Source organism: Phoxinus phoxinus (genome assembly GCF_949152265.1).
Source record: "Phoxinus phoxinus genome assembly, chromosome: 11".
Lineage (NCBI taxonomy): Eukaryota > Metazoa > Chordata > Actinopteri > Cypriniformes > Leuciscidae > Phoxinus > Phoxinus phoxinus.
Window position 1 is genome coordinate 24616790 of NC_136886.1, and position 144179 is coordinate 24760968.

General features: G+C 39.1%; 4 protein-coding genes across 15 annotated transcripts; 3 read left to right on the forward strand and 1 right to left on the reverse strand.

The window, feature by feature from the left end:
* The first annotated feature begins 10152 nt into the window (after window positions 1-10152).
* Window positions 10153-35415, forward strand: mtmr14 (myotubularin related protein 14). 5 transcript variants are annotated; one of them, XM_079629570.1, is made up of 20 exons: window positions 10153-10564; window positions 10640-10928; window positions 12453-12601; window positions 16686-16794; window positions 17197-17272; window positions 20542-20602; window positions 20796-20915; window positions 24943-25016; window positions 25156-25226; window positions 25348-25422; window positions 25799-25865; window positions 25975-26060; window positions 26272-26348; window positions 27028-27064; window positions 27278-27348; window positions 28891-28949; window positions 29244-29376; window positions 30218-30427; window positions 30918-31076; window positions 33788-35415. In XM_079629570.1, the coding sequence occupies exons 2-20, from the start codon at window positions 10842-10844 to the stop codon at window positions 33966-33968; spliced, it is 1902 nt and encodes a 633-aa protein (XP_079485696.1). In that variant the 5' UTR covers window positions 10153-10564; window positions 10640-10841; the 3' UTR covers window positions 33969-35415. The 5 variants fall into 5 exon arrangements, with proteins under 5 accessions (XP_079485696.1, XP_079485698.1, XP_079485700.1 ...); XM_079629572.1 differs by having other exon boundaries at window positions 10179-10564; window positions 30230-30427; XM_079629574.1 differs by having other exon boundaries at window positions 10179-10564; window positions 29301-29376; window positions 30230-30427.
* Window positions 35416-49373: 13958 nt separating this feature from the next.
* On the reverse strand, window positions 49374-58608 carry rhebl1 (Ras homolog, mTORC1 binding like 1). 2 transcript variants are annotated; one of them, XM_079629690.1, is made up of 9 exons: window positions 58408-58608; window positions 58216-58301; window positions 55842-55913; window positions 55004-55071; window positions 54833-54915; window positions 52937-52993; window positions 52800-52847; window positions 50930-51011; window positions 49374-50760 (listed from the first exon to the last, which is right to left on the reverse strand). In XM_079629690.1, exons 1-9 carry the CDS (start codon window positions 58479-58481, stop codon window positions 50668-50670), a joined length of 663 nt encoding a protein of 220 aa, XP_079485816.1. In that variant the 5' UTR covers window positions 58482-58608; the 3' UTR covers window positions 49374-50667. The 2 variants fall into 2 exon arrangements, with proteins under 2 accessions (XP_079485816.1, XP_079485817.1); XM_079629691.1 differs by lacking the exon at window positions 58408-58608 and having other exon boundaries at window positions 58216-58401.
* Window positions 58609-63087: 4479 nt separating this feature from the next.
* On the forward strand, window positions 63088-81478 carry LOC307007280 (delayed-rectifier potassium channel regulatory subunit KCNS1). Of its 2 annotated transcripts, XM_079629097.1 has the most exons (4): window positions 63091-63433; window positions 76529-76609; window positions 76798-77508; window positions 78749-81472. In XM_079629097.1, exons 3-4 carry the CDS (start codon window positions 76816-76818, stop codon window positions 79232-79234), a joined length of 1179 nt encoding a protein of 392 aa, XP_079485223.1. In that variant the 5' UTR covers window positions 63091-63433; window positions 76529-76609; window positions 76798-76815; the 3' UTR covers window positions 79235-81472. The 2 variants fall into 2 exon arrangements, with proteins under 2 accessions (XP_079485222.1, XP_079485223.1); XM_079629096.1 differs by having other exon boundaries at window positions 63088-63433; window positions 76529-77508; window positions 78749-81478.
* Window positions 81479-113981: 32503 nt separating this feature from the next.
* On the forward strand, window positions 113982-136155 carry ppp1r12c (protein phosphatase 1, regulatory subunit 12C). 6 transcript variants are annotated; one of them, XM_079627651.1, is made up of 21 exons: window positions 113982-114109; window positions 114278-114453; window positions 114909-115068; window positions 116867-116997; window positions 118003-118121; window positions 119538-119697; window positions 123521-123665; window positions 124091-124165; window positions 126530-126606; window positions 126676-126788; window positions 128550-128596; window positions 128687-128817; window positions 130203-130290; window positions 130374-130491; window positions 130620-130732; window positions 133097-133146; window positions 133396-133444; window positions 133528-133632; window positions 133734-133799; window positions 134205-134255; window positions 134589-136155. In XM_079627651.1, exons 2-21 carry the CDS (start codon window positions 114287-114289, stop codon window positions 134673-134675), a joined length of 2052 nt encoding a protein of 683 aa, XP_079483777.1. In that variant the 5' UTR covers window positions 113982-114109; window positions 114278-114286; the 3' UTR covers window positions 134676-136155. The 6 variants fall into 6 exon arrangements, with proteins under 6 accessions (XP_079483777.1, XP_079483780.1, XP_079483779.1 ...); XM_079627654.1 differs by having other exon boundaries at window positions 133734-133784; XM_079627653.1 differs by having other exon boundaries at window positions 126679-126788.
* The last annotated feature ends 8024 nt before the right edge of the window (window positions 136156-144179 follow it).

The window sequence follows — 144179 nt, forward strand, 5'->3', positions numbered from 1 at the left end:
ACCAGGAACTCACCAAGATGTGGCATGCTCCATTAATTCTTAATTCTTGATGCGCATGTGAGCGCCATCAGCATTTATCACAGGTTTGCGTTTAAAGTCTGTTTAGAGAGAACGGTGTTGTCTTAGCGGCCCCTAATTTAATATCAAGTGATAATTTCGACGGAAGTGAATCAATCAAAACTAACTTTAGCTGGAAAATAACATTATTCAAGAACCGCTATAAAGCCAAAACAATCTCTGTTATTTTAAAATACGTTTATCTCTGTAAAGCTGCTTTGAAACAATCTACATTGCTAAAAGTGCTATATAAATGAAGATGACTTGACTTGACTTGGCTCCCTATACAGCGCGCACAGGCTCCGCCATGTCTGCAACACTCTCCTCCGTGGACGGCACGGGGGGAAAAGGCTACGAGTCGTTGCCGTCCCTTGAAGAGGCCATGGCCGCTCACCTCTGCCCGAACACTGCTGCTAGCTGGAGAGCTAGAGCAACTCAGCCGAGCAAGCCGTGCCGAAACACATCAGCTTTCGCTGCCTCTGGCCAAGCTGCGTTGGCCCTGCACACGATGGCCGTGCTGCAGGTTTACCAGGCCAAACTTCTCCGGTCGATGGATGAGTCCGGCCTGGATCCCGAGGCCTTCCGCGATCTCAGGAGCGTCACGGACCTAGCTTTGCGTGCTACCAAAGCTACTGCGCAGGCTATCGGGAAAAGCATGGCTAACCTGGTTGTGCTTGAGCGCCATCTTTGGCTCAACCTCACCGAGATCAAAGAGGCTAACAGGTCTCTTCGGCCTGGCGGTGAAGAGTTTTTCAGAGAGGTTCACCGAAGTCAAGTCAAGTCAAGTCACCTTTATTTATATAGCGCTTTTTACAATACAGATTGTATCAAAGCAGCTTCACAGTGATAACATGAAAATAATACAAAAAACAATTTCATCATCGTCCACCTTTAAGGCAGATCTATAATATTGTTGAATATTAAATGTCCCCAACTAAGCAAGCCAGAAGGCAAGGCAACAGCGGCAAGGAACCAAAACTCCATCAGGTGACAGAATGGAGAAAAAAAAAACTTGGGAGAACCCAGGCTCAGTCGGAGGCCAGTTCTCCTCTGGCCAATGAGTGAACAGTGTATGAAGTTCAGAATGAATCAGAGTATTTGTCCAGTTCCGGTTGGTTGAAGTCGGAGTGGAGAGGAGGAGAGACTGGTTGACACTTCAGGTCAGCGGCGTCGTCGTGTCCTGGCGCTGGTCCTTCATCAGATCTGGATACGGCCTGGTTCCGGTGGACAGCGGTAAACCTCGGGATAGACAGAGAGACTAATATTAGCGTAGACGCCATCCTTTTTATGATGTACCAAGTACATCAGGATTTACGGGAAGTGTTCCCGGTCCCGGCTGTTCTAAACTATGCAGCCTAACATTGAATTATAGAAGTCTATAATGTGTTATGTGTATGCTAGGCCGAAGAGATGTGTTTTTAGTCTAGATTTGAACTGACAGAGTGTGTCTGCTTCCCGGACAATGGTAGGAAGACTGTTCCAAAGTTTTGGTGCTAAGTAGGAAAATGATCTACCGCCAGCAGTCGATTTTGATATTCTAGGTATTATTAACTGGCCGAAATTTTGAGATCGCAGTAGACGTGAAGGACTATAATGCGTTAAGAGCTCGCTCAAGTACTGCGGAGCTAAACCATTTAGTGCTTTGTAAGTGATCAGCAATATTTTAAAATTTATACGATGTTTAATAGGCAGCCAATGCAGTGTTGACAGAACGGGGCTAATATGGTCATACTTCCTGGTTCTAGTAAGAACTCGAGCTGCTGCGTTTTGAACTAGCTGTAGTTTGTTTATTAAGCGTGCAGGGCAACCACCCAGTAGAGCATTACAATAATCTAGCCTTGAGGTCATAAACGCATGAACTAATTGTTCTGCATTATTCATTGAGAGCATATGACGTAATTTAGATATATTTTTTAAGATGAAAGAAAGCGGTTTTACAGATACTAGACACATGACTTTCAAATGAAAGATTGGTATCAAAGAGCACACCCAGGTTCCTAACCGACGACGAAGACTTAACAGAGTAGCCATCAAGTGTTAGACAGTACTCTAGGTTATTACGTGTGGAAGTTTTTTGTCCAATAATTAGAATCTCATTTTTTTCTGAATTTAGTAGTAGGAAATTACTAATCATCCATTTTTTTATATCAGCTATGCATTCCGTTAATTTTGTGAATTGGTAGGTTTCGTTAGGTTTTGAAGAAATATACAGCTTAGTATCGTCGGCATAACACTGAAAGCTAATTCCATGTTTCCTAATGATATCTCCTAATGGTAGCATATACAGAGTGAACAGCAGCGGTCCTAGTACTGAGCCTTGTGGTACGCCATACTGAACTTGTGATTGATAAGACATCTCTTCATTTACTGCTACAAACTGATAACGGTCAGATAAGTATGATTTAAACCATGCTAGTGCAATTCCACTAATGCCAACATAATGTTCGAGTCTATTTAAAAGAATGTTGTGGTCAATGGTGTCAAATGCAGCACTAAGATCAAGTAATACTAATAGAGAGATACAACCACGATCGGATGATAAGAGCAAATCATTTGTGACTCTAACGAGAGCTGTCTCGGTACTATGGTACGGTCTAAATCCGGACTGAAAATCCTCGCAGATATCATTTCTTTCAAGAAAGGAACACAGTTGTGAGGATACTGCTTTTTCTAATATCTTTGACAGAAATGGCAGATTAGAGATCGGCCTGTAATTGACTAGTTTTGTAGGATCAAGTTGCTGTTTTTTAACAAGCGGTTTAATCATAGCTAGCTTAAAGGTTTTTGGTACGTATCCTAGAGACAAAGATGAATTAATGATATTAAGAAGAGGATCTATGACATCTGGAAGCATCTCTTTCAGCAGCTTAGTCGGTATAGGGTCTAACATACAACATACTGAGCGGATTCTGACTCTTAAGGTTGCTCTTTTGTTGGCTTTATCTTCACTAAAGCGGATAGGGGATTTACAGGCTCTCTCTATTAGTGAGTCATGCATGGACTTCGCTCCTGGCCTGGTCAAGGTTTCCTTGAGGCAGAGGTCAGGGTATGTACCTAAGGTACTTTCCACAGCGTTCCGCTCTCTGGTTGTTAACCTTAACGCTTTCCACCCTCCTCCTTTTGCCTTTGAGGAAGAAAGGAAACTTGCTCTGCCCGGTCCGTTCTTTGAGGTTGTATGTAGATCGCTCAGGCGGTTGGAGGAAATCAAACCAGCTTTGGTATGTTTTGGTCCTTGCCGCCGCAAGCTTGCCGCATCAAAGCAGAGGATTTCCCATTGGGTTACTGACGCTATTTCGCTGTCTTACGAGATGCGTGGTTTGCCTTCACCTCTTAGCATCAGAGCACATTCCACCAGAAGTGTGGCTTCCTCTCAAGCACTTTTTAGAGGGGCCCTCTTGGAAGACATTTGTGTGGCGGCAGGTTGGTCCTCTCCGCACACTTTCGTGAGATTTTATAATTTAGTTCTTGACATGACTCCAGGTTCCCAGGTTCTGTCTGCTTGAACTGATCATTATTTGGTCTTGTACCAGTTCTGGAAAACAGCGCTTTAGCTTGGCGAGTTTGGTATTTCGTTCCCACTGCGCTATCCGCAGCGTTGAGTGAACCTATGAAAGAGAACGTCTCTGGTTACTTGCGTAACCTATGTTCTCTGAATAGGGAACGAGACGCTGCGTTAGCTGCCAAGCTCTTCGCGCTGCAGACAGTTTTTCTTTTCGGCAGAGAAGTCTGAGGAGATGATGGCGCCGCGCGTTTATCATGCTAAGACGTAAGAGCGTCGAGGCGGAGCCAGCTTGCACGAGCGCCATCAGCCAATGAATTGGCGTGATTCTATAGGGCTTCAGGCAATCGGCACATCCAGAGGATATCCCACTGCGCTATCCGCAGCATCTTGTTCCCTATTCAGAGAACATAGGTTACGCAAGTAACCAGAGACGTTTTCACCAACGTCACGTTCTGGGCGTTAACCCGGATGCGCGGCCATTATGGAGGTACTCGGATGTAAACAACAGCATGGATTGAACTGTTTATGTACTACTGGACACAATGTTACACTAATAAACCACAGAAAAAACACGTGGAAGCTGCAAAATCATATAGAGAAGGATTTGGTAAGCAGGAAAGAGCGCAAAATTTTGACAAACTAAAGTTAATATGTGGTAAAGATCCGAACGAGCTAGCTTCTCTAGCCCTTACTGCAATTCTTCCTTCTATTTCTTATCTTGACATAGATAGTATGACATAGTTCAGATTGTCAGTCCAAAAAAAGCACATGAAATCCGTTTCAAGCTACATCCATATGTGGTTTGAAATCCTATTCAAATCACATATCAGGACATCAGCTTCAGTCTGAATTAACACTTTGATCGGATTTCGCGCGGTATGTACTCTCACGCCACGTAAAATGTAAACGTCAGACGTTGTTATAGGAACATCATGTAGTCGCTGCCGAAACAATGCTGTGTTGTTGCAAAATGTGCTGGACGAGCAGAAAATTATTATTTTTGAAACCGGCGCAGACAAGAGCGCGGAAAAAAGCTGTAACTTCCATACCAGCCACCTACAGTTCTGCCGCAGGCTCAAGATGCAGTAGTCCAGAGCGGCGGATACACATTTCCATGTTGTAAAATTTAAATAAGACAACATCTCTACTGCAAATGCAAACCCCTCCATCAACGCAACGTCATTTCCATATTCCATATTGCCAAAGAGCTGCACGGACACACAAATCGGATCTGAACAGTTCCGATACACAGCGTGGACATCATTTTAGATCAGATTCCAATCGGATATAAAGATAATCGGATTTTGACTGACAGTGTGAATGTAGCCATAGTTAACTACGTCAACATTTTAGCCATAGTCAACGCTTCGCTTCACTTACACATGTGGCTGATGCTGTGCCTCTCTCAACCACAAACGCCTTCTTCATCAGTTTTTTATTTTTCAGCTGCAATAATCAGCCAAATTTTCGAGTCCGTTCAGTTCAGTGGCATTGTTTCATAGACAGTATGCATTGTTTATGTTCAGTGCCTCCAAAATGGCCGACTTCAGGATTGATTAATTTTTTAATTAGTGGTTAAATTCAAGCCTTCTGAAAAGACACGATCACTTTATATCACAAACAGATAACGTCACCCTTACTCTTGAGGATGGCGCAAGCTATTTTGATGACAACAGTTAAGATGAACTAAAATAAGTCTTAATTTACCTGATAAAAAGCTTAGTTTTAGACCCTGAGTGCGCTATTCAACACTCCAATTGACCGTTCGCAAAGACCCCTTTAGTTACTGTTGCTATGTCCGACAAGCCACGCCGCTCTCACACCCCACCATGTTCTCACGCAGTGAAAAATACATCGCAGCAGAGAGGACACTGACAACACACTGACAGACACAGACCAGGGCTGCGTTTCCCAAAAGCATCGTAAGCCTAAGTTGATCGTAGAGACCATTGGTGGCAATTGTTCTACGATCAACTTAAGCTTACGATGCTTTTGGGAAACCCTGCCCTGGTCATTTTTAAATATGAGGCAAAGTCTCAACTGTCAAATTTGGTAATTTTTTAAAGAAATGTAAACAATAAATACCATTTTGTGTCTCTTTAATGTGTCTGACAGATCGCTGTAGAGCCTCAGTTAAAGGGATAATTCACCCAAAAATGGAAATTCTGTCAGTAATACTCACCCTCATGTTGTTCCAACCCCATAAGACTTTCGTTCATCTTCGGAACACAAATTAAGATATTTTTGATGAAATCTGAGAGCTGTCTCACTCCTGCATAGGCTTCTTGAGGGATTGAAACTTGCCGGCCCAGAAAGTTATTAAAAACATTGTTAAAATAGTCCAAGTGATTACAGTGGCTCAACCATATGTTTATCAAGCGACGAGAATACTTTTTGTGCGCAAACATAAGGACATTTGTGAAGCTGTGTTAAAAGTATTACATGATTGTATAATATTTAAATATTCCGGTGTGATCGTAATTGGTTCAATAGGCATATTTGTCATTATTAATTAGGAATATGATCGCGTTCTTTAAATTAATCGTGCATACATATGAGCTTAGCCTAAGTATTTCTATTATGTCATATTTGTACCAGACACAAAGTACCCCCCACAACCGCAATCCATGATTACACAATAATAAAATGTTTATTCTATATTTATATTAAGACATTTGTATGACATCATATTTGTACCAGACATCAACCCCCCACAACCGCGTATGGAGGACGAAACCTGCAAATAATAATAATAATAATAATAATAATAAATAAATAAAATAATCCACAAATGCTAAACTGAAAGTTGTCTTTTTTTCCCTTTTCCCTTTAACCATTTATTCATTTATAAATGTTCAATGCAAAGGAAGATATTCACTTTTAACCCTCGTGTTATGTTGCGGGTCAATTTGACCCGTTTCGATTTTCTAGTTGTTGGAAATACTGGTTAACCTATGTTTTTCTTTTTCTTGATATTTTGTGACTTTTTCTCATTTATCATCATGAACATGCATACAAAGTTTCAACATGCTGATTGGTTTTGACATATACAAACAAAATTACTATTACGTTTGTGATGTTCGCGGGTCAATTTGACCCACATATTGCATTAAGGCAACTGTACCTACCCAAAATAATAACATTTATTGGTTATATTTTGTTATTTTAGTATTTTACTACCTTATGAAGCTAAAAAATGTGCTTTTCCACACTTATTAGATGTTGTGATGTTCGCGGGTCAATTTGACCATCATAGGCAGCTATTTAAAAGTAACTGTATACAGATGTGACAATCAGCGGCTGGAGTGCCCGCGTGAGCCACTGGGGGGCACCGCTTCTCTATTTTTCATTCCTTCTTATGGTTTTACTTGGATTGATTATGCTTTATGTCTTTCACCTGTTTTTGATTATGCTTGTTAGCTTCTATGATTTAAGCTTTGGTTTTCCTTTGTCTCTTGGCTAAGTGTTGTTAGACTGTCACGCTGCAAATCTGAGCTACATTCCTTGTATTCCTGTTTAGTCTTATATCCAGTTCTAGTCTGAGTTTCCCTGTTTCCTGGACACCTCCCCTGTATCTAGTTTACCCGATTGCCTTGCCCCTGTATTGTACTTCTGCTATATTGGACTGCTTACCTGGACTCTGACCCTCTGCCTGTGTACTCGTTGTGTTATCTGGATCATCCTTCATTAAAGCCTGCATTTGGATCTCCTCTGTCTGCGTCCTCGTGACACAAAATAAAAACATTTATTTTATGTATGTCAGGGCACTTCAACTCCAGTTCTAAAGTGCAAGTGTGTCTAAAAGTGAACACAGATGATGGGAAAAAACGGAAGAGATGTGGGGTGTGCCCATCCAAGCGCAGCAAAACCAGCACCATCTGTGTGAAGTGCAAGAAATTCATATGCAGAAAGCACACACTTGCTGTGTGCTAATCATGTCAGAAGTAACTTCTTGACTTTATGAAATGAGTCTACAAAACAAAAGTTGAGCCAACTTAGGAAAAGTAAACATTATTTTCATTATACAGCATTTATAAAACGTAAAAAATAAAAAAAATGATATGCAGAGATACTGTTAATCAATAATAATCAAATTTTGTCAAAACAAAACTGTTTTAAAAAATGGTTTAAAAAACATTTTCATAAATCATATGTTCAGATATATTTTTTGTAATGTTTGACAAATGTTGATATTAAAAGTTTACAGTTTGTTCCTGAATCTTTGTTGTTTTTCATAGTGTGATTTTTGAGGAATTGTATTGAATCCAATTAGGGTCAATTTGACCTGCTCCATAAAGGGTGTACACAGAAATCGAACAGTGCACAAGGAAATAAATCGTTTTTTAAGGACTACAACAAACGGCTGGTAGGGACTACACAACATTCCTTCCGGGTTAGTGACAACACTAACCCTAAAATATTTACATAAGCCCCACCCCCGGGAACACTCAGTCCATGTTGAGAAGAGGAAGAGTTCTGTAGTTACATTCAAGCTGTCGCATTCGTCTTTTTACATGCAATACAGTACGTAACAACATTTTTATAGTGATTTTATAGATTATCATGACAGAATATGCTAATTGAGGATAGTGAAAATCAGCAACATCAGCAACATCAACTAACCATTCGGAAACATCCTGTTGCATTCTACATGTTGTCACTTCTTCTTGAGTCTCTCCATCTTTGTCCGACTCCGGTTTAAACATAAAAGGCAGAACAGTTTCTGATATTTTAGTGTTTGTCGTAATCGGAGCTGCTAAAACACATGACCTTTTGAAGCTCCGCTCTCTGTGCTGGGAGCAGCAGCTCATTTGCATTTAAAGGGACACACACAAAACTACACGTTTTTTACTGACCCTCAAAAAGGGACAATTCTAACATGCTGTAAAAAATTATCTGTTGGGTATTTTGAGCTAAAACTTAACATAGGCTACTCTGGGGACAACAGACTTATTTTACGTATTGTAAAAAGGAGCATTATACCACCCCTTTAATGTATGTACAGTACACTATTATTTTTTTTCAAAAGAATTACTGTAATTCACCAAAAAGTTTTTTTTTCATGTTCCAAAGGTTGTAGACTGGCATACTACAGTGAGATTTTGCATTATTCACACGTAGTAAGCCAGTCTGGGGTTACTAGGTTAGGTTAGGTTAGGTATACTTTATTGTCCCAGAGGGAAATTTGTATTGGGCTCACGAATGCAGCCACTGCAGCGCCGAACATATAAAACAAACACATTACATAAAAACATTTAAAGAGAAAAAATAATAATCAAAGGAATGTTGATTATTAGGAACGTACTACAATTGGAACATGAAAAAAAAAAACTTTTTTAGTGAATTACAGTATTTTTTCTCTCTAAAAATATCAGTTTAGTGTACAAGTGAGATATTGAAGTTCATAAACAGTAAGTCAGTCTGAAAAGATTAGACGTTTATATTTTTGGACTGTGAGTGGAATTTGCAGATGGTCCCTTTCGCAGCCTAGGTGAATATGCAGGAATATCAAACCTAAAACTAACTTTACTGCCCTGTTTTATTTAACAAAAGGGTCTACACCCACATCAAATGTAGCTGCTAACTAACCTAAAGCGTATATAGATGCATCTACTCTGAAGAGAATCAGCAGATAGTGCCTACTACTATTTTCAATGTCAGCCAATGGTGGCATAGAGAGCGCCTTCTGATGTTTGATTGACACCTTCTCATTTGCATGTTGCGCCAAGGAAAAATAAATACGGAGCTACATTCAAAAATGAATAAATGGTTTGAAAGAAAAAAAGACAACTTTCAGTTTAGAATTTCCTTTAACATTTTTTTTATTCCCCCCAACATTCGTTTTATTTGTTTAATTATTTATCTCCTCGCACATTTAATTATTGTATTTATATATTTATCCAAGCAGGAATATGTGTGGTGTATTTATTAGCCTAATTAATTTGCACATTTATTTATTTATATATTTATCTATGTAGAATGTTGTGGATTTATATATTTATTTGCGTGTTTATTTATGTATTGTTTTTGCAGGTTTCGTCCTCCATAACCGCGATCCATGATATATAATAATAATAATGTTTATTTTATATTTATATTAAGATATTATGTTCTATAAAAGTTCAACATTGTCCTATGTCAAACACGTACTCAAACTAATTTAAAATCATTGTGATAAATACTGGAACAATGGCAATAATTATACTACAACAATAGATGTAATTGATGCACAAAGATATCATGACACAATTCTCTGCTGATACAATCCCTTAATTTAATTTCACCTGCATAAAGTTATTGCATTAAAAAATAGGCCCCAAATCCAAAGCACTATAAAGAGTCAAAAACAGAAAGAAAAAGAAAAAAGAAAAAGAGAATTCTCGAAAGTATCAATGGCTTTAAAAAATAAAGAAAAAAGGATGAAATAATAATTTCAATAATTTCTAAAGGTCAGAATAGTCAATGATTAAAAATAAATTTCATATTATTAAATATATAACTGTTTCTCACGAATCTAGATTGATTTACATCGATTATTGAATCTAATACGTATTTAAATATTTGGATAAAAACAAGAGCAAACGATCTTGGCTGAAATTACCATAGCTCAGCGACGCTTGACGTCACATTTCAGGAAGTATTGATCACATGATCACGTCAGTTTCCTGTTTACTACTGGCCCTGGTTAAAGTTCCTTGGCTATATGCAAACACGGATAGATTTCACTGCAATACTACAAAACCGTTCTTTTGTATGCTTTTACATACATCCGACAGTTTTGGCGTTGTAAACAACAATGAATTATTTGTCTCCATATCAAAATTAAGTTGAAGACTTGTCGCGCGGATTTCCTGTGATTGCTTTGGTGGCCGGTGTTGAGATTACTTTGTGGGATGCGGTGTTCTAATGTAAGCTCTAAAAATAAAAGACAAACCAAAGCGGGGGTTTCATTATAAACGGACAATATTTTTTTTTTTTTTTTTGCCAATTGGAGAAATAATAGCGGTAAGCAATCTTGAAGTCTTTCTCTTGAAGTCGTATAGCAAGTTACCGTTGGTAACGGGCTATTTTGATCATCAGTGCTGTGGAGGGGGATAATCTCGCCAGGACCCTGAACTCGGGACGCGTGCCCGGCTCCGGCCCCGGCGCCTTAAAGCGGGCAGTGAGGAAGAAGCTTGTCCTGAAGGGATGGCCTGGAGAATCTTCTCGGCCCCAGGGAGCTGCGCTATTTAAGGAAGGGCGGGTTCGAATCGAGCAGAAGGCGGGCGACGGCGCGTGCTCGATGATGGCTAGCAGGAGCGAGGAGATAACCGATCTGATCTATGAGTTCTCAAAGAGCCAGTTCAGAGCGAAGGAGGTCACCCCGTGGGTAAGACCGAACATGTCAAACATTAGTTAGTTCTTTCCCATAATGCACAGCAGCTATTAAATGGGTCACTGACTTGCTAAAGAAAAACACCCCCCACATTCTTATAAATGTAGTCCATGTATTCATATTGGTTTAATATGAGTAAAAAAAAAATTATACAAATTTCAAATGAATTATAAGCAACTAAATAAATAAACAAATGTATAAATAAGTAAAATGAATGATTTTGAAAATGTCACAACATAAATTACACGTTATTACTATTCATTCTAATAGTATTCATGTATAATTATTATCAGGAGGACCGTAAATATTATCTAGGTTGACAGCTGCAACTGGAAGCAGCTCATGTGACTGTAAGGAACTTCCAAAGGGAAACGGGTTTCATGAGTCAGTCTGTTATTTATTTTCCGTTAAAGCAGAGAAAAAAAAATACCTTTACCTTATAAATGTTTTTCTTCAATTTCGTTTATGTGTAGAACTACATTTTTTGCTAACTTTATTGTGGAGCAAAACAAGGATGTGATGAAGAGAGGATGCTGGTGTTCAGTTGTGTCATCATAACCCACTGGTAACATATCTCATAGTAGTTAACTTAAAACTAATCCACAACCACAAAGACTGAATAATGCTTCTCTGTAGCCTTACGTGCTCCTCTTCAAAATAAATATTGTGCCCAGAGACCCCCCCCCCCCCCCCCCCCCATCCGCAAAGCTGCTTTGAAACGATATGCATTGTGAAAAGCTCTATACAAATAAATGTGAATTTAATTGGATTGAAATAATGTTAGGTAAAGTGTTTTGAGATTTTAAGTCCAGGGAAATAATGAATGTTCTCATATATTGTAGCTTAATGCTTTTCTGCAAATGTAAATATGTTGAGTTTTAGCATTGATAATTTGCTAAATAAAGATGGCTAAACCATATTGAACAACTTCATTATCATACTTTTAAACACAGTTAAATATTCCATTGTAACATAGCCAGCTTGTCTTTTTGAAGTATTCTCATAGCATCATCATTTCATAATTTACACCAAAGTTACTCTGTTTAACCCAGAACTGTTAAAGCATCACTTCAGTTTAAGTTTAGTTAATAGGTTCAGGCTACATACAGTTCAGAAGCCAAGCAATAAATGAATGGAACCCCGGCTCTCTGAAATGAATTTGCACTCACACGGACACTCATATGGCCCTCAGGCCCAAATCAGTGTGAATGCTTTACAATGGTGTAACATCCTTGTAAATGAGTGCTGAGAAGAAGTCACAATTTAAGGAAATGCAAATATACAATACAAAAACAAGTATATAAGAGGACTTATTAAGAGGACTGAATCTCATTTTATTTACCAATAATTTGTTGCTACTGACTTATGATTAAATTCCAGCATTCCAAAAAAAAGTTTTCTTTTCTTACTAAAATTAGAGTGTTTGAACTTGCTTCTTCTTATAACCAAATTTTTTGCTATGTGAAAAGTTTTTAAAAAGCCTTTTAAAAGCTTTATGTATTTTATATGTATTTCCAGATAGAAAGAATAGAGAAGCGCTATCTGGAGCTGTTTGACCGGGACTACAAGTATAGCATCATCCACAACACCAATGGGGAGGTGTGTGGTCACTACCCACGGAAGATCGTGTTTCTGGAATATGAATCTTCAGACAATAATAAAGAGAGGTAACAACATCACCATCTCTGTTAGGCTACTGAAGACGTGAATTTCAGAAAGTACCGATACCGGAAGTAGCATCGATATCACGCCCAATACTGCGCTCGTGCATTTGTACTCTAAAATGCTCCGATACCAACAACCGATACCACGCAGCGTGTACATTACAGTGCTTGTGACAAAGAAACACCAACAACAGAGCAAACAGAGAGCAGAATAGATATATCAGAGAAGGATGTCAATGAAGTATTGAATTAATAGAATGTAAAAAAATTAAATATTTATGCCTAAATAGATGCTGTGCGTGAGCTAATAAGCGAAACTGAGCATTTTCACAAGTTTGTCAAGCACATCCCTTTTTCACAGACATCGCTGGAAAGTTTGTAGTTTGGTTGTATAGGCTTATGTCAATAGCAAATGTTAAATGAGGCACATATTAGGCTACTAATGTTAACTGTAGCTCAAACAGTAGAGTGTTGGTGCGTACAACGCCAAGGTCATGGGTTCGATTCCCAGGGAAAGCAAGTCTGATAAGAATGTAAATGTGTACCTTGAAATGCAATTTAAGTTGCTTTGGATAAATGTAACTGACGGTGATTGCTGATCACTCACTCAGCACACATGCGTCATTTGGATTAAAACTAAATCGTATATGCAAGTAAAAACTAGAACTGGTACACTATTTATGTATAATGAGTGGTTTCCTACATTATTACAGGACATTTATAGACAAGAAGTTTACTTTGAGTACTGCATTGGATTCTTTCCTGCCGCCTTGTGCTTGAACTGATGAATTCACATCAAATTTTGTAAAAAAGCATATTTGCGAGTATCTTAAACGTAGTTGGCTGTCTTTAAGTGAACATTAACGTTAAACGCATGTGTAACTGTATATTTGATCTGTCCATTCGGTCTTAAAGAGGCAGCAGCCTAATAAACCTGCTGCTGTGTTTGTAATGTTAATCAAACAACAAAGGACACAGAAATCACTCACTGCTCTTGACCGAATGACTTTTGTAACTTTAATAAAGATTGATCTAAATTGAATTTATATAGTGAAGACTATGCAGTAGCAGTACTTTTTTTTAAATAAACATTTGATTACTTTTTTCAAATGATATACCTGAAAACTACTGTTGGACATGAAAACCAGTAAAGCACTGTTTATTTCATTTGTATCTTTGTTTGTTCTATTGTATTATTTATTTGTAATTGGAATATTCATTCTTATTTTATTACTGTCTGTTTACTTGTCTTTAATAATGTTTTAAATTTACATTAATCAGGCAGTTTTTGCTGTAGTATCAAAATTGTAATAGAGAATTGTGATATTTCACTGGTATCTAAACATTTGAACCACTCACTCAACCAGGCCAGTAGAACAAAAGCAGTAGAACTGAAGCAGCTCTAAATATGCCCTATGCTATTAAATGAAAGATAAAAATGATAGAGCAATAGAACGAACAGTGAAAGTAACAGAAGGTTGTACAATACATTTTAACGGGCATAATTAAGCATGAAAATAACTGAAGGAAATATATATTTGCTTAACAAATTTAATCAACTAATAAGATTTATATTCTTTTGGTTTCTCTACCTAATGTATTTAAAAATTACAAATGCAGTGAAAACACAGGTACCGGTATCGGCAGGTACCACAAATTAAAGTATCGGTATATGCCTTGTTCTGGAAAAAGTGGTATCGGTGAATCCCTAATTTTATACTTATGTTTTGCCATTATTTATCTAAAAAATTCCTAAAAGATAGTATGATTTTTAGTCACAAAGAAGAAGATGATCAATGTGGTATGATTATTATATTTCTATGCTGCACCAATGACATATATCTCCACAAAATTCTTGTATTTTTTGCAATTTTTTAATTTAATTTTAATTTGCTTAAAATTATATTGCAAATATTTTATAAGAAAATATTGCTTATAAAATATTATTAGCAATATTTGCTTATAATTTTTGCTATGTGCAGTAGATTACCAAGGGCCGGTTGCACCAGCTGTGTGCAAGTTAAAGCTAAGTTGTGGGTATAGATATGTAGTATTTTACAATTTACTTGCTAATAAATATTTTAAACATTACACACTTCTTGAAACATACCCCACATATTAACTTAATGTTTATGGAAGCCTCCAAGCAGAAGTAACTAATGGAATAAAATAGCTGACTGATTAAATAACATCAATGAGTCATGTTTTCATCTAAATGGTGTGCGCGCTATGGTTTCACTATGCATGTCAAATATTAAATAATAAAATATGAAAATGTACATTTTTAATGGTTTGTTTTAGATACAATTCCTTAATATTTAATGTAATAATTTCAGTATGGTATTTCAATAGAAATGTAATTTATCATTGTTGAAAGTTGTGTGAGGTCTTAAACGTCGACCTTAGATCTTAGTCAGGGTAGCGCTATATTTACTTTTCGACAGGAATGAAAACATGGCTGTGAGGGATAGAAGTACAGTGTGTTCAATGAATTGAACTGTTACTAACAACAAACTGATTGCTTAGCTGACGAAACATCTTTCCAAAAGACTTTTCAGTAGCCAAAAACTCTAGAACAGTTTGAAAGTTGTGAGTTTTGAAAAATACATAATCTATAAATGTATACAGCGCATACCATGGTAAAGACTAAGTTTATCCCTCACTGCCTTGTTTTCATCCACATGAAATTCAATGTGGCGTCTACCCTGACAAAGTTCTATAACCAGAAAACTGACATGCACAGTTTGTCAACACTACTTCTAATGCTTGTTATTGTATCAATGCCATATTATGTGATGACACATTACTTTTCTTACAACCAAGTAAACCATTTAGAATTTCAGAAATTAAAATTCACTGTTAATTTTTTTATGCTGTAATTTTCTTTTGAATGTAAATCACACTTTTGTGTTTGGATGATACTGTGTGTGTGTGTATATATATATATATATATATATATATATATATATATATATATATATATATATATATATATATAAATCCTTTTTTTGTTTTGATTATTAGCTTTTTTCCCTTTTACTTAAAAGGACAGTGGGGACCTGACTGGGACTTGTTAAGGATCACATTACAGACTAGATGATGAATATATCATTCATACAATATCATACATACTAAATGATAAATACATCAAAACAAACAATTAATAGGAGACAGTGCAAAATCCTACATGGAGTGTAAAAGGAAAACAAATCTCATTGGGGAGTATTGTTTCCTTACGAAAGTATTTTTAGAATATTTTAACTATTTTTTAATTAAGCTGCAGGTTTTCATCATTGCAGGAAAGTAGAGTATATTAAATAAGTTTACGTTTTGGATTTAATTATTATTTGTTACTTTTTAAATTCATGTTTGTAAAGAAGGCACCACAGAGGATAATGCCTTGTCTGTTGCAGTGTCCGAAGAAATTGTCACTGAACCTCACGGCAAAGAGATGCTATCTTCACAACCTAATTGGTCGGCTTTTATGACGTTTTGCCTATTTTGAGACAAAACTTACCGAACATTCAAAACAATGCTAATTTAGATCTAAATTAAATTAGCACTAAACCAGAATCTTGCATCTGAATTTTTACAGTTGCATTGTAGTGGTCAGTTTTGAATGCTTTTAATTTAAATGTTAAAACATGGACATGGAACTTTAATGTAGCTGATCAAACATAATTAGCCTAACTACTTTGATTAATCAGTTACTACCTTGTAATTGTCTTAATTATTCATATAGAAATTTTGACCTACTTTGTCTAAAGCAACTACATCTCTGTAATGCCATATCTGTAGTTAAGAACAATGTGGGAAGACTTCATGAAAAGACATTTTATGTTTGATCCCCTGATGTTCTCTAAATACAGGCTAATATCTGTAATGAAATCTGAAGCCATACCTTTTTTTGGCATAATGTTGAAATATTATTTTTATTCTTGACTACTTCTGTTAATTTGGTCAAGTGGGCAAAGTTCTTGGTTGATCGAATGGTAGAATATCAGCCAATATTTTGGTCTGTCACAAGTGTATATTGTATATATATTTTTTAAATGTTCTTTTCTTCTTTTTCTTCATTTTTGTTCAGCTTTGAGAGTACAGTGCAGATCAGTAAATTGCAGGATTTGGTCAACCGCAGTAAGATGGCTCGTTGTAGAGGGAGATTTGTCTGTCCGGTCATCCTCTACAATGGAAAGGTAACTATCTTGCCACTCAATCAAATGGGCAAATTTTCACTGAACAGTTTGCATTATAGTATTTTTTTAACCAACAGATCCTTTCTGTTTGCTGCTTCATGTTCATGCTGCTTCAATAAACTATGTTATTATTGTAGGACATGCCCTTTTTAGACATTTGAATATATTGATAGTAGACAAATCATAGTGTCAATTAACAGATTACATTTTTTATTGTGAAATCTGGCTGTCGGGATCTTTAGTACTGAAGTGTTGAGTTCTGGACTATCAGCCTTTGACTTTAAAGGTTGGTATAATTTACTGCGAGCTAACAACAAGCTTCAAGTCTCCTTTAGCTTTACCAGGGTCCTGTGTTTCTTTTTTTGTTTTGCAACCTTAAACACTTATTTTTCTCTGTTGTAGCATGTGTGTCGATCCTCCACACTAGCAGGTTGGGGCGAACTTTATGGACGCACTGGATACAACTACATTTTTTCAGGTACACACTCTCTATTAGTTAAGACAGCTCTGTGTTTGTTCCTCTTTCCAAAACAAGCTGTACCAGCATCAAAATTATGTGTCAAAAGTTGACAGATTTTTGTTTTACACAGCTTGCTGCAAGATGCTGAAAATATCATGACCTGTGGTGCAACTGCCAAAGACATTTTTCCAACAATGGAAAAATAGTGCAAGTCAAGTCGTCTTTATTTATATAGCGCTTTAGACAATACAGAAATACAGTGATAATAGGAAAATTATGCATTTCAGCTGTTGTTCAGCTCAAGTCAGTTCAGAGTTGATTCAGTTCCGTTGTAAAGATCATCAATTATTACATTTGTTCATTTAATCTATAAACCATTTCTGCAATAAATTATTTCTTTGTCCAGCTCAGTTCAGTTCTCAAACATCAGCGTCAGAACAGGCAGATCAATAATATCGTTGAATATTAAGTGTCTCCAACTAAGTAAGCTAGAAGTGACAGTGGCAAGGAACCCAAACTGCATCAGGTGACAGAATGGAGAAAAAACCTTGGGACAAACCAGGCTCAGTCAGGGGGACAGTTCTCTTCTGGCAAACGAACGAACTGTGTGATTATGATTCAGGCTGCATCACGTGGTAAATGATTGCATCAGCCAATGATTCAGGCTGCTTCAAGTTAGAATTCAGATCAGGATCGGTAGCATTCAAATATTAATCTACCGGTAGTTATTTTAGCTTGAAGCTCTGATTCATCATGTCGGCATGGAGCCAAAGCTGGCCCTGGGGTCTGTGTGGAGGACCTGTCTGGTTCTTGTCGTCTTTTCTGAGGATCTGTGCTGATGGCTGTCATGACGACGAGGCCTTCACAGGGGATTGTCTAGAAGACACGTTCTTTACTGACATTCTAATATTCTGATTGTACCCAATCCAATCCAATCTGACTTCTGACCTATAATGCTGCCTGAATCATAATCATACAATGTTCGTTCGTTGGCCAGAGGAGAACTGGCCCCCCAACTGAGCCTGCTCTTTAGTTAATATATAAATTAACTAAATTAATAGCTTTTTACAACAAAAATGAAACATCACTGAACTTACTTAAGCTGGACTGTGATGCTATTTTCTTCTGGAAACAAATTTTGTTGGATTATTTTCCTGCTTTGAAACAATCTGTATTGTAAAGTGCTATATAAATAAATGTGACTTGACTTGACATTTAGGGCTGCGTTTTAGTTGTGTCTAGGTGCAGGTCCATCATCTGATCTGGATATGGACCGGATCCGACTGACTACGATAACCTCGGGATAAGGATGAGACAGACAGACTAATTTTAGTGATTGAACTTGACGCACAACGTAATGACGAACGCTGTTTCCCAGTCCTGTTTGTTTGAACCGCGAGAGGCGTCAATTGCCATCATAGCGTTGTGCATCAAGAGTTACAGGGTTACTCTTTTGGCGTAAATAGATGCGTACGGCCGTCTGGCGAAAGCTAGTTATTTTAGTCGATAAAGTTTTAAATATGGATATTTTTCTTACACGAATGCATCACTTCACTTCAGAAGGCCTTTATTAACCCCCAGAGCCGTGTGGAGCACTTTAATCATGAATGGATGCCCTTTGATGGACTTCCAAAGACATACACCCATGCACTCCCATTATAAAGCTTGGAAGAGCCAGGACATTTTTTTATATAACTCGGTTTGTATTCGTCTGAAAGAAGAATGTCATGTACACCTACGATAACTTGAGGATGAGTAAATCATGGGCTAATTTTCATCTTTAGGTGAACTATCCCTTTAATCTTCTTTAAGTGCAAAAAAGCAACCATGTCTAAAGTGCTGGAAAAGAGAGAGTCTATAGTTTGTTGCAACATCGAGTTATTCTACGCTATCTGGTTTGCCAAGGAGAAGAAACTGATCAGAAAGACTATTTATAAAACAATCTTTAGTGGTAGAAGTGATTGCCCTACCATATTTGTAACATGGAGTTTGTTTTGCAACCTTGGCTAAATGGAGTATACACGAGACTAGATAATGATCTGAGATGTCATCGCTGACAGTGCAGACAGAATGTGTCTGTGTGAGTGACTCCTCACAGACAGTGTTAATTTTGACAGCACATTTTGATTTACTTTTAGTCAACGTCTTTTGACTAAAATGCCATTTAGATTTAGTCAAATTTTAGTCATCTGAATTGTTTTATTTTTAGTCTAGCAAAGTTCATAGAACTAAATTCTAACTGTCATTAAACAAGAAACAAAAATAATAAGAAATAAATACAATAGAACAAAATAAAAATGAAATATTGCTTTAAAGAGATAGTTAACCCAAAAATGAAAATTTTCATAATTACTCACCCTCATGTTTTTCAAAACCTGTTTGAGTTTCTTTCTTCTGTTGAACACAATATAAGATATTTTAAAGAATATTGGTAACCAGACAGTTGACAGTAGCCATTGAATTCCATAGTATTTTTTTCCTACTATGGAAGTGAATGGCTACTGTCAACTGTTTGATTACCAACATTCTTTAAAATATGTGTTCAACAGACGAAATAAACTTGTACAGGTTTGTACAGTAAGTGATGACAATCTTAATTTTTGTCAGGTAGGTTTAACAGTAGTATTCAGGTAAGAAAAACTACCTACAGAAATTCAATAATGTAATCAAATGTAAAATAAGTTAATAGTCTCCCTTGTATAAACCCTTATTAAAAATACAAAATTTGGTCAAGAGCATTGAGTGATTTTCTCTTTATCTTTAGTTGTTTGAATTAATATTAAGGACTCAGACAGAAGCAGGTTTAGGCTACTGTCACTTTAAGAACTAATGCGTGGATCATCCAAAAACATTTTTCTCCCAACACATTACGAAAAGTGAGTAGTGAACACACACACTGCAAAGTGAAAATCGTGGACACACACACAACACAGTGGGTAGTGATTGGACACCCGGGGAGCAATTGGAGTTTGGTGGCTTGCTCAAGCGCACCTCAGTCGTGGGTATTGAGGGTGAAAGAAAGCTGTTCATTCACTTCCCCACCTACATTTTTTTCCTGCTGGTATTGAGAATCGAACCTGCAACCTTTAGAATCCGGTTTGACTCTAATCATTAGGCTACGACTGCCCGCCATTAATACATTTAAGAGATTATTGAAACATTTCAATCACATGGTCTGAACTGCTCAAGCTACAGTTATTGACTGAGCTTAAACGGTGGGGCAGTATAGATGTTGCTGTGAAAATTAGTTGTTGGATTGCATTAGGTTTAATCTCAAACTATTTCAGGCGGTTCAGATGACACCTTGGGTGATACTGAAGAGGTTCTGGAGGATGACTGCGCAGTTCGGTAAGATAAGCTGGCAAGGAACACAATCTTACAAGGAGTCAAATTTTATTAATTGATTTTGTGAGAATAATTTCTTTCTTTCTTTCTTTCTTTCTTTCTTTCTTTCTTTCTTTCTTTCTTTCTTTCTTTCTTTCTTTCTTTCTTTCTTTCTTTCTTTCTTTCTTTCTTTCTTTCTTTCTTTCTTACTCTACAGGAATGATTCACAGTTGTTTGATAAGGTTAGGGGCTCTGACATTAAGCTGTTGAAGTATTTGTCTATACACTACATTTGTGACCTCATGGTGGAGAAGAAGAAGGTCAAGTTTGGCCTCAAGTGAGTGAACTTCCTGTTAAATTCATGCTTTTGTTAAAAATTACATAATGTGCCATTCTCCGAATGGCGTGTTCCATAAATAATGTATATCAGGGTCCAAAATTAACTTTTTGCCTACCAGCCAAGGTGGCAAAAAAATTACCATTGAAATCTTTATTTTTATTCTGATTATTCTAAATTTATTCTGAAATAACTTTTTATATGCTCTCTATTGTGTGCCAAAGAGATTAAACATAAATGTTAAAAATATAAGCTTCACATGTTTCACAGCAGGACAATCGCTAAAGCACAGTCACAGTTTTCAAATGGCAGAATAAAAGGAAAAGGAAGAATAATCTACAGAAACGCACACATTCACATAAATTCTCTGAACGTAGTAACACGTTACTGTCATTTATGCTACATTCACAGCATGTTGTAATTACTGTAAAAGCAAGATGACAGCACGTGACATTATGCATTCCAATGGCAACACTATAAACTTTAATAAAGAAGTGTGAAGTCCTTGTGTGTATTTGTCACATGATCTGTATTTGTCACATGATCTGCACTTGTTACATGTTTCTGTGTGTGTGTGCCCAATTAGGGTGATCACCTGTGTCTATTTAAAGTTGATTTCACTTCACATTGGTATTGTGCCTGATGAAGACCTGAGGGTCGAAACGTTGCCTTTTTAATAATAAAATCCATTTTGGAAGCAGTTACTATCAGTGTGCGGACTTCACACTTCTTTATTTTTGTTTATATCACTTAGTTGTCCTGCACCTGAGCCCAATCTGGGTGTTTGGGATGTGCACAGCAGCTTTGTGTTTTTAACACTATAAACTTTGCCATTTTTCAAATGGGTTCCCTTTCGAGAGCGGTAATTTCTACGTTGCGTCAGCTGACACTGCGGGAACTCTTCCCTTCTCCACTTTTGTTGAAATCTTATAGGCTAACACCAGCTTGGAACAGCTGACCAATTGTCACAAAGTATGCAAATACTGACAGGCTCGCGGGCAGTATAAAAAAGCATGGGTGCAACAATTGCGTCAGAATCTCTTTCTTTATGCTGTCATCTTTGAAGTTGCACCTGAGGACTAGTTACCTTTTCTTCCTCGCATCCGATGGCTACCCTTTGCAGGATTTGTGCGGCTCCATGGACCCGCCCCACACCTACGAATACTGAGCTGCCTGCCTGGGCCTGGCCCACGCTAAGGTGGCCCTCTTGGACTTCAGGTGTATGCACTGCGCGGACCTGCCGTTGAGCACTTGAGAACCAGGAAGGGTTTTTGCTAAAATAAATGCTATTACGGGGTCGAAGCCCACTGCCGCCAGCTGGTGGGCCCTCCCCCACCCATAAATGACGGTGACGACGAGGCCTGGGGCCATAGTCCTCTGCCGTCGCCACGTTCCACCAGTCCTTTTCACGGACGCGCTTGACTCGACGTGAAATGCTCCGGACGAGCCAAAATACCAAGAGTAAGTCGGATTCCTAGGCATATTAAGTCGGGCTGCTGCCAGGCTGCTTCGAGGAGGACGACTCCATTCTTCCACGTGGTAAAGTCGTGGTCTGCACCCCAATCGGTGCGCGTCCACGGCACGCTGCCGCACAGGCCATCTTCTCCCATGTGGACGAGGCGGAAGCCCACGGCTCTGAGCGCATGCCCTCCGCCGAGGAGACCGTAGCCGTGCATCTGTGCCCATCCTATCATCTGGCTGAAAAAAGAAAGGCTCCAATTACTCCCTCCAGCCTCTTTGGTGACATCATGTAGTCTGAGGCGCAGAAGCGCGAAGGCTATGAGTCACGAATTTTTCATCCTCGCGTGAACGCTGTTTGCCCTGTCAGGACTTTGCGGATGTATGTGAATCGCGCCACCACTTCCTTCAGTCGGGCCAGCATTTCATGTGCTTTGGTTGCTGTATTAAGGGAAAGACGTGAACTGCCTCAAAACAGAGACTTTCTCACTGGATTGTGGATGCTGTTGCCAGGGGAAGGATTTTCCCCATAAGACATGAGCTGATTCGACGAAGGCTGTTGCCTCTTCGTGGGCCTGGTCTAGAGGTATGTCTATCCAGGATTTATGTTTTGCTGCCGGCTGGTCTTCTCAGAACACATTCACCAGATTTAACAAGCTGGATTTACCGTCTGTGGCATCTCAAGTGCTTTCGGTGAGTTAAGTTCCTTACTCATGTATTGTGAACTGTCTTAGTTGTACACAGTGGTTAACCGCTATGCTGTTGACTCTGTGTATATGGCTACTAGTGCTTAATACAGTTTTTACCGCTACCGCCGTTGACACTGTGTTTTACTTTCATGCTTGAGTGCTTATTGTGTTGTGTCTGCCCTGGATCAGTGCAGCCTTCGCTTTCATTGCGTTTGTATATGCAAATGTTGATAGGGTCAGAGCTTATGTCTCATTGGTCTAGTTCCGCCTATCAGATGCAAGCTCTCCTAGCAGTGCGGCTATTGGCTGACTGTTTGTCTCTTCCGTGGCTGTTGTTGCTTGGCCCCGTTTTCTCCGGGCTTATCTTCACTACTCTCATGGTGGGATTTAATACAGTTCCCGCAGTGTCATCTGGCACAATGTGGAAGTTGGCACTCTCGAAAGGGAACATCTCCGGTTACTGTTGTAACCTCGGTTCCCTGAGAGGCGGGAACAAGACATTGCGTTAGCTGCTGTGTTTGCTGTTTGATCCGTTGTGTAAGCGTTCAGTCGTGATTCTGACACAATTGTCGCGCCCATGCATTTTATACTGCCCACGAGCCTGTCATTATTTGCATACTTCGTGACAATTGACTGTTCGCAAAAGCCACGCCCCTTAGTTATTGTTACTACACCCGTCAAACAATTGAGAACCAGACACATGGCTGGGTTGAGCTCCATACATTAAGTGATTGTTTTTGGAGTAATGAAGCAGACATATCCTCCAGTGCACGACAGAAAGTATAGACAGAATAGCGCACGGGAGCACATGCACAAAACAGTTTTGTAAAATTATATATCAATCATTTTTATTTGATCATATATCATTTTACAAAACTGTTTTGCGCATGTGCTCCCGTGCGCGCTATTTCAGTCACAACACTGCAATCAGAGGACGCGCTGAAACCATCAACTCTCGATGCTGTTCTCTTCATTCATAACTCAGCCTACTGAGAAGGATCTATTTGTGTAAATATAGTTGTGCAACTGCGCAAACTTTGTTTTGAAGTTTAATGCTTGAGTTCCAGAGGGATTTGTGACTGTGTTCCTGTTCAACCACATCAAAGTTTCGTAATTAGTAAGTCCGTGCTTTTTCTCTTTTTTTTCCTCTTGTTTGCTGACTGATGAGGGGGACACAGTGTCGTAGTGAAACTGTGTTAGTACATGTAGCCTATTTTTGAATTATAGTTGCAAACAATCATAAAATACAGCATATGAAAAAAAAAAAAAGGGTGAGAAACGGACCTCGGGTCGGGTCAGGTTAAGTTATTTCGGGTACGGGCCGGGTTCGGGCTTATGTTTTAAGCCCGTGCAGACCTCACTGCCATAGGCACATCGTTTCACTATCTTGCTGAAATCGCAATGTTTGACGGAGGGCCTTCTCCTTAGTTACAGTTGCTGAGCTAGGATTGGACGAGAACCGTTCGAGGGCGGGGTTTTGCGAACGGTCAATTGGCCAGCTGTTTCAAGCTGGCGTTGTCCTATAAGATTTCAACAAAAGTGGAGAAGGGAGGAGTTCCCGCAGCGTCAGCTGACGCAATGTCTCCCTCCCGCCTCTCAGGGAACCGAGGTTACAATAGTAACCGGAGACGTTTTCATATTTCTGTAAGGTTTTCTGTACCACCACAGCACACATATCCAAATAATCTGCTATGAACTTACTGCCTGTCAGACTGGCATTTGGCACTGTGAAATTCAGCATTTTCCTAGCCAAATGGAGAGTTTTGGACCCTGGCCACTGTTCATTATGACATGACAGTGTTTTGTGTTTGTGTTGTTGTGTTGTTGTGTTGTCTTTCTCAGTGATCTCTTACTCTCTTTACAATTTTGTTTGTCTTCAGTGTGACTTCCTCAGAAAAGGTGGACAAGGCCCAACGCTATGCTGACTTCACCCTACTCTCTGTGCCTTATCCAGGTATAATCTTGCCTGACTTAATGCTCATGCTGATTTCATTTTAAGGAACAAGTTTTGTTCTATTCTACTTATTAAATGGCAGTAATCAGTTCATTGTATTGTAGTTTTAATAGTAGTAATTTCATGTGCTTGTTTGCAGGATGTGAATTCTTCAGGGAATATAAAGACAGAGATTACACAGCAGAAGGACTTGTCTTCAACTGGAATCAGGTCCATACCAAGTACAAACACAGTCACATTCAGATGTCTGCATACTTGGCTAGATTGTTTGGACAGAGTCAATAAAGATGATTTTACACTGACCATAATTTTTGGGTGTTTGTGTGTGTAGGACTATGTGGATGCTCCTTTGACAATCCCTGATTGCTTTACAAGAAACCTCAACATGAACTGGAATGAATACCAGGTTCTCAGAGCTCCTCATCAACTTTATTGACTGTCTTATAGATGGACAATCAGAAATTGTTTGGCTGTTTCCTGCACAAGCAATATTACTTTTTGGATCATTTGAGAGTGAATTTGTAGAGTTTTTGTCAAAAATAGTTTAGTAATTGGTGCCAAGCCACAGTGCTTACTGATACATAATAAAATGTAGTCCTAGAGGAAGAGGATTGTATTGACTTGTAGCTTTTAGGTGTCTTCACAAAGTTAAATAAAAAATTTGAACAATGTTATCAGTGTAGCTTAATGGTTAATACTCTAACAAAGGTTAATAAAGAATGCAGGATGGTGATCCACAGATTTATGTTCTTAAATTGAATGATGGCCTTTGTGTTTTTCAGTCATGGGACCTGGTGCAGCAGACTCAGAACTACCTGAAACTGCTTCTACACATCATCAACTCTGATGGTGAACTATTATACTTACACAGGTCCTCACCAAACTGTACAACAGGTTTTACTCGTCTGTATAGTTTTAGATAACTATTTGGTGTGTTGTGGTCTTTTGTGTGTTGTAGATGAGAGTGGTTTACTGGTGCACTGTATATCTGGCTGGGACAGGACACCCCTCTTTGTGTCTCTGCTTAGACTCTCTTTGTGGGCGGTGAGTATCCATTCTTCTGTCTCTCATTACATCTGACCTAATTTTATAACTTTATTCACCCCACAGTGCTAACTACTACCCTCATTTATTCCCACATTCCTATCCTTAAAATTATTTGTGTTGTGGCTAATGTTTGGCAATTATTATATATATATAGAGTGATTATTATTATTTAGAGTTCAATGTTTTAATTAATTTTGCATTTTCATAGGACGGTGCCGTTCATGCCAGTCTGGAGCCGTCTGAGATCCTTTACCTGACTATCGCATATGACTGGTTTCTTTTTGGGTTAGTCTCATTCCTGTTTGACTTACACATCTGTGTTTTGGAATGTACCAATATTAAACGACTGGCATAAGCTGATAATTCTTTTCCTTTAATTTCTCTAAAATATAAAATAAATCACACAAGGTAACATTTAATGGTACTAAAATACCAAACTCATTGAATGCATAATCACACTAACCCTAATATTACTAAATGCACACAACTAACACTGCAAGGAGTTCTGATATACCGAGAGAGCAGTTCTTTAACATTTTCATTCATCTCTTGGACTGGCACTTGCAGCCCAGGAAGTATGTGACCTGCAGTCTGCCATGTGACTCTGTAAATTATGTGATAACTATATAGCAGCTTTATGACATTAATTTGTTGGAAAACCAGAAAGCTACACGGCACCAAGTGTTCCCTTTTATTCATTGCAAATGTTTTTTATACGTTTTTTTATATATAAAAAAGGCAGTTTTTAATTTGCAAGCAATAATCACAAAACACGAAAGCATCTTCTATGATTGTTAACCACATATATATCTATTTTTTTACATTTTGTTTAACAACATGAATATAATTGTTTTTGCTACATGTCTGAAGGGTGAATAAAAAAAAATATGTCTGATCTAACATAATTAAATATGCAATAAAATATAAGGATTCTTATAGATTTTTTTTTTGTCCTTTTCACCAGTCACATGTTGCCTGACCGGCTCTCTAAGGGAGAGGAGGTGAGACTTAACCTATTTTAAACCTATACCATGTAATTGTCTGTTACTTTTGAATGGAATAGAGTCTATGTGATTTATAATTATCCGTCCAGTCATTGTTCATGTGTGAGAATTGTATCATGATTATTGGTGTGTTTATTGGTAAGCATACAAGTCAAGAGCGTTGTGTTTTATTTTATTTATCAATTTAAGTTTTGATATTCTCTCTCCTAGATTTTCTTTTTCTGCTTCAATTTTCTGAAGCATATTGTTTGTGAGACATTTTCAGTCAAAAAGAAACAAAGGTAAGCTATCTGACTTACAATTTAAAATATAAGAATAATCTTTGTGTGTCTCAAAAGTATATTTAGAGCAATTTGATAGTGTTTGAATCTAAATAGAAACAAAAATAGGTTTATTTTTATTTTTATGTAAGCTTTTAACCTTTTTTATTTTAAACATGCAGAAATTGTGAGCTTAAAAAAAATGTTGAAATTACTGGTAGGTGACCTTTTGGTGCAACCATATGTGATTGATTACAAGGGTGTGATTTTTAAAGTTGAAAGTGGATCTCAAGGCCCAGAGTTGCCCACCCCAACTTACAGTAGCTCAAAATAGCTTAGACAAGCTCAATTGGAAACAAAATGCGGTTGACTTATTTAACTCTTGGGGGTCTGTGGAAAATGTGTAGAAAAAAAAATCACCCACTTGAATTTTTTTTACTTGCAGGCTAAATTTTGATTTACCGCAGATGAACTTTGCCCTAAGAACCAGAGGTGTTGGTTAAAACTTTTAGAAAATATTTAAGATGGCTTAAAGTATGTTTGCAAACTTTAAGTTTTTTTGTTGCATGATCTCAACATAAACAGTGCACTCCATAGATCAATAACTGGAAATATTTCAATTTGGCAAAAATCCATTTTGACCTATGCAGTATTTCTCAAGTGTTTATAATAGACTCAGGAGTATTGTATCATTGGAATTACGGTCTATTGTCTCCAATTGTATTTCCTCTCAAAAAAAAAAAATCAAAACCACATATTATAGGCTCTCACTCTGAACAACTTTGTTATTACATTAGCGTTTCTTGAGCTAATCTTTTTTTATTATTATTTGCGAAACCTAATTTTACAAACTAATCCTTGGATTTTTGCTTAAGTTAAAAAAAACTGTGCAGGAAGATTCTTTGGAGTACATAGGTCAGTAATTTTCAAATACATGTCGAACTTTGAATTCGGCATATCTACAGGACCATCAGTAATTATAGGCATTGCATAATATCATAAATGATGTATAACACCTGAACAAGATATACAGTTTTTACAAAATTCCATGTGTGAGATTTGCACCAGCCTGATAACGAAAAAGGCTTTTTTTTTCTTCCTCTAAATGTGTCTGTACCTCCAAATCAAATGGTCATATCGATTTCTATTTCTTTGATAACTTTTCACAACTTTAGATTAGATAAATATCTAATAATTCTAACTCCTCCCAGATTGCTTGTCTAATTATTGTGAATTGTGAAATATTGTATGTATTATTCCACAGCAAAAATAATTAAATTGTTTAGCAAATACATTCCAATTGTATAGCACTCGAAATTTGGTCAAATTCCACTAATAAGGCTATATGTAAGTTCTACATATAGGTTCTGTGATAGTTTCATAAATTAAAGTTTGAAATACCAAATGGATGAAAACTTATTCTGTTCTGCTAAATTCAGAAACTAAGGTAATATTTGTCCCATTTCTCAATGCACTTGGACCCAAATAATTGCATCTTGTGACTGTATTATTGTACTTTTCCCCCATCCCCCCCCCCCTTCTCTTTTCTATAACTCTTAACAGAAGAAAAAATTCTCAGTTCAAAGATGCTGACTTCACAGTTGATGACCTCTGCCAATTAAGTAAGTCCTGTTTTCCTAAATTACTGCAGTTTCAGAATAGCTTTTAATTGAAATGAGTGATTCAGTGAATATTCTGACTACAATGGCCAAGCAGCAGGTTCACAAAACTTTATGCATACTATGATTATAAGAACTGTCTAGTATACATAACCAATAGTAGATTCTCCTGCTTGTGGTTTTCCTTGCAGGATTGTTTTTAAAATAGACTACAGACTTTATATGGTCTTCTTTCTTTCTTTCAAATGGCCATTCTCTCTCGCTCTCTCTCTTTCCGTCTCTCTCTATCTCTCTCAGAGTCCAGAGATCGGGGTAGTGTGACAAGTCTGAGCAGTGATTTTTCTCTCATCACAGAAGATACATCTGCTCCCTCCAGTCTGCCTGCAGAAGCTACAGACCTGATTACCACTGGACCACAGGCTTCTAGCGGGTAGGGCTTACAAAATGAACACCTTTAATGGCACCTTAATAGTATGAATGCACTTACACCTGTGTAAGACAAGCACATGTTACTGGCAAGATCAGGAGGGTGGGCAATCATAAGATACTGTATGTGCGCACTATCCTCTGGTCTGCTTCACTCGGCCGAGGGAAAGCACAGAAAATATATTAGGCATAACCTCAGGAGTGGAGGGAAAAACGGATGCTGCATTATTATGGTAACACTTTACAATAAGGTCTCATTTGTAACATTAGTTAATGCATTAGTTACATGAACTAACAATGAGCAATACGTTTTTTTTAAAGCATTTGTTAATGTCTTAATGTTGGTTAGTAAAAATATAATTGTTCAGTTGATTAGTTAATGCTGAATTTCACTAAGATGCTGTAGAAGCATGGGATGGGATTTCATGCCATGGGATTTCGATAGCCCTCCACCTTCCCCAGCACCACCTGCCAAAATCTGCCCGGGGGGGGTCTTCCTATGTTTCCTCGCAGCAGCCTGAATTCAGTTCACTGTTTTCATGTGCATTTTTAGATGTATCGTCACTCATCCAGCAGCAGCCTAGCAGATCTAGTCCGCCATGCCATGTTTATTAGTAAATGCTGGTTAAATTCATTCCAAGAGTGGTCATGATTGAACTTTTGTTGACAAATGATTACAATCTTATTGTAAAGTGTTACCATTATTATTAATGCATTAAACAATCCATAATAATCACAGAAATTAACTAAAGATTTTTAGTTTTCTTTTAGTTTCTTGTTCACATTTTATATGAGTAAATGATTGTCTTGACAATTGCAATTTTAAATGCTGTTGACTTATTTAGTGTTTATCACAGGAGGAAGGGCATGCCATTGTCTTCTAGTTCTATGCTTTGGAACCGACCGATCCCTTCAGAGGAGCGAATACCTAATGTTATCACTGAGGCCAGTCCTCTGGGGTCCTTTAAGTCCTCAAGCTCTTCCTCATCCAATCACTCAGATCAAAATCTCACACGGCCGGTGGGAAGCACCCCATTAGCTGTACCAGGAAGGAGGTGAGTACTTGTAAAGTTTATCTTGTAGTACTTTTGTTTTGTTTTGTTTTTTTGTCTGTGTTTTGGAAGGACTTATACCAACCAATTTGTCTTTCAGTGTACATACTTGATGAATGCACCTTATGATATTTTCACAATTAGTCTTCTGTAAAAGAACCAATTTAGACCAATTTGTGAACCCAAAAGTGAACTGAATGAAGAACCAATTCCTGTTCTTGAACTTGAAAGTGGATGCAAGTAATTATATGAGCAGTTTAGTGATCGAAAGGCGTGAATGATAACATTTGTAATGATATTATAGAATTTAGAATGATAAAGTTGAAATTTGTCGACACATACACACTTCAATAATAATGTTAAGTACCAAAGAGCCAAACATATTTTATTGGACCAACCCTACTGGCCTACATGACCTGTCTTTTCTTAACTATATATATTTTTTCTTGCTCTATTAATCTTTTAATACTTTGAATGTCTCTCTCAATCTCAGACCAATAGTCGAGTATGCTCGATCAGGCTCCTCGCTATCCACAGATTATGGCAGTTGGCAGATTGTCTCAGGATGTGGGAGCATCCATGATCTTCCCCCGGTGCCCTCAGAGTCTCCTTTTCCATTCAGCTTCCAGGATGAGGGTCCCAGTGGACGAATGTAAGTCTCATACACACTCCAACCCCTCCTATTCACTGTATTCTTGTATTCTCCGCTACCTGTCCTGCTGTTTACCACTAAGATGATTTTTGCACTAGATTTTAAGTCACTTTAAGGTGTTTGCAAATATCAAAGCTGTATACAATTTAGCCCTCCTTTCCCTTATTCTCTTTTGTTTTATCCATTTTTATCGTTCTGCTTCATCATACCCAGCCTGTTGAGGCTGTGTAGTTTAACAGAAATCAGAAATACTTGTTCCAAACTTTATTTATGTGCTCTCTGTACAACAGCATTTTGGCATGTAAAAAAATTGACAAAGTTGTCATAAGGAGATTATAAAAGCAATATATTCTATTTACAAAATAGAAAAAACAATATATTATGAGTCATGATTTTCATGATAGGAATAGGCTCCCAAGCCAGCTTCATCATTGGAAGATGTGAACATTTTTGTTAAATCTAAAAGAGACCAAGAAATTATTGGTCTTTCATTAGTATTCACACACATCAGTGATTTTGTATGACAACTGATTTACTTTAACCTAACTACTTTTTTAAGGAGTATTGTATAAATACATTTTATTTTGAATGTACTGTACTATTAAAATAATTAAAAAGAGTAAAATAAAACAACAGCACATGCTAACTTCAAAACATACAAGGAAATCAATAATAAAGAAGAGCAAAGAAACGCGTTACAAGCAATAAACAAAGAATGCTTCAAGTATCTAACTGTAGAGGGCATATTATAGCTACTAAAGTTTTAGACAAGAGCAGGGAGTTATTTTTTTTATCAGCATTATTTGTGTTTGATTTATTATTAATGATAATCATAGACAGCGGCAGGTCTAATAGGCTGCATTTCCTTATGGGGGCATACCTAATGCACAGATCTATTCTGACATTAGATGTTTTGTCACATTTGTTTACAATCCCTTACGACATAACTGACTGTTTACATTAATTTTGCATCATTCAAGTGCATTTGAAGGGTTCATCCAAAAATTAAAATTCAGTCATGATTTACTCACCCTCATTAGTCTGACTATCACCAGACCAAGCTCAATCTTTTAAGATTGAACATTAGTCTGGGGAGTCTGCTCTGTGTTTTTACTGCACAAGAGGCGTGATCAACGGCCATAGTTCAAATGACTCTATACGCAATTGAATAGTCCTTCAACCAATCAGACGTGAAAACTTGTACAGTTTGTACAAAACAAACGTGTTGGTTTGGAGCATTGATCAGCGGTTTGCAGAAGCAGCAATGGCATCAAGCGATTTTTGCAGGTTGTGCAAAAAAACAACAACATGAAAGTGAGTTGTATTTACACCCACTTGAGCAATTATTTTATTTTTTTACTAAACTGAAGAAGCCATGAGCACTGTTGAGAGGAATTGGATTCGTCGCTTCTTTATCGCCATCGTGTTACGCGTGTTACCACAATAGCGCACCAGGTGGATATAAGCCAGTTTGTGATTGGTTCCCACAAATTTGGAAAGGAAGCAGGATAGATATATGTACAGGTTTCCAGCCTGAGCTGCAGGGCGAAATCAAATCGCCGGCAGATCGGGCTGGGTTTAGCCAGTCTACACCCTAATTTCAAACCCATAAGACTTCGTTCATCTCGAAATACAAATAAATATATTTTTAATGAAGTCAGAGATTTCTCTCCCTCCCGCCATTCACCCAAAACACTGACGATTCAAACTGTTGAGATTTGTCAATCAAGTTTGTTTCTGCTTGTCATACAAGCATGTTTAAGCTTAAGAAAGAACAAAAGAGGGTTTTTTTGTGCATCAAGCAAGTACGGTTAAGCTTCTGTTTACCATATTCAATATTCTCTATCTAAGTGCACTAATCAATGTTTATATGTGAATTAAGACCAAAATATTATCGGTTCATCATTTAAAGAGATCCTCTCTTTATGAAATTTATGATGTATCAATTGGTGGAATGGACTTTCAGTGGAAGGACAGAAATCACTCCGTTTTCAAATATCTTCAGTTGTATTTTGAAATGAAAAGTCTGTCTTATTGGTTTGGAATGACAAGAGGATGAGTAATTGGCAGAATTTTAATATTTGTGTAACCTATCTTATGCTTGATCGCAGCTAATCGTGCAAAGCCACATGCAGTCGGCGCTCTTTATAGAGCTTGTACACAAACTAAATGTCACAAAATGCAATATTGGAATGCAATTGGAAATTGAAATGTAAAATACAAACTCTTAGAGTGGAATGTAAAGTCTTCAAAGTGAATAGGATAAGTGTTCCTGTAGCTCAAGTAGCAGAGCATGGGGCTAGCCACGTCCAAGGTCAAGGTCATCCTAATTCACTTTGGATGATAGGTCCTACCAAATGCATAAATGTGAAATGATCACTACTATATGGAACACACACTTAAGTCTATACTACCATTACTGCAGAAAGATGTTATGGTTATACATATTGTTTTATTGTGGTGTAGTTTTAACATCACTAATTCTGTGTGTGGAAACATGACAGCTGGTGTAATACTGTAAATATGCCAGAAATGTAACGGCTGTTATGTTCATTTCTGATATCGTAGGATCTCAAAATACATGAAGGTTTTTTTGTACATATTGAGCTGTGTTTTTGAGTGGGAGGAAGGCACAAAAATGTGGTCATTAAGTGAAGGGAGAGAATATGATAAATGCAGTTTCTGTGTTTTCTTTTCGCTTTTCTTTCTAGGTGCACATTTGTACCTGAAAGGCAGGTGAGGTTGGAGGCAGTGAGGGAGCTGTTCCTTTCAGCATATAGCTCTACAGTAGGACTTAAATCGTCATCTCCAAGCCCTTCCGGTGCCATCTCAGGCCTGCTGGAGCAGTTTGCCCGTGGGGTCGGCCTTCGTGGCACCAACGCCATTATCTGAGCCTTCCTCTGCTGCACCCATCATTTTCACTCGGCTCTCTTACACACCCTCAGGACTTTTCATGTCATTGTCTTTTTTCCTCCTACTGCACCTTGATGTGGCACCATATCTACCACATCGGGAGTACCTCATTTATTGGTGTAGCTGTACAGTAAATCCTTCTTCATCCCCTTCTTTTCTTCCTCTTTTCTCGCTCTTATTCTCTCCTCACTTATTCCGATGCAATTCTCTACTTGCTGAAAGGAAAAGTGCCAAATCTAAATACAGGGCTTCATTAAACTGACTGTTTATCTTTTCCTTTTTTTTCCTTTACTTACCCTTTACTTTTTGAGTTTGTGTTTTTTACAGACCAAATAATATGTCCATATGTTGATTTTTCTAATTTAGATTTTAAGCAGCGCTGCTTCAATTTTATTTTTCTTTGCCCTCTCTTTTACTTATTTTGATTGTTGCACATTTGTACTGTAATAGGGAAAAATAGAGAGGGGTTTATGAGATCCAGGCAGAAAAGGGAAAATTATCTCCAAGCTTAACATTGAAAAATTATACTTCAAGGAACAAAAAGGTAAATGTAGTTGAGGGAAAAAAAATCACACAGAAAGAGGGTCTTGCTCCTCCATTTTAAACGCTTGTTTTATTTTAGTTGCTGACTGTCTTATACACTTATACACAGAAATTATTGTAAAATTATTCTGTAAAAATTGTTGTAAAGACTACAAAGACCTTAAGCAGAGTTCAAGATTTGAACTAAGCCTAAAGACTGTCAGTTGATTTGTGGTATTTTTAGGAATGGCAACAGTTTGGGCAGTGGTAATGTAAGACAATGTCATTGTTCTTTTAATTAACAATTTTTTGATTATTTAATGTGTGTTATGAATTTAATTCAATTTTTGTTGACTCTAGATTATTTTTAAAACTGTATCAATCAAGTACACAAAATAGTAGAAATTCATTTTATCAGAAGTATCAAGAGCAGCAGTCCGTGTCCTGCACTTACGTTTTCTGAAGCCAAGTCGTTTTATTATCAGAGAAAACTTTGTTTTTCTTGTGAAATTATTTTCTTTTTGGTAAATGCCTCAAAATAACTGATTTGCCTTGGCAGTATATTACAGATATTGATTCCTGTATTTACATGAATGGCTATAAAGTGGCACTTGAATTCAAGGATTGAAAACATGGAATTTTTTGTGTTTTGGACATAAAACCATTGTGGCCTCTTTACCTCAGGGCCTTTTATTGTGCCTTTTGATTTTAAGGAGATAAATGATTTTAAAAAATAAACATTCTGTTTCCATGCATGGCTGCATCATTTTGTGCAACTTTTAGATTTTAAGATCATGTCTTGCTGTTTCTCTTTTTGTTTGTTTATGACACAATAACGTCCTTCTGTACTGTAGCAACTTCCGGTGTTGGGCAAAATACAGACTAAAATAATTCTTCCTTGTCAATACATGAGTGTGATTTTAATTTTTTTTGGTGGGGGGGGGGGGGGGGGGGGGGGGGGGAGAAATCAAACCTACTTATTATACACTAGGTGGCACTGTAACCAAGTTGATATTATCAGGGTATGGTTTCATACAATGTCAGTAGTATGCCAACGCATTGCTATATAGCCACATACTTTTTGACATTGTGCCATCATATTTTCGGTGGTTACATGAGAACAGTTTAATATATTAAAGTTTCTAACAACATTTAGAAGCCAGCATGTCCCCAATTGTCCTAATAGTGTAAACTTATAGTGTAAGTTTTGTATTTGTCAATTTTAGTGAAGCTAGATGAATACCTTATCAGTTTGACAAAAAAAAGTTATTTTTTTCCAGAAAAGTTGAAAGAAAAGAAGCTGAAAACTAGTGGGCTGAAATTGAAACTATATATATATATATGTATATATATATATAAATATAAATATATATATATATATACATTCTCATAAAACCATTAAAACTGCGGCACTAATAATTTTAAATATGAAACGTAATTTAGTAATATATAAAAAGTAGGAATTAAATATTTTAGTATTTTACTACATTTTCTGCTAAAATTCTCATTACCAAAATGCATCTAGATATGAATGTATGTTGTAATTTTAAAAAGATTAAAATTAAAATATTCTGAAAAAAATAAATGGATGTTCTACTAGATGTTTTGAAATGACAGAAAAATTACAGACTGGATATTTATTTGTAATAAAATGAAAATAGAGTGTGAAAAATGAAGTGTCCATGACTGATGTTGCCATCCTCCACAACATTTTTAAGGACCGTTTACACACAAAATGTTTAAATGAATATTGATTAAGAATTAAGCAAAACGTGTGCCAGAACCTTCAAGATGGCTGGTAAGCAGATCTCTTTATTTTTCTCCAGTTAAAAATGTTAAATTGTCTTATCAGACCATGTACACAAAAATACTGATTATCATTACTGAAAAAGGCACGTTTCCACATTTAGAAAAATGTTATATTAATAATTTTATATGGAAATGTACTTAGTGTCTGATTTACATTGAGTAAAAAAATTGGCCAAATCATCATGGCTTGTCTAAGGTTAGCAAAAAAAAAAAAAAAGCCAAGGTAGGCCTACCTCATCCTACGCAACACTACCGCTACAATATAAGGCCAGTTGCGGTAGGGAGAACGTCTTGGCTTACTCAACGTAACCATGGTTCCCTGAGAGTAGGGAATGAGACATTGCATCACTATCTGTCGTTTTGGTGAAACTCCTTTCTCCGAATATGCTGAAGCCTGATTGACTCCTGCTATTGCAACTGCAAATGTGCGCTCAAGCGCTATTGCCTCAGAATCTTTCTACGAGTGAGAGCATACATGTAAAGACTGAGGAGGATTTACACAGCAACTTATGCAATGTCTAGTTCTATACTCGCAGGGAACCATGGTTACTTTGAATAACCAGAGACATTCCCTTTCGAGGTAGGTCTCTCGACATTGCGTCTCGAAAAGAGTTGAAACGGGAATGAGTATAAACGCATGCCGTGGCAGGAGAGTGCCAAGCTCCCCCTAGGTCGGCCACCGGACCTTGTGGAGACACTTAACCAGTCAGCTGGCAATCAGCCAAGATGGCGCCGGCGCCTTCACCTTCATGGTTAATGCCATGGCATTAGACTAGTCCAATGCAATGAGAGGATATTGAAGCAACAATAACATATTGGTGCACTCACAACATACAATCAGCTTAGACAAGCAGATTACTGTACACAGCCCATAAGCGCATTATACATAAGCACAACACAGGTAAAAATAACAATGGCACACACACTCTGTGAGGCAGGCAGCTTCCAGCAGGAGGCCCCTAATAAACATTATAATACCAACACAGAATGCTGCAGGTTGTTCAGTTAATATATTTGTTCAAAATAAATAATAAAATGTATAGAGAGCCAGCATATAGTCATGTAACGAAACACAGGTGCAGGCACTATCGCAGCATACCAGACTATATGATTTAAGCCCCATTCAGATGGGATTAGTTTTACAAGGGTAGATGGGGTAATGTCATCTTACCACAGGACGTCTGTAATATTAATGGGCAATTTGCACGGGATAAGAAATCTCTGTAAAACTAGCAGAAGTGGGACGGGTAACTCGATTTACACACCGTTGTCCCTGTCGTCATGTAAATATCACGTTGCTTCCTGATATCAAGTGTGCAAACGCATAAAATACATATATATAACCTATAAATAAGCTGGGTCCGGTCAAACTATTTATTAAATAAATTCTGATTGGATTATGTTGGTAATGGGCACTTAAAGCTAAAAAGTTTTGTGCCTCTGACAAGTGCTTTCGACCTTCTTTTTGATCTGAATGGTATGCAGAAAACACTTGAGTTTTGCCACAGACTTGTCCCAATACCTAGAATGCACCTGAATGCTTTTTCAAGCGCCGTCATACTTGAAAAAACACAGAAAACTACTTTCAAACGTGTAGGATTGAAAATAATCCAAGATATTTGAAATGAACAAAGACATTTGCTTTACTGTTTTCTACCCCAAGGACCATTTGGAGTTCCCAAAGGCACAGAGGGGCTGATAGTGATCAAGGCCTGTAGGCCAAGATGTGTGTACTTCGGGGGTCTATGAATTGTCACACCTTGGGGAAAGTAATTATCTGATTGGTCAGTTTGAACGTCTCACATTTGGTTCAAAGTCACATGGTCAGGGAAAGGATAAAACAAGATTGTAACTGTTGCTCTTGTCTCTTTTATGCTCTGGCTCTCTTTTGATTCTCTGGGTCCCTTTCTTGAGTCTCTCTCTCTCTCTCTCTCTCTCTCTCTCTCTCTTTCCCTCTCTCTCTCTATCTTTCTCTCTCTCTTTTTCTCTCTCTCTCTCTCTCTCTCTCTCTCTCTTGCGTATTTTTTTAAACATATATGCTGGGTGCAATTAATGGTATAAGTTATCATCATCTCTTACATCTATTTTGTAACTATTTGAAGTGTAACCATAACCATATTTGGTCATTAAACCTTTTCAATTACAAAGGATGTGCTAACTAGTTTTGATTTGATATTGACTTTGAAGTGCTACCTAATTGCAATACAATATTGTCACTCTCTATAGCAACGCTCTCCCACATATTAAGCTATTGTAAACTGCACTTATTTCCGTCGATACAGTGACAGAGATTGTTTTGGCTATATAGCAGCTCTAGAATAAAGTTATTGTCCAGCTAAATTTAGTTTTGATTGATTGAATCACTTCCGTTGCTAACTCGACACCGCTCTAACAGAAAACACCCAATGCGCTCCGGCCCGCTCATCCACACAAAACAGTGCCTGCTGGCTCGAGAACGCAAACCCTGAAATAGATTCCAAGGTGCAAGCCTTGAATAATAAATAAAAAAAGGTTATCTCTGTAACAAGTACATCAGGATTTATGGGAAGTGTTCCCGGTTCCGGCTGACCTAATCTATGCAGCCTAACATTGAATTATAGAAGTCTATGTGTTGTGTATGCTAGGTCAAAGAGATGTTTTTTTTAGATTTGAACTGACAGAGTGTGTCTGCTTCCCAGACAATGTTAGGAAGACAGTTCCAAAGTTTTGGTGCTAAATAGGAAAAGGATCTACCGCCAGCAGTCGATTTTTTTATATTCTAGGTATTATCAACTGGCCGGAATTTTGAGATTGCAATAGACCTGAAGGGCTATTTGTTAAGAGCTCGCTCAAGTACTGGGGACTTAGTGCGTTGTAAGTAATCAGCAATATTTTAAAATATAGTCAATGTTTAATAGGGAGCCAATGCAGTTTTGACGGGACCGGGCTGATGGTCATACTTCCTGGTTCCGGTAAGAACTCTGCTTGACAGCAGCCATCAAGTGTTAGACAGTATTCTAGGTTAGGTTGAGGAATTATGTGAGGAAGTTTTTTGTCCAATAATTTTTTTTTTTTTTTCAGATTTAAGTAGTAGGAAATTACTTGTCATAACGTTTTTTTTATATCAGCAATGCATTCCGTTAATTTTGTGAATTGGTAAATTTCGTCAGGGCGTGAAGAAATGTAGAGCTGAGTATCATCAGCATAACAGTGAAAACTAATGCCATGTTTCCTAATGATACAGCCATGGTCAGAATTAATGGCACCCCTGTTAAATATGATCAAAACTGGCTGTAAAAAATACATCTGCATTGTTTATCCTTTTGATCTTTCATAAAAAAAAAAATGCCAAAATTCTAAGCTTTCATTGAAGTAAAATAATTGAAAGTGGGGGGAAATCACATTATGAAATAAATGGTTTTCTCCAAAACACGTTGGCCACAATTATTGGCACCCTTTTGTTAATTTTTTTTTGCAATCTTCTTTTGACAAGATAACAGCTCTGAGTCTTCTCCTATAATGCCTAATGAGTTTGGAGAACAACTGACAAGAGATCAGAGACCATTCCTCCATACAGTATCTCTCCAGATCCTTCAGATTCCCAGATCTATGTTGGTGGTGCTTCTCTTCAGTTCACTCCACTCATCAGGTCAGGGAACTGGGACGGTCATGGCAAAAGCTTACCGTAACAAACTTTTGTGTTGATTTTGATGTTTGTTTTGGATCGTTGTCCTGATGGAAGATCCAACCACGGCCCATTATAAGATTTCTAGTAACATTAAAGATCCAACGGTATATTAAATTGTACACATGAGGTACTTTTTATCCTTGTGTGCACCCAACCCATCTAGCGTGTTTGCTGCCAAAAGGCTATTTTTTTTAGTTTCATCTGACCACAGAACCCTGTGCCGTTTGAAGTTCCAGTCATGTCTGACAACTGAATTTGCTGGAGTTTGTTTTTGGATGAGTGAGGAGGATTTTTCTTGAAACCCTCCCAAACAACATGTGGTGATGTAGGGGTTGTTTGATTTATTTATTTTTTTAAATAGGCTTTCTGATCCTAAGACTCAACTAATCTCTGCAATTCTTCATCTGTGATCCTTGAAGACTCTTTGGCCACTCAAACGTTCATCCTCACCGTCCATTAAGGGATATGTCAACATGCATATGTCGTCCATTAAGATCCCATACTTAGGGATATTTTACTCGTAAAAAAATTCTAGGGGTACCAATAATTGTGGCCAACGTGTTTAGGAAAAAAAACATTTATTTCATAATGTGATTTCCCCCCAATTTTTAATTCTTTTACTTCAATGAAAGGTTAGATTTTTGGCAATTTTTTTAATGAAAGATCAAAAGGATAAACAATGCAGATTAATTTTTAACAGCCAGTTTTGATCATATTTACCAGGGGTGCCATTAATTCTGACCATGACTGTATCTCCCAAGGGTAGCATGTACACAGTGAACAGCAACGGTCCTAGTACTGAGCCTTGTGGTACACCATACTGAACTTTTGATCGATAAGACATCTCTTCATTTACTCCTACAAACTGATACCAGTCAGATAAGTATGATTTAAACCGCTAATGCAATTCCACTAATGCCAACAAATTTTTCGAGTCTATTTAAAAGAATGTTGTGGTCAATAGTATCAAATGCTGCACAAAGATCGAGTAACACTAAAAGAGAGATACAACCACGATTGGATGATAAGAGCAAATAATTTGTGACTCTAATGAGAGCAGTCTCAGTATATGGTACAGTCTAAATCCTGACTGAAAATCCTCGCAGATACCATTTTTTTGTAAAAAGAAACAAAGTTGTGAGGATACTGCCTTTTCTATCTTTGAAAGAAAAGGTAGATTTGACATCGGCCTGTATTTGACTAATTCTGTAGGATCAAGTTGCATTTTTTTAACAACCGGTTTAATCATAGCCACCTTAAAAGTTTTTGGTACGTATCCTAATGACAAAGATGAATTAATGATATTAAGAAGAGGATCTATGACTTCTGGAAGCATCACTTTCAATAGCTTTGTCGGTATAGGGTCTAACATACATGTTGTCGTTTTAGATGATTTTAACGAGTTTAGAAAATTCTTCCTCTCCTATTGCAATGAATGAATCTAATTTTACCTCAAGGAGACTACCCTGCCTGATGCGATACTGTAGTAGACAGTTGCATAGTTTTCTCCCTGATATTATCAATCTTGTAAGTAAAGAAGTTCATAAAGTCATTACTGCTGTGCTGCTTGGAAACGTCTGGGGTTGAAGCTTTATTTTTAGATCTAGAGTACGATTACGACAATGAGTAGGTCCTGACACGTGTTGTCTAACTCCAATAGAGTTCAATAGAGAGAATGTCTTTAAATGCCAATCCCAATGCACCAACAATTAGGACTTTATCTGAAGCCAGTACTAACTCTGATAGAAAATCAGCAAATTTTTTGATAAAGTCTGTATGGTGCCCTGGTGGCCTGTATACAGTAGCCAGCACAAATCTCAAACATGATTTATCATTTACACTAGATAGTGTTACATTAAGCAACAACACTTCTAAATAATTATATTTAAAACAAGACTTCTCAGTAATTCTGAAGATATTACTATAAATTACAGGAACACCTCTCCCTTTGCCTTTTAGATGAGGCTCATGTTTATAACAGTAATCTTGGGGGGTGAACTCATTTAAAGTAATGCAATCGTCTGGTTTTAACCAGGTTTCTGTCAAACACAACACATCTAGGTTATAATCTGTAATCATATCATTAACAATAAGTACTTTTAAAGTAAGGGATTGAATATTCAGCAACCCAAGCTTTATCATTTGTTAATCTGTATTATATCTGTTTTTTATTTGTTGAACATCAATTAAATGTTTACCCTTAAATGGGTTTGGGATTTGTTTTTTGTATTTCCTAATTCGGGGAACAGAATTTTAATTCCAAGACGCAGCCAAACTCCAAGTGGAGTGGGCAGGAACACCTGTAGCGCAGTCGGTGTTCCTGCCCACTCCACTGGGAAGTCAGATGGATGGCTTCTACTATCCAATGCGAAAGTTTGCTTTGACACTGGATAACCTTTCTTATCTCCCTCGAAGCAGATGAACAGTTGCTCTGACTCGTCGAAAATGACTGGTTTCTAACCACGCAGTGCACGAACAGGACACGGCGAATGCTTACATGTCTTTCATCAGAGATCATGCCGGGAGAATCAACTGCTTGAAGCGTTATAACCTGAGCTCTGAACGGCGTTGAAAGAACTTAGGTATATAACCACGTCCAGGCGCAAGCCTCATCATATATATATATTTTTTTTATTTTTTTTTAACTGACAATAGTGCTTACCACAAGTTGGTCATATTAGAGGGATGAGATGATATTAGCCTCCTTGTGCCTCCTCCTTCAAAATTCTTATTGCCAGGACATTTGAATATGATGTTGACAAGCCGTTATAATGTCTCATGTTCTATAGTACGTTGCTGAGATAAGCAAACACCTATGAAAGTAGACATATTTGAGGTCCAATCTAGCCCCCTGACCACTCATGTGCTGTTGGCTCAATGGGCTCATTGAATGAATGTTTCGATAGCACATAAATGAGTCTGCCCTATTTCAAAGATGAGGCAAAATCCCCCTTAACAAGCAGGGGGACGTGAGAAACAGACCTCACCCCCAATTTCCACCAACTGCGGAACGGCTGCGGATCCTCTCCGGAACGGCGGCGGAGTCAATAGGTTTCCATTAAAGTCACTGACTGCGGAACGGATATGCAGAGGAGCTTCTATTTTTGCCGGATGCCGCAGCCGTTCCACAGCAATTCAGCAAAGCGGTCATTCAAATATTGCTTTTTTCACAGTAACGCAGAGAAAAAGCGTTGACAGTGCTGGTGTCTTACACGTGACAGGACTTATCAATATAATGCCCAAATTACAATAGTGTGGTGGTCATGTAGGGATCACCAACTACTTCACAACTTAAAAGTGCTTTTCAAGGGAGAGTAAATTACAGGCTGGGTGCGCCCCTGTGAAAGGTGGGCCCATGTTTGCTCCTTCATAGGGACTGCGAAGCAGCACACTGTGCCTATGAAGCAACCTCAGAAACACTCGTGATGAGGGCTATATGAATATATAAGTAGACATTCCCCAGGTACACTGATATAATCAGTCCTATGGTCAACTTGTGAGAGGATCTGTTCCAGTCCAAGCAGTTTGAGGGAGGGAATTGATAATGCACTCGTAACGCTGGGGCGTTTCATAGCTCCATAATGCAGTTAAAACTGGGCAACCAGTGCATTGTATATGTAACCCGCCGCTTCCAGATGGGAGGCATGTATTGAATTAGAGACCCCTCTGCATTCTGTCTTTCAGCTTTGTCATCTTTCAGTGGAACATCATTTTCCTCACGTTGAGAGCGGTTGGCATTTCCGCCACAAGTTTTCTGGTTTCATTTCTGGCTCAGGCCCAGTCGCGCTGAAAACCGCGGCATAGCCGACAAGAGAATATCGAGCAGCCTGAGCATTTTGTGCTTTGTACTAGACCACCGCACTAAGATGGGGGGAGAGCTGCCCCCCTTATATCGCATGAATGAGTGAGCGACTGGAACTTCTCTGTGCACTGTACACGACTGACCGCTCCTGTGGTAATTGGCAGCTTATATTCTGTGAATGAGTGAGCGTTTAGAGAGAGAACGTGGGAGCTGAGACTACATAGCTCCTTTTAGGCCTTCACTGATGGCAGAAGAACTCATGTAGCACTGAATCTGCGTGGGCGCAGCTCAGGTAGAGGCAGCGATTTCCGAAGTTTAGACATGGGAGGTTTAGGTAAAGAAGGTGTAGAGGCTATCCTATAAGCCTTGGCATCGATGGCTTGATGTTCTCAACGCGTAGCAGAAAAATCCTGAGTCCAAACATTAGAGCTCTTTTTTGGTGGCGTTCCCGTTTATCATAAAGGTAAAAAGGATAAGTTACATAAAATGGTACTTCACCCAGTGCTAAGTAATAAAGTGCTGTTGGAAAAGTCGTCCCCTTGGAATTATAAGGTTCTATCTGACATTTTTGCCAAAACTGACTTGTTCACATATTCTTATTCTGTGACAACTTAGGGGGGTGCTACCCCAGAAATTCTGGGGGGTGCTACCACAGAAACCGAAAATTCTTGGGTCAGCAGCATGTGTCCAAGTTTCAATCTTATCCGTTTTATTTAATCAGAAACGATCTGACAACAGGGCTTTCAGTGTAAAATACCGAACTTGTCCTTTGTTAATGATTACTTTAGATAAATGTGCGTGGTCCCGACCACGGGTTTGACCTGAAGCCATTTTAAGAGAAGTTAAGTTGATCGACTGGCATCTTTCATGGTGGTCAATCATCCCTACTAAAGTAAAACATTGATTTAATTTCTAGAGGAGGCGTTTAAGGGGACTTATATATATATGTCTTTGCTTGTACGTGTGAATACGGCAGATCCTAGATATTTGGTCAAATTACCTCTGAATTGATGACTGGAACTGACGAAGTGTGTCGTGCAGCCTTGAGAGAAGGACCGCAGAGCGATATAGCTTCCTGATCTAAGCGGGTAAAATATAATCAGAGTTTAAAAGAATAATCAAATATTCGTTCACTTTAATGATACCCAGATATCATTAAAATATTTTTCATTCATCATGGAGTCAGATGAAATAACGAGTCAATACATGTGAGAAAATATATTGCATTTAATCGTGTTGTGCAAATACGCAGAGAAACCTTCCCCGTTTCATTGGAAACCCTCTTTGGACCAATAGACGGCTTACATTACATCATAAGAAGAATGGCGTCTTCGCTAATATTAGTCTCTCTGTTTATCCCGAGGTTTACCATAGTCCGCCAGATCCAGATCTGATGAAGGACCTGCGATGGACACGACGACAACGCAGCCCTGAGGTGTCAACTAGTCTCTCCCCTGTGAAGGCCTCCTTCCCTTCCCTTTACCTCTGTACAGATAAAACGTTATCAAAATGATTTCAGTTCGCATGTATTCGTGGAAATGACTAAAAATTCTGTATTATGCAGGCCAGACAAGTAATTTGGTGATGTTAATTTGTAAAAAAAAGACTAATTTTGTAAAAAGACAGTGTCGTGTAAGTGGCCAATAACCAATGATTTTTTGCAATGGAAGTGAATCAATCAAAAACTAACTTTAGCTGGACAATACATTTATTCTAGAGCTGATGTAAAGCCAAAACAATCTGTTACTTTAATTTCCTATTATCACAGTAAAGCTGCTTTGAAACAGTCTATATTGTTAAAGGCACTACATAAATGAAGGTGAATTGACCAGAGAGCTGCAGAGGAACAGCAGTCCAGGCACCGACCTCTGAATATCTCAATGGCGAGCGATAGGCGGCTTCTCGGAGACAGCACAGCAGATTGTGAGGCAATAGCGCTGTAGGCAATAGGTTGGACCCCAGGATACCAGCATTTACTTCTAGCATTTTGAGCGCTGTTGAACGGATTCAATTGCTTATAATAATCAGGATAGCAGGAGAACCGAGCAACAGGAGTTAGAATCAGAAATCGATGTAGTGGAAAAGGCAACGACGTCGTCCGTGACAGAACTATCACTGATCAACTTGTGAATGATTTTCTTACAGTTGTGCTGTCACTGTTTAGTGATGTCATTGTATGTTCCGGGAAAACTTTTAATTGCTGTTTTTGGACCGGAAGTGCTAAAATGCAACTCGTTTCCGTGTTTTGGCCTACAAAGTGATGTCATACCTGCACCACTCTATTGGAATAAGTACTAGTACTGGAAATAAGTACTATCTTTAACTGTACCTATTAAAGAATAAGCAGTAGTAGCAAATAAATAGTCAAGTCACCTTTATTTATATAGCACTTTTTACAATAAAGATTGTATCAAAGCAGCTTCACAGTGATAACATGAAAATAATACAACAAAGTTTGTTTCTAGAATAAAATGTGTCATCGTCCACCTTAAGTAAGGCAGATCAATAATATTGTTGAATATTAAATGTCCCCAACTAAGCAAGCCGAAAGCCAAGGCAACAGCGGCAAGGAACCAAAACTCCAGAAAGGAGAAAAAACCTTGGGAGAAACCAAGTTCTCCTCTGGCCAACAAACGAACAGTGTATGATTATGATTCAGGCAGCATTACATGTCAGAAGTCAGATTGGATCAGAACATTCAGAGTATTTGTCCAGTTCCATCTGGTTGGAAGTCGGAGTCATCACGCCGGTATGGAGACGAATTTGTTGAGGATCAGTGCCGATGGGCTGTCGTGTCGTTGGCTGTAGTATAAAGAAGCCTACCTAATGGAATAAATAGTAACTAAAAGGTAATTAGTATATACTAGTTCATTTTAAGGATTAAATGTTAAAACGGCTTTCCAAGCCGCAATCGAAAGGAGCTCATGTTGGCTGTGTTCAAAATACACTGAACAAAATTATAAACGCAAATCTTTTGTTTTTGCCCCCATTTTTCAAGAGCTAACTCAAAGATCTAAGACCTTTTCAATGTACACAAAAGGTCTATTTCTCTCAAATATTCTTCACAAATCTGTCTAAATTTATGTGTGTGTGTGTGCACTTCTCCAGATGAGTTTCTGGTCCGAAAACCAGTCAGTATCTGGTGAGACCACCATTTGCATCTCCTTCGCATAGAGTTGATCAGGTTGTTGATTGTGGCCTGTGGAATGTCGGTCCACTCCTCTTCAATGGCTGTGCGAAGTTGCTGGATATTGGCAGGACCTGGAACACGCTGTCGTATACGCCGATCCAGAGCATCCCAAACATGCTCAATGAGTGACATGTCCGGTGAGTATGCTGGTCATGCAAGAACTGCGATGTTTTCAGCTTCCAGGAATTGTGTAGAGGTCCTTGCAACATTGGGCCGTGCATTATCATGCTTGCAACATGAGGTGATGGTCGTGGATGAATGGCACAGCATTGGGCCTCAGGATCTCGTCACGGAATCTGTGCATTCAAAATGCCATCCTTAAAATGCACCTGTGTTCGTTGTCCATTACATACGCCTGCCCATACCAGAACCCCACTGCCACCATGGGCCGCTCAATCCACAACGTTGACATCAGTAAACCGCTCACGAGTATGCAGATGAGCTTCCTTGAAACGGTTTCTGACAGTTTGTGCAGAAATTCTTTGGTTATGCAAAACAATTGTTGCATAACGTTGCAAACGCCTTTGGAGATGGCTTATGGTAGATAAATGAACATTAAATTCAGGGGCAACAGCTCTGGTGGACATTCCTGCAGTCAGCATGCCAATGGACTTGCATAATGGACAATGCACAGCTGCACTACTTTCTGAACTTTAGCCAGCTCCTTTGTTTCCTGTCTGCCATTATTGGAGAAACTGATTAATCCAGATGTGCCTGACCAACAACAATAATCAGACACACCTGGATTTATCAGTTTGTCCAATAATGGCAGACAGGAAACAAAGTAGCTGGCTAAAGTTCAGGAAGTAGTGCAGCTGTGCATAAAGTCCATTGCACGCTCCCTCAAAACTTGCGACATCTGTGGCATTGTGCTGTGTGATAAAACTGCACATTTTAGAGTGGCCTTTTATTGTGGCCAGCCTAAGGCACACCTGTGCAATAATCATGCTGTCTAATCAGCATCTTGATATGCCACACCTGTGAGGTGGATGGATTATCTCGGCAAAGGAGAAGTGCTCACTAACACAGATTTAGACAGATTTGTGAAAAATATTTGAGAGAAATAGGCCTTTTGTGCATAGAGTACATCTTTGAGTTCAGCTCATGAAAAATGGGGGCAAAATCAAAAGTATTGCGTTTATAATTTTGTTCAGTGTAGTTCATATAACCTTATACAGTGCACTATATGAGGGAACAGACATTAGTAGGGGTGTCTACGACCCCTCTAAAAAATTAGTGCATTTATTTAATCCCATAATACACCTTAATAATGAGCCCCAGCAGTTCGGACTAGCAGGCAGCCACAGGGCGGAAGTGAGGAGTGGAGCCGATTTTCTTTTATTAAAAAGTCAACAAGCACAACGGATAACTCTGCGAGTTGGCTGTAATATTCTGTCACGATGTAGTGAACTATATATTAGTGTTTATCTGCCAAAAATATTGAAAATAAAAATATCTGTGCTGCACACGTCTTTCTCATTTTATTATTGAAGTGAGAATTTGTTATTCTACTTTATTGTAGGCTATTTTCGTGTGGTAAAGTCACTTATTTTTTGGATAGGGTGTTGTAAATGAGCTTCACAATTACTGTATGCTTTGTATTTATTATTTATAAATAGCCTATAAAACATGATTGTTTACATTCATGAACATACAGGGGTTTTTTTGCATTTATGAAAATATAGATATTAATTTCAATCATATGCAGAAAGGCCATGATACAATGGGCTTAAAATCAAACAGTTTTTGTGTTTTAAGTTGAATTCTTTTTTTTTTTTTATGTTTTTTTTTTTAAATCAAAGCCGTTTATATTTTTTTAAATATCATTGTTTTTCATATAGAGAAATGCAGGATTCCCTTGTTCAAGGCTATATGTCACACTCTGTCTATCTATAAGTATAATTTGTAACAACATGAACACGAAGGAAATATCATCACATAATACAGTCAAATGGTAAACTATAATACGGTAACATTTTAATATAGGCTATATTATTTATTTAAAATAAAAATAAAGTTGTATTTTGTATATCGTTTAACTAACAATGAACTATTGATTGTGTAGCTGTTTGTAGATATCTATTTTGTAGATATCTATCTGATCAATTTCCATGTGAAAATAGCTTGCATCTAATAAAAGAAAATTGCGTGTATAAGCTCCGCCTCTGACTCCCTCTGTGGCTGCTGGACTGAAACTGCTGGATACCATTGCGGCTTTAGATACCCAAGCACTGTGAGCGTCCCACCGAATTAATTCCCGACTTTCACCAGAAGATGGTGATCGCAGCCCTTCCAGCGTGGATCGAACAACATAAGTATGACAAAATAAAACCACACTCAAAATTAAACCATATTCTCCAACGATTCATTGTTGGAACGGAAGAACAAACAGAAAACATTCTTTAAATGTTTTATTTTTCCACATACAAAAATTCCATATACAGAAGTCCCTAAAATTATAATGAAGGCTGTCAAAATTATAAAAATGAAAAACCTGGCACCCTGAACTTCACAGGAAAATGAGGTGGTCGGATCTTAAAGGACCTTTGGACTTCAGTAATGCTAAGTCAATGTAGTATGGGCTAGGAAATTACATGATGGTATTCGTGTCATGGTACTATTTAATATCGCTAAAAATCACTAAATAGGAAGCAGAGAGAATGATGCAAAAGATATCAAAAATGTATTGGAACAACATTTTTCAGTAGCCGGTGTATTATCAGTCTTAACTGCTCTAGAGAGATATTGTTGGTGATTAAGCTCATAAGACACCACAGGGCAAATTGTTGATCATGAATTGACTGGTCCTTGGTAACTATGTAAAAATTAGCCCTCACAAAAGGCAAATGTTCTGTATGAAGTTTAGCATTATCCTGAAAAAAAGAGTATTTATTTAATGAGGACTTTTATATGCCATGGGCAAGTTCATTTCTGGATCAAAGCAAAACAATTCCAACAAAATGCAAAGAAATAAAATAAAATAAAAATGCTAAATCTCACAAATAGCATTCTAACAAAGTTTTAAAGATCTCATATTTACTTTATACTGAAGGTTTAGAAAGAATACAATTCTAGCAGTCACTTGATTGTGTATAAAACCACCGGTGGTGGGCAAGAGTAGATCTTTTTGGGGTTCTGTTTACATCATCTCAAATATATATATATATATATCCACACTGTTCACATACTCCACTAGGAAGAGGAAAGGAGCAGCACAGCACAAAGTTGTCATATGTGCCGTCTTAAATTACAGTCTATATAAACTAAATTTCAACGGACTTCCTATTTTATTTCTTTTGGTTACACAAGAGAAGTAAAATTAGTAAATATGTGTCAGAGGGAGAGCAAAAAATAAAATAAAATCAAAATGAGAACAACTGTGTATTGCTGAGATAAGATAGTAGTTGCAAACAGGTTAGTACCTGTCAGATTAAACATGAAATGTCAGTCAACCTATCAAAGCTGAAGGTTACAGAGATGGGAGATTTTAAGTAAAACCTTTTACAGAAATTTGAGCTTCAAATAGCATCAATATTTAATTACCAACACAGAGTATGATTTTTTGGAATAATGTTTGTTGACGCATCTGGAAATTAATCAGGAGAGGACCTATGTTTGAACTGCTTCGTTATAGTTAAAGGCAAGGTGATGTGTCTTTTAACTTCAGCATGTGAGTTTACTGCATGCCTTACATCACTGCACACTTCTTCTCCTCTGATGGGGCGTTTCCATCAACCTTTTCCATTTCCAGAATAATCCTCTTGAAAACCTCTACAGCTGTCTGTAAAATGAAAGTTATTTTAAGAAGGAGAACATATATATGCAAATATTTAAACTGTACAGAAAACACATATATTATTACAGAAATGTATCAACAAAACAGTGCAATAGTTTTGTTAAACTAACTGTAGGCAAGCAAAAGTTCCTATTCAAGATAAAGTAGGTGTTACCTGATTTTCCTTAGCGGACGACTCCATGAACGCAGCACCCCAAGAATCAGCGAGCTTCTTGCCCTCTTCTGGTTTAATCACTCTAAATAAAAAACAAACAAAAAAGAGAGCATGACAGAGTGGAAATGCTTTGCCTTCCACCACAAAATGGTAGAATTTTTTTTTGTGGTCTGAAATGTGATAAAAATTGAAGAACTCCTTGTTGCTGCATATATTACATATAAAAGCACAAAAATGCATGAAATCATATTTATGAATTTAATGTTAATAACTTAATTACAAAAAAAAAGTGTCATTCATTTTGCCATACATTAACATAAAATACAATTACTTTTTATAACATTCAAGAGCATCTAATGGTTATATGGCAAATGAGACAAACGAGAGAGAGAGAGAGAGAGAGAGAGAGAGATGAACAAGTGATGCAGATTACCCTTCTGATTCCTGCTTTTAATATTTATTTCACACTGGTTTTAGTTTTCTTTTTTTATGAACCATTACTAATGTTTATTTAAAACATTAATATATAGGAAGAATATTATATACACAATTTAGCAATTAAAGACACAGGCATTTAATGCTATGTGTCTGAAATTCAAGAAGCGTGGGAGCCCTGTTTGCAGAAGTACTTATTAAATAGAATTTAAAATGACCGAAAAGCAATATGACTGGCTGGTTAAAATTGAGATCCAGTATGTCTTATGGCAAAAACATCAAAGGCTTTATAATAGCGCTACCTGTCAAGACTGATGGGCGAATGTTCGACAAGTGGTGGGATTTGAGACTATTCTACCAAGTTTAAGTAAGGAATAATTGACGACAGGCCGTTGAATTATTATAAAAATAATGCACACCCGAGGTGGTAATGCGGTCACGACGCGAAGCGGAGTGGCCGTTACACCTCGGGTGTGCATTATTTTTATAATAATTAAACGGTCTGGAGTCAATTATTCTGCTTATACTACAGTTACCACACCTCGAAATATTGTTCAGATGATGTATTTCAAGACGTTTGTAAAGTTTTTGTCATTAAAACGCTCTTGTATGTAGGACTAATTCCTTGCGCATCTAAACCCATGCTCCGTTGCTAATTCCAAAACGTCATTTAGAGTTAGTAACGGAGGTTTGAGTAATGCTGGACACACACGTAACGACTAGACACATTCTCTGGCTGTGAATGCAGCAGATTTTAAACACCGCTGTGAACCGACTGAACGCGCTGAAAACGCGTGCATTATTAGTCATGACTCATAAGTATCAAATTACATTCATAACCGGCCTTAGAGAGAAGCATGTGCGTCAATATTATTATTTATTTATTAATTCAATTCGTTTTAATTAATTCGTTCATTCTTTTTTTCTATTAGTGACAGTAGACTAGAAGACTAATAAATGAAACACAAAGCCCTTTTAACAAGTATAGGCCTATCAATTTTATTTATTTGTTATATTATCTTCAATAATTACGAAAACCCGTGCAACAGGACTATCAATTTATTTAAATATTCAGTTTAATTTTTTATTGATTATATAGGACATTGAAAATTGCAGATCAAGCGCAGGGGCTGCAGTTTCTCTTGTTATGAATTGTATCCTATTGTCCGTTATTACAGTTGACTACGCGAAGTGATATGGAACTGTAATGAGGTCAAGACGTGCCTGGAACTACTTTAGCCGTGCGGTTCCCTGAAAATAATTGCACACCTCAGAACGTTCTACACAATCTAGTTCTATAAAAATTTAAAATAGAACAAAACCAAATCGCCAAACACCATAAAAAATAAAAATAAAAAATAAATATATATATATATATATATATAATAGGGTTCAAGTGCTTGGTCCCTAAAGGTGAATATATAGTTATGCTTACCTTTCCATGTGAAGGTCTTTTTTGTTCCCAACAAGAACAGTAGGTACCCTGGGTAAATATGTAATATTTATGACTACATGTTTTATGACCGCATGTAATATTTTGACCATATGTTCATGAGTTTAAACCACACTTACTGTATCTTTCCAACCATATCAAGAAGCTTGTCATGTAGAACCTGCACAACTTCAAAACTGAAAACAGAGCGGATTATGTTTACATTTTATTGGCCTCTGGAAAATATTCAAATAAGCATCTAGACAATCAGAAGAAAACATAACCCATATCAGAATATAAGGTTAAATAAAGGTACTTTTTCTCAGCCAATACTAGTGTTAGTATAATGGTATTGAAAAATAGTACAATGGTTTTGAAAAATAAAAAATATTAATACAATATGATTTTTTTCTTTTTTTTTTTTGCTTTAAAACACAATAAAATATATTTCTGGTGCCAATCGTGTTATTGACCAGTGTTTCCCTGGGCGAAATAAAGCCTGTCAAGAACCAGCCCTGTTTCTCCACAGACTTCAACTGATACTAAAGTTGATACAAGGTGATATACGTGTCGTTTATGTGACTACATAACCAGTCCAAAAACAAATATATTGTGTCAGTGTTTGTGTAAGCAGCACTTCTGCATTATGTTGTACACGGTACCAGAAGTCATTCTTGTGTCTGGCGGTAAACTGTCGGTAATCTCTTCAAGTACTTGCTTAAGACTGAGACTGAAACTGAACCCGCAGATCCATTCTCTCTCATGCAATTTAACATATTAAGACCTACCGAGTAATGCATTGCAATGTTATTACATTGCTCAGAGAGACTGGCATAAGGCATTAGTGGAATCGATTTTTCCAGCCCAGAACATTAGTCAGTAACCTGCACCAGAACCATGTCAGAGTAAAAGGGGTCTTGACAGAGCCAGTGCTCATGTTTTCAGCATTCTATTTTAATTTTTGGCAGTTATATTTATATCTATAGTATAGTATATGGTGTGGCAGTCGTAGTGGTTACAATAAAAAAAAAAAGATGTTGTCATATTTCAAATGTTTTTTTATTTTATTCTACTAAATAAGAGTATGTTTACACAACAATGTGCTAAAAATAGAAAAGTTTATCCTTTGCGTTTTCCGCATACAAACGATATTGTCATCTTCATTTATATAGCGCTTTTAACCATGTAGATTGTTTCAAAGCGGCTTTACAGTGATAAACGGATCATTTGACACTATTGACAACAACATTCTTTTAAACAAACGATATTGTCAAAACGATCCCTGTTCACACATCCGTGAAAATTACTAAAAAGCCAGTGGGTGGCAATGTCATTTTGTAAAGAACACTACGTGCTTGTACACTGAACAGGTAATACGAACGTCTCCGTTTTCTCAAATTCACATTTTTGTTGTTTACATGGAGACAGTAGCGATATCATTTTCAAAAGTTTGCGTTTTCCGGTCCCCAAAATGCAGATGTGTAAATGAATGGTCAAAACGCATTAAAAAAAAATCCCATTTTAATTACTATACTAATGCAACAGTTTGATACATGTACAAACTAGAATTAGTGCACATATTTGTTAAGATTTAAATATGTTATCTTATCGCACATTTAAAAGAGAAATTCTCAAGATAAAATTTTGGTCATAAATGAGTTTGAAACAGCATAAAGATGACAACCAAGTAAAAGTACCACAGATCAGATGCATCATATTTGTCCATACAAGCTCATGGCCAATAGATTATGCTAAAAAAATAATAGAACTGGCAGAAAAACAAAGTCGGAAACCTAAAAAATATGCAAACACAAAAACAAGACTGGGTATATTGATGAATCCAAGAATGAAGAACAAAATAAACAAAAGAGTGATTACATAAGCATGCAAGTTTGTTTATTTGTATTATTAACCAGTCACTTAAGAAAATGAAATGGTCAGAAGAGACCAAACATTTAAACATTCCAGTTGTATGACTAAAGAAAACAAAACATAAAAGAATAATAACAATGCAAGGAAGAAAAAAAAACCCTGACCTTTTCATTGAAGTGACAGAGTACACCAGAACGTAACCATGAATATCCATAGAATGAGACTGGGGGAAAATGGAATACTCATCCTAAACAGAAAAGGGGAGGGGAACAACTGGTATGAAAAATGATGAAAAAAGAAAAAGATTTAAACAGAAAAATTGTAGGGGGTCTTACCTGTCCAGCAGTGTCAACTAACTGGAGATTGAAATCCTGGCCATTCACAGACACCATTTTATTAAAAGCTTAAAGACAAACAAAAAGATTTTAAATTGGGGACAATGGGGACCAAATGTCATGTAGTTGTATGGATTTCCACAATTCATTCACCATACTGAGAACACACAAGCAGGAATTAAAACTAAATTATAAATTACAGAAACACATAAATTATATGACATTTCAGTTTTTCAAATTTCATAATTAGTTAAGCGGACAGGTGTCACTAAACAATAGCAGCAACCATTACTGATCACTTGATAAAATACACTAATAACACACTTTTGTTTACTCCTTTTTATTGAAATTAATTACTATTTGAAAATAACCAATGATCTGTTAAGCATTATGTAACAATGTTTGTTAATGAATAATGGATGTTATAACATGTAATGCACACTAAACTTGCCTAAATATTCAAATAAACGAAAAGGAACAAGCAAAACTATAAAAATAGAAATTAATAATAATAAACAAACCATATAATATGTAGTTCTACAGACTAAAGGACAGGGATATTTCACATGGAAAGAGGCATAGGTTCTCCCACATTAGTGCCCGCTGCCCATGATCCAATGATTGATTGTGCCCAAGGCACCACACTGGCCAGAACCGGCCTAGCCCACTCTCAAACTTTTGTACAATACTGTGTTTGATGCTTCTACATTATACAACGGCCTTAAAACTAGGATCTACTAGTTGCTGGCTACTAAATGCATTTGCCCATCATGGCATTTTAGAGTCATGCAGGCTATAATATTAGTAATATAGTAGGTCCAAGTATTTCAGTACTCACTGTTTTCAATAGTAGGGTCGTAGGAATCTACAAATTGTCCTTCTACAAACTGTATCGTGAGGGAGGATTTTCCTGTTGTAAAATAAATCAAAATGATTATCAAAGTAATGTTAAAAATAATTAGTAACAAAAACAGTGACAGGTAATTATATGGGTGTTGAATGACATTAAATATACATTTTATAATAATGGAAAGAATTGATAACTAAAGTAATGGAAAAGTGTTGAGAAAGCTGCTTACTGATCAAGCCACATTATGTATATTGGTGTGATATGTATATGCATTTAGCCTATATGGTGTAATCTTCTTCACACAAACACATGTAAATGTACTGATACTGTTTTTTAATGGACCCATGAACTTCATAAATACAGATGATACGGAATGTGCCATCCTATTGCAACCTCTGCCCTATTCAGGGTAAAAGTTTCTCAGTCATTTTCATGGGTGCGTTAAATATGACACTGGCTTGATACACGGCATAATGCATTGTGAAAATACACATTTTGAATGCTAATACCAATTTTGTATGATTCCATTAAGTCAACAAAGTATGGGATAGTAAAAAATAAGTTGCCTTTTCTTTGTTCCTTCTGCCCAATTTCTTTTGAACCTTTTTAGCGTACCGTTTTGAATGAACCCATTAACTTGACATATGGGTAAATATAGATGGGTCGGGCAGTCGTGGCCTAATGGTTAGAGAGTCAGACTGGTAATCCGAAGGTTGTCGGCAATAAATGACTGAGGTGCCCTTGAGCAAGGCACCTAACCCCCAATTGCTCCCCAGGTGCCACAGCAAAAAATGGCAGCCCACTAGCGGATGTCTGTTCTCTAACTTGGATGGGTTAAATGCAGAGGACAAATTGCGAGTATAGGTTACCATACTTGGCCTTCACATGCCACTTTCAAATCTTATTGAACCTTCTGCCCATTTCCTTTCGGCATCTCTCTGTGTTAAATATGATAATGAGAACTGATACAGTGTGACCTTGTATCAAAGTACAAAGATTAAACAGTTTGTTCATAATGCATTGAACAAACAAAGTACAAAATTATAATAATATATATATATATATATCACATTTGAGCAATTAACTGCACAACTTTCCCCTAATTGATAATACAACTGCTGCCATTGAGCACTGTATTTGCTTTCCCATCTCTTTAATTTTAATGGATGCAAACAATATTACACTAATGTGCTTTTACATTACCAAAACTTTTACATGCAGTGAGTCATGAAGTTAAATGATAAAGCAAGAGAGATATAGTTTGCTGCTCTCAACTCGCAGACAACCTGCAGACCTAATGGCACCAATCAGACCTGCCATTTCAAGAGGCAATACATGTCGACCGGCGACCCGGCGTGCAATATAAAGCTACCGGTATGCATAGGTTGATATTCATCTACAAATACACAGTTTCCACATAAAACCGAACATGGCTAACATAAACAAAAATGAATCTCACTTATGGTGGCTTCAAATATCTACATAATAAAGTATTATTAGAACCATTTGGTTTTTAAATGTTGATTTCTGAAATGGCACAGTAATAATTCTTCAAATTTGGCATTTGTGAAAATTATGGTTTATTCGTATTGTCTCAAATGTAAATAAAGTTTATGGGCTAATTAAAACGTTGAAGGAGAAACGCAGACTCAAATTGCCTAGAGAAGATGCAACAGGACAGCTTATTCTTTGTTATCATAACTTACATGTCAATTTACCAAGACCATTAAAAATGTTACAGTGAAATTCGAGGTCTACTCATTCTGTATCATCCCAAAAACGTGATAGGGCACAACACTGTTTACCATTCCAAAGTGTCATTTTTTTACGTAGTACGTACCCTTGAAAATGACCGAGAAACATAAGAGCAGAGAAAGAGCGCTTTAAATCTTTTTATGGACACAGCGCCATTCACATCGACACGTAGCGTAGCGTCATTTTAAGGTGGAACGGAAAACGATATCTTTTTAGGTAATCGAATAATTGGTTAAAAAGGGAGTGCATCGCGTTACATATTAATATTCAGACATGCCTACATGTCACTAGAATTGCCCAATTGGTGATATTTGAGTATTGTTCGGCATATCGCGCGTGATCTGACTGAAGAACCACGTTGCTAATTCTTGCCAGCACCATGCGCTTTTCCATTATGTCGCCAAATGCTCCTGCGCGGTTAGAAGCTTGTTGACAGCATCGAAATAAATACGTAAATTTGTATATACCTAAACCGTTAAGTGGCTGGATACCAGTAAACAGCTCAAATGAAATGTAACGTTAATGAAATAACGGCAAGAACCCTGCTAACTTAACGACTACATAACATCAAATACTTCCTACTCAAAAATTTCTGTCAAACACTTACCAACTGAACGATACCCCAATACAGCAATCTTTCTGTATTTAGGTTGAGGCATTCTTTGAAAATAACCTTTGAACGTCAAAACCAAACTGGAGGTTAAAAAAGAAATAGTTTATCAAACATTAGAGGTCTATCACGTGATAACAACAAACTTTTCCACGCCCTCCAGAAAGATCTTCATCATTGTTTCTGTACCATAAAATGAACCTTTCGGTTGGTGGACGCTGTATAATCAAAAATATTTTTCTTGGGAAGTAAACATTGAGCATACAGTGACGTCTTAAAACTACGACGAATGACCTAAAATGCTTATTCACTGCAGTAGCGTGTCTTCTTCTTCTAGGCTTAATAATAGCGGTTGGGACACTAACTGTTGGCGCATTTCCGCCACCTATTGGGATGGAGTGTAAAGTGTAAGCTATTTCTTTTTTGATTTTCTTCTACATGCTATAGGCTATTCATGCATATATGCACTATTCAATGTATATCCACTCCAATGTGAGCATGCACCCACAAAAAGACAACTCACAACTGTAAGTTGTGACTCTAAGTTTGTGTATTCTGAACAAACTGAACAAAAAGTATTTATATAGCATGGTTTGGGTTGATAATGATTTCCCACTCAATCTGTGCAAATCACAGTAGTTAGTGGTAGGCCTTCTGTGTGCAAGGCAGCCGTGCTTAGCATGGAATTACCATGCTGCCACTTTTATAAAGCTTCATAGTTTCATGGCTATGTTTTGGCCAGTATTATAAAAAAGAAATACCCAAAGCTCATTGGGTATTTATCTTCCAGGATACATAGCCTTTTAATATTTACTTTTGAAAATTAGGATTATTGCATCTACCAATTCAGACATTGTATTCAGCTCCATTACAGTTCTAAACACAGAACCTTTCCAAAGAAGTTTCTATTTGTAAGATGAGAATTGTTTTATAAAAGCAAATGCAAACAATACACTACAATCCATTTTTTAAAGCAGATTTACAAGGTCGTGACTGTGGGTCACGTAGTGCAGTGATATCTTGCTTTTACCCATTTACTTTACACATCTCTGTAATTGGTGGGCCATTAAGGCTAATCAATCATTATTAATCCCGCAATGTTTAAAACAAGACATGTAGACCTCCTTTTAGACAATTATATTCACAAGACTAAAAGCCCTCCTGCATTCCCCTGTCTGACAGGAAAGGTCTGCATACAGTTCCTGAGGGGTTTCGAATCTTGGCACTCAGTAAGGGGAGATTCAATTAAGTCTCACATTCCCTTAATGGGCGGATTAGAGCATTGAAATGTGCACAGAGCCTACAAATCTTTGCTATACAGTATGACGCTCCAATGGCCACCTGCTTCAGTAAAGAAAATCTTTGAGAGTTTCTTCCTTAAAAGGAAAACTTCAAATTTCAGGCTTTGCACAAATTCTTCAGTGTTATTGGAATCTTAGGAGTTAACCGTGACTTTCTCCAGTCCACGTATACTTCCCTCAGTCAATGATAGTGGTGGCTGCAGTTGTCAGGAGCAGGGAATGCTAGAATTCAAGTGATAATGCACCATTTAAAGAATCAGATACAGTTGGGAAATTCAAATTTCAAAATGAATTTTCAAAATTCAAAATGAATTCAAATTCAAAATGAATTTTGCCTTCTTCAGGGCCAATTCAAAATTCATTTTGAATTTGCCCTGAAGAAGGCCAAAGAGGCCGAAACATGTTGGCATATGTTTTTTAATGGATAGCCAAGTTTAAATAAAGGCTTTTTAAACTTATATTCCTTTTGAGTGCCTCAGAATTACTGTTTATTTGGGAAACATTTTGGATCTCCAAGCTGAAGAGCACCAAAGGAACACACCTCTCAACACCCAAGTAGCACTCCTAGTAACTCATTTGTGAATAAATATTTGATATTTGAAATGTCAATATTTGGTTGACCCATAATGAGTGACTGGCAAGTATAAACACTAATTTCTCAGAAAATTGAAGAAGTAAGATTGCACCCAGACATAGGCAAATACCTTTAAACATGAACGGATTAATCCAATAGATAGCACACGTCATTTTACACGTAACTTTTAATTAGGCTAATGAAATTAACATTTGACTTCTACTGGGCCAACAGCAAGAAGGCAAGACCTGCACCACCACTGATAGATGAAGAGGAGATACACAATATTAGAAGAATATTAAAATCCAACAGGGAAAATATTAACTGTTGCTTTTGTTTTTGTAGGATATAAAGATGACCAAATAAATTGTGAATAATTTGTGTGTATTTAACAGCTGTGGTGGTAGTTACGGCATATCTTGGGCTATCCTTCCATCTGATATCCTTCCATTCCATACAGTAATCTATTTCATTTTCGGAAGGTGCGATGATGGGAATATGCATGTCATCAATGCATCCAACCACACTGGAAATCCTAAAGGAAATTCTAATTATTAGGTTGCTTTCGGAGGTCACAGCAAGATGTTATCAAATGAACGTCATTTATCAGATTTGCCTCATTTAAACCGATTTAAACCTTCGCTTTGATGGATCTCATGGGTTTGTGTCCAGGAAACAACACAACAACTCTCAGAAAGAGTGTAAGAGTGAGACACACTTTCTCTGATACAGCAGCCTTACTAATGTGCTCTCTCCGTTGTTATATAGAAAAATGTGTGAATGAATATACTGCACTGCAAAAAAATGCTTTTCTTAGCATTTTTGTCTTGTTGTTTCCAGTCAAAATATATAAAGATTATTAAATCAAGATGCATTTACTAAAAGAAAAACTCTGGGTTTACATAAGAAAACCTGCTCCCGACCAGGTTAGGTTCACAGAGTAAGTTACCATGATAATTGACTCCGAGTATAAGTTTCCTCTCTTTCAGAAACAGGCTTGACTTACTCTGCTTTCTCGGGTTTGACATACCTCCCATTCTGAAACGGAAAACCCAGAGTTTCCCTCATTTCAGGGTTAACTCAGAGTTTTTACCTAACCTTCCTTTCTGAAACAGGCCCCTGGAAAGCATCTGCTGTTTACTAACTTCTCCGTCTTTTAGATGTCAGTTTTACATACATTCTAATCTAAATCATAAGCATCTTAAAGACATTTTCTAAATATCTATTTGACATCTGACAGGAAACATCCTATAGACGTATTGTAGATGAGCAAACACTCTAAAAAAATACGTCTTCCAGATGTAAACATACACATCAAATAGACGTCCCCGTGATGTACTTGTGCTGTAACGTCACCAGAGGGCACTCCACATCAGACTATTATCACTCCCTCACAAACTACATTTTCTATAATTCACTGATTGTATTCACCTGTGTTTCATTACCCTAGTCTCAGCCTATTTATACCATGTTCACTCATTCACTCACTGCGAAGTTTTGTTTGTGTCACACTGCATCTCTGAGCATTTTCTCTGGTTTCCTGTCTCTTGGTTTTTGGATTTCTTGCCTGTTCCGTGGATTACGCTCTTGCCTCTGACACCTGCCTGTTTTGTTTTGTTTGTCTGTTTGTTTGTTTGGACTGCCTAGCTGTGTTTTGACCCATTGCCTGTATTTTGGATTACGCCTTTGGGTTGCCCATTATAAAAGCTGCATTTGGATCTCACCTTCGAGTCTCGGAGCAGTTCATGACATGTGCTATCAGAATATATTTCCTTAAAGTCAGAAGTTGCGATATAGTCTTTTCTTCCTATTAAATGGCTTCTTGAACAATAAAAATTCTAGGGCAGAACTTGATTTTGTCCATCAGGAATTGATTGGATCATTGGATTGGTGTCATTTGCTGCTGCGATCTAGGACAGAAAGGAACCTGGGGGTAGTGTTTGACAACCAGCTGAGCTTTTCCACCCACATCTTAACAACGGCCTGGTTGTGCAGGTTTGCGGTCTACATCACAAGGAAAATCAAACCCTTCCATTTAGTACACAGCTATACTCGTCCAAGCGCTTGTAATTTCAAGGCTGGATACGGCAATGCTTTATTGGCGGGCCTTCCAACCAGCATGACTAAGTTTTTGCAGGTAATCCAGAGTGCGGCAGTACATCTAGAACCACGTCACATCAAATTTAAAGTTTTAATTCTGTCATTTATTACTACTCTCATTCTCACTGAATTACTCACTCATATTCCATCTGTCCATCATATAAACCACTCAGTTCATATGGATTGATTTTACGATCTCTTTGTGCACCTTTTGAAGCGTCAAAGTATCAGTTGCACAGCTGTCTATGGAGGGACAGAAAGCTCTTAGATTTCATCAAAAAGAGCTTCATTTGTTACGGAGTTGAACGAAAGTCTTATGGGTTTGGATGAACTTGAGGGTGAGTAGCCTAATAAATGACAGAATTTTCATTTTTGGGTGGACTATCTATCTCTTTAAACCAGAACACTTATTAAAAAAGAAAAGAGAAGAAAACAAATTCTCTTTTGCATTTCTTCTCTTCCCTGTAGCTGTTTCCTAATCTTGTTGTCTAATAAACCTGGTGTGTAGCCTACTACAACGTTTTTGTTGGCTCTTTGATGAATGCTTTGTTACTCTTTTGTAAGTATTCATCAGAAGATTTTATCCAAAGTGACATGTAATGTCCTAATGATAGGTTGTCCCAATTGTGCCAGTAAATATGTAATCAGCGAAGAGATGTTGCAAGAGGGAGGGGAAATTATTTTGAATAAACAATATGATGAATTAATTTTTTTAAAAATAGTGATGTGCACGGATAAGTATTTCTTTATAATAAATAATGAAATATTCCATAAAGAAAAAAAAAAAGATTTGTTTATTTTGATTTCATGGTGACTTTAACAAACTTCCCCCCGCAGTTTTTTAAGACTGTTCTATCTCAATAGGCTACTTAATGCGTCTTGACTGATTAACAGGATATGCAAATAGGCTATGTTCATTCAATAATTCACGTTTCTATGAACTGCAGTGTTTGACTGCTAGGGAGTGTTTCCGCGCCTGACTGGACACATGCGCATCATTTCACATCGAAGCAGCAGGAGCGGTGGGGAAATGAGCTAGAGTCGATTGAGGAGCAATTTGTTTCGAACCGAAAAGACAAACTGATATTAGAGGGATACAATATTTACAAAATCTGAATATAGATTACTAGCCTGTAGATCACTGGATTGATACTTTTTGGCATCTTACACACGCGCCGTAAACAAACGAATAATCACATGAAACGAAAACAAGTGGAGAACAAACAGTATAACATCTGTGGTAGGTTTCCTTTTTAATTATATAACATGTGCTGATAATTAGGAAGAACAAATAGATATAACATTTGATTTAAATGTGATGTTTTTGGTTTCACTGTTCTATCAAAACATATCAACAGATAGACGTGCATTGCAAGGTTAAAGAGAAGCGCATGGCAGTACAATGACAGAAAGAAAGAACAAAATGTATGAAATCTGAACGATTTGGGTGTTTAAAGGCATAGCGATACACAGTTTCTTAAGAACGACTGTTAGCCTTTGATACGCTTTAATGTAATACAGCTTGCAAGCAAATGTATTAGGCCAAATACTTTTTTCTTTTAATAGGCTAAAGGATGTGAGCATGTGTGTGTGAACCGTGACGTTATTTGGACGGTAGCTAATTGTTTCAGGGACGTAAGGTCAGAAATTACATACTTTTGAGGGTTCCTTGAGTTTAATAGTCTTTTTGAAATATATAATTCATTTAAATGTATTTATCTTTTGACCATGCAGTGCACTGCCAGTTGCGCTGTTCGGCTAATGTGTGTGTTTTATTGAGGGGGGCATCATACCCCAAGGGTCTAATTTGTTCTTTTTAGTTCAAAATAAAAACTATAACTTTTACTCCACAAATTACAATTTAGATTTTTCTAGCTATGACCATCATATTGGCCGCCACGATGAACAAGACTTCTTGAGAAACACAAATGTCCCAGAATGAAGGATGAAAAATGCACTTTATGTGACATTCCAAGTCATTGATTCAATAATGTAAGCTAGCATAGGCCTATTCATTTTTAGCCTGACTTGAATGCAAATTTCATATTTATTATATTATCATCATCATAATTATTTATTACGAATACCTGTGCAGGCTGGCTATAATTTTGTCTTTAGGCTAAGTATTGTTTTATATACTTCTGCGAATACTCTTTTTACAACATTGAATTTCATAAAGGAACAACAGAATGTTTGTTGATTGAGAGGCGTCAGGCTACTTCTGATGCCGACTGGACAGCATTAAAGACACACTGTTTATTTATTTTTAATTAGAGTTACCGTAATTCTAGAAATCACTCCATCAACTGGTTCTGGTAAGAACTCCAACTGCTGCGTTTTGGACCAGCTGTAGTTTGTTTATTAAGTGTGCAGGACAACCACCCATAATAGCATTACAATAATCTAGCCTCGATGTCATGCTGTTCTGCATTTGTCATTGAGAGCATATGATGTAATTTAGATATATTTTTAAGATGGAAAAATGTGGTTTTACAGATACTAGACACGTGACTTTCAAATGAAAGATTGGTATCAAAGAGCACACCCAGGTTCCTAACTGACGACGAAGACTTGATAGAGCAGGCAGCCATCAAGTGTTAGACCGTATTCTAGGTTATTACCTGAGGACGTTTTTTTGTCCAATAATTAGAATCTCTGTTTTGTCAGAATTAAGTAGTAGGAAATTACTAGTCATCCAGTTTTTTATATCAGCTATGCATTCTGTTAATTTTGTGAATTTGAAAGTTTCGTTAGGAATACAATATAGAGTGGCTCAGTGGTTTATGTAGGTTGTCTACAAACCAGAAGTTTGGTGGTTCAATCCCCGGTTCAACCTGACTAAGTGTCGAGGTGTCCATGAGCAAGACACCTAACCCCTGCTCCCGTCGAGCTGGGTGGCGCCTTGCATGGCAGACACCGCCATCGGTGTATGAATGAGTGAGTGAATGGGTGAATGTGAGGCAAAATGTAAAGCGCTTTGGTGGCCATTGGGTCTGTGAAAGTGCTATATAAATGCAGTCCATTTACCATAGAGCTGAGTATCATCAGTATAACAGTGAAAACTAATGCCATGCATTCTAATGGTAGCATGTACAGAGTGAACAGCAACGGTCCTAGTACTGAGCCTTGTGATACGCCATACTGAACTTTTGATCGATAAGACATCTCTTCATTTACTGCTACAAACTGATACCGGTCAGATAAGTATGATTTAAACCATGCTAATGCAATTCCACTAATGCCAACATAATTTTCGAGTCTATTTAAAAGAATGTTGTGGTAATGAGAGCTGTCTCAGTACCATGGTATGGTCTAAATCCTGACTGAAAATCCTCACAGATATAATTTATTTCTAGAAAGGAACATAGTTGTGAGGATACTGCCTTTTCTAGTATCTTTGACAGAAAAGGTAGATTCGAGGTCAGCCTTTAATTGACTAATTCTTTAGGATCAAGTTGCGTTTTTTTAACAAGCGATTTAATCATAGCCAGCTTAAACGTTTTTGGTACGTATACTAATGACAAAGATGAATGAATGAAATTAAGAAGAGGATCTATGACCTCTGGAAGCATCTCTTTCAATAGCTTATCGATATAAGGTTTACATAGATGATTTAACGAGTTTAGAAAATTCTTCCTCTCCTATAGTAATGAATGTATAACATTTTTCCTCAAGGAGACTACAATGCACTGCCTGATGCGATACTGTAGTAGACGGTTGCATAGTTATAATTTTCTCCCTGATATTATCAATCTTGTAAGTAAGGAAGTTCATAAAGTCATTACTGCTGTGCTGCTTGTCTGGGGTTGAAGCTTTATTTTTCGTTAATTTAGCCACTGTTTCAAATAAATACCTAGGGTTTTGTTTATTTTCTTATATTAGGGTTGAAAAAAAAGCAGATCTAGCAGCTTTTAAGGCCTCTCTGTACGCAATCGTGCTCTCTTTCCATGAAATACAAAAAATAAAAAATTAAACAAAATCAGCAAACACAATTTAGATAGTGAGACACTGGCAATTAGTGTGCTTTCTATATTTTTTATAGTAATAAAGGGGAGTCCAAAAGAGAAAAATACAGATAATTATAACATCATCCTTAATGAATCCAGTAAAATATTTACAGTTACAGTGGTTAAAACATTTACAGTTATAGCGGTAGAACATTTATGTGTTATGGTACAACTCACTGTAACTGATTTATTATTTAGGAGCTACATATAAGTATATAAAAATAAAAATATATGTAGAGGCAAATTTAATAAAATTTCCGTCATGTTAACGGCACATTTTTTTAAACTGTTTTAATCAACTGAAAGCCCTAAAAGGTAAAAAAAATTCTGACTTCCAATAAATAAATCTCTGTATGTGTCACGCATAGTTGTAGAAGCAGACGATGACGAAGAAGATTAGGTTAAAAGTCTTAAAAACGTAAGTCCATTTGCCGTAGTGAATAGTTGTCATTTTCTTTTTGTTCGTTTTTTCTAGATTAAACATTATCCATGTTTTATGTCTCAATGACATGCAAGCAAAGAACCAAATAAAGGATTTCAAGAAAAAGGCTGTCATGCCAGGAAGCATGGCGAAGGCAAATCCTCTCAAAGAAAGGTCATTTTCATGTTACTAATAAGTATTTTTTTTACATATATATATCTACAGTACATACTGTAGGAATCATCCAAGGTCTCTAGAATCATCCAAACAAAACAAATTGTACTCGGTTACCTAACGTAACCTTGGTTCTCTCTAGATGAGGGAACGAGTACTGCGTAATAGAATTACGCAACGGGTAAAGTCATCTTTGCTCGAGATATGAAGCCAAAAATGTATCCTTAAATTTGTATATATTGTCAACGCAGTGTAGCAGCAGGCAGACCTAGAGCAGGCTGACTAGTGTGCCCATTGGCTACCTCGCGGCAACTGCCGCAGCCTCCCACTGAGCCGGGCTTCGCGCCCTCACGCATCTCAGCCCGTCAGAATGGGGGTGGCTTAGCGTATAAAAGGAAGGCTCCACCCATCGCCTGAAGCGAAGTGAGCTCGGGGCGCGATCACGACAGGTTACGCAATACTCGTTCCCTCATCTAGAGAGAACCGAGGTTACGTTAGGTAACCGAGTACGTTCTCTTACGAGAGGTTCTCTCGTACTGCGTAATAGAATTACGCAACGGGAACCCCTTGTCAACACCGTGCGCGCCAAGCCTTCACTACATGAATCCCAGGGGGACACAGATAAGTGGGAATCAAGCGAGTCAAGCGAATCAATGGCCAACAGAGTGGGCCCGCACATGTACATAAGCACACCGTAGGGGATATATACACGTAAAGAGCGGCAACGCCGGTCTATACTGAACTTATCGACCATTATAGTGCAGCTCAACCAGGGCAGTCGAATAGAGACTTTAGACTGAAAGGAGTCTAGCCTGCAGGGCGGGAACTTCCAGGTTATAAAACCATGTAGAGGGGGAGGGCAAGCCTGCCGCCGTACAAATGTCATGAATAGAAATCCTTGGCTGGACCAAGCCCACAAGGAGGCCATGCCTCTGGTATAATGAGCCCTGATGCCCAGAGGGCATTGCAGTCTTTAGACGCATAAGCCGCAGCAATAGCGTCGACTATCCATCTGGATAGACTGTGTTTCGAGGCGGCGAGACCCTTGGTGCGCCCACCAAACGAAACGAAAGGCTGCTCCGAGCGCCTGAAGGCGGCGGAGCGCGTGATGTAAATTCTCAGCGCTCTGCCAGGGCAAAGGAGGTTCGCGTTGACCTCGCAGACGGATGTCGGCAAAGCTGATGATGATCCCCGCTTTACAATATTCAGCACCCATTCTGACATGCCCGGAATCGCTTCCCATGCTTTTGCACGCATAGCTAGGGGCAGAATGGTCTCCGGGTTCTGATCGCCGCACTTTGGTCGAGAAACTGAGACGGAGGTATCAACCGAAGCATTGAGAACTTTGACAGTGTCCAGACAGTTTAATAAGAAGATATTTTATACATACAGTCAACTTCACGTATACAAGCAGAAGCCATCTTTGAAAAACAGACTCGATCAGTCGATCAACGAAACACCGATCCAAATGCGCTGAACTGTGTAGAATCTCATATGGTCCAGCGCATTTAGATCGGCGTTTCGTTGATCGACTGATCGAGTCTGTTTTTCTAAGATGGCTTCTGCTTGTATATGTGAAGTTGACTGTATGTATAAAATATCTTCTTATTAAACTGTCTGGACACTGTCAAAGTTCTCAATGCTTCGGTTTGAAGGTAGGGACCCTCATTATGCTACCGTGTTAGTGTGGGGCTATTTTGAGCCTTGTTAGTGGTATTAACAAGCGATTTTTATTTGTCATTACACTATGCCCTATATACTAGCGTTATACTAGCGTTATAGGCTAAACTATTTTTAGAGATAAAACTATTTACATTCGATAATCATGAAAACAAATCTCAGATAACGGTTGACTAGGTAACAATGTGTAATTAGACCAAAGGTTCATTTTGCGCTGGAGTTCTCCTTTAATAAACCAATAAAAACATTCGGCGCGAGGTCACAGCGTTTGGGTTCGCGTGCTCACAAGGATTGCAAAAAGTAAAGGCTACAGGCTAACACACTCGAGGTTAGAGCCAGGGCAGACGACAGGATGAAGCGTGCAGAGAAGAGTAACGTTAGTGTGTGGGACCATTTCACCAAACAGAATGACACAGATGTAACGTAAGTTGCAACTTGTGTGATACAGCGCTTAAATATGAAAATACATTACAAGTACATTTCAGTGGTAACAGATAAGGTGATGATAATCATCATCTTTCTTTATTATTGTTAGCACTACCTCAAACTAAAGCGGCGTCTTTTCAGTTCGGAGCTGTCATTTTCTGAAATGAGCCGCGGCAATGTTTCAAATGAGCTTCTAACGCTAGATAAATGCCTTTGTTTTCAACGCGATCACCTTGTACCCAAACCATTTCGAAACTAAGGAGACGTTTGTCCGCCGATTACATACAAGCTCCTCGGCGCCGCGTTTGCGGGACTCATTCGCGCTGTTGGGGATTTAAAAAAAGTGACGTGAGTGGAAGGGCGGCGCCGGCGCCGTGTGTGTGTGTGTGTGTGTGTGTGTGTGAGCGGAGGCAGAGCGGCGGAGAGATACGAAATTGCAGGCGCGGCTCGAGATGGCTGTTATTTCAAATAGCGTACCATATTTTAAACTAATCGGTTAACTGGTTTCAACCGGCTAATGAGGCTCGGTGGTCGGTCAATAATTTTTTTAGTTTTCGCCATCCCTACTGCAGACGGATTATTGAGGGAGAAGTAGATAGTCCTTTAGCACTCTTGAACCAAGTTTGTTTGGGTGGTGGCCAAACAGTTGCCTCTGACTACAAAAAAGATTGAAGTTGTCAATGAAGTTCACTCCTTTTATATTGCAGCTTTTTTGCAGTCATGTATTAAGCCCAAGCAACCGTGAAAACTTGTTTGTTGCTGGGAGTGGTCCACTGATGAATGTTTGAACTTTCAGTCTTTTAAGTGTTTCAAAAAGTTAATTTAAATCCTTCTTAAGGAGTTCTGACTGCTCTTTATGAATATCATTCTTCCCCATATGAATGATGAGTCGTTTTGCAGTCTTATGTTTCATCAGAATGTTCTGAAGTTACCTGTTTACATCAGAAGTTGTTGCTTGTGGAAGGCAGCACATACTTGTATCCCTGCTACTAATGTTTTTGATTATGAAGTCACCCACTATCTTCTGGGCTCGGCTGCGCTCTGCGCTCTTGGCTTCCCTATTGGTGCCATCGATTTGTAAGTCGATCAGCTTGTTTCTCTACTCTCAGTATGGCCTGTCGAGGAGCACTAGATTCATGGGACTCACCGGCTATATGCCGAGGGCGTTCATGACGAGACTGTTGTGTGTTCCATCTGGTTTGGTGGTCCCGCAAGTAACTTTGTTTCAAAAACTGCAATCCTTTGTAAAAGTCTGTGGCAGTTAGTGCAGCAAGTAGATTCCAGAAAAAGGCATTTTCTTATCCTTTTGAATGTAGGAAGTTGTGTTTTCCCTTCCCCGGAATGTAAGCTTTCAGTGGGAGGCTGGTCGAATAAAAGAATTCTACTTTTTTGTAGTAATCCAAGCGTTTGAGCACTGTGCTGATTTGAGTTAAAATTAGGTGATAAAAGGAGATAAAATATACAAATATAAAAGCGATAGAGCAAGTTCAAGTTCATTTATTTATATAGCACATTTAAACAGCTGCTTAGACAGACCAAAATGCTTTGCAGAACACGCATATAAGAAAAAAAACAGCAAAACAACCCATAAGACACATAAAAAGCAGCAGAGCTACGAGTACCCTTATCAGAGACTCAAATGTAAAATAGTAGAAATAATCAAAAAAGAGATCAATATGCTAAAGAGAACAGGTAGGTTTTTACCAAAGACTTGAAGATAGAAAGGTTGGTGGCTGTTCAGATCTCTAGGGGCAGGGTGTTCCACAGACGAGGCCCTGCCACTGCAAAAGCACGCTCCCCTCTACGCTTAAGTCTGACACGAGGGACTACCAGCAGAGCCTGGTCATGGGACCTTAGGCTTCTGGACGGAGTATAGGGATGAATAAGTTCGGAGAGATAGACAGGAGCTAAGTTATGTAAAGATTTGAAGACAAAGAGGATGATTTTAAAATATATTCTCTGCTGGACTGGCAGCCAGTGTAACGATTTAAGAATTGGAGAGATATGGTCATATTTGCGATAATTAAGAATAAGTCTGGCCGCAGCATTTTGGACCAACTGAAGACGGGCAATTTGAGAAACTGATATCCCACAGTATAGTGAATTGCAGTAATCTAGCCGACACGTGATGAATGCATGAACCGCCATTTCCAAAGTTATCGGAGTAAGAAAGCCTTTGATTTTAGATAGTAAGCGAAGTTGGTAGAAACCAGAAATGATGACAGATGATATGTGTTTGTCAAATTTTATAGACTGGTCAACAAGAACACCTGAGTTCCGCACTCCTGTAGATTTAAAGGGAGATAGACTCACCAAGTCTGGGCTTATACACTGGGACCTTTCACTCGGGCTGAAAACAATGACCTCGGTCTTATCATCATTTAGAGAGAGGAAATTTTGAGCCAGCCATGCCTTCACCTCCTCTAGGCATAGCAGAAGAGAGTTTAACGCTGCAGGGTTATTTCTCTTGAATGGAATGTAAATTTGGGTGTCGTCCGAATAAAAATGAAATGATTCACTGTGTTTCCTTAAGATAGCGCCCAACAGTAACATTTAGAGAGAATATAGAGAGGGAGCCAAAATGGAGCCCTGTCGAAGACCACAGGTTAGAGGTGTCATTGAGCTGGAGAAATTACCCATATTAACTAAAAACTTTCTGTCAGAAAGGTACGACTTGACAGGACAGAAGCTTTTAGGCCCACCCAAGTCTCAAGTCTAGCCAACAGAGTAGGGTGGTCAACAGTGTCAAAAGCTGCCGAAAGGTCTAAGAGAACTAGAACCACAGAATCTCCAGAATCAGTGGAGATATAAATGTCGTTAAGCACTCGCAGAAGTGCTCAGTGCTGTGGGCAGTCCTGAACCCAGATTGAAAAGCCTCATATATACAGTTATTTGACAAAAAGTGCTGGAGTTGATTAAACACGATTGTCTCCAATAACTTGGAAATAAAAGGCAAGACAGAGATGGGTCGGTAATTTTGTAAAACAGAGGGATCCAGTGAAGGCTTCTTGAGCAGAGGAGTGACCGTAGCCACTTTAAGATTAGCTGGAACAAAGCCCGTATTGAGACACTTGTTAAAAAGAGATACCAAACCTGGACCCACAGAGTCGATGATTAACTTTAGAAATTTCGGCTGAATGATATCATTTGGACAAAATGAAGGTTTGAGCTTGGCGCTCACATCCTTCAGTGTCTGGAGGTTGATAGGATCAAAAACCTCCCAAACACAAGAAGTAAGTGACATGAATGGGGGGAGAGTTAAGTTAGGGCAGATACTAAGTCTTAATTTAGTGATTTTGTTAACAAAAAATCTCTGGAAGTCTTCACATAGAGCATCAGAGGCAACAGACAATTTAGAAGAAGGATTTATAACAGACTGAATGACTGAAAACAAGACCTTTGGGTTAGAGTGATTGGATTCAATTAAGTTAGAGAAATATGCAGCTTTAGCTGACTTAGCAGCCTTTTGGTATGCTGTAAGAGCGTCTTTGAACATATGGAATGAGACAATTTGCCTGTCTCGTTTCCATTTGCGTTCGGCCTTTCTACAAATTTGTCTTTGGTGACGAGTGTCAGAGTTTTGCCACAGATCAGTTTTGGTTTGGATTTGTGAGGCTTGAGAGGAGCAGTCACGTTTGCTACCTTAAGCCAGACAGAATTTACAAGGCTGAAATGTTGATCCGCATCCAGGTCAGATAATGGTTGGTCCAAGTCCAAGTGTGAGCAAAGTTCAGCAAAGCACAGGTCGAAGTTAGTGCTGAACTGTGGAGAGTAGATCCGCGACATAACAGGTGCAATAGTGGGTTGAGAGAGCTCCGGAAGAGACAGTGAGAATAGAATAGGCTTGTGATCGGAGAGCAGAAAATCAGAGAATACAATATCAGTGACATCGATCCCGTAAGATAACACAAGGTCCAATGTATGGCCGTAGAGTTTTTGACCCACTGCAGTAGATTAAAAGCATCTATTAAGTCAAGAAACTCCTGCGACAAGGAATTTGAATGACAACAGACGTGAATATTAAAATCTACCACCAAAAGGAAGCGATCATAGTTTGTGGCAATATTGCCAATGAACTCAGTAAATTGCTGTATAAAACCATTAGTGGAGTGTGGAGGGCGATATATCACCCCTAGGCAGATGGGACCATTCCAGTCTAGGTGGAGAAGCTGAGTTTCAAAGCTGGGGAAAGCCGTTACAGTGACTAGCCGGCAGCGTGAGGAGAAATAGTTATTTAAAACAGTTATAATCCCTCCCCCACGACCACTGGGACGAGGAGGAACCAGTTCTGAGAAGGGAGTTAAATCACCGACCTTTATCCAGGATTCTGTGATGAACATAAAATCCAAGTTGTGTGAGGAGTAGAAGTCGTTTAATAAAATGAGCAAAGCGCGGAGCAATAAGCAAGAGCGTCTTGCTTATTAACGTTTGGCCATGGTGTGCAGGTTGCTCGCCACCTTGTCCACCTTGGCGATTTATATAGGATACCACTGACATGTTGTCCGTCCGGACCAAGACGTGGTGACCTTTTAGGTATGGGAGGAAAACTTTCAGTGATAGACCGACCGCTCTCATCTCTAGTAGGGGTGGGCGCTATACCGGTATGAACGTGACAACCGGTATTATGTTGTGCCATGATATGGATTTTGCGATACCGAGAATACCGGTTGATATTCATGAATTCAAAATTTGTAGTTATATTGTTTTGTTCAATTTGGTGCTCTTTTACAACTTTTAACACTACTAATGACGACACAGAATCGAGGCTGTACTGAACGTTTAACCTTCTCCTCTACTGTGTCCAACTCGCGGGATGCACACAGGCATTAATAATCAAACACCGAGAGCATGGTAACAGTCCAAGTTAATAGAGCACAAACCCGCCTCCTTAAACACAACAGCAAGAAAGCGCGCATATTTGCAAACGCGTGAGATTTAACAGAGCTGCCAACGCATTCCTCGCGCCGCAGGAATTTTTTACGTGCGTAACGCGTCTTTGCATAACATTGAAATCACTCGTGCCTGACGCGCTATTTGCGTCCGGTGTGAACGCACCATTACCCTTTCACACGCCACACATCCATTTCCTCACGCACAGAAAAATCGCGAAGCAAAGAGGACACGGAGACCGTCAGACAAGACCGAGCAGGTTACTTATGATATAAAAAGTCTCAGCTCTCAAATTCTGTCAATTTTATTACGAAATTCAAACAATATTTTTTCCCGCTTGTAAATGTGACGTGACATATCCTATAGCGCATCAGTTCAAGCGGCACGTGAACCGGTCATCTCTACTAGTAAATAAACACGAATGAACAATGTTGAGAGATACATACAACTTACCGAAATGTATATTCCTCATACTCATACATAATATCGATCAATCAGTGTTTTTCAACTGCGAAAAGAGGTCAATAACAGCTGGAGAACAATTATGTCATAACATTTACCTCAGGAAAGCCATTTAATGACCATATATAGAACGTTAGTTGGCTAGAAAAAAGAGCTATATAGAGTATTTTGCTAAATATGTGCACTATATTACATATTTATTATATATATTTTTTACGTCATTAAATAAAGTTGTTATAATAAACGCATTATATTTAATTTGAGTTATTTTTAACCTTAAATTATACTACCAGCTGTTATAGGGCTCTCTGTGTTTACAGCATTAGGTGAGGGGTTTTTTTCTTGTGAAAATGAACACCCATCTTGTGTACCTAATATTTATCCAAATGAGTCAATATTATCAAATCACAAGAATTTAATTGAAATCGTGAAATTTGTGTCAAGCAATAATACAAAACCATAGCTTACCAGAAATTGTAGGTACCATGTAAACATTGTACCCCATTAAATTTTAAAAGATTTTTCATTTTTTATGTCCAATGTAATCCCTCACCTTCATAGGGTTTAAATGCATATTTTGCCTGTCATTTAACTAAGGTGGAAATGTGATTCCAAATTTTTTTTTCTCATATCGCGATATAATATCGATATCGTCCGGACATCGAAAAATATCGTGATATGTATTTTTGCTCATATCGCCCACCCCTACTCTCTAGACAGTTTATGTGTAGGCGCCTCTCCAGGCTCGACCATAGGCCGGAGATGGGCCTGCCCTTGTATAGGGCCCCTCAACCTATGTTGGAGGCGTCTGTCGAGATCACTTTCCTCTTAGAAATCATGCCACACTCACGCCGGACTGGTACCAGCCGGCTGCTTTCCAAGGAGCTAGGGCTCTGATACAGCCGTGGTTACGCGTGAGCCGGTACACAGGATTTTAACCAGCGCTGGAGGGGACACATATAAAGTAGACCCTGCTGTAGAGTACTGATGATGCTGAGGCCATGAGGCCTAACATCCTCTGAAATCTCCTGAGAGGCGCGCAAGCGCCTGCTCTAAACGATGCCACTAGGCGCTGGATGATGAGCATGCGCTCTGGCGTAAGCCGCGCTCTCATCTGTATAGAATTTATGACTGTCCCCAGGAAGGATATATTCTGGCTGGTAGACAGTGTGCTTTTGGAAGCATTGATCCTGAGACCTAGACATTCTAGATGGCTGAGGAGCCAGGATCTGTGTGTTATTAACTGCGCCTCCAATTGGACTATAACCAGCCAATCGTCGAGGTAGTTCAACACTCGCACTCCCCGTTGTCTCAGGGTGGTGAGAGCTGCATCCATGCACTTTTTAAACGTACGGGGATAGACCGAATGGTAGGACTGTGTATTGATAAGCCTGCCCCTCTACGGCGAATCTCAAGAATGGCCTGTGATGGGGTGTCATCTGAATGTGAAAATAAGCCTTTCAGATCCACTTGCTTTGGCTTTCGGCTCATTTAAGCCAAAAAAGCCCATTCAACTTAATAATGCGGTTCAGGTGTCTTTCACTTATAACGTACCCATGTCTCAGTGCCAGAGACCGCACTATATCTTTATATGACATTCCCATTACATGTGGTTCCCTAAACATAACTCGTGGCCATAAGAAAAATATATCGTTCCCTCAGCATATGATCTCGAGGCCATGACTTTACATGACGATTTATTATCACGTTACCATGAGTTTATATGTTGTGGCCACGATAAAACTAAGTGAACCGAACATGTCCCCTCCCGGTCACCGTAGTAATACAACTGAAGAATCTGTTTCCTAAAAGCAGTTTGTCATCCATTTATTTATTTCAACACTGCAGGTTAAGTAAATCCTGATATTTTTAATTTGCGATTAATCGTGATTAATCACAGCCCATGACTGAGATTAACTGGATAACAATTTTTAATCGATTGACAGCACTAATAAAAACATTTCAAAATATATTTTTAAATAAAAAAGTATGAAAAATTAAATATACAAAGTTACATACATTGAAAGTTAGGAATTGTTATTCACAGAAAAAGTTGAGATCTGCATCTCACATCACAGGATTTTCTTTGTGGAGCCAAACAGTACGCAAATAACACGAGAACACAGTAGTTGTGTAAAATTATAATCATATTGTGCAAAAATATATATACATTATATTTGCATTCATTATTTTTAACATGCAAAACGAATCACCGAAATTAACCTGTTATTTTTTCCACCCATACTAAAACAAATTTCCTTTTTTTCCATTACAGCGTGAAGGTAGACCATGGTGAAGGAAAGACATCCTTGGTGGATTTTGGATCCTAAGGACCATCTTTTACACATCAATGTAGGTGGGTTGAGGCACACTTTATGCTCAAGCATTCTGAAGAAGTTTCCGGACACACGTCTTGGCCAACTCTTGTCTTGTGATTCAGAGGATGACATTCTACAGCTCTGTGATGACTTTGATGTTCAACAGAAAGAGTTTTACTTTGACCGTAACCCTGGTCTCTTCCCTTATGTCCTGCACTTCTATCAGACTGGCAAGCTGCATATTATGGATGAGCTGTGCATTTTCTCCTTCTCTCAAGAAATAGAGTACTGGGGAATCAGTGATTTTTTTCTGGACAGCTGCTGTAGTTACCGTTACCTTGATCGTAAACTGAAGAGACATCATACATCCTGGGATGAAGAGAGTGATGTTAGCAGTGTGGATACATCAGTTGATGAGATTTCTGATCTGAACAAAGATATTGAGCACTTCCATGAAATACGATTTGGAAACATTCGGAAGTGTCTGTGGCTAACATTGGAAAATCCAGGTTATTCAATCCCTAGCAAAGTTTTCAGCTTGTTTTCCATTTGTGTGGTGTTAATATCAATTACCACCACGTGTATCAATAGCATTCCAGAATACCAAACATTTGATGAAAGTGGTAATCCAACTGAAGACCCAATTATGCATGTATTAGAAGTTTTCTGCATCTGCTGGTTTACCTTTGAGGTAGTAACTCGCATGCTTCTTGCTCCAAACCATCGCAAATTCTTCTTGCTACCACTAAACGTGATTGACATCATCTCAGTGATGCCAATATACATCACAATCTTTTTTGATCTGGTCATTGGGAGTGAGTCAGAGCTGGGCAACTTGGGAAAACTGGTCCAGGTGTTGCGGCTGATGAGAATCTTCAGGGTGCTAAAGTTGGCTAGGCATTCAACAGGGTTAAGGTCACTAGGTGCTACTCTACGGGTGAGATTACACTGCCATTGTGCAAGTGTATTTACAATCTGCATATTGTAGAGGACTTCAACCCTGCTCCTGGGGACCCACTGCCCTTTAGGGTTTAGCTCTAACTCTAATCAAACACACCAGAAGCAGCTAATCAAGCTCTTCAGGATCACTTGAAAATATCCAGTCAGGTGTGCTGAAGCAGGTTGGAAATAAACTTTGCAGGACAGTGAGTCCCCAGGAGTTTGGTTGAAGACCTCTGTTGTAGTGGTGTTTAATCCTGGACCTGGAGGGAGATTCATGCCACTCTACATTTTGTATGTGTCTCTTATCTGAAAAACTCACCATGGTTCCCTGTTTGCATACAATCCACCATAAATAGTATCTGTCCCTGTGTCCCAATGTGCATCCTAAATAGTATGCAAGATTACTATAATTGTGCCCCAAAGCATAGTATATGTTGATAAGAGTATATTAAAAGTCCTAGGATGGTCGACTACTGTGGTTCCCAAACTTTTTAGAGTCGTGTACCCCCTGAGGCATTTACCATCCTTCTGCGTACCCCCTCTCTTCCACTTAGACTGCAGTCACACCTTTTCCATTAAGGGACATTACTTATTATTCATTATTTCACCTGCAACATCATTGTGAACTTAGAAAGAAGAATTGTATTTTAGACATTAAATGAGACAAGCCAGTTTATGGTGACATGATGCTTGTGACGTTATGTGACAAAACTACACATAATGTCACAAGACACAATTGTCTTACATGCTAGTGAGTCGCAAAAACTCTGCTACACAAAAGTATGTACTTTTTCCTCACAAAAAGAGTAAATACATTTAGTTCAAAGTATATGTAGCCGAATTGGAATGCAGCATCTGTTCAGTTTATGGAAATCTGAATCAGGTGTGTTACATAAAGGGATACATAAAAAATGTGCAGTGCTGTGGGTCCCCAGGATCAGGTTTGAAAACCACTGGCATATATTGAATTGTACTGACTGTAAATGTTTTGATGATGTCTTATTTAACTAAATGAATCCATGATGCCAGACCCTAAAAATCCAGAAATAACCCCCCCCCCCCCCCCCCCCCCCTACCTTGTCTTAAATTTGTATAACTTATAATCCATCCCATTTTTAAATATTGAAATTAATTTTGAACATTCAGAATACTCAGTTTTGACAACTCGTTATTTAAAGCCTTTTCTACCTACATTTTACATGTAAAAAATATCATGTCTTTGTTTCTTTGTGTAGCACAGCTACAGAGAGGTTGGAATCTTATTACTGTACCTGGCAGTGGGTGTATCAGTGTTTTCCGGAATGGCTTACACTGCAGAATATGAGGAAGATGTTGGTTTGGACACAATCCCAGCTTGCTGGTGGTGGGGGACAGTTAGTATGACAACAGTGGGATATGGAGATGTGGTTCCAGTGACAGTGGCTGGAAAGCTGGCAGCATCTGGCTGTATCCTGAGCGGCACATTAGTTGTGGCACTACCCATCACCATCATTTTCAACAAGTTTTCACATTTTTACCGCAAACAAAAAGCTCTTGAGGCATCAGTGAGAAACAGCAACAACAAGAGACTTATAATGAGACAACAGAGAAACAGTGGAGACACTGAAATACATGTGCATAGCCACTGTTTGGAGGATGGAGAAAAGGATGAAGATGTGACTTATGAGGGAGGAGTTGTCAACTATTGCTACGATGACCATCCACTGACATATACAGTCTGAAGTGTCGACGATGCAAGAAAAGTGATTAGTTAAAGTCAAAGTCATTACGGTTATTCCAATATTAAACATCATATTCTGACTTAAAATACAAATGGGTGAAAAATTAAAGGAAAATCTGGGGATCCAGTGGCTCTGTTATGCTTATATTTGGGCCCACTTGTCACCTTTGAGGGAAGGGTCATAGCAAATAAATACAAAGGGTTTTTCTCAGTCGCAGTGCTGCATCCACGGCTTCTAGATTAGAGTCATTCTCAGCATTAAATGCTGGATGAGACAGACTAGTAAAGGCCTGGGTATACTTAATTTTCCGCACTCCGTCTTTCGCACAGTTGAGTAATTCGAGTCTTTCAAAGTATACTCCTTTGGCCGTGAGCATGGAAAGACATGTTCGGCGCGTGTGCAAGATCTAGTGGGTTCTGTTTTCCTGTTTTCGCGGACAGGTTGTGCGGATGTCTGCGGACCCTGCAGATAATGAAAATTACATCAGGCGGACTGCGCCATAAAGGTTTCTGTCCCTGCATTCAAAGCATTAGAATGCTATTAAAGTTAATTTGGTGAAAATATTTTACACTAAAACTCTTTATATCATCTGACTTTCTATTAATGCAATATACTAAATGTAAACCAAGTATTATTCTACTGGTTCATATTATAGGCAGTTTAGCATTGTCACAACAAATCAAAAGAAATCATATGCTCTGAAATGTTGTTTTGGTCTTACATTTCATAATGAAACTGGAGTAGCTCAGCTCAGTAGCTCAGTTGGAATGTGTGCAAAGGATTGTCGTGTCACATTTATTTAAATAAATCATTATTCAGCTCAGTTTAGTTCAATGTTGATTTAATTCAGTTCCATAACTGTGTAAGTGTTGCAAAATGTATCAATTATGAAACCACAAAGGTAGCTCAATTCAGTTCAAGTTTTGTTCCCGTCCAATAGTGTCAGTGCAGTCAAACCGCTAATATTATCTGGAATATCAATTTCCTTTTAAACCCCATCTGATCAAGCCAAAGGCAACAGTGGAAAGGAACCGAAACACCATCACCAAAACACCAAAACTTTGTGAGGATCCAGGCTCAGCTGGGGGGGCAGTTCTACCTAGTTCTGGCCTAAATGAACGAACATGGTGTGATTTATGATTCAAGGCTGTATCACAAGTCAGACTTTGTGGACTGATATTTACAATTTTGCATCCAACTCACTCCGCATGAAGCTTGGAAGGCCAATAAATGTAATTAAGTGAGAAAATAGTAGAGTTGTAGTCTGTCTGTCAAATTGAAATATGAAGTTAGAGCTGCTGTTTAGCCAGCAGTAGACAATTGATTTATCCATGACCATTTGCACAATGATCTTTCTCATTGTTTAAGACTGTGTTACGGTCCAAGGCTATCTAGCTGGTCATAGGGATCTGTGCCAAGGGCTTGTCTATACGTTCGGGCGCTTAATGTGAAAAGGATATACCACCCGTGGTTGATTGCTATAGGTATTATCAACAGGACAGAATTTTCAGCAATAAAAGTGAAGGATATAAATGCGATAGGATCTTGCTTGAGTACTGAGGAGCTAAACCATTTTGGGCTTTATAAGTAATTAGCAAGATTTTAAAATGTATATAATAATTACAAGGCAGCCAATGCCTTGTTAACAGAACCGGGTGAATATAGCCATAAATATTGGTTCTAGTAAACACTTTAGCTGCTGCATTTTGGACCAGTTGAAGTTTGTTTAATAAACCTGCTGGGCATCTACCCAGAAATGCAATACAATAATCTTGCCTTAATGTCATAGATGCATGAATTAACTTTTCTGCATTTACCATTGAGAATATGTGTCGTAATTTAGTAAAAATATGGCTTTACAAATGTCAAAAATGTGTCTTTCAAATGACAGATTAATTTCAAATAGCACACCCTGGTTCTTGACTGATGACGAAGACTTGACAGAACATCTATAGAGAGACAGTATTCTAGGTTATTGCAGAGGTTTTTGGTCCAATAATTGAAACCTCTGTTTTTTCAGTGGTTCAGTGGAACATCAGTGGAAGCTACTAGTCATCCAGTTTTTATAGCAACGGTCCTAGTACTGAGCCTTGCAGCACTGCATTCTAAACTTGAATAGTAATAAAAAAAGAAATAATCATAAATCATTATTGCTGTGCTGTTGGTAAATGTCTGAAACTGTTGATGCTTTATTTCTTGTCAATTTAGCCTCTGTACTACATCAAATAAATAAAATAAACCTCGGGTTGTCTTTCTTTTTTCTAAGAAAGTGGAAAAATAAGCAGACCTAGCAGACCACCTAACACTATTCTTCCACAGAATGTGAAATACCTCTAGTTTTTTATTCTTCAAGATGCACTCCAATTTGCAGGCTGCTCTCTTGAGGGTGTGAGTGTTCTCATTTTACCAGGGTGTCTGACTATTCTTTAAGCGCAAATGAGCAACATAATTTAGAGTGCCAGAAAAGAGATAATCCATATTTTCTGTTGCAGCCAAGTTATTTAAAAGGATCTTGTATACTGAGAAGTAGAGAACATTCAAGTAGACTGTTAATAAAGTAATCTTAGTATAAATTATAGTTCTACCATATATATATATATATATATTAGGGGTGGAGCCGAACCCGAATACGGTATTCGGAAAGGCACAAATAACGTGTTTTTTACAAATACTTATTTCGAACAAATACTTTAAAAAATATTTGTATTCGGGAACAAAAAAAACTTTATTTCAAAAAGCAGCGTTTCCTCATGAGACCGCAGTGCACGACGCCCGGATGATTGAGTGACGGACACAGGCTGCTCCACACAGCAACAGAGAGCGCTCGGCTCAGCTAAAAAACACTTAACTCCATCACTATTTTTGTTGAATAGATGTTTGTACCTTAACTGGGTTCCTGAGGCAGTTTATAACTTTCGAGAAGCGATCGGGAGATTATTCCATTACGCGGTATTATTGACGTCTGCAGTCGGTGCTCTCATGTTCGCTCTGTTTACGTAACGTCAGCTGTTTACGTAGCTGTTTAGCGCGGTAATTTAGGCTGTTGACAGAGTAACGTTACCGTTCGGTTAAAAAGGTTAAAAATGCTTGTGTAGTTTTGTCGAATTGTATGCACGTGTGGGGGTTATATGGTACGTAAGTTACTCTGTCTGTTGCAGACAGCAAGATGTACTGTAGGCTGTAGGCTTCATAATGTTCACAATGGTATTTTATTAGTTGTTGGTTTAACCATGGATGAGGTAATGGCTGTTATGTTATTTTATTTTCAATGACATTCCTTGTTTCATTGCTGGATTTATGGAAAAACATCAACCAATATTGCATATCCATAATTATTATAATGGATGTAATTAAAGAATACTTACACATAACGTAAATTAGAAGTGTAACGCAAATTTTTTTTTTTTACGATTACGATTTTTACGCCTATTTTGAATTTTACTCGAATACAAATACAAATACAAATACTTTTCCCCCCTCAACAAATACAAATACAGATACAAATAGCGGCTGCTTTGCACACCCCTAATATATATATATATACATATAACATGGATTTGTTTTAGAAGCTTTGGCTAAATGCAGCGTACACAAGAGACTAGATAATGATTTTGAGATCTCACAGCTCTGCCTTAGAATTTCAACATTATCAGGATACATCCCGTGTGACTATATTAAATCTTAAGTGATTACGACAATGAGTGTGTCCTGACACGTTGTCTAACCCTAATAGAGTTTAGAATGTCTATAAATGCCAATCCTAAATTCATCTTTTTCATTATCAAGGTGGATGTGAAAATGACCAATAATTAAGACTTCACTTGCGAAAATCTGTAAATTATTTGATAAAGTGTGTGATAGCCTGTATACAGTAGTCAGTACAAACATCAAAATGTTAGTTCCCTTTCGGATGGTCACTTCGTATTGCGTAGCTATACGCAGTGGGGAAACTCCTTTTCCTCAATTTACTGAAGCTAAAAATGTAAAACGCATTTTGCAGCTGCAGAGCTAGCACAGTGAGTGTCTGGCTCACTCATTGGCTGTGCTGCGGAAACTGCACAACCAATGGCGCGGGCGCCTCTGACGTGCGCGCCAATGAGCTATCATCGCGCCATACCACGTCAGAGCCTGCCAAGGGGGCGTGGCCTCAGCCTATATTAGTCCCCAAAAAACGGCATTTTAGCAGATCTTACTCCTTCAGCAACAACTTCACGTCTCTGAAACCCTCTGAAGCCTTCGCTGTCAACCCTTCAGCCTGAGCGAGCAGCATTCAACGGACGACACCTTCTCTCCAGAAGTCGTCTTTTCTCCGGCCGCTGTTCACCTGTGGCTATCCGGCGTCTACGAATATCCTTTTCACAAATCTGTTATTGTCTGTTAAGAGAGCGAAGCGTTGTTTCAAATGCCTCGGTCCTCTTGTGCCACTTGCGGATCCAACCTGCACGAGGCTGACGGACACACAAGTTGCATCTCATGCCTGGGAGTTGACCACGCCGAGACTGCACTCTCTGCCGGCGGCTGCTCTGCCTGTGAGAGCATGCCCATCTCTGTGCTGCGGCCACGGCCTCACGAGACGGCGACGCCGCTTCCCCCGCTTCCCCCCCTTCCCCCGCTTTGCCTTTCCCGGCTCTACTTTGGCCGAGGAAGAAGAAGCGCCGCAGCCAACGGCATCCTGAGAGCATGGAGATTAGCAAGCGCACGCCGGCCGCCTCCCCACTTGCCTCGCTTTCTCCTGCTCAAGCGCCCTCTCCGGTCCTGTTTGAGGGAGATCAGCACCCCTCCACCCACGTGGCGGGCCTTGTCTCCTTCGGCGGATCTGTCGATGGGCACGAAGACAGCCTCTCCATCGCCGCATCAGAAGAGGAATATCGACCCCACCACCGCTTCTCAATCAGCTGCCAGCGTCTCAGTGAGATCAAACTTGGACGCAGAGATGTTTCGGATCCTGACTAAGGCCGTGTCGGACCTCGAGCTCGAGTGGGCCTCGCCCGAGGAGCCCCCTCGAAGTCGGCTGGATGGCTGGTTCTTGACGGGTTACCAACGTAACCAAGAGAAAACTGAACCCCAGCCAGAGCGTGGTCTTTCTGGCTGTTATCGACTCTATAACAATGACAGCGAGGCTTACACGAGAGTGCACACTCTCGGTGCGAACGCTGGCAGCCTCATCCAAGGCTGGAGAGCGCACACCTCTAAAGAAATTTCAGAAACTTCTCGGTCTCATGGCAGCAGCATTTTCTTTACTCCGTATGGGACTACTGCGCATGCGCCCGCTGCAGCACTGGCTCAAACGCTGAGTGCTGACCCATGCATGGCAGTCAGGCAGCCTGCGCATTATGGTGAATCATGGCTGTCTACGGACCCTGATTCCTTGGCAGACTCAGGACTGGTACCAAGAGGGTGTGACCATGGAGGTTTCCAGGAGGAAAGTGTTTTTTACAGACGCATCCAACCAAGGTTGGGGAGCGCTGCACGAGGGAAAGCCTGCTTCCGGCCTCTGGACGAGTACGGAGCAGAGCTTACATATCAACTGTCTGGAAATGAAAGCAGTTTGTTTGGCCCTCAAAGCTTTTCTGTCAAACCTCAGGGGGCACCATGTCTTAGTCCGCATGGACAACACGTCAGTGGTGGCCTACATAAATCGCCAGGGCGGCATCAGGTCGGGCAACCTGTATGCCATAGCGAGAGACCTCCTCTTGTGTGCAAAGACCAATCTGAGTTCTCTGATAGCGGTGCATATCCCTGGCATTCAGAATCTGGGTGCGGATATGCTCTCACCGGGCAACACTCCCCTAGGCGTGTGGTCCCTGAACTCACAGACGGTCAGTCTGATATTGAGTGTGTTCGGCAAGGCCGAAGTCTACCTTTTTGCCTCAAAAACCAACACTCACTGCGCAGCGTTCTTTTCGAAGAACAGGGATGCGTCGGCCCATCTCTGCACCAGCCGTCTCCTTTATGCGTTTCCCCCGGTTTCAATGATTCCCCATGTCATAGAATGGGTCAGGGAGAGCGGATGCCCTGTCCTTCCGGTGGCCCCGCTCTGGGAATCCAGACCGTGGTTTCCAGAGCTGGTTCAGTTATCGGACAGAGTCCCCCTGGCTAGGGCTGAACGATTAATTGCTTTTGCGATAATATCGCGATATGATGAAACGCGATTTTCTAACCGCAAAAGCTGCGATTAAACTTTGGTCACGTGACAAGCGAGAGTAAAGCAGTCTGCACTACGGAGGAAGCATCAACTTGGCACGCTACGCATATAGACCTGGCATAGGCTACAGGAAAGAACAGTTTGTGTTTAATTTATGTGATATTGTGTTATAGATTCTCTCCAACGATTTTGTATCTATTCAGATAATTTCAGAATAGAGTCTGAGCTTAGTTTTAAACACAGATACGTGATGACGCTGCGTGTGCTTTATAAACAACCGTATTAAGCTTGCTTCCTCTGTCTCACACACACGCACACGCGACACCACTCGAACCTTCCGAAAAATAATCTTTCATAAAGTTCGGAGAAGTTGAAGCGATTTACAAGGACATTCGCAGGCTGCATTGCACAAGATGCGCGATAAGATACGCGTCACGCGTGCTTTGCTTGATGTCTTGTAGTCTGGCCCGTTCAAATACTCACGCGCGCTTTGCGAAGAGCGCTTGAGCATGCGGCTGAGCGACTCCGTCTACGTGGTTTAATGTACTTGCATCTCAAAATGCTTTTATGACGCGAAATTAATGTAAACGCAGTCAGTTATTTTAACAGACAGGACAAACCACATCTTATATTTCAAAAGAGATGAAAACGTTCAGACAGCCTACCCTTAAATACTGAAAGCACTCTTTGTTTATTGTTTGTAATGTTTTTAATGTTTTTATTTTATTTGCTTTTATGTTTTGAAGCTATATTAGTTCAAATTCTTAACATATAGTTGTATTATTTAGTTTTTTAATTTGTATTTCTTTTTAAAAGTACTTATAATTATAAATATTTTAAGTTTTATTAATAAGATTAATTAATAAGAAAAATTTTTGATTGGCTCGTGAGGTGCCTAAAGATTCCCATCCTATTTTACAATGATGTATTGCTTGTTTTTGTTGAAATAATAGAAAAGATAAAGAGCTTAAAAAATAATCGCATATTAAATCGCAATCGCAATATTGGTGAAAATAATCGCAATTAGATTATTTTCCAAAATCGTTCAGCCCTACCCCTGGCCTGTTCCGCTGAGGAAAGATCCATGACCCGACTTATGGGCCCTCCATGTCTGGCCCCTAAACAGGTACCCAGGGACCTTCCTGAGAAGGTTTTGTACACTATCACTAAGGCTAGGGCTCCGTCCATGCTCAAAGTGTATGTGGCAGCCATTGCAGCTCATCATGCTCCAGTGGCTGGCCAGTCACTAGGAAGAAACGACCTATTGGTACGGTTTTTAAAAGGAGGCAGGAGGATGAACCCCTCCAGACCTCCATCCGTGCCGGCTTGGGACCTCTCCACGGTCCTTAGGGTCCTGAAAAGTCCTCATTTTGAACCGCTCCAGTCGGTTGATCTTAAACCTCTCTCGCTAAAGACTGCTCTCCTGATGGCACTGGCATCTATCAAGTGAGTGGGAGATCTGCAGGCCCTCTCTGTGAGCCCTTCATGTTTGGAGTTTGGATTGGAAGACTCCAAGGTCTTCCTCAAACCCAGACATGGCTATGTACCCAAAGTGCTCTCAGCACAGGTTATCACGCTATTAGCCCTTCCCCCTTCTGCTGAGGATGGGGAGGCTAATTTGCTCTGCCCTGTCAGAGCACTGAGAATCTATCTGGAGCGTTCTGCAATGTTCAGACCATCAGAACAGCTTTTTGTCTGCTTTGGTGGCCGATCTAAGGGTTATCCAGTCACTAAGCAAAGACTGTCTAGATGGATAGTAGATGCCATATCTATGGCTAATACCTCAGTGGGTCAGGTTTGCCCTATAGGTATCAAGGCTAATTCGACTAGAGGCATGGCCTCGTTTTGGGCTTGGTCCTCTGGGTTTCCCATTCAAGATATTTGTGATGCGGCCGGCTGGTCCTCGCCTTCCACATTTATGAAGTTTTATAATATGGAGGTATCTTCCCTGCATACAAATTATGTCACTGTGCACAATCACATTACATTTATTATAAAATCCGCCTTTGGCCAGTTATTCCCCATACTAATAGACCCGACGGTGTCCGGTCCTACTGGTATATTATGTTGGTTAGCTCTGGCATATATATATAGGGGGCGTGGCCTCAGTCTATATTAGTCCCCGAAAAACGCCATTTTATCAGGTTTAACGACTGAAGCGACAACTTGTCAGGTTACTATAGTGCGGCTGGCTACGCAATACTCATTCCCTACTCTGAGGTTAGGAACTGAGGTTACGATAGTTACCGAGTAGTTCCCTTTCGAACGGTCACTTCGTATTGCGCAGCTATACGCAGTGGGGACGCCAAGTAAAACGCCGCACTATAAGTAGCATGGTTGCCTGCTGCAGCTCTGACGGTGTCTGGTCTGGTCATTATATGTTTTGGGTTCTGGCTTGTTCTGTGAGCTCAGGGGTCCTGAGCTGCAGCAGGCAACTATGCTACGCAATATGAAGTAAGCGTTCGAAAGGGAACTACTCAGTTACTATCGTAACCTCAGTTCCCTGAGAGTAGGGAACGAGCATTGCGTAGCCAGCCGCACTATAGTAACCTGGCAAGTTGTCGCTTCAGTCGTTAAACCTGATAAAATGGCGTTTTTCGGGGACTAATATAGAGGCCACGCCCCCTTGACGGGCTCTGACATGGTATGGCGCGATGATAGCTCATTGGCACGCACGTTAGAGGCGCCTGCGCCATTGGTTGTGCAGTTGCCACAGCACAGCCAATGAGTGAGCCAGACACTCACTGTGCTATCTGTGCAGCTGAAAAATGCATTTTACATTTTTAGCTTCAGTAAATCGAGGAAAAGAAGTTCCCCACTGCGTATAGCTATGCAATACTCGTTCCCTACTCTCATGGAACTCAGGTTATGATAGTAACCGAGTAGATTTGTTGTTTATAGATAACATTATACAAAGCACCACAATTTCAAAAGAATTTTACTTGAAAACTGACTTCTGAGTAAAAACTGAAAACATTGTATAAATTGCAGCAATACTTCCCCCTATGCCTTTTGGATAAGGCTCATGTTTATAACAATAACATTGGGGGTAGACACATTAAAGTAATGTTTCCCTATCTGTCAGTCACCTCGACATTGTGTCGATATACTGACACTAGGCATTGCTCTTGGGAGCCCCAAACACCTCTGATACTCCAGGAAAAAGGCCAGTAAGAATTTTCTCTAGCAAGATAATTTTTCCATAAAAGAGCAAACACAGACGAAAACGTCTTTTGAAAGATGCTTTTTCACCTGTGCATTTCTTGATACGGTCGACACCTACCTCCATCACACGACCATGATTGCTGTTGCAGTTTTTGCCATGCCATCACTGCGAGAGGGATTGTTGTGGTGGCAACTCTCGTACTTTTCAAAAGGCAGAGTCACAAAAGGCCGGTGAGCACAGTGGACGATTTGAGGGTAGCAATGGAACCATTTCCGCCGGGTGTGTCTCCACGGTCCTTCCATTCCTCAGCATGCTGGTCTCCCCCAGTTGAGCTCATGGATGAGTTAGGCGGTTCACCCTATGGCAAGCGTAATTTCTCATTCTGGACTCCAAACATCGGGTTTGGTAGCTCAGTCTGAGTTCCACAGTGTTGGCAGTCATGCTTGCCCGGGCCACCGCAGACATCATGCTGGAATGGAATCCTCAACCCTGTCCTGAGTGTTCACGGTCGGATCATTGATATCTAGGCTCGGAGCGCGACTCATAGTTGTGCTCAGCCCCAGAGCATTTATTCCTAGAAGTGCATGAAGAGATGACAAAGTCGTGGTCGCTCTTGTAGCACCTGGACCAATCAGACACACACAAATTGTTCATTATATTTAACCTATAATCTAGCAAACTCACTTTTCTAACAAAGGTCTGTGACCCATCCCTCGAAAACTGCAACTATCATCCCAAATGAAGCTAACACACAGGCAGAACCAGGTCTCTAGTTACAGGACACATAAAGACTGTGATAAGGATTATGACCACAAGGAATTTGCAGAGAGTTTTGACTCTCACTTAATTATTGTTGAGAATGACAAATAAACCCTTTTAATCCTATATATAACCACTTGAGAAATGTATAAACATGTATCCAATTTAAAGACTGATGGTTTGCTCAAGGCTGTTGACCTGCTGAATCTCAAACAATGCTATAACTTCTCGCTTTCCTGTATTTTCTGCTTCAGCTTTCTTTCTCTTGGTAAACTGTATGCATGTATGTGTGTGTGTGTATGTTAGGGTAGTTTAAGTGTTTAGTCTAGTTAATAAAGTCTTGTTCATGTCACACGTAAAGTTGTTTGTGTTTCATGCTCATATACTGGAGTCTCTAATCATGCAGATTTTGACTAAATGCTCTGAGTAGTACTGTACAGTTAGAACATTTCCCATATCCCGGAAATTAACATTTCTTAAAATTAATAATGCATCGCTGGACAAACAGGTTAGTTGATTTTGGTATTAATTCTGCTACATCAAGTTAATTATATTAACTGATCCAAATATTCATAATTAAGTTATGAGTAATATTTCCCTTGAGGTAATTTCCTTCACTCTTCCTGCAACATTGATCCACTGGAGGCAAGTTTGCAGAACTAAAGTGCAGTTTAATATTATTCAAAACAAGATTAAAGATTAAACATAAAACAAAGGCATGCCGTGGCATGAAACTCAAAACAATTACTTGACAAAGTAACTAAGGCAAACATGAGGGCTTAAATATACAAGGACTAATGACAAGACAAGGGACACCTGTGCACAATGATCAGACAATAAACCAATGACAACATGACACATTCACATGGGGAACACATGGCAGTATCACATGAGGGCAAGGAAATCACCTGACAAGACATGGAACATGACTGACATGAAATATGAACCAAAACAAGACGTGACTCTTCCACCCTCCACTACCATGGACAGTGGGGCAGCCAGTGGGTACACAGAGGTTCCAAAGGTGGATTATGGTGGATTTATGCCTGCAAAATGCCACCACCTGGCGGAATTAGAGATGAAACGGTATGAAAATTTCATATCACGATTATAGTGACCAAAATTATCACGGTTTTGTTAAAATGTGATGGAAATGTTCAAAAAGAACTGATACACACACTGAAAATATTTCAAGAAGTTTTATATTTGAAAATAAACAAATAAAATTAGCAGCTCTATGCATTTTTTTAAAGCATAAACATTTCAGCTCTCGTAACTGTTTTGTGTTTAAAATGTACAAACTGTCTATAATGAGCCAATACATCATGAATCCATTTTTCAAACCATGTTTTTGTCTTATCCTGAATCACTACGGTACACCTATAATAAGTGTTTAAATTCAGACTATTTTAGAACAGTCAGTATTGAGGTAAAAGTTAACTTACCTTGGGTTTAATACATGAGGGTGATGGTCACGAAGATGATTTGAAGTGTTTCCCCTTTTGCAGGGTCTTTATTTTTGCATGTTCTGCAGACAGGGTGACCATCCTCTAATAAGTTTCCCTCAATAATTTTGTAAAATAAATATTACCACACCTCAGATTTGGTCCTCTTAGAAGGCAGTGACAGCCGAGCGCTGTCACTGGCTTCTCCTGCCATGTCTTCTCGTACAAAAAACAACGAGCGTCAGACTGATGTTGACTGGATAGGATTTACCGTGATTTTTCAAAATCACGATAATCAAACAGTTTTAACGATAATACTATTTTAATTTTAAGCGATAATACTAACCGTCAGGACATTTTATCGTGGTTTATCATGAAATCGGTAATCGTTTCATCCTTTCATCCAATCATTCCAGGACATGTTAGTCTAGTAAGCCTCTAATGGCAAAGGCTTATAGTGCTGTTGGGCAGGCTGCCTCTCTTACCCGTATGTCCGAGGGAGTGGCTGGAATGCAAATTCCACTTGCCAATACTCATTGGCCTTTTCTGAAGTATCATAGGTGTTTGGGCCTCCCAAGTGCGACCCTTAGGGTCTGTTTACACCTGGCCACTTCATGCGTTTTCTATGATCGGATAGCTATCCGATCGTGAAAATGCCAGGTGTAAATGCCCTCCGAAATGCATTCAAGACGGATTTGAATCCGATCGCTCAAACCACTTCAGGAGGTGGTCTGGGCCGCATTCCATATGAAACTGGACAAGTGTAAATGCATCTGGTTGTTGAAACCACATATGTAAATTTTCCTCCTCCCAAAAACGCAAAAAAATATACGTGAGAGCGTGTTATAGGCTATATGTCATGTTATAGTCAGATATGACGACGCTACTGCAGCACGCATCACTTCAGATGAGCAGCTGAGCATCTATTCATCAAGCCAACGCGCAAACTATCACAAATCAAAGTGAAAGTAAGTCGCAGACGCTCAACACACAATTATCTTCACTAAAAGTAAAGAAACTAAATGATCTTACCAGGGCTGTTGCCGCTCTCTCTTATTGCGGTCTTTGATTTTTACATTTTAGCTGATGATCAATAAAATGCAGCTCATAACGGTTGCTTTCGGTGACGTGAACTCCATTAAATCGGCATATAGCGTGGGGATTGAAGATCGGATTTATATCCGTTTTGCAAAAACATATTTATGTGACCAGGTGTAAATGGAATTGTTTTGATAAATCAGATAGCTATCCGATCTGAGAAAACGCATCAAGTGGCCAGGTGTAAACAGCCACCTAGTGTCTGTACGTTGACACAACGCCTCATTCCCACCATCTGAGAACGAGGTTGCAATAGTAACTGAGAAGATTCATCTGATTTTAACTAGGTTTCTGTCAAACAGAGCACGTCTAGGCTGTGATCTGTGACATATATTTAACAATCAGTGCGTTCATAGGAAAGGATCTGAAGTTCAGTAAGCCAAGCTTAATCAAATGGATGAAAGAAAAGCAGCACAACCCAAGGAGAGATGGAGACCATCTCTTTTCAACCGGTTAGGTCCTACCTCAAGAACTCATCCAATTGTCTACAAATCCTATATTATTCTGTGAGCACCACTTCAACATCCAGCCATTCAGTGATGTCAATATGCTATACATTATCTTCTCAGGCTTTTTAATGGGTGAGTCACTGAGTGTGTAGAACCTGTTTGTAACTCTAACAGGAGAGTGGTGCTTGTCTTGTAACTATGCGGTCTCACAGTCACCAAATACCCTGATGCAGGCGTTCTGCAACCGGAACCGTGTATGGGGCTCGCTAAGCTAGTCATATCTAAAGCCTTGTCTAATACCTTTGCATTCCCACTAACCTCGACAATTTTCACTGCCACAACATCTGAACGCTGTCCAGAGTCAGCTCCAGCACCCTTGAGATAGACGTGACCAGTAAAGGGAAAAAGAACACGGAGGCAGCAGGCTACGGCAAACACTTAGGGGTTTATTTCTACAGAATGGGGTTACAAAAGTAAAGCAAATGTAAACCCAACTCAAGTAAACTAAAGTATTGATAAAGAGAAAAAAATAAAAATACAAACACTTCAAATAATACTGTCAAATGACTTCACTTTATAAATATACTTCCTATATATAAATAAAATAAAAGGAAGCAAAATAGTCATTGGAGTCCCCTGGACAGAAACTGGAATGGTTGCGGCCCGATCATTGGCTGGAACCGTATATATATGTCCGAAGTTTCAGACGAACCCCTTTAGACGGTGCAGCAGCTCACTGGACTCAGACGTAACAAACAAGCAAACAAAAAACAACGGTAAGATTAAACTCAGTAAACTAAACATTAAATAGTATGCACACTTTACTCCAAACGAAAGTTTAAATAAAATTTATTAAACCAAAGTAATATTGTTGTGCCTGTTGTGCCTACTGTAAACAAATTCCATTGAATAAAAAAAACAAACTGACCTGACCCAGGCTCACCAACATCCGCCACAACCCTGATCGTAGTCTAGTGTCCGCTCTAGCCCCTGATTGCAGTCCAGTGTCAGCTCCAGCCCCTGAGCACAGTCCAGTTTCGACTTCAGCCCCTGAGCCCATTCCAGGAAGTGAAACTCCTGAGTCAGTCCCAGAGTCTGTTAATGCAGCCCCAGAGTCAACCCCGTGTCTGTCGCTGAAGCCTCGGGGAGTGTTTCAGTAACCCCTGAGGGCACCCCAGGGTTAATACCAGTGTCTGTCCCAGAAGCCCAGGAGGGCATCTCAACAGTCCCCGAGGGCACCCCAGAGTCAAGTCATTATCTATTTGTTCTATCATTATCTATATCCGTGTCTATTGTTCAGTAAAATCACCTGCTGAGAATCACCTGCTGAGACAATTTGAAAGCTACAAAAAGCATTTGAAAATATTCAGCTCAATCTACATGCATTAAATTTAGTTCTAAATGATAAGAAAACTAAATACATGTTTTTTTTTTACTAGAACCCGACTTCCTTGCCTCAGCTCCACACATTACAGGGCAGGCCAATAGATTTAGTTTGCTCATACAAATATCTGGGAGGAAAACATGTATTTTGATTTGCATATTAAACAGTTATTCACTAAATTGAAATTAAAGCTGGGTTTTTACTTCAGAAACAGTTCTTGCTTCACACATAAAGTCAAGAAAAAGCTGGTTGAATCTACGTTTTTGCCGGTTTTAGACTATGGAGATGTGTTTTACAGACACTCCACAAAGACCCTGTTGAAATCATTGCATTCTGTGTATCATTCAGCACTGAGATTTATAATGCATGCAAAGTACTCTGTCCATCACGTGTATTATATGAAATGGTTGGTTGGCCCTCACTCAACACAAGAAGGCTCAAACATTGGTTGACCTTTGTGTACAAAACAATAACTGGACACACACTCCTTGATATTTAACTACACTCTTAGCACCTAGTAGATCTGAATACAACCTAAGATCAAGTAGATACATACTGTATGATGTTCCACAAACTAAAACAGAGTTTGGCAAAACTGCTTTTAGTTACAGTGCTCCAACTTCATGGAATGAGTTGCAAAATCAGCTAAAACGGCAGGTTTTTATTTCACATACTGAATTCAAGTCCTACCTAAATCAAATTTATCAACATGTTTGCGATTGTTTTAAAATGTGATTTTCTGTTTTTATTTTAATATTACTGTGAATCCCTGCCTGTTTGTTACTTGTTGTCTGTGAAAGTGTATCCTCTATGTGCAGCTTTCTTGGCAAGGGCTCACCTGTAAAAGAATTGTAATCTCAATGTTATTTTTTTCCCTGGTAAAATAAAGGTACAACAATTAAGTCCAGTGTATATCCCTGCAGCCACGGAGGACGTTTCTTAGCCAGTGTATAAGCCTGTTCATATATCTCCTGAACCCATTCCCCTGACACTCATCCTTTCTGCCAGTATGGTCGTGGCCCCTAAATTCATCCCCATCAATCCTTCCCCAATCAAGAATTTATCCCTAAGTCTGTTTCTGACACCAAGACCATTTCTGGAGCAAGCCCATGTTCCCAGGAAGGCCACTAATTCTGTCCCTTCCCCCTCCCACCCTCTGTTACCTGGTCATTATATGTTTTCAAAGGCGGCACCTTCCTGGTCAGCTCCTAACTTCTCCCCTGGAATATTACCCTCCCAGTCCCTGTGTTTCCTGACTGCCCTGGAACTCCAAGGTTTGTTCCCCGACCGGCTTCCCAGTTGGTACCTCCTTGCTCAGTGCGGACGCCTTTCCCTCATCTCTTTGCTGGTTCATTGCATCTGTTTTGCACGTTCATTGTGTGTGAAGATATATTGCTTGTTAGTCCTCAATTTAGTATCCCTGTTCAGCCCTAGCTTTGCATTTGTTTTCTTTTGTTTCCCCCCTAAATATGTCCACCTTGGTCCATTTATGTACATAAAGAAGAGTATTAAATATATAAAATCCAGTCTTGGTAAGATATGTCAACATTTGAACCGCTTTTTTGTATATACTTTTTGTTTGTTTTTACATTTGTATCATTAGATAAATTAGATTATTAGAGTAAGTAGAATCCAATACTTAAAAGTGTAATTCTGCTATTTCTCAAAAAAAAAAAAAAATCCTGTTGTCACTGGTGCGCAATGAATTCTGGGGTTGGCAACGCCACAAAGGATCCATCTGTTGTATCCTTCGTTTTACAGGAAACGAAGGACGCATTCGAAGGAGCCTTCGAATTGGGACAGCCTTTGTCATGTCACATTGTGTGTGTGTTGAGGGAGAACCTGGTGTGGGCATGACATGACCTGACCCTTGGGCTGCTTTGAAAGTGGTGATAATTGTGCAGTTGAGTACAGGTGTACTCATGAGTACAAATGTTACTCATTTAAATAATCCCAGCCCCCAGAATACTCAAAAAAGGTGTGAGGCCTGGTTTGAGGCCTGGTTGACCTTCCTAAGGCTGACAAGTGATATTGGTTAGTCTAAAATGTGGAAAGCTGGAAAATGGCTGTATTATTCAGAAAGCAAGCAATACATCTTCACTTCTTACTTGCATTACTGTACTACCAAGATTAACTGCAAAACATTGTAAAGGATTTGTAAAGGACATTCTCATTTTTCATTGTATCTGCAATGCACATCTGTAATATTAAATATTTCACTCAAACATTTTAAACATGCAAAGCATAAATATAAATGTATTGTATAAAGGTATGCAGTGAACATGGTATTTAATGGATTAATGCATTTTCATGGATTATGTTACATAACTTCAGATGTAGCTCCATTATATTCTGATGTGACATTTATAGTTCTTGAAGAACTATGAACTATTGAAGGCTGTGACCTTCAACAGCTAGTCTGCAGACAACTGAGAAATATAACCCCCATCAAAAACAAAAGCTAAATCTAAACACTATTTGAATTATTAATGATATTTGTAGAAACACTGTCTGTGAGTCTGGAGAGCAGAAATATCCATGAAACATAATTCTGCCTCCATGACGCAACAAAAGATGCGGTTACTCTATGGTCCCAATTGAATTACGTGTAAAATGGATATTTGTTTATTTTTTTACATCTTTTACTATATACTGACTACTATTTATGACATACGTGTGTGTGTGTGTGTGTGTGTGTGTGTGTGTGTGTGTGTGTGTGTGTGTGTGTGTGTGTGTGTGTGTGTGTGTGTGTGTGTGTGTGTGTACATTTGGTCATTTTGTGCACCTTTCGAAATTCTCATGGAGAATCTCATTTCATTGTTCCTGCCTCCTTGAAAAGAAACGGTTCTTTAACTTTGCACGGAAAGGACAATGTTATTTTTACCTTATTGACTGCTGCAATAAATAGCAATGCCTGTAAATGGTACTCAGAAGCTGCTGGAAGATTTCAAGGAGGCTTGCGTCTATGAGAATGACCTTCATAAATATTTGCAAATTTGTTTTATAAAGAATGTGTCTTCTGGCTGTAGTGATAATATATTTATTCTCCAAACTAGAGAGTTTACATTAAATTTCAATATGTGTGGACAGATCAAATCATGTTCATATACATTAATTTGAAATATTTAAATGTATTTAAAGGTTTTACTTCCTTAATTCCTAACTTCATGACAAATGGGAGTCTTATAAAATTGTTGCAGAAGCAGAGACACTTGCACTTGTGTGGACAGATCAAATCATGTTCATATATACATTAATTTGAAATATTTAAATGTATTTAAAGGTTTTACTTCCTTAATTCCTGACTTCATGACAAATGGGAGTCTTATAAAATTGTTGCAGAAGCAGAGACACTTGCTATAATCTTGCATCTTACCAGACTGCTTGCATGTACCCAGGACAACTCAACGAAGCTGACTGGCAAGATAGAGGGCCCTATCTTGCACCCAGCGCAATTGACTTTGAACACCGACGCATGTAGGCTATCATTCCTATTTTGCACCCGCGCACAGCGGACTTTTCCCTTCACAGACGCACGTCGGTAAATTAGGGAACGAACTTGCGCTCGCGGGGGCGGTTCAGCGCAAAGAGGAGTGTGTTCCGGCGCAAAACTGCCCTGGTGCTATTTTCCAGTTTTAGAAAGCAATTACGCCATTGACCAGGATAAAAACAGTCTAAAGACAGTGGCGCGTTGCGCGTTAGTGATGTGGTATTTTAAGGGCGCGTGCTTGGCCATAATGTAGTGTGTTAACGCGCATCCACTTTGATTCTCTAATAATTATAAACAGACGCAGCAGTTTTCATTTTTGCAAATCATACATTATTACAAGGAAAAATATTAACACACGAGGGAGGTTGTGTCCGTGAAGATGTGAAAAAGATCTATCTAGATTTTTTTTTTTTAAATCTAGATTAGGCTACACATTTACCCAAATTATACGCCTGTTTAACCGAAGCTAATTTGAGTGAGTTTCTCCCATCATCCCCAGTGTCACTTCTCTGTGTTTTACGGCCCTGACGAGAACGTCGGCCTCCTCGGATGTGAACTGCTCCTGGCGTGCGCCGGCAAACCCGCCGTTATAATAGCAATCCGCCGTGGAACAAGCGCGTCTGCTCTTAAAGGGAATGTGAGAGGGCGCTCTGATTGGTTTATTTCACGTTACGCCCAAACCACACCTATGAATAATGAAGCTACTTCAGACCAACCCCTTTTAGATTTGCGTCGGGCGCAAGAGTCGTTTATCCGCCGGGAAAATAGCAACAGCGCCCGGATCCGCCCACAAAGTTACTTGCGGTTTGCGCTTTGACACTTGCGTTTCAGATCGTTAAAATAGGGCCCAGAGAGTTTTAAAGGGTCTACTAGAATACATTTACATCATTTAATGCTCAGAAAACAATTTTTTCTTTCAATTGACATTGTTGTAGCACTTGTTTTCACTCTCTGTCTGAACGCTCTGTAGTTTCGTTTCTTTAAAACCCACCTTCAGAAAAGTGTAGTGTTTGCTGATATCAGGAGTGATTCTCTGCAGGGCTATCCCCCTCCTCATTAAAGGTGTATTTGGCGGCCTTAGCTGCTAGCAACTAGTCAGCCAGCCCCAGTATGTTGTGATCGCTCTACTGCTTTGAACATGTGTTGGAAATGTTATTCCCCTTACCATAACCGGCTTCCTGAGTGCTGTAAACACTACTGTAACTATACGCTATGGCGGCTGTTTTGCTGTATCAGTTTGAACCCGAATTCGATACTAGCCATGTTTCCAATACAGATTTGGCCAAATTTTTTTGCAATATTTTCTAAATATATATATATATATATATATATATATATACAAACTAGTGGCAAGGTCCTCTCCTCTACATGGTACCACTGGAAACTCCCTGTCATCAAGACAGGGTGAGCTGAACGCGGACGAAACGTCGACGGCAGGCCCCAGCGACAGGCCGAAAAAAATCACATAGCATCAATATGGATACAGTGTCAAATGAAATGCAAATAAAAACTTGAGCGTCCTTCAGAAACGAGGACCCAGGCATGGCCCGGCCTGTGTGACAAGTGGGCATGGGTTCCCGACGAATCGACGTCGTTGGGATGCAAACAATCGAGTCCAACACAAAAGCGGAGTCAAAAACATCTGCTTAGCGACCCTTAACATTGGGTCACTGACCGGCCGATCAAACAAGCTAGCAGAAACATTGAGGCAACGTGGCATTGATATCTGTGTATTACAGGAAAACTCGCTGGAGCGGATCAAAATCTACTTACATTGGCAAGGGCTTTAACCCTCTAGGCGCCACGGTCGAGTTTACTCGACAAGATGCGGCACTGAATAAAACGGCCGATTTTGTCAAATAGGGTGTCAAATTTCCTTCGACCTCCCATCCACTAGTTGGCAGACATGTTATACTTCATCCCCAACTCAAAAAAACGTCATGTTTTTATACAAAATCTTCGAGATAGAGCGCATTGAATCAGCGCGAACAAAAGCGGAGCTAGTGTGCGAGTGAGCCATTTTATCAGAGCAATATTGTCAACGTCAGCGAGTATTTGCATTAGATTATTATTATTATTATTATCTAATTGCATCAATAAAGCTTACCCACAATGAAGTGTTGGGTCTTCTATTCGCGGACCCTGGTTCTGAAGGGAAATATCTGCATTCAGAAGTTCACGGTGATTATGAAAGTGAAAGTATAGCGCGTACGTTACAACAAGCACAAGCGGTGAATCCTTTGCCCAATGTAGATGGTCCTTTGCCCAATGTCAGTGGTGGAAACAATGTTTCCCGGGGTTGGAGTGTTCATCGCGAAGTTAGCAGGTGTGTTATTGTTGTGGGGAACGAGGCGGGAGATTTTTTTTTACCGCGCTAGTCATGTAGTTTGTCTTCTGACCGTGTGCCTCTCCGCAATCGCGGCAACAATATTGTTGTGGAGACTTTGTCTAAAGCTACTGGGTATGTTAGACGAGGTCAAAGTATTCATAGGACAGTTATGGGGCAGGGTGGGGAGTCGCAATGACAATGACAGTAGTCCGAGCTGTGCGCACTCGGCGCGCGCGCGCGAGAGAGAGATCTGGCCGCGCCCGCGCTGCTCGTAGCAGGAGCAGAGGCGGTGTGACACGGGGCAACTGAACAGGTCTTGTCTACTTGTGTTTGTGTGTCATATGAATAATATATATGTGCCCCATACATGGAATAAGAGTGTCTACTGTATGTAAATGGATAATTTCTACAGCAAAAGGCCAACCGCTACATGCATTCGGTTTGTTTCTACCATTTATTAGTAATGATTTACAGTTTGTTTACTACTTACTATTTACCTGAGCATTCAGTATCGTGCAATATAGCATACAGAAGGTGAGGGACATTTTGGGGGGAAAGAAGTGCTGCATTTTATTATTTAAACATGTGACTTTTCATGAAAATTCTATAATCCATGATTGCCGCCACCATATGACGTCATAATATGCAAATTAGATGGGAAAATGTAATCCCTACATAAACTTTGGGTCATCCTTAATATTTCTCTAATTTACAGAAAGTCTCTATCTTTTATCACTTTTAAGATATAGACTTTTGAAATTAAGATGTCAAAATCGAACGTTTTAGGAAAAAACCTCTGGCGCCTAAAGGGTTAAGGTCATCTATAATGGTAGCCCAAGGACCCAAAACAGAGAAGGTCCGCAACCACTTCTTCTCCGCTTATGCATGGCTGTGGATAGACGAAGTCAAGGCGAAAGTTCACTAGAAGAAACACCTCTACCACGCTTTTCTCACTGACAAAACCCGTGATAACTGGCAGAAGTATCATCATGGATGGAACGCGAAGAAGGACGTAGCTGCCGCAAAAGACTGAGGATATCAAGAAATTATTCGGTGTCAATTACGAAAACGGGCAACTGATCAATGACCGCAAGAAGGCCGTCAAATGCTGGCAGGACTACTTCCAGAAGGTCTCGACCGAGGAGTTCCCGCATCCGCCGATTGTGTCCACTCCCTCTTTTCAAGCTCCAGTGCAACCGGTCACAGCCGACGAAGTTGCCGAAGCAGTGAAGAAAATAAAGTTGGGTAAAGCAACTGGACCCAGGGGCGGACTGGCCCTCTGGAGGACCAGGCCTTTTCCCGGTGGGCCACTAGCCAATGTGGGCCGGCCCACCCGGTACACAAATATATTTTAAACAATGAAAAATCTCTTTTTTTCTACGCAAATGGATGAGCGAATCAATCGCGTGGGTGCGGCCGACAAGGAGTGTGTTTTGTTTGCATGTGAGCATATTGCCCTCCCTCCCTGTTTAGTTTGGTCTACTTCATTGCGTATCTTGAAACACGCCCCCTTTCACATCTAATTTACAGAGAGAGAGAGATTGATCCGGTACAGCGAATTTCTCTGAGCAGATAAGATAATTACAAATAATTGTCCATGGATGAAAAGGGGAAGAAAAGAAAAGGTGGAGCTGAGAAGTTACGCGTAAAAAAAAGCATTAGAAGTAGGGCTGTAAACGATTAATCGCGATTAATCGAATCCAAAATAAAAGTTTGTGTTTACATAATATATATATATTGTGTATAATTATTTTGTATATATAAATGCACACACATGCATGTATATATTTAAGAAATATTTGCATTTATATAATGCATATATATTTGTATATGATTTATATTAAATATAAATATAACTATTTTATATATAAATAACACATTTTTCTTAAATATATACAGTACATGCATGTGTGTGTATTTATATACAGTATACAAAATAATTATACACAATACACACACAAATATTATGTTAACACAAACTTTTATCTTGAATTCGATTAATCGCGATTAATCGTTTACAGCCCTTATTAGAAGTGAATGCTGTGAAATGCTTCAAATGAACAGATTATGCATTTGGCGCAAAGGGAAGTTGCAGTTCAGCAGGCTCTGACGGCTCTAGTTTTACAGCCAAGGTCAATGATAGCGAGGCTGGACCCAGCAGCACGGTCAGTGATGATGAACCAGCGCCTGCTGATGATGACCAACAACACCTCTCCCCCTCCCTACCTGCACCTGAAGATGGCAATCAAACTGAATCGGTAAGCTGAAATGAAATCAGTAGCATTATTTAGCTCGCACTAGTAAACTAGTTACTCATTTTAACAATGATGGTAGTTAATATAAATTCCAAACACTGATGAGTGCTGATAAATTAGTTCTTCAACCATTAGTATCAAATTAAAATAATAAATCCTATTAAATTATATTGTTTTGCTCGAAAGGAACAAAGTTCCTTGTTTTATGTTTATCTTTAACTTAATAATTACATAATTTAAGATTTTGATGATACTCTAATGATAAATTTGATCATTTACGTGTTATGTTTAAGAGACTTTTGCTACTATCCTTTGTAGATTTTGTATGATAATTGCAGATAGGACCAACACATCTTATACAAGAAGTTTGCACCTTTTTGTCCATGTGGCTTTCTGGGCAGGTTTTATGAGTATTAATATAATTTGTCTTTTTGCATTTTAGTGCTAGCTAACAGTGTGCCAACACACAGGGGTGAGTCTATTTTGTGAAGAACTGTGTAACGATTACCAGCTGGAGTGCCCTCTAGAGCCACCAGAGGGCGCTCCACAATAGACTGATCATTTCCTCACAAACTACATTTCCCATACTCACTGGCCGGACTCATCATCACTGATCACATTCACCTGTTTGTCATTACCTTGTTTAGCTCAACTCTTATAAGCCTGGTTTTCACATTCAATCACTGCGTAGTTTTGTATGTGTTGCACTGCATCTCTGAGTATTTCTTTGGTTCCCTGTATTTTGGTTTCTTGGACTCTCTGCCTGCCTCTGGATTACCCGTTCGGACGATCTTCTTGGCCCTCCGTGCTGACATGAGCAGTGGATCTGTCATCTTGGAAATAAGTCCTCGACGCCCATAGACCGATCTGGTGGCAGGCTTTATGGTTGGCGTGACGTGAAGATTCTCAGGCTGGGCAGGCGTGACATGAAGATCAGGCTGAGAGGATACTGCGGGTTCACAGAGCTCCTTCTCCTCAATGCCCACAGTAAATGATGAAGTGCTCAGCAACAGGGCCAGGTCTATATATTGTTCTATTGTCCCATGAGGATCATGGTCGGGCATCAATGACCGGAGCGGTTCAGATAATCCTCCGCGGAAAAAGATCATTAAGCACTCTGTGCTCATTAGCGTGAGATGTGCCAGTTCAATAAAATCTGCAACGTAGTCTTCGATGGACCGATTCTCCTGACAGAGACGCATGACTTGGACGTCTGGACACATGGTTGGCATGGCTGCTGGATCCTGGTGTGGCGTAGTTTTCTGTTCCGAACGGGGTCTCGTCCTGCCAAAACCACCATTCCAGAGTCTCTGTTCCGAACGGGGTCTCGTCCTGCCAAAACCACCATTCCAGAGTCTCTTTTCGCCGAGCCAGAGCCAGAGCTTCACGTCAGTCCTGCCGAGCCAGAGCCAGAGCTTCACGTCAGTCCTGCCGAGCCAGAGCCAGAGCTTCACGTCAGTCCTGCCGAGCCAGAGCCAGAGCTTCACGTCAGTCCTGCCGAGCCAGAGCCAGAGCTTCACGTCAGTCCTGCCGAGCCAGAGCCAGAGCTTCACGTCAGTCCTGCCGAGCCAGAGCCAGAGCTTCACGTCAGTCCTGCCGAGCCAGAGCCAGAGCTTCACGTCAGTCCTGCCGAGCCAGAGCCAGAGCTTCACGTCAGTCCTGCCGAGCCAGAGCCAGAGCTTCACGTCAGTCCTGCCGAGCCAGAGCCAGAGCTTCACGTCAGTCCTGCCGAGCCAGAGCCAGAGCTTCACGTCAGTCCTGCCGAGCTAGAGCCAGAGCTTCACGTCAGTCCTGCCGAGCCAGAGCCAGAGCTTCACGTCAGTCCTGCCGAGCCAGAGCCAGAGCTTCACGTCAGTCCAGCCGAGCCGGTGTCTGCGCACAAGATGGCCGCCGCCGAGCCGGTGTCTGCGCACAAGCTGGCCGCCGCCGAGCCGGTGTCTGCGCACAAGATGGCCGCCGCCGAGCCGGTGTCTGAGCACAAGATGGCAGCCGCCGAGCCGGTGTCTGTCGCAGTTCCTGAGCCGGTGTCTGTCGCAGTTCCTGAGCCGGTGTCTGTCGCAGTTCCTGAGCCGGTGTCTGTCGCAGTTCCTGAGCCGGTGTCTGTCGCAGTTCCTGAGCCGGTGTCTGTCGCAGTTCCTGAGCCGGTGTCTGTCTCTGTTCCTGAGCAGGTTGCTGTTTCTGAACCGTGGTCACCCAAGTGGTCGTCTCCGCCATGGCCACCCGAAGGACCTGCCCCGTCCCGGCCACCTGCACGGTCTTCACCGCCGTGGCCGCCCGAGGGGTCTTCACCGCCGTGGCCGCCCGAGGGGTCTTCACCGCCGTGGCCGCCCGAGGGGTCTTCACCGCCGTGGCCGCCCGAGGGGTCTTCACCGCCGTGGCCGCCCGAGGGGTCTTCACCGCCGTGGTCGCCCGAGGGGTCTTCACCGCCGTGGCCGCCCGAGGGGTCTTCACCGCCGTGGCCGCCCGAGGGGTCTTCACCGCCGTGGTCGCCCGAGGGGTCTTCACCGCCGTGGTCGCCCGCAGGTCCTACTGCTCCGCCGTGCTCACGCCCACGTCCTGCTCCGCCCTGGCCACTTGCACAGCCTGCTCCGCCGTGGTCACGCCCACTATCTGCTCCGCCCTGGTTGCCTGAGAAGCTGTCTGATCCACCCCGGCCGCCTGAAGGGTCGTCTCCTCCCTGGTCACCTGCGCTTCCTGCTCCTCCCTGGTCGCCTGCTCCGCCCTGGTCGTCTGTCCAGCCTCAATCTCCAGGCCCTCTTACGCTCCACGGGCCTGGCCCTCCATCACTCCCCCGGATCCGCCTACACGCCACCTCCCACCTGGACAGTTTTGGAGCGTCTGGAAGCCGCTCTTTGGGGAGGGGCTATGTAACGATTACCAGCTGGAGTGCCCTCTAGAGCCACCAGAGGGCGCTCCACAATAGACTGATCATTTCCTCACAAACTACATTTCCCATACTCACTGGCCGGACTCATCGTCACTGATCACATTCACCTTGTTTAGCTCAACTCTTATAAGCCTGGTTTTCACATTCAATCACTGCGTAGTTTTGTATGTGTTGCACTGAATCTCTGAGTATTTCTTTGGTTCCCTGTATTTTGGTTTCTTGGACTCTCTGCCTGCCTCTGGATTACCCGTTTGCCTTGTCCCCTGCCTGCCTCTTGGATTACCCGTTTGCCTTGTCCCCAGCCTTGTGTGTTTGTTTGTTTGGACTGTCTACCTGTGCTTTGACCTATTGCCTCTTCATTTGTTTATGTGTCTGGATTGTCCGCTTCTGATTAAAGCTGCATTTGGATCTAAACTTTCTGGTCTCCGAGCAGTTCGTAACAAACTGCACCTATATGTTAAATAAACGTAACCTTTTATTATTATTGTTATTATTCATTCATTCATTCAGATTCAGGAAGATAGACTGAGCCATAGTCAGGACGCCATCCCCAGCTTTGATTTCTTAACTGTACCGACATCAGAAAATCTAGACATATTTTTCCAGTTCCACCCCCAACAAAATTCAAGCAAAGCTTTGGTTCAAAGGGTTTTCTGCTGTAAAGATTGCACCAACAGAAGGTGGTTGTCATACAGTGAGGAGAATCATGCATTTCATTGCTTCATTTGTATGGCATTTGCAAAGCCCACAGACACCAGCCCCTTTATATCTGGAATGATAGATTGGAAGCATGTTCATCAAAAAATAGAAGAGCATGAGAAGAGCAAAATGCACAGAGATTATGCTGAGGCATATTTTCTGAGGATCTCCAAAAGTAACATTGAGGGTCTGCTCATGGGGCGTCAGTTATCAGCTCACAGAGAACAAGTACGCAGGAGAAGGCAAGAGCTAGAACGAATCATTGATGTTATTAAAGTCATTGGCAAAAGAGGGCTGAGTTACAGAGGCACCAAGTCTAAAGCAGCATACACCCATGATGATAGCAGTCTTGACCATGGCAACTTTTTAGAGATGATAATCCTGCTGGGAAAATATGACATTTGTATGAATGAGCATCTTGTTGATTGTATAAAGAAAAGCCAAGCACTCCACAAGTCTGTGTCAAGAGGGGGAAGAGGTGCTCTCATCACACTGTTGTGAAAAACTACTGTCAATAATGTCATTACCACCATTCACCAGACAATGCAAGCCAACATGGCCAGACAAATTAAGAATGCAGGTATGTTTTCTGTGCAGATTGATACAACACAGGACATTACAACACAAGACCAGTCATATATCACTGATGACAACATCCACAAGAGGCTTGTTGCAGTGGTGAAATGTGAGACATCCACAGGGCAGTTGTCCAGGTGTTGACTGATGTACTGGAAAGGATGAAGCTAGACTTGAGCAGTTGCATCAGCAACTCTACTGGTGGAGCTGCTAGTATGCAGGGGAAGTATTAGGGCTTCAGTGCCTTTCTGCAAAATCTCCAAATCAGGTACACGTATGGTGCTATTCTCATGTGTTGAACCTGGTATTGGCAGACACTACAGAGTGTGTTGGCAAGTGGATCACTTTTTTCCCTTTTGAATAACACTGCTGTGCTGTTTTCCTTCGAGAATCATACCAGAGGATGAGCATCTGGGAGAACGAAAGCAAAGACCCAAAACACAAACGCCTCGCCCCCATTGGAGAAACAAGTTGGTGGTCCAAAGACAGCATGTTGAAGAAGGTATTTGGAGATTTTAAGTCAGACAGTGGAATGTATGTTGCTCTCCTCTTCATACTTTCAGCCATAAAAGACCAGACAAATTTCAACACAAATGCACGGATAAGAGCACAAGGCTTCATTGAAGGTCTTCTGAAATATGAAACTATCCTCACAGCCCAGATATTCCTGAGGATATTTGATGAAACCTCTCCAGTGTCTAAATATCTGCAGACAAGTGGCATGGATATCCTTTCTTCCCATCGTATGATTGTCTCCTCAGAGGAACAGCTGAAAAGAGTGGCACGATATTTTGAGAGTGTCAAAGCAGCTGCAGACACATTTGTTCAGTGGGCCAACAGGAAGACACTGGAGCGGGATGCAGAAACAGACCTGGAGCTGCAGGGCACTCTGCCATCAAAAAGGATACGGAGGAAGAAAACTATGCCTGCAGAGATGACTGAACATGAAACTATTACTGATGCAGAGAGTGCATATAGAATTGAGGTCCATAATTTGATTATGGATACAGTTATTGAGAGCCTTCATCGACGGTTTCTGAGTAATGGCACTTTGTATGCTGACTTGGCTCTTCTGGACCCTAAGAACTTTGACCAGATTTTGGCCAGCACCAGAGATCTTCTGCAGACCGCACTTCAAGAACTAAGCAAATGCTTGCTAAAGTTTGACAGTACAGCAACAGTGACCAATTTACAAAGTGAGCTTTCAAGTCTGGCTGAACAGTGACCTAGATTGAAAAGACGAACATTTGATAAATACACTATAAGGGCAACAGAGGATGTCCCTGAAGGAGACGATGGGGTGGAGATTGTGAACAAGAGCTGTTCAACTTGCAAGAACTGTCCAGTGTGTTGTTACCGTATTCTTAGTCAATACAACCTATGGACCAATGCATACCCCATTTTGGGACTTGCTTACAGGTTCTTACTTATACTGTCAGTCACCCAGGTGGCTTGCGAACGGAGCTTCTCCACTCTTAAATTCATAAAGAGTAGGCTCAGGAGCTCTCTCACACAACAGCATCTTGAACCTTTCATGCTCATGGCTTCAGAAAGAGATGTTTTAATGGCCTTGGATGGTGATCAGATAATAGATGGCATTGCTGAGAGAAGTGAGCAACTACAGAAATTGCTCACCTAATTAATAGGAAAAGAAGGTAGTCATTTTCAGATGTGTGTACAATAAGCCCTGTTTAACTATATGTCTATGCTGTCTTGGTAAATTGCTTTACACTTTACTTTGCACTAACAAATATTTATTGCAGATAATGCTGAATAATCCCTAATCTGTTTTATCTCCTTCACAGGAATCCTTTCATCTCTCATAAACAAACTCTGTTTCTCATACATATACACAAGCTCTTTCAAATGTACACATACACAAGCCATCTCCTCCTCCTCATAAAACTGCTGACCTGATTCCAGAAGATGCCCTGAAGCCTGTGGACATCAAGCAAGTTTTATCTCACATGATGATATCCTAATATTATGCCATGAGGATTCGTGTTAATCCAAAATAGTTTCAATCTTGATTCAGGAGTTGTACAGCTGCGTGGTGCAGTCTACACTGCTGAGTGGTGTATCTTACACTGCACTAAGATGATACCCCCTGACTAGCTGATATGCTGTCTTGGTGGTTTTATATTAATAATGTTGTGTGTCAATGTTCTTCTGTTTGTTTCCCTTTGTTTTACAAATATGACCTAATATATGGTGTGTTATCATGTTTAAATAACATTTATGTTTGTATTGTTATATTTTTATGCTATAAGTGTTGTTAAAAATTATTCTGCACATTAATGAGCCAATGTGTTATGATGTGGGATGTGGTGGCCTGCTGTGGGCCAGAAAGTCCAGGGCTACTTTTTGGTCCCAGTCCGCCCCTGACTGGACGATCTGGCAACAGAGGTGTGGAAGTCACAATGCTGGAATTCGGCTGAATGGCTTGATGTTATTGTATATATAACAGATTGCAAAGAAGTATTTATTTGGCTTCATGTTTCATCTGTAGAAACATTTCTCTCAGTTGTTTATATGTGGAGCCGTGCGAATCTCAGAACGAGAAAATTAACACAACGTCGTCATTAGGAAGGGAAGGTGATAACATAATGATTGACAGCTCTAAAGCGAATAACAGAAGTGTGCACGGAAGAAAACGGAACTCGGTAACTCACGCTTTTTCAAGCTCTTCAGATCGCAATTCAATGGGAAATTAATAGAAATTATAATTTGTATAAAGAAAGTAAGAATAAATCTGTTTTCAGAAACCATTGATAACACTCAACATTCATTCTCTTCCTTTTTTTCCCAAGAGCCTCATCGCGACATACATTTGCGTCACTCAATCGTGCTCAGTTTGAAAGGTGTGTTTCTCACCTCTAAACATGATGCTGGACAGAACAAACTGTGATTGGTTGCAGGGGTGCCGCCAGGAATTTTGGGCCCCATGACAAAAAAATTCAATTGGGCCCCCTCCGCGCAGCTGTTGTCACCAGATCTCTAGGACGTACCTGTCCCATCAGATGCTTTACATAACTAATCAAATGCTTGCAACTGTTTTGCTTCTTGTAGTTCAATACTAGTACTAGCACAATATTTAGCCTACTGCTGGTGATTTGTAAATGCAAGTCTGCATACAGTATGCAATTCACTATTTGATGCAAGTTTAAAAGCCACCATAAAAATGTCCTTAAGGCAATCCTTTACAGTCTCAATGTAATTTTATTGAGATTTAAAAAAAAAAAGAAAAACTAAAAAAACTAAATATATATGAACTTTTTAATCAAAATAAATTAACATCATCATCTCAAAACAATGAAAACAGCTGATTTTTTTTTTTACTTAACTGCACATATATGCCAACAACAAAATAAAGTTGACGTGTAAAACGGAATTTCCACATCAGGGTTATTACAGTGCTACAAAACAGTGTGTGTGTGTGTGTGTGTGTGTGTGTGTGTGTGTGTGTGTGTGTGTGTGTGTGTGTGTGTGTGTGTAAGCTTCTAAAAATAAATTGAAATACACCAGTATTCCTGTAATTCTTTTGTCTTTTATGAATTTAATAAACAACTCGTCTATTCTGTCCAAACACACCACGTCATCTACGTCAGGTGACTGTAAATGCACAAAAACGGTTTCCATTGCAGTTTTGCGAAATATTTATTTTTCGAATTGCCTGAAAAACCACCTCATGCAAATGTAAAAAAAAAAATTGAGATAAATGGGAGTTATTGCGAAATTGACCTGTTTCCATTGAGCCGATTTTCGATTCGCAATTTCAATTTGCGCAATTTGAAGGGTAATTGAAACGCGGATGACAGACACCACAAAGTTGCATATAAAAGAAAATCTGGTTTTCAAAAAACGAAAGAGAGAAAAGAGAGAGAGGAAAGACTAAAGAAAGGGTGTCAATCTGTTAAAGAATTACAGGAATACTGGATTCTAAACCTCAAAGAAATGCCACAATCAAGACCTCGAAGCAGAAATGAGGGAGAAACACCCAGAAACTCCTTATATCTGCCGCTCATAGAGTCTTTCCTGGCCATTGATGCTTGAATAACACGCATACGTCTCCTTCCGTTAATAATAATAATGTCTAGTGCGGTGGCTGGGATATATAAATCTACCAACGTCCGTTGGCATGATTTTTTAAATGACTTTTCCCGAGAGGAAAATGACCTTTTAGTCAATAGAAACGCGGCTACTGATGAGTGCGCTAAGGCAGGACCAAACCATTTCATGCAGATACAGGGGGGTGGATGTTTACTTTTTGGTCAATGGGGATATTTAACTTTGATTTCCAAAATAAGTACAATCAAAGACATCATTAATTTAATTACTATTTGAAATATACTCAATGATGATGAATTATATAGTGTATAATATAATACAATTTTTTAATTACTTTTTACCTATTTGTTGGGGCCCCTGTCAGTCAGGGGCCCTTGGAATCGTCCTAACTTTCCCCCCCTGAGTGAGACTCCCTCTTGAACTGTCCTTGGCCAATTAAAGCTGCTATGGGGCTATAAACCTTCTGCCATTATTCTAAAGGCCTGAAGCCCTAATACTTCCCCTGCATACTAGCAGCTCCACCAGTAGAGTTGCTGATGCAACTGCTCAAGTCTAGCTTCATAGGCCTTGATATACTTCAAGCAAAATCAAAGAATGACCTGATGTGACATAATTTTGAACAAAATCAGGCCAAAACGAACTTTCGCCTGGAGTTTGTTTTGGGAGTTCGAAACAGCTTGCCAAAATGAACTTTCCGGAAAAGTTCGCTCTGGCTGGCAAACTCCGTTGCAATTACTAATAAGTAGGTTTGCGCTGAGGCTCCGCCTTCTTTCACATGGAAATCTTTTCCAGTTCATTTCTCCTTTTTAGTTCAGATGTGACCCCCGAGTGAAAACGAACATGCTGGAGAGCTGCTTTATAGAAAATTAAGTTGTATTTCTGATGAAATGAGAGACTGACATTGTTTTTCATGTTTAATATGGTAAAACTGCTTGGTTTTAAGCAATCTATTGTGTAAAGTCATATAAAGAAACGTGAGTGCCGTATTGCAGAGCTCGTGCAAACATATCGTTGCTAAATGAAGATACGTTTAGGGGTATACCGCTAAATGAAGAATGAAAAAGAACTTCACCGTAAGTATATCTGGGCCTTAAAGGACTGGCTATGCGAGATTACTTGATTCTTATCTTTCTTCTATCATTTCAGTTTTCCCAGACTCTAACTGAACATATTAAGAAGGCTGAGGGCCTTCAACCACATCTCTTTGCATTTGGTTTGGCGAAGAGTTTACATCCACAGGATGTATTATTTACAAGTGTAATCCAATGACTGAATCTATTCTGGTGTTCCCTCTGTTGTTCACCTTGTATACTTATGACTGTAGGAGTGAGGAATCAAATACTCGGATGACACAGTCATCATTGATTATACAAACTCGGATTATACAAACTTAAACCTGAATTGGATGAGTTCCCTGAGTGGAGCAGGGCGAATTATCTGGAACTGAATGCCTCAAAGACGAAGGAGATGGTCATTGATTTCCATAGGGAAAGATCTACCATACCATCAAAGTATTAAATGTCAGCAGTCAGGAAAAAGAGATGGTGCAAGAATATAAATATCTGGGAACCACCATCGATCAAAAACTCACTTTCAAACCAAATAGTAAACGTTGTGATGTCTGATATCCTCCATAGAGCTTAAAAATACAGCATTCTGCATAGAATTCAAATGGGTCTGATATGATCCAATCATATCGTGTCTCTGGACCAGAACACACTGTGTTTGTGTGCTGTGGAGGAAAGCACTGTCTGAATCGTTCACTCTCCTCTATATATTGCACTACTTGCTATTCACAACATAGAAAACAGTAAATGTGTGAATAAGTGACCAATCTCAGACACAGCTTTAGCATCTTTCCTGCAGAGTTTAGCTCAAACTTGCCTAAACTCACCTGCCTGGAAGTTTCTAGCATGCCTAGACCTTGATTAGCTGGTTTAGGTGTGTTTAATTGGGGTTTTAGCTAAACTTTGCAGAACAGAGTCCCACCAGGAGCAGGATTGAACCCCTGATCTACAAGGTATGTATTTTTTGTATGTATTAGTAATTTGCACACTCATATTTTGCTCTCTTCAGTTTCAATTTGTCCGATTGATTTGAACCCTTTGACGTGAACGATATCATACCGGTGTGTGATTAAAACGTTCAGTGCGTCATGTGATGATCAACTGCTAAATTCAAATGTGTTTTCCCTCTTGGCTGACACTGAACAGGAGAAGGACAAGCTCAGCCCTTTTCATCACAACTATTCAGAGTTTTCAACCGCATAGCCTAATGTTTATTTTAGGTTTCAATTGTTTAAATAGACATTTTAATTAAGTAGGCCCTACTAGCAAAAAAAAAAAAAAACGTTTACAGTTTGTTAAATACACACTGATGTCTATGGAAGCAGAAATAATAGGCCTAAATAATCATTTCAATTATAATTTGATGACGTGTTTTATTCATATCAGAAACACATTGGGTAACGTTTGGTAAAAGTTAAGTGTAGCTATTTTTCTCACAGCTCACCAGCCACTTAACTTACTTATGTATTTCAGGAGAAATGGACGATTTTACATGATGTAAATCCAACAGATCCGATTCTCTGAATTGCGATGCAAACTAACATGGGTGAGTCTTTCTCTTTGCATGATGGAAGATTAGTCTGACTGATCGGTAGCTTGAGGAGGACGAAGAAGGTAACAAACACAGGTGAGTCAGTGGTTCACTGTACTGAAGAGACTGGACAATGAGTGAGTGGCTACTCCAGTGATTGTAAACAAGTGGGTGTACGTGTACCTGAAGGACGGTGCAGTGCTGATGGCTGAATCTGTGAGTCTGTGACAGCTACATCTTTATTTCACCTTATGGCACCTGCTAAATGGTGCTGTGGACCACATGGCACAGCTGATGCAATAATAGCTCTTGGGCGATATAAAAGAGATTAACATACCAAGAGCAAAAATATTGGGGAAAAAACTGTTCTGATGACATTGCCATTTTATTTTATTTTTTGTACACCAGCCTTATCTGTCTGTAACCTGTTAGAGAATGTTCTCAAAGGAAGAGGAAGAGGAAGTATTGTTCAAGAGGAGAAATAGACTCAGCCCAAAGAATAACTAAAAAATTTCTCATTAAAAATTCATTTAAAAATCCTCTTTGTGCCTATAATCTTCTTTACCCACAATTATGTACATTTAATAATCACTTGATTCCTGATCTCCCCACATATTTGTTCTAATTTTATTTTCCCATCAAATGGATGTTTTTTTCTTTTCATTTTCAAACTTTCAAAGCTACATTATGATACACTGCTGCTATACAAGTTGAATAAACAATACAGATTATGTTATTACTACACAAATTATGATATGTCAAATGCATGCCATATTCAACTCTTTAGTTATAAAAAGCTATCAATTGCCTAATTACTGGGCACCCACAACACAGTTAAGCAGTGTGTTATTGCATTGCACTGATTAATATAGACTTTTATTGGCACGAATTGCGACATTATGGTACATAAAATATATTATCAAAATATATAAAGCTTGTTGTGCTTTTATTTGTGTACAGAATAAAATTACATAAATGAAGAGTGTATTCATTTTATAACCACTAGATGGCACTGTAATCGTTACTCCGAGACTTTTTCTCGAATCTTTTTCTTCACGAGGCTTCATTTCTCCATCCTTACATAATAAAGGTGTTTTAAAAAAACATTCACTCACACATATTTGACAATTGGAATATATGAGATAGTTCATGATATAGTTAACAAGTTTGTGAGTATTTTGAAATAAAAAAGGGAAAAAATAAAAGCGTCAGAACCTCCTCTTACAGCCTTGTGCATCACAGTGATTGAACTGCAGCGTATTCATACAAATTTAAAATAAGTTTGAAAAGGGAAATGCAAAAACATGACATTTTGGAAGTATAATAAAAATGATAGCTAATGCACCATCCCTTGGGGTGTATAACCGCCCGGAAGCTGGAAATTATCTCTGCTATGCCCTCTGCAGCCTGGAGGTGGAACTGTAGTTTTGATCTCTGACCCAAAGCCTTAAACGTCATGGCAATTACATAAAATCTTTTTCAGGTTCTTGAACTTTATTACTGGTCGTCGAAATCTCCGATCGGCAGGTATTTTGAGTGGGACAGAAGTGAGCGTTAATGACTGGTTAGATGTTTTTAGTAACTTCCTGTGAATGTGATGAGGAAGTGTAAACAGCGCGCATGGAGGGCGTGTCTGTGTCATATATGTTCCTGTAGCTGTGATCATGGGAATTTCTCTTTAAAATGTGTCTTTAGTGCTGGATTATGGGGGACGCGGCGGTAGCGAAGCGTCGGGAGCAGCTGACGCGTTGGTCGGGCTCCAGAACAGACAGAGAGCCGGCGGTGCCGCGGAGTCGCTGGAGAGGAGAGACGAGCACCGGAGCTCCTGATGGAGGCAGAACAGACACCAATGAGCAGCAGAAAAAAAACAGGTTTAGAGATTCACCACCACAATAATGGCAAAAACAGAACAAAGGGAACATTTTACAGTTAATTAGTGATATAGTTCATCGATGTAAACAAGCATTTCCGAATAAATCTGTTTCTGTGTTTCTCAGCTTAACTCTTTAATGAAGATCTCTAGATTTAGTTTGCTATTTTGGGTGTCAAGGACCATCTGCCATGCATTGGATTACTATCCTAGTAGAATGTGTTTCCTGGTTATCCATTCTTAATGTACAGTATCAAAGAACTGGCACAATTTAAAAATATTGTTCCTAGACCTGATGGTTGCTGAAGCTAAAGGTGGCAGTTGTAGAACCTCAGTGTAGAACCCAAAATTACACAATATTTGTCAAGTTTAGTAACAGTGTAATACTGTATAGTTTTTGAGGTGTCACAGTGATGTCAATACCATTCCAGATAGCCTGTTTCTCCCTTTCCTCAGGTTACGGGTAAGGTTTGAGAAGACTGCAGAGTTCCTAGCAGTGTGTGCTAGCGGTGACACAGAGGAGGCAGACGAGATGCTGAGAGAAGTACGAGTAACGAATGGAGATGACGATGTGGTCAACTGTGCCAATGGAGATGGAATAACAGCTTTACACCAGGTCAGAATTTTACTGCATTTCAAAGGAATACTTCACTCAAAAATGAAAATTCTGTTATTAACTAGGCTAGTCACCCTTCAAAACCCGAAAGACTTTCGTTCATCTTCGGAACACAAATTAAGATATTTTTATTGAAATCTGAGAGCTTTCTGTCCCTCCATAGACAGTTCATACAGAGATCCTAAAACTAATCCATATGAATTGAGCGGTCCAAATTATCACATCAACACAAACATAACCAACAAGTGTGAGATCACTCCGATATTTCTTACGCAGATCCATATACAAAGAACAGTCATACAAAAAATGCTTCTCATCTTCAATCGCAGAGATATTAGTTAGTTTACAATAACTACAGATTATTTCTGTCATTGGTGTACTACTCCATCTACCCGTTTCTATAGCTAAACAGTGTCCTGAGCATCTGAATAACAATAAAGATCATAACAACTGTATGTTATGTACAGATGCAATGTAGCTTCTGTACCACCATTGATTTGCATTGTGATGTGTGCATTGCGTAACCGAAAGAATGAACCTCATTGGTTCATGTGGAAGCTCAAACGTGCTGCGTAACCGAAAGAATGAACCTCATTGGTTCATGTGGAAGCTCAAACGTCCTTCATAACACACGAGAATGAACCTCATTGGTTCTCGCAAGTCAAGTGAACATGCTTGAGCCTCTGTTTACCACAACTGATGTGTGAGTTGATGAATGCTTATATGTGAATAAAAGTCTAAATTCAATCTGTTCATCACATTAAGAGATGTCTCTTCAGAAAATGTTGGACTAAACCTCTCAATTAATATGGATTAGTTTTACAATCACTTTATGAACTTTTTGAAGCGTCAAAGTGTCATTTGCGTAGCTGTCTATAGAGGGACAGAAAGCTCTCAGATTTCATTAAAAAGATCTTTATTTTTGTTCTGAAGATGAATGAAAGCCTTACGGATTTGGAACAACATGAGGGTGAGTAATTAATGACAGAAATTGATAACGGCAGTCAGATAAGAGAAAGACGCAATATTTTCCGTTACTCCCACAGTCGCTGTAATAGAAACACCCTCACTGCAGCATTAACTAGTTTCTTGTATTTGATGCAAAGGTAAAATAGTATAGTGTTTTAAATCCATACATGTATAATAAAAAAAAAAGATAAATATAAACTTTGCAGGATTTACGATGTTGATGACCTTTGAAATGCAGTCATGAAAGTGGTCCATGATTTTAGGACCTTTTCTCAACTTGCAGTTAAGTAACATAAAATGGTTGCGTTACTTTTAATTTATTCACACAAAGTAGTACAGAATTTTAACATTGGTAATTTATTGGTTATCAGCCGAAACATATAAATAATTATAGTTTTATAAAGTTACCATGAAATCAAATTGACCATTCCTATTTTTCTACGGAGTTTTGTAGTATTTATTATAAATGATTTATCCATGCACATCATTTGTTTAAATTCATGTGCCCTCATTATCCTTCAATCAAAATAACTTCCCCTCCCTCTTGCAATGACATATCTTCCACGTTGACGTGTTTACCGGCCCATGGGCCTGACAACCTGTCACTCACGTGAGATCACAGTAATAGCAAACCACAACGATCCAATCAATTCCCGATGGACAGAATCAAGTACATTTTTCTAGTTCGAGAAGCTGTTTCAGTCAGATATACTTCAAAAAAGGGAAGAACTCCCTGTTTTGATTAATTGCATCATCTGTCTCATGCTGACTTTAATGTTGGTGCATTTCTGTAATAATCTGATGGACTGTACATGGTGTTCTTTCCCAGGCCTGTATTGATGGCAGTATGGAGATGGTGGAATTTCTTCTGTCTCAGGGTGCCAAAGTTAACCAGGTGGACAGTGAGGGTTGGACTCCTCTTCATGTGGCTGCATCCTGTGGGAACCTGGAGATAACAACGTATGTTATGACAGAATTTAATGAAAATGTGCCTAGATTGAGTCTGTCTCAAGGTGTTCTATTGTGTTTAGCGATTAGCTAGCTTTGAGATTGCTTTGAGATGTTGAGTGTGATTGAAATATGTTATGAGATTAAGATATTAATTTACAAACTAGCACTGCCTCAAGACCCTTATTACTCTTATCAAACCATTATGACTATGAATTAGTTAATTTAATGTTTATATATATATATATATAACTCAGTTTCTACCCAATAAAATATTTTAGAGCTTGGCATAACTAGAAAAATGTAAATTCTTAACAAATGTAGTTGTAAGATTTTATTAATTTACATGACTTTTCCAGGTTCACACTTAAAAAGGAAAAAAAGACAACTTGATTTTTTTTTTTGTTACAAAGTGATTCTTTGTTTTTAAAAAAACATTTTAAGTCATCTTGAGGTCCACTGGGAAGTTTGCTGAGGCCTGCTAGTGCTCCCTGACCCCCTGGTTAAGAACCACTCTACCTTACATTACAAAACAATGCTGTACAATGAAAACAACAATCTTCTATTGTGCGCAGTGATATCGTGAACAGTAAAAGCTATGACATAAAACACGATAGCTAAATCTTGGCGCTGCTTTTTTATATTATACTACTATTCATGTGAAGATTTTTAAGGTAGTACTGAGGCTGAAAGTTGAATTGCCAATAGAACAATTATAAGTTGCTTACATTGTGACAGTTTTTAAATGTATTTGCATTTGTGGACAGAGTTGTGTGATTTAGAGGGTTTAAATTATTTTTCTACCTAATTAACTGGTAAAAGTACTTGGACTGTTGTAAATGTTGTGAACCCCGTTAGTATTTATTATACTGTGCTTGCTGGTACTGTTACTTAGACATTGTACAACTTGACTGTTGTCCTTGACTATAGTTTATAGTGAACTATACATTTTTCTGACTGCCGTAAACTTTTAGGCTCATTCCAGAGTTCACAATGTAAGTTACATTTGTGTTTCAGATTTCTGCTCCAGCAGGGTGCATCTCTCTGCACAGTGAACTGTGATGGTGATGTACCACTGGACATTGCAGAGGATGAGGCCACAGAGACACTGCTGCAGGAACACACATCAACACATGGTTAGACAACAACATAACATTTGAGATGTCATGAATCGTGTCTGTCCCTTTAAATACAAATGAGCTGCTGCTCCCGGCACAGAGGGCTGGTGTGTGTTAGCAGCTCACACAGACATGCACTGAAATTTTTTAAAACTTTAAGCCTTTTACTGGTATGTTCAAACCAGAGTCAGACAATGATGGAGAGACTCAAGAAGGACATTTCTGAATTGCTAGTTGATGAATTTATGTAGCTGATGTAGAGTTTGCTATTCATTTGCAAGTCATTGATTAGCATATTCTTTCCTGATAATCTATAAATCGCTTTCCCAGGGGCGGGTTTATGTCAATTTTAGGGTTGGTGAAGTCACTAACCCGGGAGGAATGTCGCGTAGTCCCTACCAGCCGTTTGTTGTAGTCCTTAAAAACGATTTCTTTAAAAGCAAATATCTCCCTTTGCTTTGAACTTTGAGTGTTGTAACTTTGCAGATGTTGTTTATGCTCAAATAGCAACAATACACTAACTAAAGTTAGAAAAGTGAAATCATACTCAACCACCCCTTTAAAAAGCAATTTCTTTAAAAGAAAATATCTTCCTTTGCTTTGAACTTTTAGCGTTGTAACTTTGCAAATGTTGTTTATGATCAAACAACAATATTACACACTCACTAAAGTTAGAAAAGTGAAATCATAATCAACCACCCCTTTAAGATATAGTTTACCCAATTTTTTGTCTGATTTACCCTCTCATGTCCTTAAAACTGTATGACTTTCTTATTTTCTCTAATTATATTTTAAGAAATGCAAAAAGGTATTTTTGTACGTTAAAAAAATCATTGGTAACCAAAACCATGTGATTACCAACCATTTTTCCAGAAACAACATTTTTGGGAAAACTAAATATCCCTTTAGTGTACTGGCTTAAATCAGTTTTACTTTTTGATCGAGTCACACAAATGAAACATAACTTAAAGGCATTTTTACTCAATGTATTGTGTAACTTTTTATATATTTACCCTATATTCATTCACAAATAACTTGACAAAATAATTTGTTTTTCCAAACCACCATCAGCTGGTTAGATTAAAATGAATAATAATAATTACAGACTCAAATTTATTATGCAAGGCAAGTTTATTTATATAGCACATTTCATACACAATGGTAATTCAAAGTGCTTTACATAGAATAAATTAAAATATTCAAAAGAAATAAGAATAATTAAAACAGTTTAGAATAAAAAATACAGTACAGTACAAACAGTGGCACAGTGCTCATTCATTAAATGCAGAGCTAAACAGATGTGTTTTGAGTCTGGATTTGAATGTGACTACTGTAGGAGCAGATTAGATAATTCTCCTCAAAGAATCTTGCATATTGTGTTGTTTTATGCAGAAATGTAGGAGATGCACTTATAATCAGTCTATCTCTCATCAGGCATGGATGTGGAAGCAGCTAAGCGGGCAGAAGAGGAGTGGATCATGCATGATGCCCGCCATTGGCTCACAGATGGGCTACCTGCTAATATTTGCCACCCCCGGACTGGTGCTACTCCCTTACATGTTGCAGCAGCTAAAGGATATTTGGAGGCCATTAAGTAAGTATGAATCCAAACAAGGAAATGTGGGGGAAAAATCCTTGGCATTGCAAAATTTTAACTCATATGATGGTAACGTGGTATAATGCAACATTTTTAAGAGTTTTACTAGTATCTCAGTGATTAATGAATTTTGTAGTGTTTGGTATGTCTCAAATCCTAGAGACCAATCCACCCTTATTTGACTAGTTTAACACCCCATACTCATGCAGGGTGTTCCATCACGCCATTGGGCGGTTCTCTGTTCATAGAATAGCCATTGTTTATGTCTCTATGCAAAGTGGAGAAGGAGTGGAGTGTGCCTCTGAGCTGTTTAGAGTAGAAGGCTTATCAGCTTCATGTACACTGACTGCATGATATCTCAAAACGTGACTGAACTGAAGAGAAAAAGAATAACTAGAAGGAAGAGGATAGGAAGCTGATAATACTGATAGGAATAGGAAGAGGGGAGGAGAAAGCATTAAAAGGCAAACCTACAAACACACTCACTATTGAGATGAACTTTAAAGTCACCTTGAAATCAAAATGCTTCATGGAATGTTGCAATGTCTCAATTTATGGTTCATCCAGACTTTAAAGTCATCATAAAACAAAAAAATGGCAATTCCTATTTTTCATGGAATATTGCAGTATTTATTATTATATTATATTATATTATATTATATTATATTATATTATATTATATTATATTATATTATATTATATTATATTATTGCAGTATCTGTGCACTATGTATTCTATATGTGGTTAATCTGTGCACATCATATGTGACCCTGGACCTCAAAACCAGTCACATAGGTCAATTTTTTTAAATTTAGATTTATACATAACCTGAAAGCTGAATAAATAAGATTTCCATTGATGTATGGTTTGTTAGGAAATGACAATATTTGGCCGAGATGCAACTATTTGCAAATCTGGAATCTGATGGCGCAAAAAAAAACTAAACATTGAGAAAATCACCTTTAAAGTCGTCCAGTTATGTTCGTGATTGTGCTGCATTCACACACAGAAATGCATGTTTGATACATTTACGGTAGGAAATTTACAAAATATCTTCATGGAACATGATCTTTACTTAATATCCTAATGATTTTTGGCATAAAAGAAAAATCTATAATTTTGACCCATACAATGTATTGTTGGCTATTGCCACAAATATAACCGTGCGACTTGACTGGTTTTGTGATCCAGGGTCACATACAGTATAACACAAATAATAACTTCCCCTCCCTCTTGCAATGACATCTCTTCTCTTCTCTGATGACCTTTTTTTTTTGGCGCGAGGGTGGGACAACCTGTCACTCACATGAGATCATAGCAATAGCAAACCACAACATTTCAATCAATTCCCAATGGACAAAATTAAGTCCGCCCTACATTTTCATTCTATAATGTGAGGGCAGACAAAGACTAAAGAGTTAATATTAGTCATGAGACAGAAGTAACTTACTTTTTTGGGAATAGTTAAACTTTCACCACAGTTACATTTGGTCTGATCATTTAAACCAGTGATTGTGCCCTCTAGAGCAGTGTTTCTCAACTGGTGAGCCACAGGACCGTTTTGAGTGGGTTGCAGACTGTTCAGTCAACGAAACAACATCAACAACAATTTTTTTTTTATTCTAAATGTTTTTTCTAATGCATTCTAATGCAAGACTTTTATTTTGAAAGATGTGCATGAAAGCTATTGACTCTTGTCAGACAGAATTTAAGTCAAGAGTGCCTTAGAAAAACATGTCCTGACTCAGAATCTCTGTCAGATGAGATGTTGTTAAGCTACAGTATGTGTCAGTGTCATTATTCTTAAGTTATTTTCGTAACTTGTTACGAAATAAAAAGTCTCTCACGTCAGAAAAACTAATTTCCCTGTCCTGTCAGACCTTGTACTCTGCTCGCGTGCTGTATCACTTCAATGAAGAGAAAAATAAGGATCAGTGGGTCGTGGCTTAATGACCATGGGAAAATGTGGGTCCCATGGCCAAACCAGTTGAGAACCACTGCTCTAGAGGGCCTCAGTAAACTTCCAAGGGGCCTAAAAAAAAACAAGCATGTTAAAACAAAATCAAAAATATATACTTATTTTAATATACTCCTCTCAGCAACTGTTTGTTTTCTTTGATGAACCAGAATCCCAAAACCATGGCATTGGAAAACCTGAATATACAGACATACCCTTACAGCTCAAAAAATGCTTAATTCCTTCAGAAAACTGATTCAATTAAAAGGAATGGTCTCATGTATATCTGCATGCCTTTGGTGAAGAAAGAAAGAAAGAAAGAAAGAAAGAAAGAAAGAAAGAAAGAAAGAAAGAAAGAAAGAAAGAAAGAAAGAAAGAAAGAAAGAAAGAGAAAGAAAGTGGGAAAATATATAAATTATTGTTAATTCTACAGAGATATAAAAAAATGGCCTGGATAGGTTTGTTGGCACCCCTAGAAAATAAATTCAAATAATTGTATTTTAGTGATGATTCAAACAAACTGATTTGCCTAAAACTTCCAAAGAGATGCAAGCTGAACTCCAAGGTCAGGGGACATCAGTGACAGATTGCACCATCCTCTGCTTTTTGAGCAACAGTGGGTTTCATGGAAGATCCAGGAAGGCTCTACTGTTAAAAAAAAAAGAAAGGTATATTGACAGGCCACAATTATTTTGGGAGAATGTCCACTGGAGCTTTTTGGTAAGGCATGTCAACACTTGAATCTGTGCAGAGCACAATGAAATCTTGACACTATCAAGGCTTTCTGGAGCGAAATGTACTGCCAAGCATCAGAAATCATTGCATTGTTTGCCTCTAAAGACTGTGCAACAAAATTTTAGGTTCAGGCTCCCATCATTTTTGCCCAAAGCAAATTCTGTTTTTATTATTTGCATTATTTACTATGGAATAAACAATGATGGATTCTAATTACTTTTGTCAGTTTCAAGATACTTCAGAAAAAATAAGCTTGTGTGTAATGGAAGCGTGTTTTGTAAATTAGAGGCTGTTATCTGTTGCCACTTGTGGTCACATGTTGTAGGTGTTAGAGTGCAAATGCTTGTGCTTGTGCTTGCACTGCTGTAAGCATGCAATCAGCTGTGAAAAAAGCATTTTCACATAACACAGACATGTGGATTAATAATACATATCTCATTAAACGCCGAAAGTCTTCAGTGGTCATTTGCATAGAATTATGGACTGGTTTCCTCACCACTCCTCAAAAATTGTGGTTCTGCACAAATCACATATTTTTTGGATTCAAAACGGCAATGAGTTTGCTGCACTAATAATATTTATTTACCATAAATGTGATTACCAAAGGTACCTTTTTTTATTTATTTATTTATTTGAAAGTTGCCTGCAAAATCCATTTGATCATAAATCTAAGGGGGCATTTTTGGGATTAATTATTTTACGTACTAATATTATTTTCTTCATAATGTAATTTTAGGAAAAGTAAAATAGAAATGGCCTAAATAAAACATTAGTTATAGCTAAATTAATCACAATTCAGATAAAATTTAAACACTGATACGTCACATTGTGTGACATTGCTTTGGTTATTAACATGGAAGAATGAAATGGATCAAAATAACTGAAAAACTAGCCACTTTCCCCTAAATATTCATTGTGTGATATTCTTTTTAGCTATGTGCAATGCATACTGTGCATATGTGTTAACATAAAAAAAAAAAAGTTCTGTGTTGGAACAGAGCTTGTGTCTACATTATATTGAACACACAGTTGACTTCAAATACCTCTCGCTCTCTCTCTCTCTCTCTCTCTCTCTCTCTCTCTCTCTCTCTCTCTCTCTCTCTCTCTCTCTCTCTCTCTCTCTCTCAGATTGTTGTGTCAGTGTGGTCTGGATGTGAGTTATAAAGACTATGATGGCTGGACTCCTCTCCATGCTGCGGCTCACTGGGGTCAAAGTGAGGCCTGTCGTCTGCTTGCTGAGCAGCTGTGTGACATGGAGGCCATTAGCAATGGGGTGAGTGATAGAGGGATTGAATGCACTGATTGAGCAAAATTATGTTTGCTTATAACGGTTGTCTTTGAGAAACAAAGCTGTCTTCCTGAGACAGGTATACACACACCTGGTACAAAGTCAAATCCACCATTGTGCCACATTTACTCAGTTCACATCAAGAAATGTGTTAACAACAGCCAATATAGAAATGTACCATAGTTCTAAATGGGAAAGTAATAGCAATAGCAAAAAAATAAGTGCAGAGGGCTCATTCTCTCTTAAAGGAAGAGGAAGTGTGGTGCTACTGTTTTGTGTCAAAATGCACCACCGTTCTGCAGGCAGCAGCAGCAGCACTGCAGTTAGCCATAATTCTGTTTCATAATGTGTGTGGGTGTGCGTGAATGTTTGGGAAATGATAACTGAAAGTTTTTTTTTGTTTTTTTAAGGGTCAGACTCCATTTGATGTGGCGGACGAGAGCGTTGTGTCTTTACTAGAAGAGCTGTCTCAAAGACAGGCTAATGTGAGAACACACACAGACACACAACTCTATCTAAATCAATCAGTCATTTTAGACACACAAAAGGAAGAAATTCACAGCATGTTGCATGTAATATAGCATGCCTTTTCAGCTGGTGGCCTGTGGGCCGAATCTGGTCTATTGTTAAAGGTTGTCAATTATTCCTCCTAGACTGATATATATATATAGACCTTGATTGACCGGTGATCTGACCAATCATACTTCGCCATCCGCCATTTTGTCCGACAAAGCAGTCAGGAGAGTTCGTAGATTAACATGGGAGGATTTGAACTTGAAAAACAGAGTGTACTGACATCTTTCCGCGGTTAAAACAACATTCCTTCTTATGTTCATTCATGTTTATTTGATGCTATAAATGAACTAGAAGGAAGAGATGATCGGTTCACGAGCAGTTTTGACTGAGGCTCTACAGAGATCTGTCAGGCACATTAAAGAGCCACAAAACGGTATTTATTGTTTAAATATATTTAAAAAAATGACCAACTTTGAAAGGTGAGACTTTGTTTAATACGTTTAATATCAAAAGTAACCGAAAAGTAACCTGGTCTGTCAGCGCGTTGTCAGTGTCCTCTCTGCTCCGTGTTGTGTTTTTCACTGCGTGAGAACATGGTGTGGCGTGAGAGTGGCGTAGCTTGTCGGACATAGCAACAGTAACTAAGGGGGGCGGGTCTTGGCGAGCGATCAATTGACCGTTCGCAAAACCCCACCCTCGAACGGTTCTCGTCCAATCCTAGCTCAGCAACTGTAACTAAGGAGAAGGACCTCCGTCAAACATTCCGATTTCAGCAAGACAGTGAAACGATGCGCCTATGGCAGTGAGGTCTGCACGAGCTTAAAACTTGCTGTATTTTATGATTGCTTTCAACTATTATTAAAAAATAGGCTACATGTACAAACACCGTTTCACTACGGCACTGCGGCCCCCTCATCAGTCAGCAAACAAGAGAAAAAAAGACAAAGAGCACGGACTTACTAATTACGAAACTTTGATGTGGTTGAACAGGAACACAGTCACAAATTCCTCTGGAACTCAAACATTAAACTTCAAAACAAAGTTCGCGCAGTTGCGCAACTATTTACACAAATATATCCTTCTCAGTCGGCTACGAGTTATGAATGAAGAGAACATGGTTTCAGCGCGTCCTCTGATTGCAGTGTTGTGACTGAAATAGCGCGCGCGGGAGCACATGCGCAAAACAGTTTTGTAAAATGATATATGATCAAATAAAAATGATTGATATATAATTTTACAAAACTGTTTTGTGCATGTGCTCCCGTGCGCTATTCTGTCTATACTTTCTGTCGTGCCCTGGAGGATATGTCTGCTTCATTACTCCAAAACCAATCACTTAATGTATGGAGCTCAACCCAGCCATGGCTATGGTTCTCAATTGTTTGACGGGCGTAGTAACAATAACTAAGGGGCGTGGCTTTTGCGAACGGTCAATTGACAACCTTTACCAATAGACCTTTTGAATGATCTGTCCATGTTTCCTAAAGTTCATAATACGAGGCTAATTAAAGACTTTTAAGGCCTTTAACACATATACACATGGAAACCAGTAAAAATAAGAAATAAATATATAGTATATATAAATAAAGTATATAAAGATATATATTTTTTCTTTCCTTAAAAACCAACTAGATTAATGTTTTAACTTATTAATGAATCTATTGACAACCTTTATTTCAATGAACGAGTCATTGTGTCATTGTCAAGTTTGGCTGTTTATTTATTTATTTTTGTACCCAAGTAAAAATTTTGGTGCAGCCTCAACCATCAAGCGTAGCATCAGTTCTGGCAGGTCACGTTAGTCAAGCTAGCATCAGCTGACTCTCAGCTGATCCACGTCTACCTATAGGAATGCGACGCCTATCACTGTAAACATATATAAGCTCTTTCAGTATTATCAGCAGCTACCGCATTACCCTCCTCCATCCCCAGCTCCTCCTCTCATCCAGTCAGGATTTGGCATTCTGATTCCCCTTGAATCAGAATAAATTCCTGAATTATGCTGTACTTTAAAATCTTGAATCAATGATATCTGCAATACATTCATGTTGGTTCTGTTCTGTTTACCCTAAGAGGGGTTAGTTCTGCTCTCCCTGCTAGGCTGCATGGATGCACAGGGAGTTCTCCCCCAGAACGGAACTATACCGCCAATCCAAACTTTATGCTAATTGTCTATCGTATTTGATGATAGTGGTCCTGACAGAACTAGTGAAATATGTCACTCATTACTACTGTGTGATGTTTAATCAGAAAATGAATTAAATCGGGTCTATTTAGATCCAATATTAATGAAGTGTGACGATTATATACATTTTTGTGTCTGTTTATTTTAGTGGAGGACTGAACAGGCACTTATTGAGCTACAGAATTCACAGATCTCAAATGCCAACACTGCAAACAGAAAACGCAGGTGAGAAAGATGATTTGTCTTTTCGTCTTTGTCTGTCACGGCATCTTCACTCATGTCTCTCTCTCTCAGAAGCTCTGTGTGCCGGATGAGCAGCAGGGACAAAATATGTGTACAGGACCAGTCTAAAGAACGAGGGGTCTCAGGTGGCCTGGGTCTCAACGATGAGAGAGAAAGTAGCCCAGGTTTGTTACTCAATTCAATTCAACTCAAAAATTGCTTGATTGGCATGACTGTACATAATACAATATTGCCACAGCTTGGAATACATAGAATAATTATAAAAAATATTATAACATAGCTTAATTTAAATGTACAAATTAAATTAATTGTACAAATTAACAGTGTAACAAATTAAAATATGTGTGAACATTTGATACCACAGTGTTTTAACACACACACACACACACACACACACACACACACACACACACACACACACACACACACACACACACACACACACACACACACATACACACACACATTACTGAGGGTCATTGTGGTGGACAGTAGGGAAACACACTGTGGTCAGACACACACATTACACACACATTCACCTGTTGTCTCTCAGGCTGTGGCACACACACACACACGCACGTATCTGGCAGCCAGTGCTGCTGTTTTTCTCTATCTTAGTATTATATTTATCTGTTCTACTTCAGTCATGGCTGTAAAGTTCTTAATAAGTTTGTGAATTTGGTCTCTGATTGAGCTGTGTTTGTGACAGTGAAGGAGGAAGTGCGTCTCTGTTTCGATCTCTCCTGTCCTACAGTGAACACACACCCTTTGCTCTCGGGGTAACCAGCTCTTTCTGTGTCTGCCGGTCTCAATGGCTAGGCTGTGTTCACTGAGCCTGTAGTTGCTCAGGATCCGTCTCTGCTTTGTGTCTCTCACACTCTGGAGATATTCTTCCAATTCATAATTTGATTTGCAGAGTTCGATAGAATTGTAATTTACTTTGTATTTTAGTTTCCTGATCCCAATGTTCCAGATATCTATTTTTAGACTGTTTGATCATTTGAAGACTTGAGACGAAGAACCATATAAGTCCATATTTTCAAATTTCGAATAATATATGTATTTTTTTTTTTTGGACTGTGAACATTATATTATATATTTTTATTTTACTTGAAGATAGACAACTAAAGCTTCCCAATTCTAATGAGATAAGATTTTTCAGTGTCAATCTTAAAAATAGAAAGTTAGAGTAATTTACATTTCTGGAATGTGGAAGAACGGTATATGTCCAGTTAATGTGGAATAACAGTATAAATCCAGTTCATCATATAACTTTAAACCACTGGAGATCTGATTCCTTTATCTTAGTTTAAATACAGTAACAGAATCTTAAAGAAAATATTAAGCATTTCTTTCTTTCTTTCAATTTATTTTTATTTTTTATTTTTTTGATAACGTAAATCACAGGACAAATACAGACAATACAGTACAGGGACATCAAACGCAGCTAAACCATTTTAATTAATTTCTCCGTGGTTATAAGGAGTACAGCTTTCATTTGGACCCCTTCATGACTTGATCCGTTACACAGAGTGAGCTATGTGAACTGTAGTAGACGACGCCCCTCTGACTGTAACCGTTCACGTTAGGTAGATACTTTGTACATATACGGTTCTTACACTCACCTCTTTCGGTGGACTTTTTCCTCGTTTTAGCTCTCCTCTCCGGTTCACATATGGTTTCCCAGCATCCCTAAAACACTTCTTTGCTCTGTCCTTCCATTCGTTCATGTTTGCTCTCCTTTTTTGCAGAGGTTTTGCCTATTAATGTCCGCAGCGGACATGAAAACAATCGGCGTCTCCATTTTTCGTTAGTGGACATAAATGTTTTTTCCGCGTGAGACTATTTAAAAGTTTAAAATACAGAGTATTAGTCGCGCGAAGAAAGTTCAATCTGTTTGATGTTTGTTTTGTTCTCTGTTCTAGAAAGTTCAACAGTATCGTCTCCAGAAAGCATTGCTCCTCCTTCGGGGGTAAGACACACACTCTTCTGTCGTAGCTTTCACTGCCAGAATGTCTCTGTTGGTGCTTGTGGTTAATCACTGTATGTTTGTGTTTTTCAGACCAGTGAGGATAAAGAAGTCAAGGTGAATGATCAGGACAGAGCGAGTCGCACCGCAGTTGTGCAGCCCACCCCTCAGAGGCGAGAGTCACCCGCTGAGAGCCCCAGTAACGCCTCTGGTGACGGAAGGAAGTAAGATCGCTTGATCCAAAGAAATGAATGCTTTACAAGAACACTTAATTTTATTTTCATGCTTTTGGGCCCCATTTTAACGATCTAATCGCATGGTCTAAAGCGCACAGCGCAAGTGCACTTAGGGCATGTCCGAATCCACTTTTTCTACTTTAACGACGAGAAAAATGGTCTAAAAGGGTTGTCTTAATTCTAAGGGTTGTTTTATTCTCTTAATGAGTAATGGGTGTGTTTTGGGTGTAACGTGTAATAAACCAATCAGAGTGTCATCTCCCATTCTCTTTAAAAGCCAGTTGCACTCGCGCCACGGCGGATTCGCTATTTACATGGCAGAATTTGCAAGCGGAAAGACTCAACGCTTCTCCAGAGAGGAAGCGGATCTGCTTGTGCGCGAAGTTAAAGCGTGCAAGCCGGATTGCACCAAATTTTTATGTACACAATATTAATCTTTTACATTGTAATCCTTTTATTTTTAATATTTGGCATGTTTGTGTGCTGCTGCACGTCCCTGTGTGTTTAATAAGCAGAGTGTGCGCGCGTTGTGCACCCGCCTATATGCGCATATTACTAACATATTACTCTTAAAATAACAAAAAAAATAAATACTGCGCCATTGACTTTAGACCAGGTTTTTGTTGGTCAATGGCACAGTCTATTTCAGATGCCTCAAAATAGCAATGCTCCAACAATGCGCCTGAACACACTTCGTTTTCAGACCATGGATGAACAAATGGGTGTAAATGCATTTGCTATTTAAACAACGTGGCACAGGACGTGAAAATGATAACTGCGTCGGGCTGAAACTAGCAAAAAACATGCCGCATTGCGCCATGTTTAGGGCCCGTTATGTTATGTTTTGATAATGCTTTAGTTAAAATTAATTAAAAATGAAAACTACTTTTAATGTTAACAATAGAACCTTGTTGCAAAAGTTTACCACATTAGGTAGTATTTGGAGTGCAAATTCTTCAAGATTAGGCAGTTAGTGATGTCAAAAAGTACCGCTACTACCAAGTCAATATTAAAATAAAAATGTATATGACAATGTAAACTTCAGTAACTTAAAAAAGCCCTCTACTGCTAAATACTAAATGTACATTTTGTACGTTGCTTGTAATGTAATGGTGCTTGTTGCTCTTCTTTATTACTATTTACTTGTTTGATTTGAAGCTATATTTAGTTCTTTATGTAGTTTATTGTAATTTATAAAAATTAAAAAGTTGGTATTGAGAATCACAAAATTTCACTAATATTGGTTAACTATAATATTGGTTGACTATCAAATTTTGCTTAAGTTATTAAGCAGTATGTAAAAGTAGTATGTAAATATTTAATTTAAGCTGATTTAAGCTCTGTTCATGAATAATGATTCAATTGTTTTTCAGGTTTCAGGCTCCAGTGAGAGACGAGGAATCAGAGTTTCAGAGGAAAGCTCGCTCGCGTCTCATGCGGCAGTCACGTCGATCAACACAGGTGTGTGTTCACACCCCTAATCACTCACATTGTGCACACTGTTCAAAATGCTTATTTTTCCTTATTATGAATTATTTTTCCAGGGAGTAACTCTGACAGATCTTAAGGAAGCAGAACGGAGTATTGTTAAAATCAATGAACCTCAGAGCCTCAGTGTTCAGCCTGTGAGCCCCAACATCACAGTAACACCAGCTGAGAGAGGTGAGTCTTATTATCAAGTGTGTGTGAAGCACCTGGATTTGCTCTTTCGGTTGAGAGTAATGACTCTTGGATCTTTTCGATTCAGTATGAGTTCTGTATTGATATTGAGAGTTTTCTCTCTGCAATAGACATAGAGCCAGTGAAGGAATCTGGAGAGGCAGATACAAGCCTAGGAGTGAGAGATCGCAGGAAAGGGAGGAAAGAGAGACGCTCTACTGGTATCGTTCAGCTGGCTGAAGAGGTGAGCTTCAAACATTCATAACTCTTTTCTCATTCTGCATTCTCACTCCCAGTGCATTTTTTTTATTTAAATGTAGCCTACTTAAAAAGAGTGTGCTTTTTTGCAGCTTCTCACCAGAATATATATATATATATATATATATATATATATATATATATATATATATATATATATATATTAGGGCTGTCCGTTAAATGTGTTATTAACGGCGTTAACGCAAACCCATTTTAACGGCGTAAAAAATTTTATCGCGAGATTAACGCCTAGCAAACTTTGTAGATTTTTTTTCACATGATTTTGCAACAACTAGTAACGTTATTAAAACTACAACACCACACCGGATCTAGCTAGACCAGAAACAAAACAACAGGCACGCCGCACACACTTGTTTGGGCTTGCGAACCGGCCAAAGAGTGGACGAGAAGCGCAGCGCCGAGTCTAGGACAACTCGTATCGCACACCGGACACGCACTTTCTCAGTTTATGGCCAGCAATAAAAACGCTGAATGGCGCCGCCGGTGTGTGTACACTCATAGAGAATAATGTGTTTGAATTTTAAATACGAGGCGCTGCGCTTCTCGTCCGGTGTGCGACCTCCTTAACGTTACGTTTTGAGTGGATGAATGATGAGCACGAGACGCTGGAATGGATGCCAATAAGATTCTGAATGGAAAGTTTACTTTTAAAAAGTTGCCAAATGGTTCAATTGACAAGACCAAAGTGATCTGTGTGTTTTGTCATTGTGAACTGAACTATCATCTCAGCACGTCCAGTCTGAAATGGTCAAGCACACACACAGCTGATCCGAATTCTCCGCCCAGTTGGCAATATCAGTAATGTTACCTCGTCAGTATTTCTTTCACCCTTTTATTGATGGACAGTGTTACATTGTGTGAGAGATTAGATGATTTGCTTCAAGTGAGAATGTTAGTGTGAAATTGAACACCGTATATGCCAATGTTGTTTTCAATAAAAAACATTTGCGCAAAGCAAGCCGATCCACTTTTCCATGTTAAAAAGAGCATTAAAATGAGAAAAAAGAATGGGACAAAAAGAAATCAAGAGACATTTAGAATAGATAAAAATGTGAGATTAATCGCGAGTTAACTATGACATTAATGCGATTAATCGCGATTAAATATTTTAATCGTTTGTACAGCCCTAATATATATATATATATATATATATAATTATATGTGTGCGTAAAAAAATAAAATAAAAATGGATCTGCCTTCATTTTAAGCTAATGTTTTAACCTAATGTTGCCCACAGCAATGTTATAGAACAGGAGTAGTTTGTGGTTGTTTCCTTCTTGACTTGTTTTAAAATAGTGGATAAAGTGATTCCCAGTTTCTTTTTTAAGTGTATGAATGAAAAGTTAAATGATAATGTTTTTTTATGATAATGATTTTAGCTGGATATGCAAATACAAACAGTCAATGACAAAGGGTCTATGATATGAACAGAGACCAGGATTTGGAAATTAAAGTCCGCGTGAACCGGAAGTTGCAAACGACTTTTCTCAAGTGTTGTGACGCATTTCCGAGTGAAACGGAATATTTAACAGAGGGCAGGGTTTTACTTCAGCGCTCCTCCTCTCCATCTCTCGCCCATAGCAGAGTAACGGTTTGAGGGGAGTGGTTAAGTTATACGTTTTATTGAACAACATTCATAATCGGAAATAATTAGTACTTTATGTAGGCTATTTACATTTATGCAATTGTTGAATAAATACAATACATAAATGCCAGCTTTGAGTCTGTTTAAATACACATAAACTCCATGTCAGATGCAGTTTATGTTCCACCTTTGCAGTTTGAAGATGATGTTGATAAAATATTATTGGTAACAGTATAGAATTTAGATTTTAGTAAATTTAAGTATTTGACATAAAATACAACACTAATAAATTTAACAAGGTAATTTAAAAAAATTGCCCTTAAAGGGTAAAAAAGTCTTCTGTAAATCAATGGGCAAATATTGGGCAACATTTTTTAATTTCCAACCTTGACAAAGACCTCAACACTAAATTGATGCAGCAGTCGTCCCAAAACTTGTATATCAGAAGGAACAACTGGGTGTTACTTTAGTGTATTTTGCATCACATTGCAAACTCACTCTCTCTTGTTTCATACAAATGCAAGTGATGCCATTTGCATCTTTGTTATTGATTGTATTGAAAATTACCATAGAGGATTTCAGAATTAATATAGTATTCTTGTTGCTAGGCCGATTGCTTTGTACAGCGAGAACATTTTAACACCAGTTACTGCAGTTGTGTTTGGTGTCACTAGTGGCAAAATAAATTCCTTACTTAAAAAATGTAAAATGACTGACTTGTATTGGCATTTTACTTTTGTTCAGACGGATGATATGGCTGCAAATGAAGATGCTGAAAAAGACAAGAGCACAAGGTTTGTTTTTTAAGGTTTTCTACATCTCCTGGTGTATAGCTTTGTTTGAGTGGTTTGGGTTGCGTTTTGTGTTTTTTGTTCTGCTTGTGACAAGAACACTTTGCATAGATGTGGCTTTGGGGTTTGCCTGTCGGAATTGGCAGATTAATTTGTGCACAGTTTTAAATAAGCTGCTTATAAGCTCACATTGAGAGAGTAATGTTGAGGCTTTTGCAATAATATTTTTAACAGTGTTGTTTGTTTTTGTAGGGATCCTCTGTTAGATGATTCCAGACACTCTTCTCATTCTTTTAGAAAGGTAATTAATTTTTTTACACAACAATTATTAAGATACTGATGAGTAATAAAACAGCTGGTTTACACTCTTGTGTGTCATCTCAGTTGTATCTGCAGGTGTTGCAAGAGAATGGAGATCTAAAAGAGAAACTGCAGGAAACTCAACTGCAGCTAAATGAAAGTAAAGTTCAGCTGGAGAAACTCAAACAGGTGAGAGGTGTTTTTTCTTGTCCTGAGACTGAAGGGATATGTTGAACCACTAAAGTGAGAGAGAATTCTTTTTTCTGTTCTGTTTGTTTGCATGTAATCAGAATCAAGAGAATGGATCAGACAGACCAGCCCTACTGGAGCTGGAGAGATTTGTAAGTTCTCACACTGTAAGAAAATTAATAAAAACAACTACATATTTTCCAGTTTACAAAACCTTTGAATCTGAACGCAGATTTGAAGTTTTCTCAATTAATTTTTTACAGTGCACAATGTCATACCATTAGATAACATTAGTTAATGCATTGGTGTTATGAACAAACAATAATCAAAATTGTTTAAACTATTTTTTTTTACTTTACATCTATTAATTAAATGTATTTTAAAATACATTCATGTGATTTATATGGCTTGAAATTTTAAAATGTTAGTACGTGTTGTAATTAACATTAACCTAGATTAATAAATTATGTAAAAGTATTATTCATTGTTAGTTCACATAATGCGCAAATGTTAACGAAATGAACCTTATTGTAAAGTGTTTTTTTATTATTTTTTATCTGCTCTCCACACAGGAAAAGAAAGTTCTTCAACGGAGAGCATCTGAGTTAGAAGATGAACTCAAAGTAAGAACTTGAGCTTTAAAATTTATCAGGAATCTCCTAATTATGCAAAATTTGCTGACTGTTTTTACATGGAAAATCTGTGTTAAACATGGTAATAAAAAATAAAAAAAGAGCTATGAGATTACTAGACTCTTTTGACAGCTAAACACAATTTGATAGCTAAACACAACTTAATAAATAAACATAAAAGGTGTGAGCTCTGTAGAATTTGTGAAATGATGGTCGTCACCAAATCTGCAGAGCTTTCTGCAAAGTTCCATGCATATACAGGCTCCATGTGGGCCTTCTCATCTCACTCTCTGTCAAACCCCCCCCCCCCCCCTCCCCCTCTAGGTGCTTGTGGATTTGCGTGCTGATAACCAGAGACTGAAGGATGAAAATGCAGCTCTCATTCGTGTCATTAGTAAGCTGTCGAAATGAACCTTTGGGCTCTTTGCATTGTTTTCCTGAATTCTTTGCCCAAACAAAGAACTGCACAATATTTTTCTTTCCCTCTCTCATCTCTGGGACATATACATCTGCCTGGGGTGGTTAAACTACTGTTCTTCAAATTGATATGTACATATGTGAGGCCTTGTTTAGCTGCCATTTTAGATCCATCAAAACTGGAATTTTCAATGACTCAAGTCCATCTGCTGTTCAGCTGCTTTAGATTGTGGTGTTGAGCTTTGATTCAGGGTGCTCTTGTGTCATTTGTAATATTATTGATTTCTTTTGTGCAATGTGCTTGCTGCTTTTTATTAATAGCACAGCTTTAATGTTTCTTAAAATTCTGCAGACTTGCCATCTCACTAATTTAGTTCACGTTCTTATTGTACCCTTATTACACTGGGCTGCACTGATGACAATGTTATTGATACTTTGAAGTTTCAGTTCAGTTTTACTGTTGAGTTTCACTTAAAGACATCTACCATTGCAAAATCTTTGCCTTTCGGCAGGTACCTCTTAAAACCTGCAAATATAGATACATCAAGAGTTTATGATACACAGATTATAGGATAGAATATAGTTAATTAATAACAAAAAAAATAACATAATATTACAGATCATAGATCTGTAATGTTAACAGATCAGATGAATGTACATTGAAATAGAAATTAAATTTTATTTTATATATTTTCATATGCATTCATATTTGAATGTACATAAAGTACTGATCTGTTAAGCATGATCTAATATTTGTCAAAGGCTTATTATTGAAATTGCAGTGTTATAAAACTTACAAATGTTTAAACCGAGCTTTTTAATGTCATGGCGCTGTTAGCTTGCCAATGCCATCATAATTTTAGCTTATATGTTTCTTTTGTTTTTAAAAATATTTCTTGTAATGGTAAGAGAGACAAAAAGTGCCAAACAGTAACGACATTGCTCAGGGGTCTCTTGGTGAGACAGTAGAAGATCTTGGGGTTGTGTGTCTTTTTCTCAGTATGTATTTGGATTAACACTGTACTTTAGCTGACTACTGTTCTTTGGACCAAACAGGCATTAGTATGAATCTATTTCTCTATTATTGCATATTTATGAATATATTATATATGGTGAATTTTGATGATGTTGTGTTCTGCCAGTGGTGTAATCTCTTTTTACTAGGAAGAGACACAAAGTGTTTTGTACTGTGACTATGAGTTTTGTCCTAAACCAAACTGGCGCCATAGGTCAAAGCTTTTTAAAGTTTACCACTGTTTATTTGTGTTTTCCCCTAAAATTATTGCTTTCAGAGCTTAAGCATTTGTTCATCCAGCCAGTGTATTTTGCCAAAAAAATGTGCCTTATATATCTGTTGCTTTGTTAAAAAGGATGACCAATAAATATCAATGCAAATGGTTGTGTAACAACCATTAAAGTGGTCTCTGCACCATTGCTTTTAGCTCTTGCATAAATAAATAGCAGCTTGCTAGACATTATTTTCAAAAGTTTGATTTCCCATTAGTGGCCGTGGTAGAAAAATGAAATGAAATGTATGTAGTAGAGTAGACAAATGTTGTCTGGTTCCTTGTGAAAATGTAGAATAATGATAAATGTAATTCTTACTGGGAAACATCACAGGGCAATTTCATACTAGTCTTAACTAAGTCAATTTTATTATTGAAACAGGAAGTTGGAGTGGGACATAAGCCTATTGAAACTCATTCATCAGTCATTATTTACTAATTGCTATTGCTAGTCAGAAATGGGTGGTATTAAGAGGAGAGAGGGCATTTATGAAGGGGATAATTTGCTCACTTTTATATAGAACAACTCTTAGTGCAGCACCCCTTTCCCTCTGTGCTCCTCAAAGGTGCAAAAATGGCATTGAATAAAATCCAAAGGATGAAATCCAATGTACCCATTTCAAGTCATGGAGCTTTTACTAGCGAGCTGATGATTTGAATCAGGTGTGTTTGATTAGGGACTTAGTCATATTTAGGTATACAGCACATTTAAAAACAACACGTCACCAAGAGAAATCAAAACAACATCAAACAAATACACAATGAATTGTTTAACTAATGTCATTTTAACTGTGGCTGCATCTGAAATCGCATACTCTCTTGAGTAGGTACTTGAATAATTACTCCACAACCGCTAAAACAGTACACTCAGTATAATTTGAATGTGTGTAATGTAATCTGGACGTATTATATTTGCTATGCTTTCATCATCACATGACCTTCCAGCGTCAGTTGTGACATTTCACTGCCATTCACAAATCCTCCTGTGGCCTCATGGGATAGTAAAGTGTCCATTGCATGCACACTTCAGAATCTCTAGTAGGTCATCCGATTACTTTTTTCCACCTCTTTTATGAATACTGTGAATTCGTGCATACTACTTTTGTCACATCCTCTTTTTCGCCCTACTATATAGGGAACTTTGCGATTTTAGATGCAGCTCAAGACCTTCCCTGAATCCCTCTCATACCCTTCATTCATCCTGTCCAACAGACATGCCTCTAAACTTGTCTTTTTTTTTACAGTCTATGCTCTGAACTGAAGTGCAGTCTCAACATGCATTGACAATCCAGTTAACCACAGCAATGGTTATTTAAAGTTGCACTTTACACAGTTAAGTCGAATCCTTATGTCCGTTTGGCCGGAAGCTAGTTATTTTACTTTATAAAGTTTTAAACATGGATATTTTTTTTTACACTAACGCATCGCTTCGCTTCAGAAGGCCTTCATTAACCGTGTGGAGCCGCGTGGAGCACTTTTAGATGGATAGATGCACTTTAATGGACTTCAAAACAGAAATGGCCATTCACTGCCATTATAAAGCTGGGAAGAGCCAGGACATTTTTGTATTAGTCTGAAAGAAGAATGCCATATACACCTAGGATGACTTGAAGGGTGAGTAAATCATGGGCTAATTTTCATTTTTGGGTGAACTATCCCTTTAAGTTCCGTTTCCACTGTCGGGCCGAAAGCACCCCAGAGCGCTAGCCTAAACCCCGCCTTAATATGCCTCCATAGAACGACGTCACACAACCCTACCATTTCACCACCTGAATGAAAACTAGCTAGATATCAAAATGAGCAGATGTGTCACAATTGCCTGGGGCCCTGCATTTTGAGGGGGCCTCCGAGGGCTGATAATTTAAACAATCAGAAATGTTAATATAAAGACGCAGCAACATCTCTGCATCCCCTTAAGTGGGGCTCCCTCTCTCGTTGTGCTGGTTATGCTTTTGCCGCCTCGCCTCGGCCGCCTTTTTATAACTGGCGCCCCAGACAGCAAAATGTATTTAGGCCAGATTTGGCCCAGGTCTTCATTAGCATTTGGTGCAGATCCGCTAAACGGACCTGGGCCGGGCTCATTCTTTCCAACGGCCCAATAGCGGAACAGGTTGGAATTACGGATCAGAGACAGATCTGGGCCACTGGCCCAGTACAGTTATTAATGCCATGAGGTGTGGTCCGGATCTGGCCCAGATCCGCGACTCATGTTTTACATCTGGGGCTCATCTGGCCCTGGTCTGTGATTCATTTTTAGGCTATCAGACAATTAAGGCCCACACACCACACAATTTGTAATTTAAAAAAATGTTTTTTATTTAAAAAAGGCAAAAGAGAACACAACCATCCGTAGACTTGAATCCAGATGCACAAAAACAAACAATACAAACCAATACAATCAAGTGAGAACAAAAATAAAATGGTTAAAGATCAATATTAATTATTCAAATTACACAAAAAATACAAAACCGAGTAAATAATGTGAACACTGCACATCGCTTACTCGCGGTAAGTAGAAAATTTGATTTGTTAAACATGAAGAGGATGATCTCTGGGATAGCAGCTCAGTCTAACGTTAAGCTAGATAAATGTTCGCTATGTAATAAACCTCATAAACAGCCCTACGGTGGTCAAAGAACAGCCAGCCAGTTTTCAAAGAGAATTTCCACTTTATTTCAAATCAGGGAGACTAAAACTCATCATACGGGTACAGGTAAGATATGGAGCCAGGGAAAAGGAACACGGGAAACTCCGCACGGCACACCAATTCAAATGCCTACACACAGTGAGTTTTCACGCTCAATACGTCACACAGTGTTTAATACTCAGCACCCCAGCCTGCACAGCACACAGTGAACACACGTAAAGGCGTGTTTCCTCCGTTCTCAATTTCCTCCGCCTCCCTCTCCAACCCGCTTACCGTTACGCCATACACAGTCAAACAATTCATATAGAAATAGTTAAAAACACTTCCCTCTCGCGAGCCGAGAAGACCCATCCAGCGGGGGTGAGCAGTGCGAGCCGCAATCCGTCTTCCCACCGAAGACGTCACTCTACTCTCCAGGGGCGGAACTTAAAGTTCATTCATAAAATCCATCCGTCGTCTGTGTCATGGCATTCATAGTATCGGTAGCACGTGGGCGTCAGCCGAGCAATATTCTGAGGTAATCGGTGAAACTAATTCCCCCCCTCTACAACTCAACTATCTCATTCCAAGGCAGCTAGCTAACTAATTATCTTCATCTCCGGAGGACCTATTGTCCCCGAGAGACAGCCAAAACGTTCTCACCCGTTCACCACCCCAGCTCTCTCGGTTGTCCCACACCTCCTTTCTTTAAAGTCCCTTTGTCCTCCCTTCCCAGGTGCATGTCATCAAAGCCATCATGTCATCGGCCAATGACGACACACTACAGCTATTAGGCGCATATCCAAGTGTTTGTGAGGAGCGAGTTTATACTGCATGACATGGCGCCGGTGCGATCACTTGCATTTTTGCTAAATACTCCATCACTTATGGCCATATAGATAAAAATAATACATCATTCGAAACTACTTTTATTTGTGTAAACTCATAATAACAAGAAACCCTTGTGCTTTTGTAAAATATATAAAACAAACAGGGCGCGCTTTCTGCAGTCTCGGTCTCCGTGAACTGGAGCGCGTCTCTAAAATTATGTTTTGCGGCAAAGCTTTATGTGGGCGCTTGAGCATGGAATATTATTAGTTGATAAACTAATAAAATAAAGATTAAATTAAGATGCTAACTATATATTTCTAAATGTAGGAGCATTGCTTGTTCCCTTTCACCACCACACAAAAGGACCTTTTTTAAGGTGACAATCCGTTATTAATATGAAGATTGTAGCTACTGTATCTTGAAGATTGTTGTATTGTATTGTATCTTCTATTATAAAGACGGAGATTGACATTTTGTTAGGCTAATTAAATATAAGCACTTTAATGTTGTAAAGAATAAACTATTTATGTTCTGTTAGATGTGTTTTGACTACTTTTTGTTTATATCTCTATACAATAATCCCATATATAATCCCACTCAATGTAGGTTCTCCTCTGAAAATTAGCATGACAGATGTAAACGTTTACTTAAAGTCTTCAGAATCCAGCATCAATATTTGACCAATGTTTTACATTTTTTTTAAATGTTAGTGACAGTCATTTATTAATTTCTGCCAGGAGCGCAATCAAATCTTCACGCAATCATGCTGAATCAAACTGGTATTTACCATTTCACATAAAAAGAGATCACACATACGCTTGCACCTGCTTCCATTTATTTGTTATCACAGGAATGCACTAAACTCCATTAAGGCTTTTAAGTCCAAAGGCTTACACATTTAGAAAAACATTGATAAAATATCATGTTTACGTCACATTTCCTTAAAAAAAAAGAGTGCATTTCTATTAATTTCTTAGGTACTCACTTAACTTTGTACAATTTGCTTTGTTTTTCAGTGACTAATTTTGAAATTTGTGATTTTGCTATTTCTGATCATTGTCCAGTGGTTTTTGACCCTGTGCTGGCTTGTACTCTCCCCAAATCTTATCATTCACCATGTTTTTCTAGATGTTTTTATTCATCTACTGCCAGGACATTCAATGATGTGTATTTATCTACCCGAGCCCCTAATTTTATAAATGTTCTCTCCTCTGTGTCTATCCTGATGAATTGTTTGATCTTTTTACCAGTAGGCCTACCTGCACTGCTAACTTGGACTTAAGTGCCCCCTTGAGGTTACAGAGATCCAAGGTGAAAAAGAAAGATAATCCCTTGTTAAATGGGTCCACTCGCACACTCATATTGAACACAGGAGTGTGGGTGCAAGGATCGCAGATGGATGAAAGACAAACTTCAGATATCATACGAAATCTTTAGGCATTGTCTTACGCGGTATCAGAGTGTTGTTAAATGGCTGCTGATCATTTGCTCCTGTCTGCCTTGCTGATGGTTTGCGTCTGTAAGCTCCTAGCTTTCTGTTTTGAATCTCTATTTAACATCATTCCTCTTTGTTTATATTGCTAAATACAACGTATCAACATATTAGTTAGTCTAATATTGCCTATCACATTAATCTGACATCGCTAGCTTTTATCTAAATCGTTATCGCTAGCCTGTTAACCTGCCATCCGTGATTGCCGTCTTTTTTTTTCTATCAAACAACTGTGTTAAGTAGGATCAGTCAACAAACACGGTGAGTAATGTCTCCTGTTGTTGTCACTTGCACTTCGTGTCACATGTATAGTATAGCCTTCTCTGTCAGTACTGAGGGGTTTACATGTAAGAAAAACAGGGAGATAGTCAGGGTGACGGAGAAGATTTCAGAACTAGCATCCAAACTTTAATCAAGGATAGTAAGAATGCAAGGTGTTATGTCTGTAAATACGACTCGTACTTGAGCTTACTTCACTAGTTCTGTTTTCTCGTTCACATCACCGAATTGTGTGCAAAAAACATTCAAGCCTTCACGTCACTTCCGTTCCCAACCCTTAAAATAACAAGCAATCGTTCTATCTTATTAATGTAACAAACATATTACTTTAACTAAACATCAGATTATTATATTAAGCATGCAACAATAAGCTGTTCGTATGTGTTTGATCCCTTTGCTTTGGATGTAACTGGTAAACTCAGCAGACACTAGTTGAGGGCCATTGTCTATTGTCAAGGACCTTGGCAGGCCCCAACGGGAAAAGAGCGACTCCAGAAAGTCAATGATGGAACTGGATGTGACAGAGCCCACAGGTGCAACCTCTGGCCACGTTGAGTGTAGATCATAAGCTACAATGAGGAAATGCGAATGATGGGGCACATCATGAAGTTCACCACAGATATCTAGTTGAATGTGGTCCCAAGGTTGAGTTGGCCAAGGCAAAGTCCCCAGTGGTGTTGGGGGTGGTGGGCCCGTTTTCCCACTTACAAGACATGGAGTACAGTCCCGAACAAGCAGCTCAATGTCTTTGTCCAACCCTGGCCACCAGACCAGCTCTCTGCAACGCTACTTCAATTTGACTATGACAAGATGGCCCTCATGCGCCATGGCCAGCATCCGGCCTCTGAGCTTAGCAGGGATAATGACACAGTATCCACGGGCCAAGCATGTATCGTTCCAGCATGACAATTCATGTTTCAATCTGGCTTAAGGCATATCGTAAAGTCATACTGCTGGAGACGGTCAGTCCAGCGATACATGCGCAAGGGTTTGTGGCCAGACCCACGAGGAGACATAAGTGCAGTGAGGGCTTGGTGATCGGTGCGAAGGGTGAATTTTTGGCCATAAAGGTAGGCATGTCAGCGCTCACAGGCCCATACACAAGCCAGAGCCTCCCTCTCTCCAGCCGAGTACTTTTGTTCTGTCAGGTTGAATGCCCGAGAAGCAAAAGCCACAGGCCGTTCTAGAGTTGTGAAATAACCGCGCTAGCGGCAATAGCTGAAGCATCACAAGTGACCAGTGTGGGGCAGTCAAGACTGAAGTGAGCTACAGTAAAACCACTGGCAACAGTTCCTTGAGTCTGCGTACAGCGTCTGAACAAGCCGAAGACCAGGTCCAAGTAGCATCTTTTTTTGCAACTGGCGGAAGAGGGTACGTGCTGGTGGAATATTGAGGCAGGAAACGCATATAGTATGTTGTCATCCCCAGAAACGATTTAACTTGTGCTGCGGACGAAGGCCCTGGCACCAGATGTATAGCCTAAATATTGAAGTGTAATTGCGAAAGGCCCTCAGCTGAAACGTGAAAGCCAACGAAGTCAACCTCTGGCACTGCAAATAAGCATTTCTCCACATTAAGCGTCAGATTGTGTTGACTGAGGCCAGCCAAAGTGTCCCTTAAGCACTGTTCGTGAATCACTGCATTTGGGGCATGAACAAAGACATCATTAAGGTAAATGCCAATGCCAGGGACACTGGCCAGGATGGTGGACATGATTTTTTGGAAACAGCTAGGCGTCAAACTGAGTCCAAAAGGCATCCTCGTGTAACGGAATACTCCAACATGCGTAACAAATGCAGTAAGATTCCTACTGTCTGGGTGGAGGGGGACCTGGAGATAACCTTGGTGAAGGTCAAGTTTGGAAAAAATTGTTGAGCCGTGAAAGTGTGTAGTCAGCTCTTCGATTGTCGGCAGAGTGTAGCGATCTAGGATTACTTCTTTATTGACGGATCTTAAGTCCACACAAACTCTGTCCACCGGATTTTTTCTTAGCCACCCAAATTAGCCACCCATGGGGAGGCATCAACAGGTTTGATTATACCCTCTGCTTGCAGTTTACTGAGTTCTGCTGTGACTTCCTCACGCAATGCCAGCGGAATGCGGCGAAGTGGCTTGAAGTGGCTTAATTACTGGTTTCAATGTGGGGTTGGTGTGTGAAAGCAGCTAAGCACCCAAGGCCTTCAAACAGTGTTGGCCATTCTAGTTGCCAGGGACAACTGACAGTCAGAATTTGACCCCCCTTGTTGTCTAGTAGAGAAAAATCCAGACTCATAAACGGGTCCAGCTGAACTTGAGGGTGTGCATACTGTATGTCCGCACTCGAAGATATATCTGCCTCTGCCCTGTGAACTTGTGTGCATTCTTGTATCATGTCCCCACTGCTTACACTTGATTCATGTCCCATGTTTAATTTAGCAGCGCATTGGGACTCTAGATAGACTCTATTTGAGATGCCAGAATTACAGCTTTCTCTAAAGTGAGATCATCATCTTACAATAGCAGCCGCTCCTGAATGAGTGTATTATTTGTTTTCTCCATTAACTGATCTCGTATCATCTCGTCTGTTAAAGCACCAAAACAGCACGGTTTTGGCAGCCCTCTTAGATCAGTGACATATTGAGCATTTCGGAACAGCAGGCGTTTCAGCAGGAGACTGTTTTTTTTTTTTTAAAGTGTCGATCTAACAGTGTCATTGCAGCAGCGTAATCATCCACGTCTCCGAGTGTGCGAAACACATGCTGTCCTTCGGCTCCGAGACAGTGAAGGAGTTTGGCCATTTTCCGCTTCGTCGGGTCAGCATCGAGGCCCATTACTAAGAGGTACGTTTCAAATGATCTTTTCCATTGTTTCCATGGGACCGTAGGCTCGCCGGGATGCGCCAAAAAAGGGCTCGGGGGAGATAACGACGGCATGGGAATATCATCTGCCATTCTCGTCGGCAATTGTTATCTGTAAATACTTGAGCTTACTTCACTTCTTTATTG

What these genes read in the sequence shown, in the direction of transcription:
- mtmr14 (XM_079629570.1), top strand. Translation starts at nt 10,842, where the DNA reads ATGATGGCTAGCAGGAGCGAGGAGATAACCGATCTGATCTATGAGTTC. An exon ending in TCATCCTCTACAATGGAAAG is followed by an intron (nt 16,795 to 17,196) that starts GTAACTATCTTG and finishes TCTCTGTTGTAG; the next exon opens with CATGTGTGTCGATCCTCCAC. An exon ending in TCAGTCAAAAAGAAACAAAG is followed by an intron (nt 27,349 to 28,890) that starts GTAAGCTATCTG and finishes AACTCTTAACAG; the next exon opens with AAGAAAAAATTCTCAGTTCA.
- rhebl1 (XM_079629690.1), bottom strand. Translation starts at nt 58,481, where the DNA reads ATGCTCAATGTTTACTTCCCAAGAAAAATATTTTTGATTATACAGCGT. An exon ending in ATTGGGGTATCGTTCAGTTG is followed by an intron (nt 55,914 to 58,215) that starts GTAAGTGTTTGA and finishes ATTTTACAACAG; the next exon opens with GAAAATCCTCCCTCACGATA. An exon ending in GATATGGTTGGAAAGATACA is followed by an intron (nt 52,848 to 52,936) that starts GTAAGTGTGGTT and finishes ATATTTACCCAG; the next exon opens with GGTACCTACTGTTCTTGTTG.
- LOC307007280 (XM_079629096.1), top strand. Translation starts at nt 76,543, where the DNA reads ATGGTGAAGGAAAGACATCCTTGGTGGATTTTGGATCCTAAGGACCAT. An exon ending in CACTAGGTGCTACTCTACGG is followed by an intron (nt 77,509 to 78,748) that starts GTGAGATTACAC and finishes TTCTTTGTGTAG; the next exon opens with CACAGCTACAGAGAGGTTGG.
- ppp1r12c (XM_079627651.1), top strand. Translation starts at nt 114,287, where the DNA reads ATGGGGGACGCGGCGGTAGCGAAGCGTCGGGAGCAGCTGACGCGTTGG. An exon ending in GAAAAAGACAAGAGCACAAG is followed by an intron (nt 133,147 to 133,395) that starts GTTTGTTTTTTA and finishes TTGTTTTTGTAG; the next exon opens with GGATCCTCTGTTAGATGATT. An exon ending in AGTTAGAAGATGAACTCAAA is followed by an intron (nt 134,256 to 134,588) that starts GTAAGAACTTGA and finishes CTCCCCCTCTAG; the next exon opens with GTGCTTGTGGATTTGCGTGC.